This window comes from Styela clava, chromosome 8, assembly GCF_964204865.1.
Source record: "Styela clava chromosome 8, kaStyClav1.hap1.2, whole genome shotgun sequence".
Taxonomy (NCBI): domain Eukaryota; kingdom Metazoa; phylum Chordata; class Ascidiacea; order Stolidobranchia; family Styelidae; genus Styela; species Styela clava.
The window spans coordinates 15,659,223-15,803,401 of NC_135257.1; the positions used below are offsets into that span (position 1 = coordinate 15,659,223).

Genomic DNA, 144,179 nt, shown 5'->3' on the forward strand with positions numbered 1-144,179 from the left:
TACTGAAGAATGCTTGTAGAATGGTCTGAATTGGAACGATGAAATTAAAATATTGGGTGTTATTCTGTCAAACAAAATGGAGGGTATATACAGCAAAAATTTTCCTCAAATATTAGATAAAGTCAAAAAGCTACTTCAGGTGTGGAAAACAAGAAATTTGACGTTTTTGGGAAGGGTTTGCATTATTAAGTCTCTCATTCTACCCCAGATATTATACCATGCAACTGTTTTACCAATCGATGTTCCTGAAAGTTTTTTGACTGAATTGAATAGAACTATATATGTTTTTATATGGGGTTCAACTTGGGAGCGGATCAAACGAAATACATTGATTGGCCCCAAAGAAAAGGGAGGTGTTGATATGATAGATATAAAAAATTTTATTGTTGCCCAAAAAATTAAATTCATTCAAACACTCTTGAATGAGGAAGTTAATCCAGTGTGGAAATTGATTGAGATGGAAGTGCTTAGCCAATACTGTTTTCAAGCATTGCTTGAAGGAAAATTGAGCTCAAATTCATATGTTCTGAAGCATTTACCTTTAACATCCATACGAAATGTATTTAAAAACTGGTATTTCTGTAAAAATGTGCTTTTTGATTGGAAAATGTCAAATTTTGATCAACCTATATGGTACAACAAAAGTATTTCTTATGCCAGAAAACAATTTTTTATAAAGTCTTGGTATGATCATGGTATAAAAGCTGTAAGACATTTAGCAAATGTGGGTAATTTGTTTACTTATAGAGAGTTGACTGAAAAATATGGCATGCAATATAGTGATGAAGAGTATGTGAATTATTATCGCATCACTGGAGTTCTACCCGATTATTGGTTATGCAATATTGGAAACTGTGTTGATTTTAGTGTAATAAGTGACACTGAAGAGAATGTATGTCATTTTATTTCTGAAACATTCGAATCAGGAAAAGTAAATAAAAGCATCTATAAAAAATTGAACCTTATCAAATTTATACCCCCTGATAAATCAAGAAAAAAATGGACAGATCTTTTGTATTTAGAGAGTGATTTTAATTGGAATAAATTGTATATGGATATCTTTTATTGTACTATTGAAACTAAATTGCAATCTTTTCATGTAAAGCTATTTCATGGTGCCATAGTACTAAACGATAGATTGTATAAATTTAAACTTGTTTCATCAGAGTTATGTGATTTCTGTCATTCGAATGTTGAAACTACTGACCATTTCTTCTATGATTGTATAGTTGTCCAACAGTTTTGGGAATTTCTGAACATGTGGATATATTCAAAAACAGGGATTAATTTTAACTTTTCAAAGAAAGATTGCATGTTGGGATATGTTTGCCAATTCTATAACAAATTGTGTAATTGTATACTTCTTACTGCCCGGTTTTATCTATATCGTTGTAAGATACAGAAAAAGAAACCACTGTTCTATGTTTTTACCTCATATCTTCATGAAGTGAGGGAAATTGAGCGGTTCATTGCACATAAAAATGGCAAAATAAAGAAACATTATCAAAAATGGAAAATTTTAGGATATACGCACAATAATTGATTATTTTTATATGATGAATTGTGATTATGTAGTTTCTATGAATATTGATTAATAATGCTGTAGCTATTGTAGATGTATCGATTAACTGTGTTTTATATAATAATAAATATATATAAAAAAAAAAAAAAAAAAAAAAAAAAAAGAATGCTTGTAGAAAGTGAAACATCATATAATATATGTAAAGAAGATGAATATATACGAGTATAAGATCCGTTAATCGCCATTCCAGACGTCAACCTGCAGGATTCATTGTTGGGGTATCTATATATACAAAAAATATTAAAAATATGTTGTGATCGAAAAAGCATAAAATTGCAATAAAGTACTGTAAAACAAAAACTCGAGATATGGTTCATGTGTCACCTTACATAATACACTATATAAAACAAATATTTGCGGTGATTTCATTAAACTTTTGATCAATTCAATTTGCAAGTCAAACTTAAAGGCGCAGTCGGTATAGCAAGATGTTCCTGACTGAAAGACTGTTACGTTGCAAATTTGCTCCGTGTTCTCGCCCGCCAAATACAAATCAAACAACCGACATCTCGCATTTTTGTCAAGAGCAGCGGTTTTCGACCTATGTTGCAGCCCGGAATCACTAATGTAAGATTCCAGAGATTTGAGAATGCACAATAGTTTATATATATATCTATATATATAGATAAATAAAACAGCAAATCAAATAAAACGAAAAGATCTATACTAATTTAGACTCCCTCATTTGAATGGAAACTTACGTAACCTCGGCTGCGTGGCGCTTCGTTCCAAGGGTTAGATACGCTCGCCACCATTTAGGATACATGGATACATTTTTCACAGTTTTTTTATACAAGGTGGTGGACATTAAATTGTTTTGAGGCTTTGCATGCTATTTGTCAGGTTTTACTTTTATATTTGAAATTTAAAATAGAACAATTATTGATAACTTATAAATAAATAACTTTGCTATTGGACACGTAGTCGACTAATGAACTAATAACGTTTTGCTGAAATCATTGTGCTCTTGTATTTGGTCAAACGATACTCTTGTTTGCATAGCTAAAATATATTTTTTGGAATGACCGGACCACGATAACTTTTGAATTTTGTTTACGGACCTTTGGTGGAAATAGTTGAGTAGCCATGGTCTATACTCAAAATTAAGTATTCGAGCTGTGCTTTAAATTCGAATAATATTTTCCCATTTTAAATTATTATTTCAACACTTCAAATTGATGTGAGTAATGTTAGCAGCGAACGAAACTATCAATTATATATAAGTACACAAAAGTCAAATGGCGCCTCAATATGCGATTTACCCATACATCTTTCATCTGATTATTCCAATTCATCGAATGACAATTTAAATCATCACCGTAGTATTTCACACCGGCGCCGACAATGCTTTAGCGGAGCACTAGGTTTGCCAAAAAAAATCGATGAACAAGTGACGAAACGCCACGTGGTTGTGCAATACACTCTAAACCGGCTGGCGAAATACAGCGATTCTACGACTCCAAAAAATTAAAGTAATAGCTCTCTACCAACCTTACGTATATATACACCGAAAATTATTGATATTTCCACTTTAACACGAACAACAACAATAAGCAAGGCTGTCCTTAGGTCCACTTCGTGACTAATCTTGCCAACGATTTCTTCACTCGTATACGTGTATGTGTCGTGACTGTGTGCTTTGGTTCAGATGTAATAAAACCCGATGCATCGCTGATTCAGTACTTACGTGGTGTTAAAAGAAGATGTATAGAGAGGTCACATTTTACCACTTTTCGGCAGTCACTCGGCTCTATATCTTATCTCCCCGAAAAGTTAGTTGCTGCTTAGATATTCGGTCACGAGCATAATAAGAACTGACCCTGTCGTACGATTATAGCTTGTGGTCAAGTCAACTCCAAAAAAAAAAAAATTTAATTGGATTGATATTCATATTCCTAAATTTCACTAGTAGCCGGTGGCTACCACGAGTTTACACAGGGCTGTAATCGAATTTGGATAAAATAATTCCCTGAGCATGTGATTATATATTCCGCCTTGTTTGTATTTTGAAATTATATATGGCAGAACGTTTATGTTAGCCCATATATATATATATATATTATAAAATTTCAGATTTAGACGCTAAAAGTTATATTGGATTGAAATTATCAAGGCGACAAGATACCTGAACATATCGACGTCGAAAGGTGATGAAAGGAATCGCATATTTGCCCCCCTCCCCTCCCAGTAACAGAATGATCGATTAAACGAGAATATCAGTCGGAGACCGAAGACTTATCGATCGAAACTGCGGTTTCGATTCATGACTCTATAGTGACACCGTGTGTCCCATCACTAATTAATTAATAACTCGCTAATTATACGACATAATTCATCCAAAATCAATAGGTCTTCTGGTCCAAGATATGATGAATGCACATGCAGATTCAACCACGCCTTCGTGAGATATCGCGTGCATCTAACAGACAAACAGACAAATACCTTTCAACATACTTACCGATCTAAAGATCGATTAGTAATAAATCAGGTTGGTCCAAACCGCGGCCCGCCGACACATTCTGTGCGCCCGCAGAACAATTTTAGCGTACGCTACTAAGCCATTGGCAGATATTTGTATTTATTAGCGGAACAACTTTGATTTATTTTTATACTATTCCAACTGGGAATAGTCTTTTTTTCTGATCTCGAAGTCGGGATTGATGTTTGTCACAATAACGGAATTTTATTGTTGTATCTATAAACGTCAAGACGAAGCTATATGGGAATGACGTTCTGTGATCGGTAAAAGGGGAATGAATCGTCTTGTGCAGACATGACCAAGCCGATGAGATGAGCTTGAGTCAAGTAACTCCTGATTTGAAGAGACGTTTAGTGCCTTTTTAGTCAAAATATTCCTCTATTTTCAAGCGTTGGTCATGTGACAGCAGTGACGAACCGCAGAGCGGACTTTATATAATTTCCCTAAAAAAATGATTAGAACGATAAACTCTCCTTCTTGAATATATATTTAAAGTGAGTGAACTCGCGACGTTTTGATCACTTTTGGGTTTTCTCGGACTGCGGTCCGCGAAACCTCCTCAACAGTTTTTGCGGTCCTTCAACCTCGGACCACCCTGAACTAAGTATTACTATAATCGAACAGGATTGGTTGCCGGACGAGACATAGTTCGCCCTATGATTAAGCTGTCTTGCCCACAACGTTCTCTCTATGTTGCGCAGCTGCGCCGCCGCGCTGCTGGCCAAGAATTCCCGCGCAGTACTTCCGTTCTGCTGCGCATTGCACAAGTAGGCTATGTGTTCGTTTAAAATGTTGTGTTATTCCTAATTTTCCGCGCAGACCTTTTATTTGAAACTCACATGGCCTTCTATTCCGCGCAACTATGCAAGCTCTTAGAGGGAACGTTGTTGCCCACTACACTCGTTCTTATCAGAATCGTTCAAAAGGGGCTAAATTAAAACAGATTGCAGCCACTTTTATAGGTAGAATATGTACATTAGTGTTTGAAACAGTGGTCGGCAAACTTCATGTACTTGCGGGCCAAATATACACATTTCCAGCAGCGTGCGGGCCACATTGATTTCCGCCGATTCCCGATTTCCAAATTATTGCGCAGTCGCCCCTTCTATTGCTGTGTTTGAGTGACAATGAGACGTGTATGCGACGTTTATGGACACGTAGTGGACATAGCGATCGTTTCAATATTATGTTGTTGTTCTTGTTCTTTGACACGTTTTTAAAAAGTCGCTTTTCTCTTTGATTACTGGACTAATTGCTATGAAATTTTCAGTGGTTAAAGATAAAAATTCAGAAGGCTATTACTTTTTTTTGTTGCTATGACGTATCAAAATTATTGCCATTAGTTGGCGCTACGTGTCCATATATTTGAGCATAGCTTTCTTGTTCAATATATTATCAAACAATACATTGCTCATATTTACTTTTTATCAATGTGATGTTGTTTCTGTGTCATGACCAAAGCGTTAAAGTCAATTGGAAATTCGTTGCCACGCAGTACTTCGTTCAAATGACGATCTGACAAGCGAGTACGAAATTTATTCATAGTGCAATGCACTTTATATGAAGCTGCTCACAGCAATGTGTGCTTCTGAACGTGCACATTGAACGTTTTGTCTCACAGATTAGCAATGGTGCAGCCCCGGGTTTTCAGAACAAGAACAATTGCTCTGAAATTTTCAGTGGTTACAGATAAAAATTTTCTCCGGAAGGTTACTACTTTTATTTATTCCAAATGTTTCTGTTAGCTCTGTGAGATTTGTTTTCGTTTGCTATGACGTAATCGAACGTCTGCGGCCACCGGACGCCATTGTGTGTCCGACTGTGCTGCTTCGCTTGGTGTGAATATATTTGTAGACTGTGATCTAACGGTACGGACGTACGGTAAACCCAAAGTGACTATATAGTATGGATTTGTAGTCACTTTGGGTAAACCGTACTGTACTGCGAACAGACGTGTCCATATATTTGGGCGTAGCTCTCTTGTAATAAGTGCGATGCTGACTTGACATATCAAGAAAACTGGCTTTGAAATGCGCAAGAATGAAAAATATTTTTCTGTCCAAGCACTTTGGAATGTTCGACTTTCGTCGCAAACTCTCCTCCGTTCCCCAGACATTTTTATATTTTAAAAATCAACATACATTTAACCTATAATTACAACCAACGATGTTCATTAAGTTAACTATGGAGAACGGACGCTACTAACTACAAAACAAGCGTGTACAGCAGCACTTGTTACCACATAAATCCATGTGGAGAGAATAATAAATTTAGAATTAATTATTGTTTTATGCATTAAAGGTCGGGTTGTTAGTGGGCCGCAAAAATTAGTTCGCGGGCCGCAGTTTGCCGACTGCTGGTTCAGAACCACCAGATTGAAGTGTGTCGATCAGCCTAAGCGCCTTGAATAACTAACTGTGAGGAGACATCACAACATGAAATGCGATAAACCCATTTTAAAAAGATACTGATTGGAATTGTGTGTTTTCGGCTTCCTTGCACTGTAGTTATAGGCATTATACATGATACGATTTCCAGTTAGTTTTATTTTGTATGCTCGTATGTTATTTTGTAACTATGTCAGGGGCTATGTTCTATTTTCTAGAGAGCCTAAGAGCATCTAATTACCATTTTCAATGATAACCAGCAAATTAAAGTGTATTTGTGTCGGCTAAGCGCATTGGATATCTATCACTAAAATCGATTACCACATGTTATATCACTGAAATCGATTACCGAATACCTAGTGGCAATAAATCCGATTTTCTCATTCTTATCCCTAAATCTTTAGCCTATTTATGTCCGCCCCAATTCTATAAAATTGGGTTAAACTCTGCAAGACATCGATTATTTGGCAATGCAGAGATAGGAAATATTGCACGTGTGAAATGTAAAATTAGTGTGCCTATTTTCAATTCAATTGATAATGACTTCTGCAATATCACATATTCACCTCAAACATTAAACTGTGTCTAATTTAGTTGGATACCTCAAAAGTTGAGGTTCTTCAATCAAATACAAAGTTGTCTACGCATTTATATTAGATGAAATGGACATGCAAAAGGCTCACTTAGCCGATCAAGATCGTTTAGTGCCAGTCGCAAAATGATACCCCTACAATTGTGATGGTAAATTCGTCATGAAAACCATTTCACGACTCTAGCTGTATAATCTGTCTGAACATTTTATCATATTTTGCCATAAAAACGTACGCGTACTTTTATGTTGTTAAGTTTGTCCTAATTTATGCTCGTCTCTCAGGTATCTCTGCATTTTTTTGTTTTGATTATGCCAGAGCGACCAAAATAAAATCAACTGATGGAAATAGTTAGTTAGCAAGCATACTTTTCGTATAATTTAATGCGTTACAAAATTCAAAAAAAAAATGCAACGAACAACAGTGAATCGAAATTGCTATTAGCGGTGTTACATCTTCTGCTTGTGAAATAAACTTATACTCCGCTATAAAATATATGAAACATCGTATATATGTACTATTAATAAATGGTAAAAAAGGTATAAAAAATTTGGTATATGTACAAAGCGGTTAGTTCAGATTGACTCCCTCCTAATAAATGAGTTTGCCTTTTCAAGCATTACTCCAATATAATACGCTGTTTGTTAACCTATTACGGATTATAGTGTAAGAACAATTGTTCGCGAATCATGTGAAATTATCAGACAAATTAGCTTCATTTACCAGGCAATGACGTCACATTGTGCTTGGAATACTAGCCAATAATTCACAGTATTATCGATAAATCACCTGTTTGGTTGAAAATTGAGAAGTCGATGAATTCAAAATTTGATTATTAAATCATTTCGAAAACTTGGAAGATATTCGACTTCCCTTGCTCTACTAGAAAAATATCTCTCAAACTATCCATATGATAGCAAATTGATTTCGTAGCAGCCATCAATATCAAAACGTCCCACAGGAGAATCATTTGTAATTGCACCAGCTTCTGATGATTTTTCAGATAATCCCCATAACTGATGAAGGCGTTTTGATAATTCATCTGGATCCGGTAATCCAGCAATTCTTGCTTGTTCTTTGGGGATTGGTTCATTCTCATCCATTCCAATTCTTGGACTGTCGCCAGCAAGCAACCACCTCAAAATATAGGATTTTCATATTTATGGTGCGTTTCATCCGATTATCAGTTCATGTCAGTTATGAAAATAGTTAACTAGTTATTTACTCAAGATGCATTGACTTGGAGGAAGTTGTAACAGTCTAGCGATTATGTAAAACACTCGACAACGAAGAGTCCACATAATTCTCCCCAAAGGATCCTAGCCTGTGAACCTGTGGGGTTAATCAGGTGGTGGTGGCAAGCATGTTGCTAATACTTAGGTAACCTAAGTGCCAACCTACAGGCCAATTATATAATTCCAAAATACAGATCACAGAACAATGATAAGTTAAGATAGATATGGAGATATTTCATCAACCAGAAACAAAAGATTTGCAACAAAAGGTTGCCAATAGTTAACTTGATCAACCACACTTGATTTACAGTACACGTCTCGTGCAGATTCCCTAATGATCAATCGAGCTGTCTCCTCTACGGTTTCAATTCCTACACCCACGGTAACTTAATATGGTGTGTGAACTGACAAGAAAAAAAGAATAGCATATCATTATGTTACCTTGGTATTGCAGTAGAGAGTTCTTGTACTGCAGGTGGAGGAAATAATTTAATTTCATCCAATCCAAAACTTTTCCAACATGGAGAAGGTTGCCTCATTAAGATTCGTAACACAGCTACATATTCCAAAGAGAATCGAAATCTGCTCGAAGCTATGGAAAAGAAACTCTGAAACAACAAGAATAACAGAATTATTAAAGAAATCATCACATCCTAGATGAGGTGTGGGGTTTTAACCCTTTTCCAATGCCGACATAGTTCAGCTAACTACTGGGCACCCACAACTTGTCCCAAAAGAATATCATGGCCTCTGAAAATGAAGAAGAACTTTAGATAAACTTTGAATTAGGTTTACGTTTTATCAAACAATGATCCTTTGGAATTAGATATCGGTAAATCATATTATCATGATACCTTTTTGAAATTCTGCTTATCAAAGTACCTGAGAAATTTAAAAGTATCGAAATATTAGAACAAGGAATCTTCAGAAAATTTATTTTCCACTTACCTGGCTGCAATTTTCAGAGTGTGGATTCGGCATTAGCTTCATCTTTTTCATTGCTCTCTTCCATATTGTTGTTGTTTCACCGCCTTTTATTGTCTTTTTTATCTCCAAAAAGAAGATTTGGTTACAAAGTTTGAAACCAAATTAGGGAAATATAGTTTGTTTGTGCAAAGAGGGCATGAACTCACAACTGCATGAAGAATCCTTTGGTGAGTCCAACTAAATATCTTCCTGCTCATAACCATTACATATTTTAAATCCTAATGGAGGCCAGACCAAAACAATAATAATTTACTTATCCTACTACATTATGAAAGATTTATTTTGAATCTGAAATAATGTATACATTCAAGATGGTATTCACAGTGAAAGAGGGCATTGTTGGGATGAGCCTAAAACTTATCAGCAATTAGCGAGACTTTATGACCTAATCAGCCATACTATCATAAGTAGAATTAATATGAACAAATTCAATGTACATTGAACATACTTAGTCAAACCCACACCATCATACCTTGCACATGATAGAGACATAAGCTGTGTAGTTGTTGCGAAAAGTTACCGATCCAATATCTACAACACCCATGTTGGGAAATGTTACATCAATCACCGAACATCCGGAATTTATGTCCGAACCGCCAATGTTGATAACTTGAGGTGATTTAAATGTACAAATAATAGGTTTTGTTGACATCTTGTTTTTAGAATTTATACAGTGGAAAGAAAAAATAAATTATAGTTTCTCAAACTCCTTCAGTTGTCACAAAACGGTTTAAAACTGGTGGACGTGATGAATTTACAGACTCAAGACGCCGAGGCGAATGTCGGATGGATGGATATTCTGATGGTGGGTATTGAAAACGTCCTCCTGCTCTTGGGTCTGGGCTGGAGTATCCAGGAGTTCGTGATGAAGGCCTGGTTATTGAGTATGGACCTAAAGGACTGGAACCAGAGTAAGGATATGATTCCCCACTTCTGGTTGGTATTGGTCCTGAGGGGTAGGGATAATTAGGATACGGTGAGTTTGGATCAGGAGGATACGGATACTGTTGCTGTCCTTGTGTTGTTGCTTCCCCGTCTCGACAGCTTATTGTGCAGCAAAGACAGTGAATTTCACTGCACTCTGGTTTCTCACACTGTATCGCAGGACAATCACAACATCCACAGGATATACCAGAACAGGAGCAACCGGTATCTGCACAGCAAGACTGTAAAAGTTGATAGAACAATGAACAAAGTGGTGAACGATCATTTTCATCCTGATCTTCCAATTGTTACTGGATTATTTTTGATTGTGACATTCAATGTAAATATACAGAGGATCTACGAAATGTATTTTTATAGATTGAACCAAATTGAGATGATACAGTACAAACTGTTCTCCTGCTTTCATACTGGTGATCAGTCATTAGTGGTTAATTTTTTTGAATTTATAGGCCATATTTTCAGATTAGCGTACTACTTCATTTGAATGCCAAAAAGATAAAAAACAGTTTCCATAAAAATCACTTCTAATACAAGTCAAACAGTGTTATTTAATATTCTAAAATATTTGAAATAGAGATCAAATAAAACGAATCTTTATATTAAAATAAATGTAGAAGCAAGAATTTGTACTAAAACTCATGAAAATTTATTAAATATCTAATTGAAGCATGGATCACTACAATAAAAGAAGGCATCATAGAACCGCTAATGCATTCATGATACAAAAGCATGTTAAATAAATGAGAAGGAAGATGGTCATTTGTGTATATATGAAATATGTTTATAAAATTCATTTTAACTTAAATGACTAATGGCTGCTACAAAGTCATGATCTATGTGAAATATTAAAGTGTAAGATAAAACATACATTACAGATTCTCAAATTTTATTCCCTGGTTTATCTCATGGCAAATTCCAAGAGTGAAATTTATCACAACTATATAGATTCCGGTGTGTTGCAAGTGAACTATTATAAACATCAACCATGCTATAATAAACATCTATTCTATAATAGAGTACTTTGCAACAGTCAACACCATATATCATGGTTTTGCTGCACGATGAACTACCGTACTCCACAAAATAAAAATATGCCAGAGTGTGTAAATAGAAATATTTCCATGAAGGCTGAGCTCGTAATAAATAGTGAGAAATGTAAAGTAAGAAGTGAAAGTTTTCAATAACAGGAGTGACTGATAAGATTCACAGTGCAGAATAAGAATGATAAAAGTTACAATTGTAATTAAGAAGATATCGGTGATCGTGAACAAGATAAAACAAAGTGCTTTCCAGCATTCTTAAACACAGAGCACACCACACCTTAGAGGTGAAGGTTTCAATTTGTAATTGAAGCTTCTTTGTAAAAATAAGCATAAGAATTCAAATAGTCAATACTGCTATTATCATTTTGAAAATGAATCTGGACTCACATTTGGCATATGATATATCACAGTATCGAAAATTAGTCAAATTTGATTTCTATATGATCATGAATATCCCTACAACATACTGCTACTACCTTTGCGCTATTTTTATTTTGACATCTTTGACACATGGGGCAAATTTTACAAAACATAAATTATCATGATCTGACTTCTTCGGAAAATAACAATACATGAAAACACCTTTACTTTTCCATACAGTACCAGAAATGTTTCAGCTGCCATCAGTACTAAAATGGCATTCAATATGTCCCACAAGATTTAGTAAACATTTATTTGTTCCATAATGCACTGGTGTATATAAATGTATTGACCAAACTGGATTGACTTTTTTGGTCATATATACTAAAACAAACAATTAACTACATTTTCCAATAATGATAATTCTGAAGCTAATGATTTGTTAAGCTGTAACATGCATGATTATTACTCACAAAATTTAGTAGAATCGACATTCAAATTTCATGTACTGAGCGCTGATTCACTAGCCCAATGAACTAAAACACCAAATTTTAACTGAGAATGTTGGAAAACACTACATAAATTGCTATTCCAACACATTCCCAGCAAAGGCAGATCATGTAAATTTTAGCATATTAGACACTAAAATATCACAACTGAACTCCTATTTAGAATTGTAAAAATAGCAAAAAAAACAGAAACAGCTCCATGATCGTCCTAGGAAATCATATTTGTTCAGAACAAGGCCGCTGAATAAGCAGTAACTGACATGTTGGTGGGTGTGAAACTTTACTGGTAATGTCCCAACTCCTAGATATAGTCTACCCAATTTATCACATCCTTTGGGTGATATGGTGAATTGGGTTTGAACCGAAGATTTCCAGTCTTTGTACTTACCATACTTTTTCTCCATTAATATTAAAAATTTATTATTAATTATTTTTAAATCTATCAAACTTGAACTCTAGAGAAAAGAATAATCTAAGATTACTTGATTGACAAAATCAACTACGCTAGTTAGCTACATTAATCTAATATTAATGAAAACACACCAAGCAAATATTAATTGCCATATGCCAATGCTAATATTCTAATGTTGAAAGCACTGATTGTTAAATATAGCAATAAAAAGACAAATATAAAAAAATGTTCAGCATAATGGAAATGTTTTGAGCTGACATGCTGTTAGTAATCAACCCACGGCACTGCAAACACTACATTCATACCAGAGGTTGTTATCACCAGATGTAGTTATCGAAGTTGAACCTCAAAGCAGAGGCAGTTTACACGATCGCAGTCAGGGCTTTGACAGGCACAGGCACACTCAATGCAGCTGCAGACCTGCGGCTGTGTGTCAATGATAGGTATAGACATGCATATAATAGAAACAAACGCCATTTTGCTTCAAATCTGTTTATTTTATTATGGCAAGAATAGAAGTATGGCTTTGAAGAGAAAATGTTGTTTATATCATGCTCCAAACATGGTTATTGGATAAATGATACCGGTATATTTAAAAATTAAAAAAAAAATTGTTAACAGATTTCTTATCTTATTATCTTCTTTATTATCTTATGTAAATATATATACCGTAAATAATATGAAAGTTTCCAGCTGTGATTATATTCCAATCATATCCAACTTGAATAGTCACAAGCAAAATTTGAACGGTTTCGCATGCCTAACTATATCATGATTTATTAATAAAAAAAATTCTGGCGTGGTAATCCTTTACCAGTGGTAATGTTAACCGATAAGCGATGACGGGCATAATATATAAATTTTCACAGTGAAGGCCTTGTAACTTTTCTCTATTTCATTATAGGGCTCAGAAAAATAGAAATATGACACAGAAGTACATAAATTCATATATTTATCATTTTTGCAATGACAAAAAATATGAAATATATGTAAACAAGTATAAGACATAAATTAAAGAGAAATAGTTAATTTGAATAATTAGGAGAAATAGCAAAATTCTTACATTATCACTTTGCTCACAAAGTCCACAGGTCAGACAATCTCCAATGTCACAATGCTATACAATTGAAAATATGTGTGAGTAAAGATACCAATACACAAATTAACAAGGGAGAAATACTGAAATATGAGGACACAAAGATCCCATGGTAGGCTACATCAGTATTCACAAATTTTTTGAACCACATAACACATTTTATATCACAAATTTTTGTGGAACACCAAATCAAAATCAAGATTTTTCGGAAATAATCGTCTTTAGGTGTCTGACTTTCATGTTAAATATCTATACACCATAACAAGAGTAATTGATATAACATGCGTTGTGAATTGTGATACCATTGGCAAACTGCCTTCTACTGGAAAATGTTAATGATACATTAAATGGTCCTATGATGTCATAAAACTCAAAATGATATTCGCACAGTGGATTTTCATTATCACTCAACAGACTCGCCTGAAATCAAATAAGTGATCTTCGATTTCCACCTTGATATCCTTCTAAGGTTAGTCAGTTAAATTTAAAAATTGCTCTATAATTATCCTTGTAGCAAAACTAGAGATTAGAGACCATAGCATTTATCGGTCAAGCTATCTTTTTGTCCCTTTTAGCTATCACAATACCATATTAACTCAGTGGATTGTGTTCATGAAGAAAAAATTTACATCTTACTTTTCTGGGTCCACAGATGCTATCACAACAAGTCGTTGCTCCTGGTACACTACAATTGCAAGCTTGTGCAAATGACAAACAACAGTCACAGCAATTGTTTGTGTCTTCTGCTTTCCCACAAACGTTACACTCCGCACAAAATCCACGAGACTAAAAATAAAAGGGACTGAAGAATCATGTACACAAATGGAGAACATTTTATTAAATACCGTAAATTAAAAATATAGGGGCAAAAAAAGTGGGAAGATTATATTTTCAGATATTTAATCAACATAAAAAATATAATTTTAGGGATTCTCACTGTTAATAATATGCCCGTAGCTTTACTGACAATATCTCTTTTCCATTGATTACTGATATAAAGATATTCAAACTAAAACTATTTGATACTAATATTATCCAACTGATGGTCTTAAGCATACTACAAACTTAACATAGTTTAGTACATATTCTCTTTCATTAGGCTTACTGTTACTCAATCTGACTCAGGTACAGAGGTATCATTACCTCTGGATCTTTGTCTTTAAAACAGCAAATTTGGCAAGAACAGCAAACAGGATCTAAAGGCTAAAAATCATCATTACTTTACAAAATTATTCATGATATCTGACTAATTTTAGAATGGACGCTTTCAATTCTTTGGCACTGATGGGAGCCCTATCTGAAATTCAATTATCAAGTATGATCGTTTTATTATCCATTTTCTCAAGTAACATTTTCGATGTACAAATGTATCATTTCTAACACTAGTATAAATGACCTAAATATATAAAACTATCTCTGTTGACGATCGTTTGAATAACATTTTCAACATTGATGTAGAAATAGATCGCTTTCATTTCTAGTATAATTGACTTACATATATAAAAACAGCTCTTTGCGATCATTTTTTATATCATAGAAGACATGATAAGATTTAGGTTTAGTATATCCTGCTTGATAAATGAACTTTACTGTATCTATAACCTGAAAACAACTGTTGACTGACAACCAACAATTCTCCTCTGTATAACCAACACAACATAAACACCTTGCACAATCGGAGTATTCTTCTTTATAGTTATCCTGCTTTAAAAATAGCATCTAACTGAGTTTAAAATATTCCTAATTATTGTTATGATAAAAAGTCTTCTCAAGACAACTCTCAATAACAAAAGAACTAAATGAACAATGGAATTGTGTGCAAAACGGTACTGCTGAATGCTGCATTAATCAATATAAAAAGATGATAATTAAAACATAATTAATCATACTAGTTTGGAAGACTAGAATTATTGACTTGACTCGAGTTGGGCTCAAGTGAGCATGTACTCGGTGTCTCGGATGACTAAACTTGCGACTCAGGGTTTGAATAATTCTACCTAATGTAACACTGGTGCATACACTGCTTCTTGTGTAGTATCTCTCGAATGAAACTACGGTAACTGTTTTTTCAAGTGCAATATTAATTTTGAGGGCAAAATCTTGTTGAATTTGAAAAAAATGTATGTTACAAGTTATATACCAAGCAACATTGATAATCGAACATAACTTACCACAATACACTGTCGAATAAATATTGCAACAATAAAAAATGCGAGATATGCAAAGACACAGATGATAATAATAACTGGAGTATCAAGTTGAGATGATGTTGCAACTGTCGTGGTAGGAATTGTTATCGGCTAGAATAAAAAGAAAATTAACATTGTATCAAATCATCATACAGAAGACAGAGAAAAAACAGAGCAAAATGATTGAAAATTCAAATAATATGTTGACTCAACCAGAGGTGTTCAAATAAATAGACTATCCAATAAAATTAAGTTTGGATACAGCTGAATTTTAGATTAGTCAATTCCTTAATTTCAGTAATAATTTTATGAATATTTCTTTTTTCAATTTAGCCAATTGACATTCAGACAAAATAGACTTCCATTCAATTTTTAAAATCTGTGGATAACTAAATGAAAACAAGTTTGTGTAAAATTTTTTGCCTCGTCAATTTAAATCATAAAAATCTAGCCATATATTAAAGTCTTAATTAGCATAATAACATAAAGTAAAACTCACCGCCATTTAACTCACGAACAGTAATTTGCCCTCATCATCAATTCAAAAGCCCATGAAAGATGAAATTAAAATTTTTCTGTACGTTTTATTTTTCCATCACATATTTTATTAACAAATCGAGTATTTGAACATAAATAAAAAATAATGTTATTTTCTATTTGCACTTTTTCTAATCCAGATCCCAAACAAAATACACAACTTTATTTTGAAAACAATCAAGAAATTCAGAATTAAACCATGAAGGTAGGTACAGAAAAAATGAGTCAGGAATATTTATTTAAAAATACAAGCACAAAAACCGAAAATAGTAGATTTCTATCACACAAACACCAGAACATGTATGGTGCGGTACCGCTTTTTCTTGATTAACACCCTCCATCTTACATTCTGTACGTTTTGAACCCTATCTAAGGTTTTGTTTGCTCTCCTGATTTCATAATCAGTTTTTAGTACTTATCGATTTTAATCGGTAAGTATGTTGATAGGTATTTGTCTGTCTGTCTGTATGTATGTCTGTTAGATGCACGCGATATCTCACGAAAGCGAGATTGAATCTGCTCCAGATTTTGCATGTACATTCATCCTATCTCGGACCAGGGGCCTATTGATTTTGGGCAAATTATGCCGTATAATTAGCGAGTTATTAATTGATCAGTGATGGAACACAAGGTGTCACTATGGAGTAAGAGCGATGTTTTGGGGGATCCCCTAACTTTCGATGGATAAGTTTTCGGTTTCTGACCAAAATCTGATCTCGTTTATTCTGTTATTTGGTTTTATCAATCATTTTATCGCCTGTTATGCTGATTATGGAGTCAAAATAAACTTTTAGGGTAGGCCTACTTTCAAACTTTTACTTTTAGCATGAAGTCATATATGATATCTGTCCAAACATTTGAAATTGGTTGACGATATCTGTTTCTCAAATTCAGAAATTTTTAATACAATAATAAATATTCCTCTTACTACTTCAGTATGGCACACTATACCAATCGGGTGACATTGTACCCATTAAGAGAAACCCATTTTACAGATGATCAGACACCCCTCCTTTGGGAGACGTCTAGACATTGTTGTCCCTCAATATCGGTAATAATACAGTATAATGAAGTTGTGCAAAATACTACAAAAAAGCGCAATCTAGTAACGTCATCATTGAATTCCCTGGGAAAAAATAATCTGATCTACCTAAGAAAAATTTTTTTTACCGTAGCATTCGAGAGTTATTAGCAAAAAACGGCAATTTTGGCCATGTGACAGCTGCAATTAATTTAGATTATTATTGAGACAGGCATGGCGCGATATGAAGCATCTGACGTGGTCCCAGACACCCCTCGTTTGTGAGACACATAGAGTGTTTGTTTTATTGAGCCAAATGGAGGGAAATTCTTGGAATTTGGATAGTGTGCTGTACTGTACTTACTGAATACAGCGCGAAACACCGCAAAACAGAGGGAAACAGCGCAAAACAGTGGGGAAACAGCGCAAAACAGAGGGAAACAGTGTGAAGCAGAAAAATTTGTTTCGGGGCACCTTGTTTTGAGTTGGAGTACCACGGCAGCAAATTAAAAACACAAACCAACGTATGTAGCCAGTAATGCTGTAATGGAAGGTCTGCCCCTGCTGGTGACACATTTTGGGTACCATAATTTAGAACATTTTTCATATGGATATGGTTGGCTTTAGGCTTAGATAAAAAGGGATCTCCAGAAGTATGTGCACCAAGATGGCGCACAACCTGAAAATAGTATGTGTGTGTAGCAGATTCGGGTTGTGCGACATATTGCTGCACATACTTCTGGAGCACCAAAAAGGTAGATAAAATTTCGCATGATGACCTATAATGCGGTACATAACCTTGTAAATATACGGTACCGGAAATAGCGCCATAAAACCATGGCGAGAAGAGCTGTGGTTCTTTGGTGGCAGGAGGTGGTAATGACTGCGTCACCTGTTTTGCGTTGTTTCCCTCTGTTTTGCGCTGGTTTCCTTCTGTTTCGCGCTGTTTTCCTCCGTTTTGCGCTCTTTGCGGTGTTTCGCGCTGTACCGGTACCGGTATTCAGTACCGGTAAGTAGTACAGTAGTAAGACCCATAAATATTGCATACCTTATTTAAGTACCGGTACATGTACTTTGAAGATTCAACAGTCTTTTTATTCAGTCATTACCACTAGGAATACGGGTAGTCTACATCATTGCCAAATTCACGAAACCACTTATACTCCAGCACCACTGGTACCGTACCGGTACCGTACTTCCGAGAGAAACATGGGCGCTCTATGTATGAAATTTTGACGATTGCGAGTTCGTTGTTACCGCTACCGGCACGTTTTTCTGATGTACCGGTAGTGAAATAAACTTACCGTTGAAAATGACGGTACCGGTAGCCTTTCCGGAAGTTTTAACCATTAAAATATGGAGTCGAAATGAAGAAAAGTCAAGCTGACAATATTTATCCACCACTCCGCAATTACAGGAAAAAGGTAAATACAAAAGGTTTACATCGTAAATATAGCGGTTGACTAACCTTAAAATGGAGTATTGTTTGAACCTTTTATCTCAGGGTGGGGGCTGCGCAATATCGAATACGGTATATTTTTTATTCGAATCGGATAATTTCTAAAATCTAACCGAATATTTTTGCGCAATCTTGCTTCTGTCTTCACAATAAAAACAAGAGAGCTATGCTCAAATATATGGACACATAGCGCCACCCAATGGCAATAATTTTGATGACGTCATAGCGAAAAAAAAAGTAATAGCCTTCTGGAGAAAATTTTTATCTTTAACCACTGAAAATTTCAAAGCAATTGGTCCAGTATTCGAAGAGAAAAGCGATTTTTTAAAAATGGAGACGGAGACAAATAACAACAAGAGAGCTATGCTCAAATATATGGACACGCAGCGCCACCCAATGGCAATAATTTTGATGACGTCATAGCTAAAAAAAAAAAAAGTAATAGCCTCCTGAAGAAAAATTTTATCTTCAACCACTGAAAATTTCAAAGCAATTGGTCCAGTATTCGAAGAGAAAAGCGACTTTTTAAAAACGTGTCAAAGAACAACAACATAACATTGAAACGATCGTTATGTCCACTACGTGTCCAAAAACTCACTTTGATCCTGTACGTGCAATTCGGTGATCGTACATTTGAACCCACGTACATTTGAATTTTGAACCCATGTGTATATGGGCCATTCCAAGCAAAAGTTGAATTCCATCAATTTTTTAAAAAGTGTAGTGAAATTATTTTTTTTTTACTTTTGATATCAAAAGACATTGGAATTTTATTGGACTGCATTCATTTCATTGAACAATTTAAAATTTCACCCAGGTTTTTGATGGTTTTTAAAAAATGGCCTGAAATGTATAAATTTTGGTATAATTGACATATTTTGTGATGATTCCTGACACAAAGTGTTTGATTGTGTGGTACAGTTATTTCATATGGAATTGACGCACTGGATTTAAGTTAATAAAGTTTAAATATTTGCAGTGCTGTAGAACATTTCTTCACCCATTTAACGATTTATTACCAGAATTTTAAGAGATGATAGATGCCGCTATTCCGAAGTGGAAAAATGTCCTGTAGTGTCACGTCCTGTAGTGTCACTTACAATATGCACATTATTGGCATGGCTTTACAGTGTTACATTAAGTAACTTGAGCAACACATAGAGGGGTAGTTCAGCTACTGCACCAAAAAATATTATGGGCTCCTACTGTACCATCGCGAAAATTTACAGCACAACACAACGTACTGTTAGTGCATGGTGGATTTGCCGTCCTGTAGTGTCACGCTATATTTTACTATATTTTTTTTTATCTACCAAGTAAGGTTGGGTGTAACTTTTGTGCAATTTTTTACATATTCAATAAAGCAACTGATTGGACAATGAAACAAAACATGTAGCTGAAAATGTGAAAAATATATTGAATCTAACAACATGCAAAATTTCTGGAATTGTCCCGTAGTGTCACTTGGAATAGCCCATATTCGCGGGTTCAATCTACAGTATATGCGGGTGCTAAACCCATGGGTGAGGACAACAACTAACATACCGGGTGAGGGATAGTATGGGTTCAAATATCCGTAAAACAACAAAAAATTCATAGGTGCAATAGTATGCCGGTGCAATCGTCGTTGGTTCAAATGTACGTGGGTTAAAATGTAATGGAACCGTGCAATTCCATCTAAAATACCCCTGAAATTTTGCATAAGTTTGTTATCAGAGGTGTCGCTGCTTGAAGACCTTCGTAGGTCCCTCGCGACTCCGGTCACGCAAAAACATGATTAGTACTGTAATTTATTCATTATGTCACTTTATGTTTGAACGTGTTTTTTTGTGATGACAAAATAAACGATTGATTGATTGATTGATTGATTGATTGATTGAAATAGGAGACCACATACCTTACGTCATACTGGTCAAAAAATCTACAAGCCTCGAAAACTTTTTTGAGCGTTGAAAGTTGAGAATTACACAAAGACTCTCGATATTTTATTTACTCAAATCCAATGAATTTGGGTTTAATAGAGCAAGCAACGCCGTTTATTTTAATTCTATTATCATTCGTCTCAACATTTTTTGTGTAATTTTGTTTTAGCAAAGTATAAGTATATATATGAGGGTATTTGTGTTCAGTCGATCACTTGACGGCCAAGGTGTAGAGTAGATAGAGTAGGGTTGCCATACCGTCCGGAAAATTCCGGACATGTCCGGAATCTAGGGTTAAATTTTGCGTCCGGAAGGAATTTTAAAAAATGCTCAAATGTCCGGAATACTACTGCATCTGCAATCGTAATGTGCACACTGCTAATACAGAACATTGTTATTTCGTACCGTGCGCATATTTTTACTACGAGGTTGTATGGAATTTTAATATAACAGAGCGTTTTCCTTATCAATGGTGTTAAAGTTGCAAACGTCTATGAGAGATGCTTGGAGTACCTGTGCAAATGGATGAAACCAATGGAAGAGTTTACTTGTTTCAAATGGATAACCTTGAACGAGATACCAAGGCCGGCGAAGCTTCACTGGATTATAGTAACAAAACAGCTGTTTTAACGATTATATTCTTTACGTAACAGAATTAATTTTGCGACACGCGTAGGCTAAATTATGTTATAACCTAACAAGTATATAATTCACAATTGCGCGTTTAATGACCCTATAATTTAATTATAATTACACAAATGGAACAAAACGCAGAAAAGTTGATGCTTAGCGCAAATGGTTTAATGGTGCAGAAAATATTCAAATGGTCAGTCTTCGTGCGCTGCTCTAAATTTAACTTCTGATCTGTGTGAAAAAGTGTGATTCATCGGCTATCCGTTCGGTTTTCAACATTCTAAAAATATGAGGCCCGCCAATGACTTGCAACCTTTGGTTTTGGCCCGCGAGCGACAAAATGTTGCCGACCCCGATGTAAAGCCTTGCCTGGAACATCTGATTAGTAAACGGGTTGATGTGTACGATGATAAATGCTTTGACCGATTCTGTAACTTGAAGCAGTTTGTTGAAAGTTACCTACAAGACGAAGAATTTATTAAACTGCCAACGCATAAGAAATGGTGCAAATATTTCGATCAGTCTACGAACATCACATGCCACGCCGAAATTTTAAGGATTGAACTGTTTTTCTTTGCTGTTACATCCCACAATGCCAATGTAGAGAGAGTCTTTTCACTGATGCAAAGTCAGTGGACTAAAGAGAGAAACAAGTTGCGACTATAAAAGGCATGTTGACTCTCCAATATAATTTCAAAGATATGCACTGCAGTGAATTGTTTTCATTTTTGAAATCAGACAAGAAGAGAATTAGATCTTCAGAAAAATATGCATGGTCAGAAGAGTAAATTTGTAGTGATTGATTGTCTTTTATTTGTTTTAAGCATGTAATTGCTGTTCTTCCGTTTCGGCACAATCTAATTCTTATTCTTATTTTTCACTCTGAAGTTGAGATTTTTTCAGTCGACGGCCCGTAGCTATATTTAGAGTGTGCCTAGCTGCCTGGTGTGAGATTCTGCTTGTGACTGAAGACAATACTTTTCATTTCGGTAGCTGGCGCTTTAGCATGAGTATCGTACAACGTTAGCATGAGTATCGTACAACGTTTGCAGCCTTAGCATTTCGGTAGCGCATATATATGGTATCATGAAAATAGGGACCTCCAGAAAGAAGTATGCTCACCAATATGGCGCACAACCTGAGCATAGTTTTTGTGTACCGGTTAGGACTAAGGTTGTGCGACATAGTCATGCACTGTCCGGAATTTTGCTTTTTGAAATATGGTAACCCTAAGATAGAGTAATCAAACTTTGGGTGTTTTTGCACGGTGTGATAATTTCTTCTGTGTACCAATCAGATTATCCCTTAGATCGTCTAACTATCACTATATAATGACAATTTCTCCCAAAAGCATTTTGTAATTATTAGTTCAGCATGTTCCCCTTCATCCAATCATTGAAACATCTACACGCAGATTTATTCTTAGTTTTTCAGGTTACGTCACAATGATTAAATTAAAAAAAGACTCTCATGAAGTGATCCTGTGAAATAACAATCTTATCCCTACATCTCTGTCTAACGCCAATATCTAAGAATGGAAAAAAAATTACTTACACGCTTGGTAACCAATTTATTCTCATACCCTATTGTCCTACTTTGCTTTAATTATAGTAACTTATACTGTTACCGGTAACTTTAAGTATTTATTCAAACTGGACTATAATTTGGCAATAATTGGCTCTAATTTGGTAAATGAAGTGATCTAGCCCAGTGGTTCCCAACCTTTCTACCCTGGCGGACCGGTAAAATTAAATAAAATGTACTCGCGGAACGGCAAAAAATTAAAATACGTGGAAAATAACATTTATTTGCGTAATATAATGCAATGTCGGGCACTTGATATGGTTCTAGATAAATAAAAAAGGTGTGTTTTTTGAGCGTTGAAAGTTGAGAATTACACAAAGACTCTCGATATTTTATTTACTCAAATCCAATGAATTTGGGTTTAATAGAGCAAGCAACGCCGTTTATTTTAATTCTATTATCATTCGTCTCAACATTTTTTGTGTAATTTTGTTTTAGCAAAGTATAAGTATATATATGAGGGTATTTGTGTTCAGTCGATCACTTGACGGCCAAGGTGTAGAGTAGATAGAGTAGGGTTGCCATACCGTCTAAAAAACACACTTGAAAACATTTCACATGAAGGAAAAATATCAAAAGAGGATCTATTCTCCTCGTTCTTATTAAAAAATATCAAAATGCTTTGTTGGTTAACTGATCTCATATTAATCGTATTATATCATAATGCATCGTATCATATTAAATTATCCTATTGCAGTTGTTCGACGCCTCAAACATAATGAATTTACATTACAATGACAAAGTCGTCGGTAACTTGGCATCATGCTCAAAATCCTGCTGTGCGTCACCTGAAAAAGATCTCTGCGGCCCATGCTTTTGTTGCGCATCTCGTGACCACCTGCAGAGTCGCAATAAGTCCATATCTCATTGGATATGAGACGAAGCCCTGGAATATTTTAAGTATAAGTTTATTTTGATTTCCCGAGAAAAAAAAAACATACACAAAACAACGAACACACAAAAGTTTGGGAAAATCGGGAAAAGTTTGGAAAAATCGGGAAAACTGGTGAAACGTTTAACAAAGTTCAAAACATGTAGAAATGCATGTGCCAGTTTACCCATCTAACACAGCAGTTCTCGAACTTTTGTTATTGCGGAGCCCGGAAAAATGTTGACTATTATTCACGGAGCCCCAAAATAAATTTAAAATTGTTACTTTCCGATTAATATTCCTGAGTAAGTTAAAGGGTTTTTACTTAATTTAAATGCTAAACCCTTTTTAATATGATAATTACAAGTCATAAATAAATCCAAATTTTAAAGATAAGTTATATATATTAAGGCTGTAAATTTGACGCAAACATATTAATGAATTAGGGGTCGAATCATTTTCCTTTCGATATTTTTGGAAGACTTGAAAGGTCGCTGATAACGTGCGCGATTGCATTTTGTAAAATCGCCGAATGTTTTCGTCAGCGAGACGTGATTTTTAAACCTTAATTAAACATCTTTACGTAGGTTTTTATTCCCCTGAATCAAAAATTTTCTTCGGCATATACGTGGATTGTTCTACAATGACGACGAGGATTGCTTTTTTGTTGAGTTCAATGTGAAAAACATGTTACCATATTATAGTCATCGGCGACGAGATGCTAAAAATAATTAATAAAGAGGTAAATCCGCAACTCAAATTTCCTAAGTGATTCAAGAGTCTTGCTGTACACTAACACAAATATATTTCTGTAACGTTGTTAGTCTCGCAGAAACCAAATCATTAGCACAAATTTCCTGAAAAGCGGCATTATGAAATATTAGGATTAAAACGGGAGATAACACTACAAGTTTACGACGATTAAAAACGTATTTCTAGACATTGTAAATCACGAAATTGCAATTAGTCATGATTACGAAAATTGATTGAGGTAAACAACTGCGAAATAATGTGATAGGTGAAAACAGTGTCAGCAAAACTAATCAATAAATTCTGAACGTCTCCGCATAGAATTCTTCATTATGAATAAAATCCAACGTGGGTGTTATGTTGTTCTAGTTTTCTTCGTATGGAATTCCTCATTGTGAATATAATTCGAGGTGAGTGCTGTGTTGTAGGTGTAACCTTTACCAAGACGTATCCGGGCCATTAATACCACAAACAGTAATATGTCGGCAGAAGAGAAATTGCGTAATAAACCAATGCAACGTCGTTATTTCTGCTTCGGATTAAGACGACAAAAAACGAAGTTTTTAACGAACCGGCATCTTACTGGATGTCAAGGCGAATCCCTTGAATATTATATACTGTTTTCTGGTTTAAACAAGAAATATTCATAACCTTTTATTTGGATGTTCATATTAAGCAGGAAATGAATCGAGTAAGACGATTCATTTTCTATATATATATCACATATACCACTTATCGCGATAAACTTCCATTTATCATTTCTACTGCCTATTTGATGGCATTAGCATATTAAAAAAATAAAAATAAAAAAATGCCGTCTTATCGAGATTTTACGCTTCTGGTGGAGCGTTAACAGCTTAATCCATTATATCCGCTTCACCTTTTGCTACTATTTGTGGTAATTGGAAATTGGATTTTAAAACACAAGGTTGTTCATTACCTAGTCTTAGTTGATTCCGACAGTCCACATCGAACGGATTGGTTTAAATTTTCTAATTGCTGATCACACTCACACGGAAGCCAATATTATACACTGATTATAAGATGCCACATGATTTACAACTATTTATAGGATGATTCATGTACACTGAAAGTAACTGATATGAATACCCCTGATTTTCATATTGTCCACTGTGTTTACTTCCAATTGGGTAAAAACAAATTAACGCCGACAGCGAGTGGTAGGATAAAGTAATCAAGTTTCTCCTTAGCATATGATACCATGGTATCGTTAGAAGGATTACAGAGATCACTTGAAAATATAGATTTCATCAGGCGAATAAGAGGAAGAAACACAGTTACAATTTGGTATATTATTTGAATCCTTCAAATGACGGACCTATAAAAATTCAAACAGATACGAGCATTATAAGTATCTGCAAAAATATTAAGGAATTGAGGTGATATTTGCAAAATATGCAGCATGACGAAGGTAAACGACAAGGTTTTGAGCCATTCTGTCATTTATAAAAATGGTCAACAATATTTTGTCTTTTCTTTGTCAAACAATTTGTCTTTTTTGAATTTTTTTTTTCATCAGTGATGAAATTCTTGACGCTTTCGGTTTTTTATTTACAAGCAACTCGAACATACGTCGGTATTTTGGCAATCTTTTTCCGAACAATAATGCCGAATGATGATTTTGAAGTAATATGGTTATCATAAAAACGAGTGAGTTTTTTCTCTATGATTCTTTATATAAGCTGCAAAACCCTATGTACGACAGGCGGTCTTGTAGTTATATACATACAATACCATATAAGTACAACTGGTGTCCGAAGTCGAGTGGCGGTTTCCAGTAACGAAAACACAGGAAAATGCATCGTCTTCAGGGATTGAAGTTTGCGTGAAAACGCTTCAACCGTTTACCAAATTTTGACTGGTTGATTAGTTAATCGCTGTTGGTGCCAAAGGCGCCGCTTATATCAAAGTCGTCACATTTGACGTATAATAATGGGAAATCACAACTTGTTTCGTTGTGATTCGAACGTTCGGCACTACTTCCCCAAAATAATGGCTAACCCAGGGGTGGCCAACCTATGGCGCATGCGCCAAACGTGGCGCATTGCATGATTAGAGGTGGCGCATTGCATCTTTAACCCTTTCATGCCAATATTGTTAATTGCACTTGGCTTCTCCACGCCAAGCCGTTTTTTTTGCGATTTACATGGTGACTTTTGATTGTACCTGAAGTCTATTCTCCTTACTCCACGTCGCCCACTTACGGCTTGTTGGAATTAGAAACAACAGGCGATTATCGACGTTAGCTTTTGGACGGACTTGATGACATTCATTTTAGACTTTTAGCAAAAATTAGTAAAATTTACTATTTTTCCCTACTGAAGTAAAAAGTTCAGAACTTCTGGAAAAATAGAAAATCGTCATTTATCAGCTTGAAACATGGATTTTCCATTGCCCAGACTTCCCAAATATCTCCCAATAACCATTGAACAACCAGTTGTATTGCCCAAGCCTAAAAAATTATTATTATTATTTTTACTACGAGGTTGTATGGAATTTTAATATAACAGAGCGTTTTCCTTATCAATGGTGTTAAAGTTGCAAACGTCTATGAGAGATGCTTGGAGTACCTGTGCAAATGGATGAAACCAATGGAAGAGTTTACTTGTTTCAAATGGATAACCTTGAACGAGATACCAAGGCCGGCGAAGCTTCACTGGATTATAGTAACAAAACAGCTGTTTTAACGATTATATTCTTTACGTAACAGAATTAATTTTGCGACACGCGTAGGCTAAATTATGTTATAACCTAACAAGTATATAATTCACAATTGCGCGTTTAATGACCCTATAATTTAATTATAATTACACAAATGGAACAAAACGCAGAAAAGTTGATGCTTAGCGCAAATGGTTTAATGGTGCAGAAAATATTCAAATGGTCAGTCTTCGTGCGCTGCTCTAAATTTAACTTCTGATCTGTGTGAAAAAGTGTGATTCATCGGCTATCCGTTCGGTTTTCAACATTCTAAAAATATGAGGCCCGCCAATGACTTGCAACCTTTGGTTTTGGCCCGCGAGCGACAAAATGTTGCCGACCCCGATGTAAAGCCTTGCCTGGAACATCTGATTAGTAAACGGGTTGATGTGTACGATGATAAATGCTTTGACCGATTCTGTAACTTGAAGCAGTTTGTTGAAAGTTACCTACAAGACGAAGAATTTATTAAACTGCCAACGCATAAGAAATGGTGCAAATATTTCGATCAGTCTACGAACATCACATGCCACGCCGAAATTTTAAGGATTGAACTGTTTTTCTTTGCTGTTACATCCCACAATGCCAATGTAGAGAGAGTCTTTTCACTGATGCAAAGTCAGTGGACTAAAGAGAGAAACAAGTTGCGACTATAAAAGGCATGTTGACTCTCCAATATAATTTCAAAGATATGCACTGCAGTGAATTGTTTTCATTTTTGAAATCAGACAAGAAGAGAATTAGATCTTCAGAAAAATATGCATGGTCAGAAGAGTAAATTTGTAGTGATTGATTGTCTTTTATTTGTTTTAAGCATGTAATTGCTGTTCTTCCGTTTCGGCACAATCTAATTCTTATTCTTATTTTTCACTCTGAAGTTGAGATTTTTTCAGTCGACGGCCCGTAGCTATATTTAGAGTGTGCCTAGCTGCCTGGTGTGAGATTCTGCTTGTGACTGAAGACAATACTTTTCATTTCGGTAGCTGGCGCTTTAGCATGAGTATCGTACAACGTTAGCATGAGTATCGTACAACGTTTGCAGCCTTAGCATTTCGGTAGCGCATATATATGGTATCATGAAAATAGGGACCTCCAGAAAGAAGTATGCTCACCAATATGGCGCACAACCTGAGCATAGTTTTTGTGTACCGGTTAGGACTAAGGTTGTGCGACATAGTCATGCACTGTCCGGAATTTTGCTTTTTGAAATATGGTAACCCTAAGATAGAGTAATCAAACTTTGGGTGTTTTTGCACGGTGTGATAATTTCTTCTGTGTACCAATCAGATTATCCCTTAGATCGTCTAACTATCACTATATAATGACAATTTCTCCCAAAAGCATTTTGTAATTATTAGTTCAGCATGTTCCCCTTCATCCAATCATTGAAACATCTACACGCAGATTTATTCTTAGTTTTTCAGGTTACGTCACAATGATTAAATTAAAAAAAGACTCTCATGAAGTGATCCTGTGAAATAACAATCTTATCCCTACATCTCTGTCTAACGCCAATATCTAAGAATGGAAAAAAAATTACTTACACGCTTGGTAACCAATTTATTCTCATACCCTATTGTCCTACTTTGCTTTAATTATAGTAACTTATACTGTTACCGGTAACTTTAAGTATTTATTCAAACTGGACTATAATTTGGCAATAATTGGCTCTAATTTGGTAAATGAAGTGATCTAGCCCAGTGGTTCCCAACCTTTCTACCCTGGCGGACCGGTAAAATTAAATAAAATGTACTCGCGGAACGGCAAAAAATTAAAATACGTGGAAAATAACATTTATTTGCGTAATATAATGCAATGTCGGGCACTTGATATGGTTCTAGATAAATAAAAAAGGTGTGTTTTTTGAGCGTTGAAAGTTGAGAATTACACAAAGACTCTCGATATTTTATTTACTCAAATCCAATGAATTTGGGTTTAATAGAGCAAGCAACGCCGTTTATTTTAATTCTATTATCATTCGTCTCAACATTTTTTGTGTAATTTTGTTTTAGCAAAGTATAAGTATATATATGAGGGTATTTGTGTTCAGTCGATCACTTGACGGCCAAGGTGTAGAGTAGATAGAGTAGGGTTGCCATACCGTCTAAAAAACACACTTGAAAACATTTCACATGAAGGAAAAATATCAAAAGAGGATCTATTCTCCTCGTTCTTATTAAAAAATATCAAAATGCTTTGTTGGTTAACTGATCTCATATTAATCGTATTATATCATAATGCATCGTATCATATTAAATTATCCTATTGCAGTTGTTCGACGCCTCAAACATAATGAATTTACATTACAATGACAAAGTCGTCGGTAACTTGGCATCATGCTCAAAATCCTGCTGTGCGTCACCTGAAAAAGATCTCTGCGGCCCATGCTTTTGTTGCGCATCTCGTGACCACCTGCAGAGTCGCAATAAGTCCATATCTCATTGGATATGAGACGAAGCCCTGGAATATTTTAAGTATAAGTTTATTTTGATTTCCCGAGAAAAAAAAAAACATACACAAAACAACGAACACACAAAAGTTTGGGAAAATCGGGAAAAGTTTGGAAAAATCGGGAAAACTGGTGAAACGTTTAACAAAGTTCAAAACATGTAGAAATGCATGTGCCAGTTTACCCATCTAACACAGCAGTTCTCGAACTTTTGTTATTGCGGAGCCCGGAAAAATGTTGACTATTATTCACGGAGCCCCAAAATAAATTTAAAATTGTTACTTTCCGATTAATATTCCTGAGTAAGTTAAAGGGTTTTTACTTAATTTAAATGCTAAACCCTTTTTAATATGATAATTACAAGTCATAAATAAATCCAAATTTTAAAGATAAGTTATATATATTAAGGCTGTAAATTTGACGCAAACATATTAATGAATTAGGGGTCGAATCATTTTCCTTTCGATATTTTTGGAAGACTTGAAAGGTCGCTGATAACGTGCGCGATTGCATTTTGTAAAATCGCCGAATGTTTTCGTCAGCGAGACGTGATTTTTAAACCTTAATTAAACATCTTTACGTAGGTTTTTATTCCCCTGAATCAAAAATTTTCTTCGGCATATACGTGGATTGTTCTACAATGACGACGAGGATTGCTTTTTTGTTGAGTTCAATGTGAAAAACATGTTACCATATTATAGTCATCGGCGACGAGATGCTAAAAATAATTAATAAAGAGGTAAATCCGCAACTCAAATTTCCTAAGTGATTCAAGAGTCTTGCTGTACACTAACACAAATATATTTCTGTAACGTTGTTAGTCTCGCAGAAACCAAATCATTAGCACAAATTTCCTGAAAAGCGGCATTATGAAATATTAGGATTAAAACGGGAGATAACACTACAAGTTTACGACGATTAAAAACGTATTTCTAGACATTGTAAATCACGAAATTGCAATTAGTCATGATTACGAAAATTGATTGAGGTAAACAACTGCGAAATAATGTGATAGGTGAAAACAGTGTCAGCAAAACTAATCAATAAATTCTGAACGTCTCCGCATAGAATTCTTCATTATGAATAAAATCCAACGTGGGTGTTATGTTGTTCTAGTTTTCTTCGTATGGAATTCCTCATTGTGAATATAATTCGAGGTGAGTGCTGTGTTGTAGGTGTAACCTTTACCAAGACGTATCCGGGCCATTAATACCACAAACAGTAATATGTCGGCAGAAGAGAAATTGCGTAATAAACCAATGCAACGTCGTTATTTCTGCTTCGGATTAAGACGACAAAAAACGAAGTTTTTAACGAACCGGCATCTTACTGGATGTCAAGGCGAATCCCTTGAATATTATATACTGTTTTCTGGTTTAAACAAGAAATATTCATAACCTTTTATTTGGATGTTCATATTAAGCAGGAAATGAATCGAGTAAGACGATTCATTTTCTATATATATATCACATATACCACTTATCGCGATAAACTTCCATTTATCATTTCTACTGCCTATTTGATGGCATTAGCATATTAAAAAAATAAAAATAAAAAAATGCCGTCTTATCGAGATTTTACGCTTCTGGTGGAGCGTTAACAGCTTAATCCATTATATCCGCTTCACCTTTTGCTACTATTTGTGGTAATTGGAAATTGGATTTTAAAACACAAGGTTGTTCATTACCTAGTCTTAGTTGATTCCGACAGTCCACATCGAACGGATTGGTTTAAATTTTCTAATTGCTGATCACACTCACACGGAAGCCAATATTATACACTGATTATAAGATGCCACATGATTTACAACTATTTATAGGATGATTCATGTACACTGAAAGTAACTGATATGAATACCCCTGATTTTCATATTGTCCACTGTGTTTACTTCCAATTGGGTAAAAACAAATTAACGCCGACAGCGAGTGGTAGGATAAAGTAATCAAGTTTCTCCTTAGCATATGATACCATGGTATCGTTAGAAGGATTACAGAGATCACTTGAAAATATAGATTTCATCAGGCGAATAAGAGGAAGAAACACAGTTACAATTTGGTATATTATTTGAATCCTTCAAATGACGGACCTATAAAAATTCAAACAGATACGAGCATTATAAGTATCTGCAAAAATATTAAGGAATTGAGGTGATATTTGCAAAATATGCAGCATGACGAAGGTAAACGACAAGGTTTTGAGCCATTCTGTCATTTATAAAAATGGTCAACAATATTTTGTCTTTTCTTTGTCAAACAATTTGTCTTTTTTGAATTTTTTTTTTCATCAGTGATGAAATTCTTGACGCTTTCGGTTTTTTATTTACAAGCAACTCGAACATACGTCGGTATTTTGGCAATCTTTTTCCGAACAATAATGCCGAATGATGATTTTGAAGTAATATGGTTATCATAAAAACGAGTGAGTTTTTTCTCTATGATTCTTTATATAAGCTGCAAAACCCTATGTACGACAGGCGGTCTTGTAGTTATATACATACAATACCATATAAGTACAACTGGTGTCCGAAGTCGAGTGGCGGTTTCCAGTAACGAAAACACAGGAAAATGCATCGTCTTCAGGGATTGAAGTTTGCGTGAAAACGCTTCAACCGTTTACCAAATTTTGACTGGTTGATTAGTTAATCGCTGTTGGTGCCAAAGGCGCCGCTTATATCAAAGTCGTCACATTTGACGTATAATAATGGGAAATCACAACTTGTTTCGTTGTGATTCGAACGTTCGGCACTACTTCCCCAAAATAATGGCTAACCCAGGGGTGGCCAACCTATGGCGCATGCGCCAAACGTGGCGCATTGCATGATTAGAGGTGGCGCATTGCATCTTTAACCCTTTCATGCCAATATTGTTAATTGCACTTGGCTTCTCCACGCCAAGCCGTTTTTTTTGCGATTTACATGGTGACTTTTGATTGTACCTGAAGTCTATTCTCCTTACTCCACGTCGCCCACTTACGGCTTGTTGGAATTAGAAACAACAGGCGATTATCGACGTTAGCTTTTGGACGGACTTGATGACATTCATTTTAGACTTTTAGCAAAAATTAGTAAAATTTACTATTTTTCCCTACTGAAGTAAAAAGTTCAGAACTTCTGGAAAAATAGAAAATCGTCATTTATCAGCTTGAAACATGGATTTTCCATTGCCCAGACTTCCCAAATATCTCCCAATAACCATTGAACAACCAGTTGTATTGCCCAAGCCTAAAAAATTTATTATAAATCAACCCACAACATGCTGAAAATGACCCCTAAATACCACCTTTTCCATCCAAACTTCGAATGACCGTTGTCAACAACAGCGAAGCGTAAAATCGCTTGCTGTGACTAACCATAATGAAGATGCCAAGCAATATACAATTGGAACTAATTGACTTGAAAACTCATCCATCATTGAAAATTAAATTTGATGAGCTTTCTTTAGTCCCAAGTGCATTTGACATGATCAAGTTCTGGCAATCGTTACCCCGTGAAAATTTTCCAGAACTGAGAAAATTTGCCCAGGGTTTCATATGTCGTTTCGGAACGACATATAGATGTGAACAAACATTTTCTGCCATGAAACTAATTAAAAGCAAAGCGAGGTCAAGACTTACAGATTTAAATTTAAAGAATGCACTGCTCTTCTCAGTAACAAACTTAACTCCAAGAATAAAAAAAACTGACGAAAGTAAAACAGCAGCAAAAGTCTCAAAAAGGCGGTACTCAAATAAAATTGATCAGTTTTATTTATTATACTTCCTTGCTTAATTTCTACTCATGTGAAGTTGTAAATTGTAAAAACTATATATACGTGTGTATATATGTGTGTGTATTATAAATTTATATAATTTCAACAAGAAGCGGACATTAGGCGTGGGAATACAAGAGATTTACGGCGCATCTGAAACATTATGTTTAAAACGTGGCGCATGGTATGTGAAAGGTTGGCCACCCCTGGGCTAACCCATAGTCTTTTGACAGAATTTGTTGAATAACATTCAATAGCCGTTTTTACAATTTGTGTCACGCCAATTTGAAATCATGGGCACTGTATTGTGATCGGTAACTGTGGGTAATTTGTATTGACACAGTTCTAACGCTAGCAGTCACAGTGTTTAAAGTTATTCCTTGTATTTTCTTATCGTAGTTTAATCAATGAATTCAGATCACCAGATAAAAATACGCGTCATTAATTTTTATTGGGAGAACTCACATGGAAAATGCAGTCTTACTAGGATCACTGTTAAGGCAAAAATTAATTGTAACTGTTAACCGTCCAAAAACGGTTAACCGGATGGAATCTTACTTTTGCCTTGGCCAAATGGAAAAATAAGGAAATCGTCGACTTGGTATTATTCATTGTAGCAGCGTCTATTGAATGCCAGTCGGGTGCGCTACTGTTTGTTGGCGTCCATGAAATTGCCATAACATTGAGTCATATTACACTGCTTGTATCAATTCGAGTCAGTGATTATTTATATATATATATATGCTAAGCAGCACAATACACAATGATAGGAACTCATTGCCTGGTGTGAGTCATCCTTGATGGAGAATAGCCTAACAGGATATCCCGATGTGATCGTGTATAAAATAGGCCCTTTGCTTTTACCTATTCATTCAGCATCAAAGGTATATGAATGCCAAGTGAGTGCATAGGTGAGAAAAAACAAGCTCACAGACAAAATTTTGTACAAAATTCTGGATTACAGATTTTACAGGTAGATAAATGATGCTCCGCTGTGGCATATTCTTCGTTGGCAATAGCGCAAAGAAAAGTATTACACCGAATGTAGCTTTATGTGGCGTGTAATTATGAGTCCCACAACCCGAAAAGGCATATAAACGACCATATGTTATGTGAATGCGTGATATCGGTCTATCCAACGCGATTATCCTACCCTGATAATAATGCAACACATGGTTGTTTGTGTCTGATGTATATACCGGTATTCAATATAGGATGGTGCGGCTACCATTTTATTGTTACACAATGCACTGATTCCACATATTTCCTCTGCAACCTAAACAAATACATCTACTCTTTTCTCAATATTGGTTGCGCATTGTCCACCCACAGCATTGACATCCGCTCAAGTGTCACATCACGAATCATCACACAGGGTATAGTGTTAAGTCAAGTGTGTGTCACTGATAGATTATATGATATATCTATGGCCTTAGTTTGTGGTGACATGAAAACCAGCTGCATTTTAGTATTGTTTCAATGTAAAATTGCAAAACAGCAAGCGCCAATACATTATGCAGAATATGGATTTTCTGTAACAGGATGTTGTATTAAGAATGAATCATATATCTGAACAAGGTAAACATATCAGCAGCAGATCCTTCCGTTTTGACTGGCAAACTTATACCAGCAGATGGACGATGTGGGAAATATAAAATAGGAGAAGCGTATACTGTGCACAATTTGAATTCGTTTTATTTCAGATAATCCGTATGGAAAGTACAGATTTGAAGAATAGGATATAACGCATATATATATTGTTTGCTATTATCTTTTGTTCACTAATATGCAAATTTCATTAATCATGATTCATACTATTACTATAGTGACGATAATGATTTGATACAAGTTGATCAAAATGCCAATCGGAGCAAAGTCGTTTGCAACCTCAGCCGCCAAAAGCTTGACACAATTCAAGGGTACAGCCCTAAATACTGGCATAGCGGTTCTCACAGTGGTTCTCGAAGAAGTCTTGAACCGTGCGGTTTATTACTGCCCTTGCGTAACTCCAAGTGAACTAGGTGATTGCTTCAGCACGAGTAACAGCATCAATTCTTCGTTTAAGTGCACAGCCGAAATTAATCACACATACGGACTATCATATATTTTTGGACCTGCCATCGCTCTGTTCTTCTTTATGGCAGCTTCTTCACCAAGGTTATGGAAGACATTAACTGGATGTTGCAACAAGGACAAAGACTCGAGGCGACGGAAAGATCGGGTGCTGTGGACTTTTATTGAAATATTTGGCAGAGCACTCATAGCCCCGGTAACGTGGGTATGCTTTGCGTTATTAGATGGAAGGTATTATGCTTGCGCAGTTACTCCACTGCCATATGATATCGGGAAAACTGGCCACCAATACACCTCTTGTACAGAGGTAAGTTGAATTTTAAATTTACAGAACTAAGGTTGTCCTTAGCGCTAGATACATTGAAGTAGGTGAAACCATTTTTGTTTCATAAATTATACAAGCAATCTGGCGCCTGCAAATGGCCGCAAACTTCACACTTCGTCGCGTCATATCGAATCAAAGAATTTGCAAGTTGCAGTGGCGAATGTTTGTAGGCAACAACAGAAGCTTCGAAGATATATTTTGCAGCTGGTTAGAGACAGGGTGTCGCAATTTCGAATTTACGTCCAACATATAGGATTGTAAAACATACTTACTTGGAATAGTAATTTGTTGCTATGATTAATCAATAAAGAAATTGTGAAATCAAACAAAAACGGGAAGAACTAAGCTAATCGAATTTACTCAAACATGGCGTTCTTATTTTTTACTACTCCGTGTTTTTCTGAATACTAATCTACCGAAGTACAATTGTTTTGAACGAACGTTAATCAAAATTCATTTTAAATTTAGGTCGCAAAGGCTGTTAAACCTGCGTATTCGGATGCATACAGTGATAATAGAAGTTATTCACAAATCTGGGGATGGGTATCTATAGCATCGTGTGTCGCCTTCGCTTTTGTCATTTATTCGATTTCCCGTTGCGGGTATCCGTTGACGTATTATCACGCAAAATATTTCGATTTGTACCGAAGGTTTGAAGAAGAGGAATTTGACGATGAAATGAAGATTAAGGTAATGCCATTTTTGATAACACGAGAACTTACTTCACGTATTCATTTAAGTGAGTAAATCTGATTACGTATAGTTGTTTCCCATGAGATCTGGCATCGGGCGTGGTGGCTTCTATTAGAATTCTACTCGGACACTGAGTTTACATATTGATATTTTTGCTGAATTGTTGTTGTCGCTGTTTTTATGGTTGCTGTTGTTATTAAGAAAAATCTGTCTTTTCTGTAAATAATAACCGTGATCAATCGACTTTAAATTTTCAGTACTCAAAGATGAAAGGAGTCGCAATAAGGATTTTACTTTTTGTTTAGTTTTAAATCCTCCCTACGGGTACTAGGCCTATAAGACGCGATATGTCACCTAACATTCACGAAAATAGCATTATAGTATTTTTATATTACTTCACAAAATTTTTTATAGACATATATATATTATTCTTTTACGTTTTGTTGCTTTTGAGTGAAAGCTTGGCCATGACCAATGTTTCCCAACGTAAATCGTACTTAGCTTTCTTTGCCATATTGGGGATTTCAAAATGTCGTTCAGCCTATCACCAATCGGTGCCGATCGTCAACACTATAAATAGGTATAATTAAACTTTAATAATTTCCCTAGAAAATTTGCTGACGGCAGCTGACCCGAATAGAATACAATTTATCGTCATTTTATGATTTGCGGCATGATTAAAATCCCGTTTACACAAAAAAAAACGCTCAGTGAACTCTATTTCTCGTTTTATTTACATTGTTTTATTTACAATTTAGGCCCAGAAAGAAGCTGAAAGCAACATTCGGAAATTCATGTCAAAAAATCGAGAAAAAGCTTTATGGGACCGAATTTCTACTGTATTTTCATTCCATAGAAATCCTAAAAATATTGCATTATATTCCTATCTGCATGAGTTCATAATTGAAGAAGAAAAAAACAAGCCGCTGTTAGAGATAGAGGCCGGGGTCGTAGAGACAACAACGACGGTTTCGACAGATGGAGAAGTAGAAGACGAAGTTTAGATTATTTTATAATTATATATAGGGTGAACAAAACGTCCTGCTTTTGCCAAAAAGTCTGATCTGATGATTGAATGTTTGTTTGTTCACGCACCGCTCCAGGTAACTTATTCGCTTTTTTACACAATTCGGGCTGCCTAAAATAATCAAACGACGACTTGAATCAACTGAAATATCAGTGACTGCAAAAGAGACAATTGACTTATTAAAGTTGTCTATACAATTTTAGTTTCGTTTTATGTTTCAAACGTTAAAGCAGTGGATGCGATTCTCAAGATAGAATTCTATTTATCACAGTGCTATCTCCGACACCGCGCAAATCAATAAATTATTGAATGTCAAAATCTCAACCTCATATATATTGAACGATCAGATCAACAAAACTTTTTTTTTAATTTGCTAACAACTTCATACTTAATTTTACCAATCTGTACCAAAATACATTTCTGCTAGTCTAAAATTACATTCAGCACATTTTATGGAATTTTTCAATGCCCCTAATATTCATATAAACTGTATATATGTATATTTCAACATAATTGTTTGTTTTCTAGAGAAACGCCTTGTTTTCCATACAGCGTAATAATTGTAAAAGAAGTTATTTTATGACTATGTTATTCAGTACTAGTGTATTTATATTTTTTTATATTGTTGCAATTCTACTAGTGCTTTTGTAAAAAGGAACCATGCGGTTACAAGTTTTGAAGAGCATAATCCCCACCCTCCAGTGATTAGTCGTATAACGTGTTTCCCCGAAAGTAAGACTGGTCTCATCTCACTTTTTTGCGGAAAATAACACTAAGGCTTATTTTCGGGGGATGTCTTATATTTTCATTTATCTAAACAAAATAACAAAGTAGAGAATTACGAGATTTTCAAATATACAAAATATAAAAACCGATATCCATTTACTTTTAAGTAACACACTTTCGTTCAAAATAACTGCAAAACATAGATTATCAATCATTTCAAACGTGTAGGGGAGATTTCTTGCTATTGACTAGGTCAAAAAAAATCGTGTTATTCACTACGTCTTATTTTAAAGGGAGGGCTTATATTAAAATCATTTTTAAAATTCAGACTATGTCTTATTTTCGGGGAAACACGGTATATATTCCGATGAAAGATTTATAAACTTGTTAAAGATTGCAAAGAATGGCTCAACCGCCATACCTTCATGACTATTTAAATACAATTTATTCAAGATATTTCAAACATTTCACTGATTTAATTCTTATTCATGTAATACTAAATTTTTAATATGACACCAGGTTGATTCGTTTCGTTCTTGGGTACGACCACGTCGCCCATGCAGTTGTGTAAAACCTTAAAAGTGTAAGTATTTATTTCGATTTTCCGAACAGAAAGCACACAACAAAAACAACAATACCAGGCAGTAAAATGTAAGAAAGCTCTCCCTCAGACACAAAACACCCAAAGTCCAACCGAAACAACCACACTCAGACAACTGCATCCTGCCAACCCAACAGGCGCCAACAGGACACCCTAAAACAGTGGTTCTCAACCTGTGGTACGCGTACCACTGGTGGTACGCGGGAGCTTTTCAAGTGGTACGCGAGCAGATTTAAATTATTGCAACAATTAACCTTTCAGTTGGCTAAGATGTGTCGGCAACGCTTTATCTTCCTTGCTGTATATATTCGCTGAACAGCGTTTATGGATGTTTCCCCAAGCATCAGTTTTCTCGTTTATTTCCGTAACTATAACCAATCAGCAATAAGTCAATAATGACGCAACACGTAACAAATGCAATTTCTGCACTCAGCCGCTCAGACACTTCTGTCGCTCAAACAGATATTCAAGTATGGTTGCAAACATTGCCTCGTTTTTGTAGTTTTGAGTGATATTTGTCAGTTTTCAGTTGTGTTTCAAGAAAATAATAGTGAATTAATTAAGTTAATTGTCATTAAGTCTTCCGCGGAGCTTTACTTTAGTTGCAGTGATCGAAATTGAATCTCGCAAATGCTGCGATGGCCAAGGCTAAACTTAGTTATATCAGTACCTGCAAACGGCACATGGTTGATTAATTGTAATAAAAATTATGGTTTCAAACACGTAAACCAGTTTATATGCGCCAACATACCGAAACACTCTCAGAATAAGCATAAAGTTTGCAATAGTAAAGTATAAGAGTAATTTTTCCGGGGTCAATGGTCGGGGAAACGTCCATGGCACTTTGCGCTATCGGTCCTTGTCTTTAGAGATCGCCCTCGCCCGCTATTGCCCACCTTAAATGAAGCGATATGGGCATGTTTCTTGTTTGTTTTGCGTGTTACGCCACAAAGGATGTAGTGCCACATTATAAAATACACCTTGCGTCTTTTTCCCCAGGCCAAAAAAGGAGCTTTGTCGATGGTACGCGGCCATAATAAAAACAGTAAAGTGGTACGCGTTCAGTAAAAGGTTGAGAACCACTGCCCTAAAAGAACAGATCGACAGTGTTACAGCGCCCCCCAGTGTCCGCAATGCCAAAATACCAAATATGGAAACAATATCACATGACATCATTTAACATAGACTTACCCTAATTTCTTGGGCATAATCCGAGACAAACTCAAAACTATGAATGAAAGGCCGAAGGCTTGAGCTTGGCAATTTTTTTCCATATTTATATTTATAAACTTTAACATTGCATGGTAAAGTATTCTACTTAGATTAAATAAAAAAAATTATTACTATATTTAAAGGAAAATAGATGTTAATTTAAGCAACACCAAGTCACAAATCAGACATGTATAAGAAAAAATGAAAGAATAAACACCGAGAACAAAGAAATAACAGTATCTCACAAATCAAACATTTATACGGGAATGCAATCAGAAACCATTGGCTTTTTTGTTTGACCTTTCGTATTTTTCACTTGAGTGAACTGTATTCAGAAACTGTTTATTATTTCTAATTTTTTGTGTAAAACTCGTTACAGCTCAAGCCAATATTGAGTTTGCAAATCAATAAACCCTCTACTGTTGACTTCTTCATCGTACTCCTTTCATCTGACTAAATAGTTTTCATCATAGAAAAAGCTCTTTCAGCAAAAGCCGACGTGCCTGGTAGACAAAATATATATTCCATTACTTTTCTAAGATTAGCCACACTAAAGTGAAATTCCGGGACATTTTGCTAACCGGGACAGACGTTCAAACCGGGACTGTCCCGGCCAAACCGGGACGTATGGTAGGTCTGATTTAACAGATAAAACAAGGGTCGTCACATATGATATCGAAATCCATTGTGTGGTCTGGAAGTTTGAATCCTTCACTGATCTTTTTATGCATGCGCTACCTGTACCTGGTAGCGCCTCTATGGTGGCCCATCGTTGTCACGCGTAAAATTGAAAATAAAAATAAAAAAACGAAAATAAAAAAATTGTTGTAAAAAAACATAAAAATTATTAAAAAAAAAAATTAAAATTAAAAAAAAATAAATAAATAAAAATGAAATAAAAAACAAAAAAAAAAAATTTAAAAAAAAAAAAAAATTAAAAAAAAAAAAAATTGAATAAAAAGGTTGACAACGATGGTCCGCCTCGTGGCCCATCGTTGTCACGCGTTTTTATTTTTAAAAATTTGCTTCTGCTTGGGACCAACATTGTCAGGCATAATCCTACGCGCACAAATGTGTTCCCTGGGTTTCAAACTCACTACTGATTTTCTTGAGCAATATTCAATATGAAAATGTTCTATAAATTCTCCATGCTACAAGTTCAACAAGAAGTAATATATTTATAATAATGATAAGAGAATATAGAATTGAATACGAAAATTCGGAAAATTTGTTTTTACGTGTATAAGGTAATTTAATTGGAGAATGCTGCTTAACTACGTCTTATTTTAAAGGGAGGGCTTATATTAAAATCATTTTTAAAATTCAGACTATGTCTTATTTTCGGGGAAACACGGTATATATTCCGATGAAAGATTTATAAACTTGTTAAAGATTGCAAAGAATGGCTCAACCGCCATACCTTCATGACTATTTAAATACAATTTATTCAAGATATTTCAAACATTTCACTGATTTAATTCTTATTCATGTAATACTAAATTTTTAATATGACACCAGGTTGATTCGTTTCGTTCTTGGGTACGACCACGTCGCCCATGCAGTTGTGTAAAACCTTAAAAGTGTAAGTATTTATTTCGATTTTCCGAACAGAAAGCACACAACAAAAACAACAATACCAGGCAGTAAAATGTAAGAAAGCTCTCCCTCAGACACAAAACACCCAAAGTCCAACCGAAACAACCACACTCAGACAACTGCATCCTGCCAACCCAACAGGCGCCAACAGGACACCCTAAAACAGTGGTTCTCAACCTGTGGTACGCGTACCACTGGTGGTACGCGGGAGCTTTTCAAGTGGTACGCGAGCAGATTTAAATTATTGCAACAATTAACCTTTCAGTTGGCTAAGATGTGTCGGCAACGCTTTATCTTCCTTGCTGTATATATTCGCTGAACAGCGTTTATGGATGTTTCCCCAAGCATCAGTTTTCTCGTTTATTTCCGTAACTATAACCAATCAGCAATAAGTCAATAATGACGCAACACGTAACAAATGCAATTTCTGCACTCAGCCGCTCAGACACTTCTGTCGCTCAAACAGATATTCAAGTATGGTTGCAAACATTGCCTCGTTTTTGTAGTTTTGAGTGATATTTGTCAGTTTTCAGTTGTGTTTCAAGAAAATAATAGTGAATTAATTAAGTTAATTGTCATTAAGTCTTCCGCGGAGCTTTACTTTAGTTGCAGTGATCGAAATTGAATCTCGCAAATGCTGCGATGGCCAAGGCTAAACTTAGTTATATCAGTACCTGCAAACGGCACATGGTTGATTAATTGTAATAAAAATTATGGTTTCAAACACGTAAACCAGTTTATATGCGCCAACATACCGAAACACTCTCAGAATAAGCATAAAGTTTGCAATAGTAAAGTATAAGAGTAATTTTTCCGGGGTCAATGGTCGGGGAAACGTCCATGGCACTTTGCGCTATCGGTCCTTGTCTTTAGAGATCGCCCTCGCCCGCTATTGCCCACCTTAAATGAAGCGATATGGGCATGTTTCTTGTTTGTTTTGCGTGTTACGCCACAAAGGATGTAGTGCCACATTATAAAATACACCTTGCGTCTTTTTCCCCAGGCCAAAAAAGGAGCTTTGTCGATGGTACGCGGCCATAATAAAAACAGTAAAGTGGTACGCGTTCAGTAAAAGGTTGAGAACCACTGCCCTAAAAGAACAGATCGACAGTGTTACAGCGCCCCCCAGTGTCCGCAATGCCAAAATACCAAATATGGAAACAATATCACATGACATCATTTAACATAGACTTACCCTAATTTCTTGGGCATAATCCGAGACAAACTCAAAACTATGAATGAAAGGCCGAAGGCTTGAGCTTGGCAATTTTTTTCCATATTTATATTTATAAACTTTAACATTGCATGGTAAAGTATTCTACTTAGATTAAATAAAAAAAATTATTACTATATTTAAAGGAAAATAGATGTTAATTTAAGCAACACCAAGTCACAAATCAGACATGTATAAGAAAAAATGAAAGAATAAACACCGAGAACAAAGAAATAACAGTATCTCACAAATCAAACATTTATACGGGAATGCAATCAGAAACCATTGGCTTTTTTGTTTGACCTTTCGTATTTTTCACTTGAGTGAACTGTATTCAGAAACTGTTTATTATTTCTAATTTTTTGTGTAAAACTCGTTACAGCTCAAGCCAATATTGAGTTTGCAAATCAATAAACCCTCTACTGTTGACTTCTTCATCGTACTCCTTTCATCTGACTAAATAGTTTTCATCATAGAAAAAGCTCTTTCAGCAAAAGCCGACGTGCCTGGTAGACAAAATATATATTCCATTACTTTTCTAAGATTAGCCACACTAAAGTGAAATTCCGGGACATTTTGCTAACCGGGACAGACGTTCAAACCGGGACTGTCCCGGCCAAACCGGGACGTATGGTAGGTCTGATTTAACAGATAAAACAAGGGTCGTCACATATGATATCGAAATCCATTGTGTGGTCTGGAAGTTTGAATCCTTCACTGATCTTTTTATGCATGCGCTACCTGTACCTGGTAGCGCCTCTATGGTGGCCCATCGTTGTCACGCGTAAAATTGAAAATAAAAATAAAAAAACGAAAATAAAAAAATTGTTGTAAAAAAACATAAAAATTATTAAAAAAAAAAATTAAAATTAAAAAAAAATAAATAAATAAAAATGAAATAAAAAACAAAAAAAAAAAATTTAAAAAAAAAAAAAAATTAAAAAAAAAAAAAATTGAATAAAAAGGTTGACAACGATGGTCCGCCTCGTGGCCCATCGTTGTCACGCGTTTTTATTTTTAAAAATTTGCTTCTGCTTGGGACCAACATTGTCAGGCATAATCCTACGCGCACAAATGTGTTCCCTGGGTTTCAAACTCACTACTGATTTTCTTGAGCAATATTCAATATGAAAATGTTCTATAAATTCTCCATGCTACAAGTTCAACAAGAAGTAATATATTTATAATAATGATAAGAGAATATAGAATTGAATACGAAAATTCGGAAAATTTGTTTTTACGTGTATAAGGTAATTTAATTGGAGAATGCTGCTTAACTACTCAGTTGTCTGGACACTCGCGATGCCGGTACCGTCTTACCAAATACCGGTAGTCGGTTATAGTCGCTTTGCGTCTGACCGTACCGGTAGCCATACAATCACTCATGAAAGAATGGGAGATACGGATAGTCTCGTAGAATATAGACTACTGAAACACTCTCTGCGCCTGCCCCATACCGTACAGCCGTAACGTACCGATCCAGACAAATGATAAATCGCCCGTGCTCAACCATTTATTTCAATCCATACCTCGATCCTAGTAGAATATAGTGAGTCGAGGTATGGATTGAAATAAATGATTGAGCACGGGCGATTTATCATTTGTCTGGATCGGTACGTTACGGCTGTACGGTATGGGGCAGGCGCAGAGAGTGTTTCAGTAGACTATATTCTACGAGACTATCCGTATCTCCCATTCTTTCACGAGTGATTGCATGGGTACCGGTACGGTCAGACGGTACCGTACCGGCATCGCACGAGTGTCTGAGCAGTTAAGCAGCATTTTCCAATTAAATTATCTTCTACACGTAAAAACAAATTTTCGTATCCAATTCTATATTCTCTTATCATTATTATAAATATATTGCTTGTGGTTGAACTTGTAGCATGGAGAATTTATAGAACATTTTCATGTTGAATTTATTGGATATTGCTCATGAAAATCAGTAGTGAGTTAGAAACCCAGGAAACACATTTGTGCGTGTAGGATTAAGCCTGACAACGTTGGTCCCAAGCAGCATCAAATTTTCCAAAAATAAAAACGCGTGACAACGATGGGCCACGAGGCGGACCATCGTTGTCAACCTTTTTATTTTCTTTTTATCCAATTTTTATTTTTTTTGTTATTTTTTTTTATTTTTTTTTTAATTTTAATTTTTTTATTAAATTTTTTTTTTTGTTTTATTTTTCAATTTTTTTTTTAATTTCAATTTTTTTTTTTATTTCTTTTTTTTCAATTATTTTTATGTTTTTTCACAACTATTTTTTTATTTTCGCTTTTTCATTTTTTTTTTAAATTTTACACGTGACAACGATGGGCCACCATACGCCTCCACGAGAGACGAATTATTTCGAATTCCGCCTCCTCATGGCGTAGTCTGCGGCAGGGGGGCTGACAACTCGACTGCACAGACCAAAGCCCGTATGTACCTGACACAGACAACTCTTCAGAGACAATTCAGCTACAGAGAGGCCTGGTAGGTTGTCCGTCTTTTCGCATTTTCTACAGCGAGCTTTTAATACCATAGGAGTGTAATTTCGATTTTTTTCAGGGCTCCAGTGGCAAGAAAAACACATTACTGTAGTATTCTCGAGAAGAGCGATTGCTCGACTGGTGGGTGAGTTGTCTGCCTCTCGACATTGTATCTTCGCGTAGCGATTGTTTGGCACGGTACCTAGGCGAGTTGAGACGCAGGATACCGTAGGCTACGAAGATCACATTCGTGAATATCTATGTGTTACTGTCATATATAAAGGTTTAAATATGTTTAAAAATGCACATTGAAAACATCCAATATCAACAAATTTCAAACCCACGCGGCACGCAGTCCTATACCGTCAGCAGTCTAACATCACTAACGTTACAACAGACCCAAGTTTTTTTTGTAGACTATAGATATATTTGTGTAACTTGAACAAGGTATGTCACTCATGCACATAAAAATGCCTTCTCGGGAATACTAATCTGTTTTTCTCACCATTGGAGCCATAAAAAAATCGAAATTACATATCTGTAGTCTTGAAAGGTCGCCTTAGAAAATGCGGAAAGACGGACAACCTACCAGTCCTTTCTGTAGTCGAGTTGTCTTTGGTGAGTTGTCCGTGTAGTCGAGTTGTCCGCCTCCCGTACAGGCTGACCTAGTAGTATATATTTACGGGCTGACGGACATATCAATTAGGGGGGTCTGGTATAGTTTAGTACCACATGCACTTATAGTTGGCCTGGCTCAGCAATTTTTGCATATGCCATTCCTAACCCTAATTACGTCCTACGACGCCACAGTGGCGTAATAAATACCTCCCAAGTGTAAGGACGGTCGTCCAAAACGCACATACAATCACCCGAAATCGAGCAAGCTATTTCTCTCGTTTTCTCTTCGTAACGATCCCGATATGAGAGAGACCGCTGGCGTTAGGGAGTTTGATATCGTCGGCGCAGATGCCATTTCGGACGATGGTACCTGTACTTGGCAAGCTCTATGACGTCGTAGTGACGTAATTTTTGGATGACATACGGTACCGGTAGTTAGGTGGGGGTTAGGAATAACATACCGGTATACTAATATTGTTATGCTACGCCCACCGGAAGTACATGTGGTACTAAACTATACTGGACCCGTTACACAACTTGATGGGTCGCGGCCCATAGCCTGATGGGCCGAGGCCTAATTCCATGCGCCGTGGCCCCGGCCCATGGGCCTTAGAGGAGTCACCACTTCCACTCCACATTCCAGGCCTTACTGTATCAAAATGTTGACCAATACGGTAGCTGAATAGACTAGACAGCTAGAGAATGAAGGTTTCATTTATCACACAAACTTGCCCTTGCCTTGGAGTGTATAGTAATCAAATACGACATCAATATATTTTATTCTGATCTCTCCGGCATAAACAAAACACAACTAACGGTCAAACGAAATGCTGAAATTGTGGTACGTGGAAGGCAAGCATAACTAAGGATAAAAGTGAAAACGTACAACTACCTGCATGACCTGTGACAATATAAAACACAGTCAATATTGCACCACTACAGTGCTACCCTATGCACGGGGTCTCATATAAAATTGTTACGACACGCCCACTAGAAGTTATTCAGGTAAGAAAGTACATGAGACCCCACAAATCAAGAGCGTCAAATGAATTATATTTCAATTGCTCAAACTCTGTCTTACATACAGACATAAGCAGATCTAGACGATAATGTTATACTTAGAAGATTACGTTGAATTAATTGAGCACCTTCCGGTGGATGTGAGAGATAGATTTACTGATATGCGTGAAATGGATTTACAGGTACCGTGACGAAACAGTAATGCATTTCCAATTTTCTTATGTTTATTCTGTCTATTAGTGCCACTCAAAAATGGCCACCGATTCAATAATTAATTTTTTCTATGCTGATATTTCCAGTGAAATATAACTTCTGGATTTTTATAGTAACAAAATGAGTAGTTGAACACTGCAATTTGGTACATTGATAAAGGAAATTTACAATAAAACGTATCGGAATATTATTTTTATTCAATCATATTCTATGGCATTGATCTATGTTTATTTTTCAAGCAGTTCGATTTATTGGCTCATGCATATTGTCGAAATAAAACTATCCAGGCAGCCATATCCGTATTACAAAGTTGAGAGTGATCTTGACGGCTATTTTTTCTAATTCTTCAGGTTCAAAATACTGTAGATGATTTGAATGGAAGAGTTAAGTCATTATTTCGTGCATGCCTTGCGAAGAAAGGAAAGATTGATAATGCCGATGAAACCTTCGATGACATTCGAGCAACTTATCGCAAGGCATTGGATGACGCTGATGAGAAAGTAAATAACATCGAAACATAGTTATATTTTAATCTGTTTTCAATTTTGCATTTGGAAGTTGAGTATTCTACAATCAGAGATTATTTTATCATTAAACTTTCACAAATTAAATTATATTTACTGTTTTCACAAATGGGTTTCATTTTTTGTTTAATATAACATAAATTTAGGTACAATTGGCAAATCAAATATATGATTTGGTGGACCGACATCTTCGCAAACTAGATCAGGAACTTGCAAAATTTAAGATGGAATTAGAAGCAGACAATGGAGGGATTACTGAAATTCTGGAAAGAAGATCATTGGAGCTGGATAACCATGTATCTCAAACTGGCCACTCGGTAAATTGCTACTTTCATTTCCTGTTGTCTCTGAATATAACTTTGCGAATGAAATTTGAGAATAATAAATTGATAGATTCTTTGAACAGATGAACAAAATAAATTGATTGTCCAACTTTTATCTTGTAACATATTAATATTTTACTGAAAGTTTATATATATAAGTATATGGCATTAGGTATAATTTATTTTAAAAAACATTTGCAGAGTAGAAAACGGCTTGCACATGCCACCACAGTAGCTTCAAGTTCTGCTGCCATTTTGCCTGGAACATCAAATGGACCTGTGGATAAAAAATCGAGATTAGATGGTGCTTTTGATTTGTTGTATTCTCATTCCGAATCGGCACCACCTTCGGTATTATCACCAGATTTCTCAACAATAACTTCAGGGAATGATGTAGAAAGAAGTAACAGTCGGCCTCCATCAAGAAATTCTACTACGGGTTAGTTATATGGCTATTTTATTTTTGAATACGCAATTAATTTACAGTCCATGTCAATCATAGCTAGTGTTAAAATTTGTCAAGTTGCTGATTTCTGTAGCAAAAAGAAGAAATGGGGTCATGAAATGCATTTTGTGAATACCTAAAAAAGCAAGAGAACAGTGCTCGTATATATGGACATGAGTGTGAAATGACTAACATGGCTATAGCATTGTCCGCAAAATCAGGCCAAATGGTAAAAGAATTGCACTGTATTTCATATGAAGATGTGCCCATGATATATGAAACCAGCAGAATTTGGAGTGAAATATTGGACTCCAAAGATTGTGCGAAATTATAATAGCCTTTCATCTACTTCCAACTTGAAGATATGTTCTCACAACAACTGCTCTGTGTCTGAAATTTAGTAATCAGTGTTGCATATGTGTTAGTTTGACATTGTTATGAGACTAGTTTGCTGTATACATCATATGAACTAAAATCTATTTTCAGGTACCGGTCAATCTATCATTAGTGCTCTCCAGACTCCAGTTGCTACAGAGGGACAGTCAGTAAGGCATCCAGGAGGTTTGAAAACAAATAACATTGGAATTAAACTGTCAGAAACTACTATCAAACAGGAGGATTTCCAACAAGGATTACCCCCAGATTTTGTTGATTGTAAATTGCCTCTTAGTGAGGACATGATGGATGAAGACTCTTGCCATTCCACTCAGGATGGTCTATTAATGTCACCCACAGGTTCAAGACCATCTAGAACGAAAAAACAAACTTCACGTGCAGCTGCTTGGACTCAAGAGCGCATGCAGGCTGAGGCTAGGCGTGGTCATGCGCGAGAAAAAGATCATATTTCACCAAACAGCTCTATGGTTGAACTCGTCGGAGAAAGCAGTAATGCTTCTTCTGATTGGACACTCGATCCTAATGAGCCGCGGTATTGCATCTGTAACCAAGTGTCGTATGGTGAAATGGTTGGGTGTGATAATAGTAAATGCACAGTGGAATGGTTCCATTATGGCTGTGTTAATCTCACTGAAGCACCAAAAGGAAAGTGGTATTGTCCACAGTGCACTCAAACGATGAAAAGGCGAAATAAAAACAAACAATGATAGTGGGCCAAAAAAATCTCTAGTTATTACAAATTCTTCTATTATATTGTGATTATCTTCGAATAAACCTGCCAATCTTTAGAGTATGTTACCGCTGCATGCGTGAAGCGACTACGCCCTCGGTAACTAAATAAAAATAAAATTGTTCACTTTATATCAAATTCGGTCATGCATGTCCCACTCAAGATTGTAACAGTCAGGATGTGCTTGCATTATTTTATTTTCAATAGTTTACGAGCTTGTTTGGGATCGCTACTGTGTGAAGTTCTGTTCTATCTGCAATTCACCATATTGATTGTTTGCTATAAATAATCTTTGTGTTGCTATTCTAGGATGAACCCTAAATCCTGCTATTCTACTAACTAGCCCTCTCAAAATGAAGCGACATGTCTGGGCCAATTGGACAAGTCATATATGGTAAGTACCCGCAGCGTCCCATGCCATGTGTGAGAATGGAAATCAGTTCTCCAGTTACATGGGCTTAAAGAGCAGTTTAATCCTTTCATATGCTCAAAACGTGATGAACAATATAGACAAGTGTGATATTCAAACGACTGATGTCTACTCCAGCAGTGGCCAGAATATCAAGTTAGCCTTAATATTCAAGACATTTTCATGCTATTGAACTTTAAAATAAATAGAATTTTTAACCCAGTCATTTATTAAAATTTCCAATGGTTGAAAAATTCCAGTATTTTATGACATGGTCCATAGTGTTGTGTACAGTGCAGTGGAAATAAATATTAGGTGAGGGTTATGTACAAAAACAGACAGTTGAAAAAATATCAATCAAAAAAGATGACATGTACCATTGCTGTTCAGAACTGAACATTTGGGGAAAATAGTAATGTCCCATATACCAGTGGTTCTCAACTGCCGGACCGCCAAATATATTATATGCAAAGTACTGACTGACGTCCATTAATTTTAACTCTTATTGATGTATTCATCTAACAACTAAACTTGGTGAGAGGTCCTCTGCCCATTCCAATACCTGAACGGCTGGATGTTCGTTAAGTTTATGACCTCATAACGGCGGCTAACATTACACATGAGTCTGATAGCACATACATAGTACGGTACCCGATTGTTAAGTTTGCTAGTTCCGTAATTTGACAGTAGGCCTATAATTTAGCGAGTTTGATAGTAGTATAGAAGCAAACAAACTGTATTATCCAGTTCAAACAGCTCTACTTCGCCTTGCAGAAACTTCATTAGAACCAAGTTTAACACGTATATATTAAAAAGACAGCAGCAAATTTCTCATTAAATTGTCTTCTTTGGCACGGCCTACTTTTGTCATAATTGCATTTTTTTGATTACGTTTTCTGTTAATTTTGAAATTTCACCGATTGAAAAAGGTTGGGAACCACTGCCATATACGGAAAACACCAGAAAATTTTTTAAAACACAATAATTAAGTGTAAATATATATAAAAGAAAGTGTTTTTGTGCAGAGATAGAGGCTATTAGAACTATATCGTCCATGGGAGGACAAAGTCCAACTCTTTATTGATAACTTCCAACCGTGTACAATAAATCATAAATAAGGCTACCGAACAAAGAAAATGATATTATGTAAAAAAAAATCTAGGATTAAAGTGTAGTGCTTAGTGCAAAATGAGGAGAGAATAAAAATAACTGCAGGATAAATATACATAATGCAACTACAATATAAAGTAAGACAACATTCCCATTTCATATAGTCAAAAGGTGTCAGTCTCTCTATCTAATTCTAATGGTTGATGTTGAAATCACTTGGAATGGCATGATAATTAGCTTGAAAATGTTGCCACCCAGTAAGTTAAATCATTATTTCAAAACAACTAATAAATGATCAATGGTTCATTACATCAGTTAAGTCTTGCTTTTCTGTACACATAAATGATTAAAATTCAGAGTCGCAGCTGAGTATTTCAATAACTGAACCAAATTGTACTTGGTATTTTGGTCACAATCTGTAGCAGTTAAAATCACTGCATGGAGATAATAGCAACACTGAATTCAATTATCAAATATTTTCCAGTCATAAGTAATGACCAAAAATCCTCATTTTGTTTAACAGCCGAGCAACAGAATGTAAAACAGAATCTTCTAGTAAAGGTTAAATCCTTCTCTAATTTGGCACTTGAGTGTGTAATATCTGAAGAAATAAAACATTAAATCAGGTTGAGACTTGAAGAATTACTCAATAGAGCAATAACTTCAAGGGCTGTCTACTTATACAAATGTTGTTTTACTACCATAAATTTCACTATTAAATCAAAATAAAAACTTCCCATGTGGCTGAATTTTTTTATAAGGACCACTTAATGAAAGCAAAGTAAATAATAGTTGCGATCAAAGCCTACCTGTCATTCTTTTTAATTGCTTAATCCAGCACAGCTCGTATCGAGAGCTTCGAGGACACCTTCAAGTGATGAGCTGCTCATTCGACCTAAGTCATTCATACCGTCCGACGAACTATATCCGATACACGGTGTAGACTCTCGAGATAGGAGCTGCAAAAACAATTATGTTTTCTATTTTCAGAAAATGCCTCAAATTTCTAAATTCTAACACTTCAAGGCAAAATCAATGAGTGGGAGGAATAAATTCATTTTCTAAACTTTTTTGCACAATAAAAAACAGAACTGCAAAATATATGGACACAAAGGACACACACCAGTACCGGTACGAAAAGACATGAGCAGTAAACCCAATCCACTGCTTTACCGTCCCACATCATTCGAGACAATATTTAACCCACAATGCAATAATACGTCTGAGCGTAGACATCACAATAGAAATGGGTACCACAAGGCAATTTCAACCTAACTAATTATGCTTATTGTTTACTATGATAAGAGTTTGCTAGAAATATAAGCAGTCAAGCAATAAAAAAGTGTTCCTCTGTAATTACAATAAAAGGGCAAAATGTTTGGTAAATGTTGAGTCTCCTAGAACTAGGCAAATATGAACAGTCGTTTTCCACAACAATCTTACACTTAGTGTTCAATAAGATAAAAATGTCTAACTTATTTAATATGTCTTTATTTCATTGGGCTCACTAAAAAAATATAATAATTTTAAAAAGTACACTCACTTTTATCCTTTCCGCAAATATGTCCACAGTGCCTGAATCTGAAATTGGATTAGTTCGCTTTGGTGACATTTTATTGAAGGCACGAGATGAAGACAATGAGTTGAAAGAGCAATTTTTATTGTGCGAGAGCGAACCATAAACACACTGAGTGCTTGTACTGTGTAACATGTTCATTTGCTGCCTACAATTTTCACAAACAGCCGTTAAATTTAATTCCAGACATGAAAATTGAGCAGGTGATGGAATTATTGACAATCTGTCAGTTTTATTTGGACTAGAATTAGAGTCACTAGCATCAGATGAATCTGGGGCATATCCACTCCTAATTATTGCAGCAGGAGTTTGCCATGCAAAATGTCTTGTATCCTTAAATTGTCCGAAGCGATATTGCACAGGTAGTCTGCTATTTGTAGCAATGGCAGATGAGTTATTATTAGTATGGTTTCCAGTTAGTAATAATTCATCGCCATGTTGTTGCGTGTGAAAAAATTCAGATCGATGTGGCGTCTGCAGTTTTGGGTTTACCAATTTTTTGTTTCGAGTTTTATGATATTTTAAATGAGTGTTTTCATCAGATTCAGTATCTTCGGAGGTATTTTTTTGAGATAAATTTTTATGCAAGTAACAAGATTTTGGACCACATTCTGAAGTGCTGTCAGTTGGAGAAAAATCAGATATTTGATTTTCCCTATATAAGCAATAGTTGCAAGCATTGTTGCGAGCGGAGCTACCATAAATATGGTTTCCCGATTCTCTCTCATGATAGCATGAATTAGGATGATTGTTAACACAAGTCCTTTCATGATTTGTTGAACGAAAGTCATCATGTTGCTGAGGTCTAGGCATCGACAGTTCATGGGGAACACTAGTTGTGTTTTGCTCAAGATCCCCTATATTCTGAGAGTTTAACGTGGAATGATGTGATATAGTGTGTCGTGTAGGATTTCTCGATTCAATTCCTGCAGCAGATTCTTGATTGGCATTTCCAGTGTGGTTAGTATTACCAGTTGCACTGTTTGCTTGTAGCTGCAGCTGATGCTGTCTGTATTGTTCAGTTACATCTCCTTCAATTATGAAAAAAATAAGTAGGTTTTTGGTATGGCGTATAAGAGACACGTATGTGTAGAATATAAGGGAAGTAAGTATTCAAGCCAATAATTTGCCTTTTTCTAAATTGAAATACCTTGTAGCATGCACACAGTAAATTTGAAAATAAGTTTGACAAAAAAAAAGGTCTTAAGTTGTTTGAATTCTTAAAAAAGACACCTTGTTCTAATACTATTAGTAAGCCCAAATTTATTGTTCCACGTCTGGTTCCAATAATCAATTGGCCTACCATATAATCTTTAAATGAACTGTGTTAGGGTATAGTATTTGACCAGACCTTCTGAGAAAAATCAAAAATTGACAGACAAGAAAATTTCAGTTGGTATTGCTCCATTGTCATTAATTGGTAGTTGGTACGAACTACATTTTATTAATAAAATTGTGAGTACAACATACAGCAGACTTACTAAGAAAATTCCTGTTACACAAGGGACAAGTCCATTTCTGTTTTAACCAAGGATCAACACATCTCTTGTGGAACTCATGAAGACACGGTACAACTCTTAATTCCTGAAAATAAAAGAATATTAAATTTCAATTTTTTGAAAAGAATATTTTTATTCTGTATTCAAAAAAAGAAAACAGCCAATTTACCTGTCCATCTGTAAACTCCTCAAGACATATTGCACACATTGATCCGGATGAGCATTCACTGAATGTATCATTGTTCCCACTACTTTTCCTGTTTACTTCATTTTCAAAATTATCTGGGACCATTTTATGTTTTCTATATTTCTTAGTCTTCATATGCTGCAGAGCTTCCAGAGCCAGGTCTTGTAATGTAATCTGGAACAATAATAATGACGTTAGTGTAAAAATGGTTCATCTACTCAAGCTGTCAGACGAATTCTCAACCTTGGCAAGAATTTATCACTCTGTACAAGTCTCTGCACATACAACCACTGCTTGGTAAGGACCTGAATCATTTTCTACCCCAAGGCTCTTTAAGCTGGATGTCTTGACCCCTGGGGGTCACGAAATGGCCCAACAGGGGTCACAGTAAAATCTTAAATGAGCTAAGATTCGATCTTTTGTGCAGAAAATATGCAGGCATTATCAATTTGATTTAATTTTTAAATATATACTGGCCTGAGTAGCGGGCATGTGCTTTATTAAACCCGAGAATTTCTCTTTCACTTTAGTACTGATTAATACAGTCATCATAGCAACAAATATATATCAGAAATTTGCTGCATAATAGAACAATTATTGTTTCAGCTAAGAATTACATACCTGTCTTTGACGTCTCCAGCATCTGACCTGTAATGCACAAAATAAAAGATTAGTCAGGTTAAATTACTTGTAGCAGAGAATAAAATAAAGACAATTTCATACCTTCGCAACGACTATCAAACAGAGGATGCATACTAATATCAAACATGCCATAAATATCCCCATGTCAAAGAAATGATTTCCTGGTGCATCCTGTATTGAGAAAAAGCAATTATAAATAGAGTTTTTTTATTCGACAGATATCTGAGGATATGTAAGCAAATACTATTTTTGTAAGGGCCGGAATCTCTTTAACTACTGGGCGGGTCATCACGCCCTCAATGAACATTTTTGCGATAAATGCTAAATCATAAGAATCAGTCAATCTTTATGTAGCAATAAGCAATTTCAATCACAGTAAACAAGGTGTGTAATTTATTATCTTCATTAGTCATGCTTTTGATTGAAATGTATAGTAGATAGTATCCAGCTATATGTACCTTATTGCAACCTTGTTTATCCCTATTTATTGCGCATTAAGTTAGTATAAGACTGTTTAAAACAACAACTAGCCTATATTTGCATACTTTTTATTCACCAACCATCTAATTTAAATATTCGATAAATGCCGTTTATAACATGCTTGATAAATAACTCAAGCACAGCTTTAGGAAAGATTAAAATTTTGGACAATACAAAATTCCTTGATTACAATTAATAGTCCAATTTTCAAGTCAGGCTACATGGCAATTGTGGTAAATTTACCTGAATTGGTAAGCTTTTCTTTATTCTTGCCCTTGCAATCTGTCGGTTTTCAATTAATTTCATTAGTTCCAAAGCTTCATTTCCCTCCACTAAAATCACAGGACTGTTCAGCATTGTCGTGGAATCCTTGTTTAGCTGAAGAAAATGGGAAATGTTCAAAATATAAACAATATTGTTATTGTAACGAATAGTTAAGTATGATGTGTTATGAAAAAAATGGAAAAAGATGTAAAAAACTTTAGCTTCAAACAAAATCTAAAATCAATTATAATCATAATTTCAAATTAAAATGGATATTTATTATAATATCTGAAACTAAACTGAGAGATCAATTTTCAAAATGCCAACTATATTGATATGAATAATCATGCTGGCTTGTGGCAGTTACCCAGAAAAATAAAATAACATAAACAAATGATGAAATATTTTTTTTTATCAAATAGAAAGCAATCGTAAATAAAAAGCAGTCAGATAATTAAAAATCATGATTATTTCAATTGTACAAATTCTGATCATTTCAATATTACAACAAAATAGAATTTTAAGTCATGGGTAAGATGCCATTAACTAGGTTCTCAATCAAATTTCAAAAACAATAAATAATTTAACTGAAATTTAAACTGATTTTTCCATAAATCCATTCTTTCATATTTAGCGAGAAAATGTTAACCTTATAGCCAGTGCAAATTTTCATTTTGCGCCAAGGGATCATTTGAAGACAAGTACGGCCTGTAAAACAACAAGAACAAAGTACTAACCTGTCTGAAAGCATCTGGGTGGTCAGACACATCAAATATCACAGCAGTCGCCCCTTTATCCACTGCAGTCTTTGCCTAATAGAAAAGGGATCAACGTGAAATAGTGCAGATGCCATGTTAATACACAGACACTCCCCAAAGATATGAAATTTTATCAACAGTTCACTGACACGCCATACTCGTGCATTGCAAAATTCAAAAATTTGAATGAAAAACATGTTTTTAAAATTACTTTGATATTTTTATTTGAATATAAATTTTAGATTACTGAATGAGAAACATTGAACCAAAAGTGAGGTTTGTAATCCATTAGGAGAAATAATCACACAGTGTGACAAAATTCAATAGGGGAATTTTTATGGAATTCTAAATCTATCATATAAAAAGTTCTGTTATGAATTGCACCATTATGAAAGTAAATTGTGATTTTCTTGTAGAGTGGAATTTATTTTATCAATTGGACAATTTTAGATAAGAAACAAACATGGAAAGTACAAGGTTCAAACATTTTACAAAATTGGAGCTTTAAAAATTTAACTGGTGTTGAAGATCATGGCCATATTTACCTTATCTATTAAAGAACGACAAGGATCTTTTGTTCCGTAGGTTAGTTTGACAACACCAACCCAACCGTAAGCAAATGTTTCATCACTGTCAGAATCACTGCATAAACTGAAAGGATGGATCTAGAAATAAAACAAACATGGATGATTAAAATCCCTTAAAATATTATTTTCATTTTAGTTTTATGAAGGCAAAAAATTTTTTTTTATAAATAAGTCAGTTCAGCTACTTGGACCATTTCAAAAAAAGTACGGAGCTTGTAAAGAAGGTTGTAATATTACATGACTACATCTTTACATATTTGGTGATAATTTGCTGCATAGTCCACGACATGACATCCCATCTGCTTAGCGATTTATCTATATCTCGGGATCCGCAATATTGAATGCATTGGAAATATTGGTATCAGTTGGTCAAGTTCAAAAACCAAAAGAATCTATATTCCAGAATAGGCCATAATAAATTTTAATCAAAATCACCCATAATTAGAGCCGATTTAAACGAACATATAGCATCTGAAAAGCCCATTATCTCAAATTATGTCTTAAATATTCTTCCAAACGCACAGAACGGGAATTGATATTGAAGTTTTCTTGGGTCATATTGAATTTGTATTCTATCATTATTTTCATTCATAATATCTTTACTTAGACAATCAACTTCTCCCAAGCTTCAGAATATCACCATCAGCCAATTTTAATAATATCATATTGGTATCAGATTAAATATAAGACATGATACATCGGTAATTCCCTCCAACAACCACACTGAAACACTATTTTTTTTATTTTCTTGGAGTAAAGATAAAGGGGCTGCAGTGGCAGTACCAAACAATTATCAATATAGAATTAGACTTCAGACGACGAATGACTTGAAGCAATTTGTGCCAATGTTTTTTACGAATCAAAAGAAGTAAATAGCAAAAATATTAAAATAAAACTGCTGTCAAAAAAGGAATACCTGAATAATATCTCCCTCTGCTGGATTTGAGGGACCTGCATTAGAAAATTCCCCTGTAATATCGGTCTTGTGTGTTGTGTATCTTCCACTGTCCTGATTGATTTCATATAGGATAATTTCTAAAAATGCATCTCTGCTATCTCCAGTGACTACGACGGTAAATATTTGCAGCATAATAAACAGCAACCAACCATGCATTTTCATCAACGAAATTGAACAATATAAGCATTACAAATGCCAGTATAAAAAATTTTCAACATTTTGTTTTCGTAGAAAACAGTAAGAATAGTACTGAAAAATGATAACATAAACATAAAAATCGAAATATTGACAGAAACTATGTATGTCTCAGTTGTACTCCGACCAACTCTGGTGTGATCTAAGTTGGGCAGGAGATAAATGATGAAGTATTGGCAAGCACAATTTCTCAAGTAGAAAGTGTTACTCCAGAATTGTCATACAATAAAAATGTATAGACTATATTGTTGATTGAGTAAAACAACAAACTTTGGTTCTAGTGAAGTAATCGCATAACTGCTTAAAAAACGCCAAACATGTTTTTTAACAAAAAGTCTGTCTCTAGCAGAACCAAATTCTTCACAAATATGTTTAGTCAAAATCAAACCTTCTCGCTTTTCAACTAAGCAGGTATGTCCCTTGCCAAATAGAGTATAGCATCAGGCGCGAGACATAGGTACTTTTATATAAAAAAATATTAATTTGAGCTGTATTTTAACACCACATTTTTGTTTGATGTTATTTAAGCGGTTACGATGTTTACCCAACTTCAATGAGAGTATCGATTCCTCAGTCCTCAAGAGCAAAAAATTTAGCAATTCCAATTTTACAATCTCCTAGCATGAACCCTTTCCAAAGTACAGCTCAAACACACACGCCAATGAATGATGGAAGCGGTATTTTATTTAAAAAAAAATTATTTATTTAAACATTTAATTGCTTTTTTTTCAAATTTATTTCCGTATTTATATTGAGAAATGTTTATTTCTCCATACAGCCATATGGGACATTAATTTCATTGTAAACAGAAGCAAGACTCATCCTTAAAACATATTAACAATGACATAGCCTCTGATGCAAAACATTCATTGAAATATTCATATATTTATTTTGTTCACACATAAAATTCGGATGTCAGGATATTTTAAATATGGTTGTACAATGTAATATTCTGTACATCCCTCATACAGTCATAATAAATATCCAAAGAAAAGAGAGTGCCAGTCAAAATAAACACAAGCAATGATTAAAAGCTGTTCCTCTATCAGTGAAACCTTAACAATATTTTTCATTCCCATTAATGAATAATGAAATACATAGCAGAATGATCACCACTCTGCCACTGCTTTATATTTCACAGCCCAATCTTATCCATTGTTATTTTTGAATTCTCATTTATATTTTTTTAGTTTCATATTATACGGTACTGCTATAGGCCTAATCTTGATCCTATTCTATCATCTAACATGAGAGGAAAGTCATTTTGTTATTACTTGTTTTGTTATTGTGATGACTGTTTTCATCTGTCTGACAGAATTTTATGACAGTATGATGACTAAGTTTACTACAATCTCTCTAAATATTTACAATATATGTACGCAGATGTAATATTAAAGATTGCTACTTCAACACTTATGTCATATTACTAACTATACGTAGCTTTTCTCAGAATTTCACAACTAAAAACCACGCCATAACTTTAATAAAACCACACTGCTAAAGCAAATTGATATATAATAATGGCTTTATTCGAGTCGTAAATATAGACTCACAATCGTATCTTTGTTCACTATACATAACAATTTACCGACAAACCAGTTGCCACATTTTTCAGCGCCCCAATCAAACAACCTCAAACCGAAGTATGATGCAAAACACACAGGCTAAACTACACACAAATCGGCTCAGGTACTTGCGCAACCACAAACACACAATTTGATGATAAAATGCTTTGATCGGACATGCGATCCATTATGTGCTTGCCGAAAAACAAACGGAACGTATGTGCTGCGAGTAATTTGAGCGTGCGAACGAATTATTTGCGAGAGTGACGACGAAAAAGGCAAAGTGGAAAGAATCCAGAGTGCGGTGGCTTTGATCATTCCACGTGACTACAAAGGCCCGCCACACCGCGTCTAAATTTGATAGTCTTTGTGGGGTTGACAGGGTTTCGATAACACTGACGCGGGTCCCGATTTAACTTATTGAAAATGGCTGAGGCAAAATTATTCAACGGCGTCGAAAAAACAACCCAATGCGCTTGATTATTATTTCGACAACGGCGTTTTAAACACTCACAAAATTTTGTTTCGAGCGGGCGATTCTTTTATGGGCTACATTTTGATGGAATTTATCGAAATGAATACCCGCAATAACAAGCAATTTTATTATTTTTTCTAAGCCACTTTTGTGAATTGTGGTGGTTATCTTGTTGTTATCAGTTCAATTATACAACCTTCCTTCTGAAGGACTGCAGAAATCGAACGAAATTGTCAAAAGTGGATAAGTTAGGTAAATTGTTCAGAGAAAGAAAAATAAACGTAAGAACTATCAAGTGCGCGAAATTTCGTCAAATAATTTTCAATGCGTCATCAGTGGAATCGTTGAATTCACTGGTGAAATTGGAATAATAGTTTTTGATTGTACCAACGATATCAAGACGAATTATAATTTTGGAAATTCGATCCTAAAAGGAACCTTCAGCAAGAAATGGTTTAATGATGACGCTGTCTGGTGCAAACCTCGATAAATTCATTTAGTTGTCCAACTTTGTACCCCTAGAAAATTATATTATAGTTACAAAAGTAGTGATTGCCATCCGTTGCTGTATATATACGATAAGTTGCCGTTTGCAAGGCTGTGGCGCCGAAAGCTTGCGCTTTTTGCTCGCGTTGACCTCCACCTGTACTTGGACCTTGAAGTTTTTTAATTCTAATTATTCACTGGAATATGTTAACGGCTTTGGACTGATTATTGAGTCGAAATGAAGTTATACTTACGGTATATACTTTGAGCCGCATGCAAAATATCTCAAACCGAACGACTCTGGTTTTTCTAGTAAATAATTGCTCTGGACAAGGTCAAGCACACTCACTCAGAGGTCAAAGAGACTGATTTCTCAGCAAAGTTATGAACGATGATCAAAGCGCCAAGAACTACTGGAAGTCTGGGACTATGAAAAAGTTGGGAATCATTGAGAATGAAGCTGACACCCACCTCAGACTATGCAGAACATTTACAAGAGTTGTGCTACATTGGTGTATTTAAATGAACTCGCATTGTACAAAATTGTATCTGTAGGAACATCATATAACAATTGATTTTTTGAAAATGACACAATCTACGTATCACACTAGAAATGCAACACAAAAAATCATTACTTAATGACATAATTTTACCTATGACCATTGCTGAGAGGCTGGAGTCATTGACTCAAGGTCCAACCAACTTGAAGGTCTAGTTTAACAAAAATAGAAATCCCACTACCTATTTGAGCCTTATAGATCTCAATATGCAAATCAAAAAAAAAATGTTTTCAGGAGATGCAAATCTTTTAATAAATCAAATCTAAGCGAATAGTGCCCACAGGCTGTTGAAAGTATTCCGAAGAAAATTAAATTGATCAAATGTGTGACAAAATTGAGTAATACACAAAATGGTAGTTTGCATACTTCAATATAAATTGGATAACCATCACTGAAAATAGGAATCGCACAATACCGCATCAATTAGATATGGACGTGTTTTGTACTAAGTATACTAAATCAGTTCTAAAATGGACAGACTGTGGGAATAACAGATCTGAATAATCACAGAAGGCATTAATATATTTGAATCAAAATGAGAAAATTGGCAGTACTTAATCACAATATTACAAGGCGACACTTGATGACTCTACAGAAAGATTTGGAATAAATGAACCTTGTAGTAAAACAAAACCATCTAGCTATAAACCACGCTACCACTGCAGTCGCTCAGGCAGTTTCTGTGTCCATTTGTTAAAGAGGGCTGGTTTATTAAAGGAGGAGGTAAACTTTCATGCAAATTATTAAACGATTTGGAACCATTGGCTACCCTTATCTCTATAAGTTGCTTGATGTATATATAACTAAATTATATAGCAGAGAAAATCAGCAACTCGATGGCTGTCAAAGGTATTATTTCCTCATAGCAAATGACTATTATCACACAGACTTCTTGTAAGTCATATCCTAAGTATAAAGTACAAAATAAAAAGGTAAAATAACATTGGAAAGATATTAATTGTAAAATTATTAAACTGGCTCAACCAACAATATAACGATTTAAAAACACTGAAATTTGCGGAGAGTTGAATTGACAGGAACCCACGAGGTTAGCAAACTTTAGATACCCATGCTAAGCGAAAAGAATGATTAGGGCAAATTTTGTTACCCGAAAACAATGTACCGAAAGTCAATTAATTATACGGTCATGATAATCTTAAAAGTGGTCCAAGCAGAGATGTGGAGTCAGACTTTGGCATGTTTTTTTATTGACAATGGAGTTGGTGACATATTTCGAACTCCCAAAAACCTTGAATTCTCCAAAATCAAAATTACAGACTTTTAATGGTGTTAACCGAATTCAAATTTTCCAACAAAAACTCTTAAGCATCAAGTTTCTCAAGCATTTCCGGAAAGCAATTAAAAGAGGCTAACATATTCCAAATTTTTTGTTATTAAATTTTATTTTTCGAGTTCAGAGTTGACGTTGAACTCAAAATTTTCTCTAACCTGGAGTCAGTAATCGGGTTATCTTTCAAATGACTCAGAATATGTATTCTGATGTAAATAGCCCTAAATCCAAGGCAGTATTAAATTGAGTAAACCAAAAAACTATTTTCACATGATAGATTATTTGAGCAAAATATATGAACTGAGTGAGAATTGCGTGAGTTGTCTGTTACGTTACTCGGCTTTATGTCGCCTTCGATATTATATTGACACAAATATTTGATATCAAACATACCGGTAATGCAATTAGTCTAATCAACTAATAACTGTTCTTCACATTAGGATTTACAAATTGAAAATTGCTTTTAATTATCATTTGGGTTTGCAAATATTTTCAGCCTTTTTGTTAATCTTACGGAATGACGGAAATTATCAAGAAAACAGCGGCAAAAAGCAGATCTTAATTTTGTGGCTTGTTTCCACACGAACGAATCTTTTCCGTTATACATTTCCGCATTATCCAATAAAAGCATGACGTCATCCAGAAGTTGGTCAGGTGTATATGTTTGTGGCACAACTGGTCGGGTCGCGCTTCGTGTTCGAGAGTTACTCGGTCTTTCGGCACTTCCATTGGCTTTCTCAATTTTGTCTTTAATATCTGTTATACTAATTGGATTCTCTACAATTTCGTAATAATCTGGAACATCTTCTTCTTCTACTCGATATCTGAAGGAAAAATATGGGAGCATTAGTTTGATTTCTATATATCTAGGATAGGATTTTCATATTTATTCTGAGGTAAACTAGAGTCCATAAGGCGGCTTAATCATATTACACAGTCCATGAGGGTGGTTCACATAACTGCTGGTCAGTGACGGCTTCGTCCACCATCAAGTCCATGCATCTGAAAACAAATAACTGGCTTAACTAATCCCATACCCGACATGAGGCCGTGATTACCATATATGCGTAAGCTGTATTATCAACTTTCCTCTCCCCTGGGATAAATATCTAAATCCTATCTTGTTTGGTACCGGCAATTAACCAGTGTTTGTTTCAGATACATGGAAGGTGAAGGAAACCGTAACCGACTAGCTACATGATGACAAGCATTTTCCTAACGCCAAGCACAATGCACCAACAGTCATTAGCTTGTGACATTGCTTTGACCAACATAAATAATTTCATTACTTGAATAAATTAGAGCATTTGTATTGTAGAAGACGATTGATCACTGCTGAACATTTCTCAAGATCTTCGTTTTCATCTTCCTCTCCTTCACTCGCTTCATCTAAGCTTCCTTCTTCCTCCTCAACTTCACTCTCCTCTTCTTCATCATTCTCCTCTTCTTGAGATTCAGAATCCTCCTCTTCTTCTTCCTCATCATCATCATCACTCGATTCCTCAATCTTTTTACGCTGTACTTTTCTTCTTGAGCGTCGAGTAGCGACAACTTTAAAATAAACAATTATGATAATAAAAGAAAAAAATTCAAACCATAACAAGACGTTACTCCAGCACCCTTGAAAATTAGTCCAAAACTAAAAAAGATGGGAATTCAGGGTTTTTGTTGAATTAACAAAGCTAAGACACACGAAACTTCGCGATTGAACATTTACTATGGAAATAAACAAGCTATACTTGAAAAGACATCTACCAGCACAAATTTTTACATAAAAATATATGTCATGAAAAATTACATTACTATATTCATTTTCAAAGTGGTTGAAATGTGATTTTGAAGCTAACCTGTTTCTTCTTCTTCCGCTTCTTCACTCGAGTCTTGACTTCTCTTACGTTTACCGATATTTCTTTTGGATCTACGAGTTCCCGTTCCTAAAATGAAGGGGATTTCATTCATCCATATATAAGTCACATAATGATTTCTGAAAACACTATTTCATTTGTGAGTAATTCAATATATAAAATTATTTTTGTTATAAATCAACAATTGATAACCAATGACATTGTTACAAACCATCAGACTCGAAAATAATTAATAAATATAACCTGTATTTGACAAGCAATCTCAAACAAATATTTTCATTTTTCCTGGATTCAGAATAAAAAACAATTTCAATCCAATAGTATATATCATTCGCAAGCCTTAAATTAAAAATTAGAGGGTATTTCCGTAGTGTGTGTACCAGGTTGAGGTTAGGCCATAATTTTATTCAGAGTTTCCTTATTTTAGCTCTATTACGAGTTCGGGGACTGTTTGTGTTAGCCAAGTGAATATACCCCCTGCCCATAGGCTTTCATCCCTTTACATAACTTGATGAAAAGTAGGCGAACATAATTAGTTACCTCTGTATTGGTACACACACTTCTGGAGCGACAATTAGAAAACTAGAATTTGCAGTAGCCACACTTCTACCAGACCAAATAAATACCAATGTTGAAGAACAGTACAAGTCACCGATTGCCATTATGAAATCTAATATCTAAATGATATTACCTTCATCTTCACTTGAGTCTTCTGTCTTGTTTCGTTTCAAATATCTTCTTGATCTACTGCTGCTCTTGATTACTGTAAAAGTGATTATGAATACGAGTGTGAAATTCAAATTCAATAATAACAAGCCAAACAAAATAGAAAATTTAAGAAATAACTATCAAGAGTATTTGTTTCGTAAAAAATTTACTTGCAATCAATGTCTACTATATTCAGGCCTATGCCAAACGAAAAACGTATAATGTTATAATTCTGACTCTGTATAAGGCGTCTGCATTTGTCATATTGTTTTTGACATGAATTGAGTTTGAGCCAAATTTAGAATTTGTTGTCGAAGTTAGAATTTCAGAATTCTTATGATGGAACTCAAAATCTTGAAAGAAACTAATAAATATCATATCATAAGGCAAGTATTTGTGGTGAGTTGAAAATGAAAGTTGATTTTAAATGGCTTGGATTTTAGAGTCTATCCCCCGTAAAATCCTGCTTGATAGACTGTTTGTTTAGGAATGGGAAAAAGCTTTGCAACCTTCTTCCTCCTCTTCTTCTTCATCTTCCTCCTCATCCTCTTCTTCTTCTTGAGATTCTTGAACCATTTCCGCATAATTTTTTATGCGAGAAGATGATCTTGATGATTTTCTATAAATTATAAGAATTATCGAGTAAAGAATATGAAAAGTAAACGAAATAAACGAACTCATGGTTCTATGTTACAAACTGTGAAAAAAATCTTACGGTCTGACATATTTGTACATTTCCCACATCACACTGGAATGTAGAATGGTCAAAAGAAAAGATAATCTGGAATATTGGGAAGCCCCTTGAACCGCTTTCATCCATTTTTCCCTTCGTAAATCTGCTTTTGCCTAAAAACGAAGTTGATTTTGTATTACTTATACAACAGTTTTTCGCGCCCATCGCTACAAACAAAGGTGAGGTAGCGAAGATGAGATTCGAATGTGGATCCATATACAAGGCCTTGCTTGGAGCAGAAGTCATCAATAAACTGACATTAATAGTTGATCATAATTTTTGCACAATTGCACAATGAAAGTATAAAAAATTTGTTTATTCAAACAATTCATTTTAAATTCTAATATTCAATGTAAAATTCGAAATCCAATTGAAGTTAATTTGCCTAAATTCGACATTATTATAAAATTTTCTCACTTACAATTTTTTTTGGATTTTCAAATTTTTCTTTTTCTTCATAAGGCAATAATTCTTCTCTTGACTGATTTTTCTTGGTTGTGATACCGCTCATATATTCACGGAAATACCTGAAAAAAAATTAAAATTGATATCATGAAGATATTATCTTATAGGGATGAGAGTAAAAATGTCCAATTTCTCAAAGATGTCCAATACAAATCAAATATTCGAACCGATTCAAAATTACTAATTACATTTGATATTTTAAATTCTTGATTTTAGGAACAATCAGAAATAGTTTCATTTGAAATTTTATTTTGAGATATTGAAGACTTGGAAGTCTCACAATATTGCCAAAAAAAATGTATTTATTTAAATTCTTAAACTGCACAAAACAAAACAAATCAAATCACTGATATAAATATACTTGATATTTCATATTTGAAATATTTATTACAAAATGTATTCGGAATAGTATATTATTCGATTTTGACCTTCCCTGTAACATTCATTTCTAAACTATTGTTAAACTTTATATAAAGCACATTTAAAATGAGAATAACAGAAACAAAACTATTAAGTAGCAAAAACAGTCAAATTTTACAGTAAATCAAAAAGGCCAACAAAGTTCAATCGAAGATTTTGGTGAAAAAACTATTTTTGACTTCACGAAATATATATATATATATATAAAGAAATTCAAGTTGTTATATTGTCCAACAGACAGTGATATTCGAGATTAGAATGTCAACTTGTTCCTGCAACAGCATTTCATACAAAGGACAAGGAGGACCCTTAAATGTACCAATTCAAAGATATCCAAAAGAAATCGAATATTCAAATTTATTATATTCAATATAGGAAAAATTTAGAACATTGTTATTGAAAACATAGGCATTTTGAGCAGTCAGACAAGTGACCTACAATATCTCAACTGGTAACAAACAACATAGAGAAAACACAATGACCTTTATATTCACCGGTACGTCAATTTCAGATATGATCAACATGATCATAATACTGATTTATGTAATTTTTCATGTGAACTTGCCACCAATTTAGAATGTATTCAAATTCAATATTACTTATTTGAAAATATCTTATCAGAATGTATTCAGAATAGTAAAATCATTGGTTTTGGGTAGCCCTGTGTACCATTTAATTTTAATATAATATATACATAATACATTTATAATTTACATTTTTGCAGTAAAATTTTTTTAAAAACAGAACGTGTTACAAACAAACCTCATGTCAATAGCATTGAAAATATCAATCATCAATGTACTGAATTCAGATATATCTTGAGCACTTTCAACACGAGCAATGAATATGTCTGATTCCTCCTGAACAGTTGAAAATTGAGAAAATTTGAGAATAAACAAAATTCAAAACGAATGCATACACTTTGACGTCAATAAAATTAAATGTATTAGTTACTTGTTTAATACCTATTTGATTTCGGGTTTTTCTGGCCGAACTTTCATACTTGAAGCCAAAAAAATTATATTTTAATACCAACGTTATATTGTTACCTCAATATTAGATAATCCTCCTCTAGTTAAATCATTGATTATTGTGTTCAAACGCTTTTGTAGAGACTTTTTACAATCTTCTTCTGCATCTTTGACAGTTAACGATTTTCTGGTGACTACAGTTGGTGTTATTTCTTTTTCTTCCACAACTGGTGGTTTGGGTAAGTTTTCTTCGTATTTTGCGATAGATCTGAGTATAAAAATTAAGTTGATAGATCAGTCAACGGCAACAACAGGGCTACGTCCATGTGAATAATTAATTACAGTCATATACTTTTCCAGATAAAAATTATACGACGACAGAACATGATTTTAGTCAACATCATATGAAAAGGAATCTTGAATGTCAGAATTTTTGAAATCTTGTGATGCTCACATGAATACAGTCAGTCAACCAAGGGTGGCGAGCTGAATAAAAATAACGTTAAAATGGTCAAGTGGTTAAATTGTTGGACCTACTATGTTGGCAAACCTGAAACATTCCGTTGCTCTGCACCTGCTCGTACACAGCCGTATTAAAAGTGAAAATATAGAAACAGTGTATAAAAAACTCTATTTCATTTATATTACAAAACGCTATACATCTCCACCTAATAATATGGTTATATTTCTTCTCCAATGATTTCTTCAGCTGATGTTCTCGAATTCCCTCTGAACAAAGACTTTTAATCAGCTCATCGAGTTTTTCTTTGGTATCCACGACAAACCAAAGGTTTTGACCAACATGAGGAATAGATGTTTCACTAGGTCCTGCAAAAAAAATGTAGATTATAAAATTCATGAAATATGACATGAGAGATTGCATATGAATCTGATCTCAAATCAAAAGCAGAAATTGGAATACTTAGTACGAATATTTGAGAATGAAATTATTTCAAATGTCATAAATTCAAATGCACTGAGCATTACTTGTGTCTGTCTCTATAATATACCATAAAAATATACCTGAATCATTTGTAATGTCCATTTCATCATCTTTTATATCTTTCGCTTCTAGAAATCACAGAAATAGATTTTATTATTCGGGAAGTAAATAGTATAATTTTTGAAAACTAGAATCTCATAGCATGGCCTAATTTCTAAAAGCTGGAGAGCCAATCAAATCATCGTTCATCATATGAATCTTTTTATATTTGCAAATTCTAAATGATTTAATATACAATTGTGAACTGTATATTTATTGTATTTCCGGAAACTAGCATTTTCTCAGAAGGTGCTCAGCCACTGTTAATCAATAAAATTAGGGTCGATTACGCATAACTCACTTGTGCAATAGTGGATGTAATCTTGAATCCATCCTTTCTCAACATACAAGCCTGGAGTATTGTCAGAAAACAACCAGTATCTGAAGAAAAAAATGATCAACAAAATAAGAATCGAGAATATCGGTCAGTGACCGAGGCTTATCGATCGAAAGTTAGGGGATTCCCCAAAACAGCGCTCTTACTCCATAGTGACACCTTGTGTCCCATCACTTATTAATTAATAACTCGCTAATTATACGACATAATTCATCCAAAATCAATAGGCTTCTGGTACGACATATGATGAATGCACATGCAATCTGGAGCAGATTCAATCTCGCTTTCGTGACATATCGCATGCATCTAACAGACAAACAAACAGACAAATACCTATCAACGTTGATAAGTAATTATTAAAATTTTATCTGCTAATATTAAAATATTAGGAAGTTTATTTTCATGGGCACTTTACTCAAGTAAGGTAAGTCTATTGATAAGCAGCCTTTTATGTTCGAAGAAAATGAAATTTTCTCGTCTGCGTATTCACTACCTAATTTAATCAGGACCTGAATAAGATTACTCAACTCGAGTTAGATTTACATTCATTAAAATCTCAAACTGACCTAGAGAATGACTTTAACCAGTCATAAAGTCGATTCATTGTTTGAGGATTTCTGCCCAGCACTGGCTGAAAGAGCACAGGTTCTGAACCCAAGACCTTTTATAAGGGGATGCATATGTAACAACATCTCCATAATAAATAAACATTATACTCAAGATGGGAAAAACATGTGCAAGACCTTGCTTACCTAAGACACAAATGTGTGACAAGTATATATTGCCACTATATGTATAATAACTAAGCAAATATACTTCACCTGTTATGATTCCTATCTGTTCCGAGAGGATCAAGACGAGATGATTTTGTGGCCGCAATTTCAGCATCACGAAGTTGTTTGTGCACCTTGTTATGTTCTGCTTCTTTTTCTTGTTCTTCAAATAATCTTTGTCTTTCTTCTTCCCATTTAATTCTCTCCTTTTCTTCTTGTTCTCTCCTTTCTGCAGCCTCTATCCTTCTTCGCTTCACCCTGAAGGAATAGAATTATTTAAATACAAAACATGACGCTCCAGAAGTATGTGTACCGATATGGAGGTAACTAATTTTGTTCGCCTATTTCACATCAAGTTGTGTAAAGGGACTGAAACCTATGGGCCGGGGGTGTATTCACTTGGCTAACAAAGACAGTCCCCACTCGTAATAGAACTAAAATAAGGAAAATCAGAAACTTGGTACTACGGGAGTACCCAAAGCGTATGCAAGAGCTTCATCCCAAACAAGACCCTGTACTTTTTAACTATGTGCAGATCTATTATTTTTGAAATAACCAGAATCTACCCAATTTATTACACACTGGGTGTAACCGAACCATTTTGATGAATATCAGGAAATTAGTTAATAGAGATTTTGAATGTCATCCAACCTGCTAATCAAATCTTGACTATTTCCGCTTTTACTATTTTCCGATTCAAGTGTTACCTTCTCTGGAGTTACAGCATCTGTACGTGAGCTCTGAAAATATATGTTAGTGCTGTATATCAATAATGTATTTGGAAATTTTCTGCGTTGCCTGAATAGTGAACCTTCATTATAGAAATGAAAATTCATTAAAGCTTTAAACGAGAATATCGATCAGAGACCGAACACTTATCGAACGAAAGTTAGGGGATCCCCAAAACAGTGCTCTTACTCCATAGTGACACCTTGTGGCCCATCACTAATTAATTAATAACTTGCTAATCATACGACATAATTCGCCCAAAATTAATAGGCTTCTGGTCCGAGATATGATGAATGCACATGAAAAATCTGGAGCAGATTCAATCTCGTTTTCGTGAGATATCGCGTGCATCTAACAGACAGACAGACAAATACCTATCAACATACTTACCGATTAGAATCGATAAGTAACAAAATCAGAACTAAAGTCTTTGGCTAAAATCATGAAACTTGTTGTTAGACTGTAAATAAAACATGCAGACATGTCTCTCCCAGACAATCAGACAAGTAGAAAATGAGAATGCCGTTTTTGAAATAACCAAGATCATCGAAATATCTAACGTAGCCCAAAAAATTTCAATACATTCTTTGTCAGATATTTGCGGACACAAATCCTTTCAGACATAAGTCTGATATATCGAAACTGCAACCTCACAACAGTGTTTCCCGACCTATGGTCGCGACCCAAAACTGGGCTGCCTGCCAATTTTCTTGGGGCGCTTATTATTTCAACAAAAACCTAATTACTAATTTTTTTTTTCTAGTAAATTTTTTTGTTTATTTTATATTTGGTACTGAAGTGGTAAGTAAACTTTACGCAAAATTTATTTTTTTATATTAGTCATTAAGTTTGCGACCATAAAAGTACCACATACGGTTTAGTATTTGCACATGTCCTTGGGTCGCGAGATTTTACAAAATTTATTTAAAAAAAATTTGGTTCGCAAAAAAGGTTGGGAACAACTGCATTACAACAATCAAACCATGTAAAATTCATAGAACACTCGTACGTTTTAATAGAAACCTAAATAAAAAAATGTGGCTAAACACAAACCTCTTCCTCCATTTTCTGTTTCTTTTTCTCTTTTCTCAATTGTTTGTTTTCGCATCTCATTTTGTTTAATTTTTTCCAAGCATTGCGAAGTTTGTCCTTAGCTTCATCTCTGTAATTTTGAGCGGTGTATGTATTCAAAAATCGATAAGTGAGAGCACATAGAACTTCAAGCTGATCAGATGGTTCAAGTTCATACATTTCATTTTCGAGCAATCTTGAAAATACCTACGAGATGTAAAAGTTGATGTAAATTTATATAAAAACAAGAGTAATGATCAATATATGGACATGAACACAAAAGTAGGTCATGCAATTGATATAGTCACTGCAATATTATCAATATTCCCTCAAAGTGTTACAAGAATTGTACTAAATGTCATATAAAGGTGTGCCCATGAATTTAAAAAAAAAGAGTGAAGTTTTGTTTGAAATATCAAGCCCTGATTTCAGAACAACATTTTATAAGCTTTACACTCCAAATAAGGCTTTATGCAAGCAGTCACCGCTAGATTAGGAGCAATCAGATTTTTGAATTGCCAGAATCTTTCATTTATCGTCTTTCTTCTCTGGTAGTGAGAATTTGAAACTGTTTGGTAAGTTGTGAAAAGAGACGATGTTTCCAAAAACCCAACAAAAATATAACCAAACAGTCTCTATATGCACTTCGTGTCCAATAAAAACATTTCACTGACAAAACAACAATCACCTCTTCACTGATTCCAGTGCCAGTAATTTTAGCTGAGTCATCTTCAACTTCATTACCTTCTTCTAAATCATCGTCAAGTTGCCGTAAACATATTCTGGCAAGTTCTGAACATACTTCTGCAGTGATGGGAACCTGGTATGGAGAAACACCCAAAATTATTTTTAAGAAATCCAGATAAGCCTTTTCAAGAAAAATCCTGCAAACTATACACCAGGTTTTATGCTATGAACCCAAAAGCTTTTCATCAATTATCATAATATGTTTAAACAATTTTATTTTTCTCTTATAAAATTCCATTTATGTGAAAACCTCGTACCTTGTTGATATTGAAATCAAGTTCCTTGTAATCTCTAGCAATATCATCTGACAGTAATACATAAAGAATGTGTATCATGATGTGGCTGATCGAGTCGTATCTGAATAACAAACAGTAGATAGTTGATTTTTAATTTAAGATCAGTCAAATTGTTCAAAATTTTGCTCTAACTGTGGTTCACAAATTTGCATGACCCATGACCCTCTTTTAAAGGATCTCTCTCTCTCTGGATAAAGCATTAGACCTAACATTGTAGGTTAAAAATCTTAGGTTCAAATCTCGATCATGTCGATCACCTTACTCAATTTTACGGGCGTAGCCAGGAATTTTCAAAGTAGCGGTTCTGAAATTTCTAATTGCCAAGGAAAGCATGAATAAAAAAAGCATTTTTCTGTATCATACACAGCAATTTTCCATAGCTTGCCTTAAATGCTTTTTGGACCCTTAAAGGATACATCCCTGGCCAAGATTACACTCCTTATTCATCGCCCATGTTCGGAACGAAAGACGTGAATATGAGACACATACAAAAAGTAATAATCATTCACAACTTCTCATCCTTACCCTTTCTTTCCAGCAGATAGAGCTTCTGCTAAGGCCCAATGATTTGATAGTTTGACTTCTCGAGAAGAAGCAAAAAGAATTGATTTGTAGGAATTAAGAAACTCTGTCACCAATGCAATATCCCCAAACATGGTGTTGGGTAAATTTCCTGGTATCACGGCAGGTTCAAACATTGGTAGCGGCCTGGAAAAAGGATAAAGTTTAAAAAACTGGATAATATCAGAAAATGGTAATTTGATTTCTATAATTATCAATAATTTCAAAGTTAGAGCATTATATTATGTGTTCGACTCCTAAAGTCTGCAACTAAAAGACCTCAAGTTTAAATATCAATTATTCCAATTGGCAAGATCGCCCAGCAGTTGAAGCGTTAGACTTAATAATTGTGTTGGAATCACCTGTTACACATCTTGGGTTAAAATCCCACGCTCATTGTCTCACCCAGGGTGTAATTAATTGGGTAGGCAATGCTGAATCGGCAAGATTCCGGTCCTAATAATCATATCTCTTCGCATATTGCTAGATATCAGTGTTTACTTGTACTTGGCCTTGTTTGAAGCAAAAGGAGGAAATAACAGTTGTATAAAGATGGGCGCTCCAGCCTCCAGACGTATGCACACCAATATGGAGGTAACTAATTTTGTTTGCCTACTTTACATCAAGTTGTGTAAAGGGACGGAAGCCTACGGGTAGAGGGTATGTATATTCACTTGGCTAACACAGACAGCCCTTGAACTAAAATATAGAAAATCGGAATGAAATTGTGGACTTCCCTAACTTGGTACACACGACACACTATGGGAGTACATAAAAATGATTTCTTACTCAGCTTTTCCTTTTTCAACAATATCCATATCTTCAAATTTTTTATTCTTTTCCTCTCTCTCAGCTGCTCGAAATTGTTTTCTTTCTTCAATCGTCATGCTGTCCCACTTCTTTTTCCATTCCAACATTTCCCATTTCGATAAAATATCTTGCTTGACGAGTTCAGGAAGATTCTGTCTCTGCTTCTCCGTTAGCATTTTCGCGGCACTATAGATATAAACAGTAAAATAAATAATTTGCTTGTTTACAAGTAGACGAATACAGAGACGTTTAAAATAAATCAAATTTTCACAATAATATAAATCTTTTTATTTGAAAAAATCCTCCTTCGTTATGCTTGAACTAATTGAGCCAACCATATTGAAAAATATCAATTTTAGAATATGTCCGTAATACTAAATTATCAAATATGGCCCTCCCTGCATACATGATTGAATTTAGATACGAATATTCTTACTTAGTAGTACAAATAGCGGGGAATATATTTAAAAATTAACCTACTTGATTACAAGTTTTCTGTATTTGGCTAATGGAGATGTCTTCGCTCTCTTTAGTCGCAGCAACATGTAAACAATGGGAGGTTGTCTCGGAGCTCGCTTTTTGGCAGGAGAGCTTCCGAGTGCATGCGATTTCTTTGACGTCATCAACATTGTGCCACCTTTTTTCCTAGTAAGTTCAAGTAAAGTTGCTTGTCTTTTCTTTTTTGGACTTGTATTTTTACGAGACGATGCTTTGCTCGCTGTTGCCGCTTTCAACAAGGATAAAGGCTTATCATCGTCTTCATCTGACATGTCAATATCTTTTGAAGATGATTTTTTAATCTTTTTTGTTGTAGTCTTTTCGCTATCTTTTTGTTTTCGCTTACTCCCTCCTTTTTCTTTATGTGTACTTTGTTTTTTACTCTCAGATTTAGGTGGAGTTGATGAAATATATTCCAATCCATTTGTTTTTACTATATGAGGAGAATCCCGAAATTTAACTTTAAAAATTGGGGCCACTTTAACAATTCGACTCGATGAATTCGGATTATCTCCACTGTTTTCTGGTGAATTTAAATTTTTATGGTGCATGGTTGGTTTTTCATCGGAAGATGATTCCGTATGAGAAACGCCATTTGTAAGTGGTTGGTGTTGATAGTCAATTGAATCACAAGATTCAACAGAATATGTTGTTGCATTTATGAACTTCTTTTCTTCTTCCGCAGTTAATCTTCCACTGAGATTGTACTTTTCGACCTTTATTTTTAAAATGGATATGGATGGATAATATCGAATTTATAGAATCTTCCGGTTAAAACGGCGAGTCAAGTTTGGCATGTCAAAGTCAGAGATAAAGTCGAATTTTCAAACTGCCTGGAATTGGGAGTCGAAATTTTGAATTTTCTCAGAGTCGGGAGTCGAAGTTTCATACAGATTATTTGACTACTACAAGCTTGTTAAATAGTCCACCCTTGAGATGGCCAACAAGCAGGAAATTGCACCACTGTCAAGTTGCATATTTCAACGACTCTGGTATTATCTGGTTAAAATGCTCGGATTCGAGGTATACTGAATTGGAAAGTCAATGCCAAGCCCAGAAGAATGGGTCCCTTCAAACTATAGTCACTTCTTGCCTAGCTGTTTGTACAGAGACTTATTCAGAGCAGGAGATTACAAATATTTTGTATAGGTAGAAGATTATGAACACCATAAACTAAAAAAAATGATTCGCACCATTGCTTTGTTAACGATCCAAATTTTTTGTTTTTTGTATTCATGTCCAATAGCATTAGATCGAATAAAAAGTTTGAGACAAAGTCTTGTCGGACGTTTGGTGATGCTCCGTAATGTTTTCGTTGGAACTCCACGAACAATCTAAAATAAAATACGCTAATAGTTGAATTACTGCGTATACATGTTTCAAGCGTTAAATTGGCAGAGAAATGCTGCAATTTGAAAAAGAAAACAAACTATATCTCAATAAATTTGAATCGAAAAATGCTGACCGACTTATAATATCCCAACTCTAAGCTAAGATGCGGATATTCATAAGTATACCTTGTTTTCGTTTGTCAACAAAATATCATATTTCATTCGGTTCATTTCTAGAGATTGACTCGATGAATCTTCCGATGATGATTCCATTAATTTTTGACTGTGGTCTGGCGACTTTTCTAAAAAAGATATAAGATCTTAAAATTTTACCAACACTTATTCTGCCTGAGACAAGCTTTCACAACAGATTTGTGAGAGACAAGCAAGGTGAGACCATATTCCTTCTAAAATGTGGTTTCATTGTCTCAATGAAGTTTGCTCATATAGGCATAGATTCGTCTTACCATTATTTGCATAGAAGTTAATTGCCATGACATTCACATTGTTAACAACTCGAGGATTATTTGCTAAATCATTTTTCAGTGGGCAAAGTAGCCAATTGGATAATTATGATGTAACAGCAGGTTGAAAGCCGGGTTCGAAATGTCCACCACTTCACCTTGGGCAGGGTGTAATGAATAATGTAGGCAACGGCAAACCGAATAATTCTGGTCCTTCCTAACTACGGAAGTCCCTTACCCAGCAGTGACAGGTTGTACAAATCCTTGATTGGAATGAAAGCATATGTCATATAGAAAAAGCTACCAATATGTTATGTAATTCAGTGTTATATTGGCAGGCAAATATTAAAAAAACTGGAATCAAGATAAAACAAAGTGATCAAAAATAAAGCATCACAAAACTAAAAAGTAAAAGTTCAAGGTTCTTTTAGCAGCATTGAAAATGAACTTATTAGTCTGATAGATTGATAAGATAAAATTTATTTATTTATTTTTTCAAATCAAATTTGTAGAAGACACTGAAAAACATGAAACATAAGGACATGGTTTATAAATTATCAACTTGACTGAAGATAATACAAAATTGGTAAGAGAAAAATTAAACAGTGAAAAAGTAAGATATCATTCCATATTTCCAATAAGTCTAATAAATATCTTGGTAGAATTCCAATGTTACCAACGTCACAAAATCTTGACAAAATTAACCTTATTAATAACAAAGCATGACCTGTTTTATTAAACATATCTGTTATGAGAGACTGTTTGGATGAATTGTTTTCCTTATCACTAGAAGGTGAACCAGTACCAGCTGTATTTGAAACATCCTCGTATACTTTGACCACTTTTGCCTCATGTTTCTTTCCAGCCATGGCCTGAAAAATATACGTTACAGATTGAATAGCCTGTGGTTCCAACATTGTGATTTCAAAGATGTGGTGATAGGCCTCTTAGGTCAAAGTTTAGCACTCACAGGTGTTAATACGGTATTCTTTCAGAAAGAGTTATGTGATATCATTTGTTATATTCCGATATCAAAAATGAAAAATTCCTGAATTTCCACTATTATCCATTTGAAAGAAAATGTCGAAATATCGATAACTAGCCCAGTTAGTTATTGATTGGCAAATGGCAACAAAAATTGTACCATAGCATTTTTGATCAAAAATAGAAATGGTATCAGAGTAAGTATAACTAATTGTGGATTACAGCATTGTTTCATTCTAATTAGAATCCATATGGATTGAGGATGAAATCATTCGCTTATTTTCGTTATTTCGTATGATGCTTTGATCGATAATTCAAAAGGTACAGAGTTTTTAATCGAGGTGTCTTACGGTCTGATGCGACTCTGGTAGTAGTTGCCTTCGTGATTGACCGATTTTGATTTTTGAGTTTTTAATTTGTTTATTAATAAAGAAAATACAATTTCTTACTTCAAATACAACTGTTTCATTGACGAACAATTGAGATCGAAGCAATTTGTAAGATTTATTGACAATTTTATCAAGAACATCAGATGAATGATGAGTTATTCGCAGGACGTCCTCTTCGTAGATATCAGAAAATGACTTTGACAACCTGGGAGTGAAAAGGAAGATTAAACCAACCAATAAGCCTAAATTGGTATTGCGAATTGTTAAAAAATAGGTTCTAACTTTATTAACTGTTATAAAATGGTACTGGGACAGTGTCTATATGACATGTTTTTTTGTCTCTACAGTTATAATCGGTGCAGTAAAACCAAAGTAGCCTGTGTCACATTTTTTAGAAATGGAATTCATTCATCTCCTGTCATTAAGGACCTGGGACCATCTTTTGGTCTGTGTTTCGAAGATGTACATTTTTTAGTTTAAATTTCAGGTACTCCCTTAGCTGTACAAATTTGAATATTACAAAATGCGTTTTTCTCGAAACCTTAAAATGTGACGATATCTCGTTTTGCTTAAAGAAGTTGAACTGTGACGGAACAAAAACATTAGACCAAATCTGATCTAAAAATAAATGAATTCAATACATTTCTCTTGTGCTTTTTTCGGATTCTAAAGCCTCTTTATGAGTGAGATTGATATGTCCTGTGCATTGACAAGTCCATAGTTTTCTGTTATATAACTGAACTCTGTCATCATATTGTCTGAATTTATGACGTAATTAGGGAAAATTCAATCAAAACAAGAAGTTGAATACTCATGAACACAAAGAAATTCCAAACCTATCAGAGATGATGTTACGCGAGAAGCTCTATATTTGCATATAATGCAAGGCTATCGTAGTGAAATAAAGAATACTTAAAAATGTGTTTGATCACAAAGTAGACCCATTCCTTGCTGCTCTTTAGAAATCCTCTTTTTCACATGTACATATTATTTCCAGTAATTTTACTCATTGCATAAAAACATTTGACAAAAGATTTTACAATACAGAAATAGCAATATCAGAATATTCAGATATGATAAATTCAGATAATAGTATTACTGTAATAAATTTTGCCGAAACTGGAAGTTTTTGAATTGAATACTTGAAAATCATAATTCATTTAGTCATTGTTTATGAAATTCAATAGCATTTCTGTGCACACATAAATATTTAGTTTATTACAGTATTATAATATTTTGCTAATGGAATAATTTGAAAAGGATACTCTTTGGATGTGAAGAATTCTCCTGTATGTGGAATTGTATAGGTTTCTGCTGCAGTGTCCAATTCCACATTTTCAACTGGACCATTGAAAATATGTCTGCCAAACAATGGCATGACTGGCAAGCTGTTGTGAACCAATACTATCCCAAAATTAAATTATATACTTATTCAGTTACCGGTATTCAACCATACATATTAATGCTATATCTGTATGAGCAGCAAAAACAGATGTTATAATTACTGGATAGGATAGGATAGGATTTACATATTTATCCCGGGGGAGAGGAAAGCCGATAAGACGGCTTATCCATATGGCGAACCACGGCCTCTCGTCCGGTTACCATTCCAAGTCGGGTATGGGATTAATTTTACTGTATTGTTTGTTTTCGGAAGCCTGGACTTGGTGGTGGAGGAAGCCGTAACCGACCAGCGGTTACGTGAACCACCCAACGACGGCGAGGAGTCCAGCAATCCTCTCGCACATAACCATCCCTGCATGGGATTCGAACCTGCGAGCCCACGCAGAGTAATTAGAGGTGCGGTGGCGAGCGTATTCCTAACGCTTAGCCCGTTGAGCCACACCGCCGCGCCTGAATTGATTGATAATAAGGCTGTACATAATTATAAAATATTGCCAGTGCTTACGACCAAGCAGCCTTAATTTTAAAATGTTACATGATTTAACACTTTTAATTCAGGGACTATAGACGTAAAAACAATACTGCAATCCAGAAATATCCGAATAGGCTATAACGAACAAAAACAGGTTACCTTGTTGTCGTGATATCAATGGCGCCACAAATTTAACAGACTTATTATTGGAATAGTTGTAATATCCCTTACATAAGGTATCGAACGCGTCATTCGCGAATGCGCGCACGACAAAAAATTAACGCCACGAAAATGTCAAGAATATCAAGTCGAGGCGCGGGCTCCATTCTCTATAAAGTAACTATTGAGTGAGTTCATCCCGCCACAACCGATCATGTGTTTCATTCACTGTGACGTATGTAGCATTGACACAGCTGATTTTAGAAAGACTGTAAAATCACAGTTAAATTAAACTGTTGCTTTCTTTTATTATATTTAATACAATTTGTGGTGATTATGAAAATGGAAATTAACAAATACGTAAATGGTGTTGACTAAATGCGTATGTTTCAACGATAATCCGTTCCTGTAAAAATGTGTTGCCAAGCATTGTAAATTGTATTTAAAAAAAATTAGCATAACTTTTATTGTTCAACGAATTGTTGTTCATTGTATGTGTTTTGTGTATGATTTTTTTGCTGGACAAATCAAAAATATAATTATACTTATTTTAGTAGGGCCACGGAGTATACATGTAGTTCATTCGGGACATAAGGATAGCATCTTACTTGATACTTTTGTGTCGCACGTTTTAACCTTCATTTGAAGTTTTGACAGTTTTTCTAAATTTTTGTTCTGTGAGTTTGTTTGTAATTTTTTTTTTGTATTATTGCATAGTACAAAATAAATTACCATATCATATAGCGTACATAACCGTATTAGCAGCTTATGTACACTGTACAAATACATAAACAGTATTGTCGCGGATAGCTCCGTAGCTAGATGGGTTGTTATGTAAAATCTATGATGGGATGGGAAAATTAATGTCGAATTTTGACAGACAAAATTTTCTTATTGATGAAATAGTGGATGACATCCTAACAAATTCCATAATGAGTTGAAATTTTTTTTCAATTTAATTAAATACATGTGAAATGTTTAATGTTGCATGTTTTTTATAGGATATTATTAGTTGGGTTTTTGCTAAATTCTGTTGAATATTAGATATGAATAATACGTTTTACATAGACAGGAAATAGGAAAATCCTATTGGCATGATAGTTATTCATATTTTCCGTCTAATCTTTATAAATTTTGTTATTCCATGCTAATATAAAATATACCTATTTATTTTCACCATGATGACATTTGGGACATCGATCATCTGCATTGTAACTACGATGAATTGCTGATATAGAATATGTGAAATATGATGTAATCTGTGTATGGGTATTGTCTACTTATTTTTCTCCACCTAAACGAAATTCAAATAATGCAATTGTATTCCGAACTCGATATTCCACTTGACGAAAAAAAATACATATTCAAAATGTAACATTTGGCTTCTAAATTCTCGATACAAAAATTCCGTTTTGGTATCGGAATTTATTTGGCAAAAAAAAAGCAACATCTGTGATTGGAGTCTGCTGTTTCGTTGTGGCCACCGTAGTCGCATGGTGTCATCATAGAGAGTTGTTCTGTAAAGGTTGTCCGTTTTTAGTATTGTCGTTTTATATTTCAGTATTTCTCAATAGTCGCAGGGTCAGCTTGGGATATTTAATAGGCTGAGTGGGTGGATAATGAGAATAATTTATTTGGCCTTAGCCTAGTTTTAGTTTGACACAAAGATCTGCAGTTTAAACAGTTCTATATATTGTACTGGTATTACTGGATTAAGTATTTGATTCTGTGTATTGTCAATTGTGGATCAGTCTACTGACATTGGTTAGGGGCTGTAGGGGAGGATTGCATGAAATTTTTTTTTTAATACTGACTGAAATGAGTGTAGACTATATATATATATATATTTATAAATGTCGGAACAGCCCTAGCTATAATAAATTCTACTGAAATGGCAGAATAGGAAATTCCCCTTCCAGCAGTTGGTTTAGTCTTAATGCAATCTCAAGAAACTAACTATCCATATTAAGCGATGTAAGACAGTAAATTAGATATTTAAACCTTGTGTGTCGCTGCTTGATAACCAGCTTCGGTTCCTCGCGACTTTCCTTCCCCAGTAAAACTGTAATTTTCATTTCTTTTCCTCGTTTTTTCTGTGTTCAATTTTTCTTATTTATATTTATTCACTGGATGGAAAAAATAAACTTGACTTGGACGAGATGCTTACATACAGACATATCCAGATATCACCATAGCCTACAGGCATACCGTAATAAATTCAATGGTATTTAGCTCAGACAGCCAGAAGGGTTAATTAATATATGTTAAATGTATTCCTTTATTTGTAGACTACAAAATCTGAATATCAATTTTTCATCTTTGTACCTGTATATTTCAACTACACTGCTACAGAAATATGAGAAAATGAAACTTCCTGCCGATGAATAGTCTATATGGATATCAAAATGGATTTACAAGATTGTGACATTATTCTGGATATATAAAGTTTGTAGTTACATGCGGACAATTTTTGATACTGCATCATTGAATTGAAAAATTGTTCATTGGTATATCTTATTATCTCACTACACGAGTATCTGCTGTTCAAGTATGTCATCTGTTCTGCCTCAACAATTCGTAAGATTTTTTTCAATCTTTTGTGCTTTTTGACTGACAAATATTGACTTATTTTCTGTGTAAAAATTTGGCCAAAAATTGGCATGTATAATTAATAGCTCATACTTGTGTTTTTTTTCTCTATGACAATTTATATACTAGAGCAGTGGTTCTCAACCGCCGGTCACTGGTCCGCGGCAAACTTGCTGCTGGTCCGCCAGATATATTCCAATATTAACATATTATAAGCAAATTGTAAAATACAACGTATTGACGGCATGTCCCTTAATTTCGTGATTTTTTTCAACTCTTATTGATTTGTAGCACCGGTATTCTAACAACAAACTTGGCGAGAGGTCCTCTGCCCATTTCAAGGCTTGAACGGCTGGATGTTCGTTAAGTCTATGATCTCATAACGGCGGCTAACATCATAACGGAGGAGTTTGATAGCTTATAGTACGGTGCCTAATTGAAAATTTCGCAGTTTGCACGCTCCGTAATTTGACAGTAGGCCTATAATTTAGCGAGGTTTGATAGTAAAATGGAGGCAAACAAACAGCAAAGTATTAACCAGTTTTACAAAAGAAACCCAAGTTAATAAGAAGTATTTGGAGCTAGGTTTCACTATTGCTCCCAGCAGACTAAAATTACCACTTCCCATGTGCCTAGTCTGCGCTAGAATTCTTTCAAACGACGCAATGAAACCCGCAAAGTCAACGCTCTACTTCGCCTTACAGAAACTTCATTAGAACCGCGTTTAACATGTATACTATTAGAAAGGCAGCAAATATTTCATTGAATTGGATTGTCTTCTTCTGCACCTTTGCACCATACTTTTGTCGCAATTGCATTCTTTTGATTAAGTTTTGTGTTCATGACATTTTTAGTTTATTTTGAAGGTCCGCCGGTCCGCAAAATTTGTTTTGAAATTTGACCGGTCCGCAAACTGAAAAAGGTTGAGAACCACTGTACTAGAGGTTTTTTATTTATATTACATTCATATTTGGATAAATTTTAATTTTATTGTAAAATAATTTTCCTATTTTTCATACTTTCATGGACTTGGGCAAATTGGTATTTTATTTTTAGACATTTAGGAGTTGCGATAATGGCAGAAATATTACACACTCTATTTAGATTGATATAGCAGTTGTCGATAGGTCACGAAAAACCTGTCATTGAGTCCGGAAAGGTAGTTGCTGAATTACAACAGCAAATATAGTCAGAGAAACAATCTTATAGGGATTGTTTGATCCTTCTGTACACTGTGTGTCCGACAATATGAGTAAATTAAATAATTTATAATAAATAAACTACTTTCAGGGTGGTAGCCATCATTCATATTTTCTCAATCAACCCGCAATTGCCAGTATGGATGAATCGGTTTACATGAATGAAGAAATTCATGAAGATGATCTCATTGATATGATGGATGGCAGTTATGATGTTACAAGACAGGAAGAAGCTGACACTCCGCCACCAAATCAGTGAGGATAGCACTTCTGACTCACACTTGAAACATGTTCATTCTAAACAGTTTTCTAATTATTTTTGTGAGGAACATAACTCTCTGAATAGAGAACATGACATGAATAGAGTTCGTGCATGATTATCTAAACCAGTGTTTCCCAACCTTTGGGTGGCGACCCGATATTGTTTCTTGAATTGCTTGTTTCTTCATTAAAATCCTAAAAGTTACTAATTTTATTTTATATTTGGATGTTGCTCAATAGTAATTATAATTGTATAGTATAGTCTATGTGGGAAGTATCACAGTTTAAAACTTGGCAGCATTTATTTTGCTCAAGTAAAGTCACAGCTGATGGCAAACTTTTAAACTTCGCACATTGAAATGAACGCTATGTAAAAATGTTTGTTTCAGATTGGTCATTTATTTTGCGACCATAAAAGTATTACAGTACATACGGCCATTTAGTAATTGAGCATATCTTTGGGTCGTGAGATTTTACAAAATGAATCTTGAAAAATGGTTGGGAAACACTGCTCTAACAAAAAGGGACAATTCCGCATATATTTAGTTTGTCTTGAGATATCTATACAGTGTGATTAGTTTCTTACTGGCAATGGTATTTTGAATGAATTTCTGTGAAACATGAATTGAATGGAAGAAAAATAATTTGTTATTACTATATTACTACAATATAGTAAACTAATCAATTTTTTAATTAGGACTATTTAATTACGGTACTCTGCAAATTCAGTGATTATTTGTAATTTTCCAATTTATTAGGTGATATCTATATATAAAAAACTCCTAAAGTAGCTATTGAGTTATTCAAATGAGATTGGCTATTAAGTGTCTTCTGTTATTTCAATTCCTTGTGTTTAAGCTTTCTATAGTTTAAATACTTATTTTGATAAACTTGCAGATGGTATCATGGTAAACTTGATAGAAATATGGCGGAGGAAAGACTGGTGGAAGCCGGATTACAAGGTGGATATCTTGTGAGAGAAAGTGATAGAAGACCTGGTTCCTATGTTTTATCTTTTTTCAGTATTACTGGAATCACTCATTTTAGGTATGCTGTTTATTGTTGTTACTTATTAATTAAGATAATCATAAATTATTGTTTGTTAATTATATATTACAGTTGCATTGCAAGCATTGTTTAATATGTTTGAATATGTTAATTTATCAAATAAAAAATTAGAAAATTTTTGTTTGGTTAAAAAATGACTGTAAAATTTAATATATCCTTTATGAGCGAATTTCTGAAAGAAAAAGAAAAATATAATATAAGACTTAGGTTGAACAATGTGAGATATCTAACTCTTTGAAAACATCTAGTTATGCCTATGTTTACAACTCCACATTTACTCTTTTTAAAATATACCAAGATCAAAATTATCTTTAAAGTTAAACACCATTGTAGAGATATTATAAAAATACCATAATAATTCTTAGATTGGAAGTTTAACCTTTATTTTATCTTGGTAGGATACTTGCGGTGTGTGGTGATTTCTACATTGGCGGGCGACAGTTTGATTCATTATCACAGCTTATTGCCTATTATTCATTCAAGTCTTGCTTGTTGCAGGTAATTTTATTTATAATTATTAATATTTTAGTAGTTTTGTTAATTTGCTGTTAATTTCGCTTTGTGGATGTGGTGAATTGTTTAAAAATATTGGAAATTCTTTGGCATTGTTGTCTTAGTAAAGTAATCTTTAGGTAAATTCGAAAGACTGGTAATTGAAACTTTCGGGGAAGCCAGCATTAAAATGCATCCCCATATCACTTTAGGTAAGTGAATTGGAAATCTTTAAAAAAATTTCTACTAGTTGGGAAGAGGAATATAACTCAGTTCCTAGTACTCTGTTTTCTACTATTTATTAAATAGGAATCGCAGGATATGAGCTTCCGATTCATTCTCTGCATGAATTTCTAAAACTTTTTTCTAGGATGAAATGTTGGAAGCTCCTGTCGCACCACCAGAACCTGTTGATGATAGGAAAAGAGTAAAAGCTATTTTACCTTATCAAGCTATACCCGGCACTGACAACGATGAATTATCGTAAGATCTTAAGTCAACTATATCATATAATACTTTCCTGATATATCTGCTTAGCCTTAATAACTGTCAAATGCACATCCATTGGGTCTTGGATTTAGCTCAGACCACTTTTATGTTTTATTATTCTAGGGAATAATTTTAATTTGCATAACATAGCTCTTTTCTCCAAACTTTTGAAAATTGATGTGATTTACCTTCATCTATAATTTTCTGCAGTCTCTTGTTGAAATAATAAATCTACAAATAATTTTTTTTACATCTCACGCCACTACCAAATCCATTACTGATATATTCTATGTGAGAATCTTGTAGAAAACATCTGCTGAAGCTTTTTAACGACTTTTGACATTTTTTGTTTTTTTCAAATAATGCAGATTTGAAAAGAATGATGTTTTCATTGTACAAAATGAAATGGGCGGGGAATGGATATGGGTAACATCACTAAGAACAAATGAAAGCGGTTGCGTTTTCAAAGGTAAGTCCTTAAAAAAAATTTCTGAATACCCTGTTGGGAACACTTTTAAGCTGAATAGCGAATTGTAACTTACTGGCCTTATTGAATGACCAAATAAACACTTCATGCTGCCGAAGACAATCAGCGATTATACTAAATCAACCATGTGAAAACCAATCCCTTGTTAGCGCCTCAAAACATTTTTAAAAGATGGGTCGTCCCCTAAAGCACCCATACAGCTGCATCACTCCCCCAATAATTTTGTCTCAAATTTAATATTCTAATGAAATGCAAACTGTCAATAACTAAGTGTCATTATTTAACTGATTATATGGTATGTATACGATGTATAGTTATATTTAATAGTAGTTAAATACTTCATATTATTTAAATAATATATTTATAAAATAACTACAACTTTGTTGCTCAGGTCTTGTTAAAGATCTCGATCACACTGTGGATCCTCATGAAGGAAAGGAATGGTTTCATTCGATCATCACAAAAGAGCAAGCTTACAATTTACTTATGGCATGTGAGTATTATTATTGGGAATAAAATTTAATTTTTAATCACATTCAGAGACATTACATTAAGAGAGATTAAAAATATTTTTTACATGCGATTTGAGGCTTCAAATGACTATCGAAGAATGATAGGATAGGATTAGGGAGAGAGAAGTCGATGAGCTTTCATTATCATACTGCAAACCTTTGTTCTTTGTTATCTGTCCAAGATATTTAACCTCTTATCATTTCAAATTCAGTTTATACAACGTTAGGGGATGACACAGCAATGGCTGTATGTTAAATACTTTTTTGCTTCAGTGAAAAATCATATTGAAATATCTAATATAACATTTTACCTTGTTGAAAAAATGTGAAGTATTGTTTTGCCCCTTTTTCCAACTTTTTTATTAGTTGAGAGAAAATATGCTTGTCTATCTGATACTCATTGCACAGATTCTCAAATGAACGATGATTTTGAATAGGTGTAATCGAGTGCTTCATCCATCATTTTGCCTCTCATTGAATAGGCCTATAGCAATTATTTTCAATTTTACATCTGAATGGTCATGTATAAATATATATGGATTAAAAAAAAATTTAAAATATTTTTGCTCGACTGATGTTGTTTGATTGAATTATTGTTAATAAGAAAATCTGGCGGTAATGACTAATATTTTACCGACTTTGTTCAGATGACAGGGTTGGCAGTTACCTCATACGACCCAGTGATTCAACACCTGGTGATTATGTCTTATACTTTTATACTGGGAAAAGTATTCAACGATTTAAAATTCACAGAAAACATTATAATCGATTTGAAATGGGTGGAAGATTGTATAACAGGTTGGAAAAATTTCTATTTAATACACATTATAGCAAGTCATCTGTACGTATTCTGTCTTTATTCTTCAAGGTTGTCTAAAAAAACAAATTTTTTCTTTTATTCTGACACTGCTTTTGTCAAAGATATTATTACTATTATTTATAAACTCATGCTGTACAACAATTAAAACGAAATGACAATGTGATGTTATCATTTACCAATAAGTTTTTGTGGGGTGTAATTCAGGGGTAGTTATTGGATAGTCATCATACAGTCACTTTTTCACTTTTTTTATGGGGTTTTACTCCAGACATAGCTCTGTATAAGCAGTTACTGATATGTTCCGTTTGGTGTCTTTCTGGTTCAGCGTTTCGAGTTTCTCATATCTTGATGATCTTTTTATGTCATATGCTTCATCCAAGAATTTCATTATTTTAAGTTCACTTCTGTCTAGTACCGTATTTTAAGTACTATAAAGCGAGCCAGTTCATAAGGCGCACTGTCAATAAATTGCTTATATTGGGATTTGATCGCACATAAGGTGCACCAGGCTAAAAGGCGCAACCGGTACTGGGTTTCAGTGTAGGCAATAAGTATAAATCACTACCTGATTCATACATTAGTAGGTGCGCCAGCTTTTAGGTGCTCGATCGATTTTTGAGAAAACAAAGTATTTAAGGCCCGCAAATTATGGTATTTGTTGTTTTCTTTATTTTGTGGATTTAAACGCTTCAAGTTTAGATCAACTGATGATAACTGGCATATTTTTCAGAAATAAATTTTTAATGAATTAATGTAGCCTACATAATTGTCGCTTGTACATATTACACATAATTTGTACACATTAATGTACATAACTCTTTTATTGATAGATATTTCCATGTTCAGTGTCGGTAATTTCAAGAAATTTTACTTGAAATACAAAACTTTACATGAATTCGAATTTAGTCTATTTAAAATAATAAAAAAATCACATATCAGCCTAACGTAAAAAAAATATATTCTACAGCATTGATGAGATTGTTCAACATTATAAAAACGAGCAAATTGTACAAGACCTTTATCTTCAACATGCCGTCGCACAAACTGCAGATGTAAGTCGGGAATGCACAAATGATATTTATCAAACTATCCAGAGAGAAGGACAAGTCGGAAGAGGATTGTTTGATTACAGTAACGTGGTGAAAAGAGGATTTTTATATCGAAAAGGTAGAATTTTATTCCATTGTATCTCCAGTATTCGGGAGAGTCAATGAATTAAATAAAACTTGAGTTGGACCAGAGTCATTATTTAACAAAGAGCAGGGCGGACTCTAATTTGCTGAATGGAATTACTGGAACTCATCGTCAATTATCTGCCAGTGGGACTTTACTTAGTGATTGGCTCGGCAACTCGACTTGACTCAAGATTTTGGGTTTGGGATCTTCTGAACAACACTGTATATTATCATGTGTATATATGACATTTCTATATCTGAAAAGTTCAAAATCTTAAGAGTTCAGACTTTAGTTCGAATATTCACAATCACAACAAACAGATGTTGCATAATTTATAGCACACATTTACCAGTACTTAATTAAAGCGGTTTAACTTGAACTGTTATATAAATGACAAAATCATACAGAAAACAAAACATATTATTATTTTTAATTATGAAAAAGAATTTTTTTAAATCAAAATTGAGCTTCAATTACATATACACAAATATTTTTTACAAACCTCCTCATGGTTCTGAAATAATATGTGTTTCTTTACTTAAAGGTATTATCAGTACCACCCAGAATTAAATTTATACACTCCCACTTAAAATGCATACACCATACCAGTTGTGTGTCAGATTTTATGGGTTTAACATAAAAAAGTCCAATTTAGCAATAGTGAATACCATAGGGATATTTTTTGTGAAACCGAAGAGTAATAAATTCCGCTGAACTTCATGAGTTTGTATTTTTTTGTCAATGAAAATTGGTAAAAAGATCACCATATTTGATATTCATTTTCATAACTGTGACTTCTGCTACTTTTTCTTGATCTAGGTGTAGGAAAACGTGGATATGAGACTAAAAAATGGAAGCACATGTTTTTCGTATTAGATGGTCAAAAACAACATCTTTATTATTTTGAACATGACAAGAAAACAAAACCTAAAGGATTGGTGGATTTGAGCTACGGAGCAGTTTACCCCATACATGACAGCTACTTTGGAAGGTATGTTTTTGTTGCTTATAGTGATTTTTTGTTAGTGAAATTGTTTTACATTCGGATTTACTCTGGAGAACAAGGTTTTGTAAAAACCTTCGCAGATATATAAAGAGCTATTATTTTTAGAAGGATGGTAAGAGGCCGATTTAGCTTCTAGTAGAATTGATAACTGTTTACATGATTCATTGCTTACTCTCTTGGTTAGGTTGTTGACGTTGGATTTAATATTATAGGATTATATATTGGAATATTAGTAATACATCAAGATACAAAATTCCCCACTCAAGAAGGACAAAATTACCCTTTAGGAAGAAATTTTTCCCTGGTTAGAAAACATGGCACTCAGACATCATATTAGCTTGAATTTTAAATTTAATATTCGAATATTCATTTAAATTGAAAAGAGGGAACAATAAAAACAGAAATAGTATACCCTTGTAAGTTTGGGCTCAATATTGTATATTTGCAAATTGCAATGTATTGGACTATTGGTGTTGATGAGCTATTCTGAGCGCTTATATTAATGATATATCACAATGCTTCAAAAGTGAAAGTTTAATATTTTATCTGTTTTGAAATTTTGTGGGACCAATGCACAAAGTGCAATCTCGAATCATAGATATTCTGTTGACTCAAGTCCTTCCAAAACTAGATTTTTGCTTATCAGTGGTGCATGAAAGGCATAAAAATGACTCATAAAAAACAGGCATTTTTATATTTAATTATATGTACTAAATTAAAATGAATTCTAAAATAATATAAGCAAAGTACTGATGTAGCTTAGTAGTTAATTTGAACAAGTCTGCGTATTCATTTTGATGGAGCTTTGAAACATTTAATTGTGACTCTCACCAATGTTCATATGCATAATATCATTCATTGTCACATATCGCCAACTCACAAAGATATTGCTCATTTCCTGTATTATATTGTTCTAATTTAGTTTTTAAACTTTATTTTTATTACTGTTTATATAGAGTAATCGTCATGATATATAAAAAAAAAGATAAAATATAATAATGCTAGGTTATGTATTACAGTAGTTCTAGGACAAGTTTGACTTTAAATAGGTTCCTATCAGACATCCTAAGGTGGCTTTCTAATACCATTTCTTTGGAAAAAATTAAAACCAAATGTTGACCATGTTCTAACACTAATTGGGTAGTTATGACAGGAAACATACATTGGATATAATGCGTAATTCATATAGAAATACCATATATCCTCGCATATAAGCAGAGTTCAAAACTCAAGAAATTGGAAAAAATTCACTCTATCATTAATATTGAATTATTCCAAGGATAAGTTTTACACTATATACACATTTAATTTTCACAATATCTATAATTCACAATATTTTTGTGCACATAAACTTTCTTTTGAGGATAAAATTCCGATGTCTCCAGTCAATCAGTCATACTACTCTTTCAATATTAATTTTAATAGAATAGATTATGTTATTTCCATATGCATTGGAAATCATCGCTATGACACACTGTTTGGGTACCATTGCTTAACTAAGCATTGAAAGTACTTGTCATCGCTGAATACCCCACACTGGTTTATAATATGTGGATTTGTTAATTGGCGACCCGAATTCGTTCTCAGAATGGAGGATGGGGCAACCTTTTATGGCATTTGGCACCCCAGGGTGCTTTTTTGTGCTTATGGTTCCTAATTGACTGAATAACCTTTATTTTCAGACCACATTGCTTTCAAATTGTTGTCCATGCATTGAATGAAGTTACAGCTTCATATTACTGTGCTGACTCACAGGAACTTGCCCAGGTTTGTGAATAATTTTAGTTATTTCTTAAATTATTTTTTTCAAAATTTAAATTTAGCATGCACTTATTTTGATTGAATTTTCAATGTTCTCCAATAATTTATTTTAATTTTGGTTTGATTCGAATACATGTTCATGCACCTAAACGATTACCGGAAATTGGATAGGTGTTCTTAAACTTGACTCAGAATGGCATGATGCGCTGTGGTACATTAAAGGATGCAGATGCCTTGTTTGTTTTCTCCCAGAATAAACATATCCAAATATTCTATTCTAGCATTATTATTCAATTAACCTCTAAAGATGATATGACTTAGTCACATATAGGCCTACTATTTTTTAAATTCTTAAGTCTGTATTATTAATATTGTCTTCAAGTTTTTACCTTTCTATTATAAGGAACTTCATAATTTGTATAAATCATATTGTTAGCGTGTTATATAGACAGGGTGATTTGATTAAATTTGTATTTATTGAAGTTTTCTAAACGTTGAAAACCATTACCTCCTTTTTTGACTTTTATTTGGCCAAGTTTGTTACTCAGATCCAATTTTCATAGACCTAAGTGAAGTAAGTTTCTAAGGTTAGTGTTCCCTCATAAAATCACACTAATTTTCACTCATTTGGAGTATTGTAGAATATAGTTAAAGTGAACACTTTATCACTCTCTTCTTGGCTGTTTCCTGTATTAGTTGCTACTAGCATTGCTGCATTGGCAATTTCTAAAGTAATCATCTCTATTAAGTTTAATAATTTGAGACATTGAATATGATTACCTGTAAGCAGATATGTACATATCCAAACTGGTGTTATAGAATTCATATTTGAAATTAATTTATATTTCAAACACATGTAATCTCAAAAACATATACCAGTATTTTAAAAAGCGCATGGTATGGCCCAAATTTGATTATAAAAATGATTTTTTTTATTGAGAAAATAAATTCTTTTAATTGAGAAATAAAATTGTCTGGATTAACACTTTTTTCGTTATTAGGCATTAATTTTGTTTTGCCTTAAACGGAACCTTTTTATTAAGCGTTATCAGTGAACCAAATTTATTGCTACTGTATAAAAAAAAAATTACAGTTGATGTTTTTACTTTGTTAATTTTTTTAAAGTAGAAAAGAGGCAAAAAATCTTGGCGAAATTATCTTAATTTCAAGTTTTTTTTTAAAAAGAACTTGGTTAAATTCATTTTAATTATTGTTTTGTATTTTCCATGCTTTACATTCTCATTCTGGAGCCAGAATTTGCACTTCGAAAATTTGTGACGTTTAGCATTTAATAAGATATGATAAATATGTCTGAAAGTTATGTGATGGATTGTTGCTATATAAATTAGAATACCATATATAGTATTATAAAAAATACTTCCATTTTCTTAATACGTTAAGAAATTCCCAATTTATTTTATTTTATTTAGAGTGTTTTTTTGTTTTACGCTCCAATTTACGAATCCTCAATATATAAAAATTAAATTTTGTACAGGTTTCTTATTCTCTGAATTTCACTCAGTTGATGGAATAAGTTTGTGAATTGTTTTACAGGAATGGTTGAGATTATTGAGAGCAAATTGTAAGAAACCCAACAGACAACCTCTACCAAATCCAAGGAGAGCCAGACAGGTATTTTGTTTATATCTGAACTTTTGCCATATTAATCAATTAACCAAAGTTGTTAAAATTAAGTTGCTTTTTCCCAAATCGAACATCTTGTCATTTGAACAAATATTTCTACTTATCAATTTTAATCGGTAAGTATGTTGATAGGTATTTGTCTGTCTGTCTGTCTGTTAGATGCACGCGATATCTTACGAAAGCGAGATTGAATCTGCTCCAGATTTTGCATGTGCATTCATCATATGTCGTACCAGGAGCCTATTGATTTTGGATGAATTATGTCGTATAATTAGCGAGTTATTAATTAATTAGTGATGGGACACAAGGTGTCACTATGGAGTAAGAGTGCTGTTTTGGGGGATCCCCTAACTTTCGAGCGATAAGTCTTCGGTCTCTGACCGATATTCTCGTTTTAAGCTTGATTCAATTTTTTGTACAGTTGTCAATTGGTCATTTTCAACTATGGAACTAAAGGCACGTATTCATAGGAAGTACTAGTGTAATGGCAATATAAGATAATCTAGTATTCTCAATACATTTTGCCAAAATGGTATTGAATATGGAAATTGGACATATTCGAGATAAACTGTTAACCCACAATAATTAAATTTTGGTATTGCAGAATAGTCGCAATGAATATTGCTTTCATTGATTTTTATATTCAAATATATAAAAGTTAAAAGATTTAATTTTTTGACAGACCATATTAGATGTCATATGTTTATACATCAAATTCACTATATAGGATATAACCAACTTTGAACTTACTTCGCATATTTTGGGAAGTCCCAAATATACAATATTGCTAATTGTCAAAATTCATTGGAAGAACATTGAACAGTTGTGTGTATCATTCGATTTTCATTACCATTGTTAGAAAATAATAAAAAATTTTTTAGCTACCCAAATATCATGTATGTTTTTATAATTTTCCATTTGCCTTCAAACACAGAGTATTTCACTATCCATGTTATCTAGTGCACATTGCACAAAGTTCATCATTTCTAATTTTAACGTTTTCAGGAAATAAAGAAAGTACATTACCATAGTCCATAGATTGCAAATTTAAGTTGTATGTGACACAATTATGACTCATTTGATATGAATTACATGTGGTTTAAATATGCCATGATTCATCAAACATTTGCTTCTTGAATTGCATATTGTTATGAACACTGACTGTATATTGAATATTTTCGAGTCAAAACTGTTATCTATTGTTATTTCAATATAAGTTCCCAATGTTCAGATTCTGTTTCAAATATGTCATTTGATTGTTTATTTTACTGATCAGATCACTAAGTCTAAGTGTACATATGGATCGTTTTGTTATTATGTTGTTGTCAGAATTCTTTTTCTTGTTGCTATGAGAAAATCACTTTCCTCATTAAGTACTTGAACGTTTGTTTTGAAATTTTCAGTGGTTAAAGTTGTATTTTTCACCGGAAGGCTGTTACTTTTATTATTTATTTCAAAAATTTCTGTGGGCTTCAAGGGTTTGTTATTGTGCGATGATGTCATCAACCTTAAAAATTCTGCACTCTGCGGTTCCACATCTGCGTCAGTGATCTGGTGTTCATGCTGTGGTACCAGTAGTCCACTGTGACAGATTGTATACTTTTATTACTCGTATTCGTTTTGGCCTTCTTGTCCATATATTTGAGCATTTGCTCTCTTGTTATTCCTATTTTACCCTTGATTATGTTTGGATAATCTCCATTTCAACTACATTTTGGAATAAATAAATTTGCCATGAAATATCAAATGTATTCTTAAGTGGTAATGTTTGAAAAATTACCCAATTGGTACTCCATTTTCACAAATTGATGCAAATGTTTGATGTATTTGGATATCCCTACAGTTTCGATTTTCATGATCAGATATTTGGTTTTTAATAATTTCACCAAATCGCTGCGTTAACAATTTTATTGCAAACTACTTGTGATAAATGAATCTTCATTACTAATAATAAGACACGGATTATGATGTCATTCTTATTCTGCATTGTCTACCATGACTCAGATGCGAGAAATCAAATTCATGTCTTTTGTTAATGCAAGGGCAAGGTAATGCTGACAATAGTATTATTTGTAGGTCTCTGATTTTTGATCTGATGTGGTAGTGTCGAGTGTTCAATTTAGTAATTTCCCCCTAAAAATAGTATGTAGCCTACTTTAATTCATTCCTAAAAAACCATTTTTTCAATTTATTTTGCGATTTGTTAATGCTAATTTGTTAATGCTCTAGAAACTCTTGCAGCAATATACAAGGAAATGGTTCACAACCTTTTATGGCTCACAACCTTTTATGGCTCGTGGCTCCATTCTGGAGGCTATTTAGCACTCCTGGGCCCCCTCATTCCAGTGGTATTTATAGTGTTATTTTGATTGATAGATACCAAATTCCATTATGTTCAAATCAAACAATGCATGCTCAACAAAGTGAAAACACCCTGTGAAATACCGTTATCAAGCAATGAAACTAGGGCGGACAAAGAGTTTTCTTGTAATAGAAAAAGTAAAATCTGTTTTGCGCCTAGCATTGTAACTCCCCTTCGACTGCTACAGGCGCTTTGTTGGGAACCGGCGATATAGGGTGACCAAAAATTCCAGTTATCTGGGGCGCTTTGAACAAAAGTTATGTTCTCCCTAAAATATGTTCCAAATGACCTAGGTTCTATTTCTTGGGTCACCCTGTACTCTGAACATTGTTTATGTTCTAGATTAGGCAATTTATTTGTGAAATTTTAACAACGGTAATGTTGTAATCAGAGAGGTTCAAAATGAATTGAATATTTAATTGTATTCAGAATTAGATAGTTTTATCTAATATTTTACATTCTCAAATATTTTCATTTGAAAATTTATTACCGGGAATTATATTATTTATAAAGATATGACCTCTGATAGCCGGGCAAAAATAGACTTTATTGACTGTTAACACTGTAAAAAAAAAGGAAAACCAATCAAACTGATGTTTATCTGAATTCTAAACTATTTCGTATTTTGGACATGTCCCAATTTGGAAGATAGATCTATACATTATTCCATATTCGAAAATATTATATTTAGGATATATTTAGAATATAGGAATACTCAATTTAATCCTTTCCCATATATAACTGTCTTAAAGTCTTTCAATTTATGTTCTGGATGCATTCAAAAAAATACACAGGAATATTTTTATTTTTCTAATAATTGGCAATATTATTTGACAGATTACTTATTGAATGATTTTGGACGGTTTACATTGGCTTTTGTACTTCCTGTCCGTACTTCGTATTTTATTTTTAGTTTACATATTTGTATTGTCTGTCCATATCCATATTTACGTAATGAAATATTATTTTAGTAATTAAAATGTCTCTTTTCTAGAATATATTAATATACCGGTACATAAATAGAAGCCAATTGCAATTATATAGACTTAATGGCATGAAATTCAGAGAAACGGTTTTTATTTACATTTTTAAAAAATTTGCCATCAATAAAAACTATCAATTCCACAAAATATAATTTATTAATACAGTACTTAGACTACTAAGACTGTACCTAGACTCATGACTTGCAATTACGCTAGCGGATTTTGTAAATCAATTCCAGATTTTGAAAATCAAATTCAAGTTTTCCATCAAAATATACCTGTCAAAAACTTCGAAAACTTAACTGCATTTCTTGAATACAACTTTTCTAGATTTTATATGAACTAATGTGTCAAAATCTTGGTGTTTGTTGGCATCATAATGGATTTTTTGAATTTCTGATTGTAGGAATCGAAATAAAAATAGCCACTACCAATCATATCCATTCATATATAACAATCAATAAATTGCTTCGGTTGGGATTTCATTCATGGCACCAGGATATAAGGCGCAATCGGTACTGGTTTTAAGTGTAGGCGATAAAGCAGCACCACCTGATCCACGCATTAGGTGCACCGGCTTATAAGGCACACTATCGAATTTTAGGAGAAAAAAATCATTTAAAGCGTACCTTATGGTCCGTGAATTAAGGTACATATCACACAGTAGATTAATTTCTATGACTTTGAATCATATTTCAAAATATTTCATACGGTAATTCTTCTTTTATTGTTTAACCAAACCAGGTCCGAAGTTTATCAGTGACAATAGATTCATGCAGGAAGTTACCTGGTAAAGGAATTCGAACGTATTGCACCTTGGCACTTAACCAGGTCAATGTTGGCCGTACTAAAGTCAAACTTGACAATGGACCAGTATGGAATGAGGAATTCCATTTCGAGTAAGGAATCCTTTTATCTCAACGTTGCATTTAAATTCTAACTTGAGCGCTCCAAAAGTGTGCATGTATACCAATATGGAGGTACAGGTAACTAATTTTGTTTGCCTACTTTACATCAAGGACTGAAACTTAGGGCAGGGCGCAGGGGGTATATTCACTTGGCTAGCACAGACAGTCCCCGAACTCGTAATAGAACTAACATAAGGAAAATCGAAATAAAATTATGGCCTAACCCTAACCTGGTACACACGCTACGGGAGTACCTAATTTTAATCTCTATAAATTTCTGAAAGTTTTCATTCATAGCATTAAGTTATTAACACAATGCTCTTCTTAATATTATAGCGATATACCACCTGACGTTGATTCCATCAGTGTTAGTGTTCATAATGCTGCAAAGAAGAAACATCCAATCGGCGAAACAACAGTTCATTTCAGTAAACTAAGTGCAGGAAGACCTATAGATGAATGGTGAGTAACTAATAATAATTAATAATAACAGAGCAATGCTGAAATATACGGACACGAAGGTCCAATGACTAACTGCGATACCGGTAGCCTATGCGACTTATACCGAAATATGTTAACTGATCATTTAAAAGCTTCGAGTTAAAATTGCAATCTAAGCCAGGCCGACAGATGGGTCTGTATACGTAAAATAGAATATCTCGAGGGCTTTTAGAGGCTTCTTCTGTCTTCAAGAACTGAAAATTTGAAATTGATTAGTATATTAGATTTTTTTGCTGAACTGACAGAAAGCCAAACATATACTTTATACAACACTTCTTGTCCAATAATGCTATTAACTGCAGTAATTTGAAGTTTTTTCCATATTTGTTTACCAGGAATGCCAGTTGTTAAATTGTCTATCATATTTGCAGGTACAATCTGTCTGCTCCCACTGCAGGAACTGCTATGCCAGGAATCTTGGGACGTACCGAATCATTTTTATCAAATTCTTCTGCACCAGCCCAACCTGGAAGTCTTGGTTCTGTTCGAGTCAAAGCCAAGTTCACCAATGAATTGATAATGCCTGTTGATGAATACTTGCAGCTCAAAAGTGTAAGTGATATACTCTTTATATTCATTTTTTGGCAGTGTGGCCCATCATACTTATACGATTGCCATTGCACACACTTCTGATCACCCTGCATGGGCTTGCAGGTTTGAATCATGCGGGGATAATTACGTATGTGCGAGAGGATTCAAATATTTTTTCATGACGTTTTATTGTTAGTGTTATTAATTCATCTGAACCCTCCTGTTATAGTTAAATTTTATTAAGTCTAATGGTGCTATGTTACGTTAAATTGAAGTTGACGGATGAACAATAACTTTGTGTTCAATCTCCACATTGAACATTATCTCAGTATTTCATCCTTGTCTCTGTTTCCAGGTATTACTTGGGAACATGGAAGTAATATTTGCTCTGGCAGACATATGTGGACAAGACAGAAATTCCATTGCTAGTGTTTTACTCAAAATATTCCGTGATGAGAAGAGAGTAAGGAATTATTCATTTTTGAATTATTAGCCTTTTTATCTAAAATTCGCCTTTTTTTTATTTACAAAATTAACATTTGCAGAATTATTTTTGACTGTTTTTTAAGAATTATACCATAACTTGATACTACGGTCACTCGAGTCACTACTTAAGTCGAACGGGTGATCCGAGTGGAGTGACTCAAATCGAGTCAATCACTGAGCCAAGTGTCACTGCCGGTTAGTTAAGCCTGGGTCTTTTTTGGATAGCTCGAGTTTATATCAAATCCAGTAAATGACTTGGGTCTACCCAACATTGTTTGGTACCCATTATTACATATTGATAAGTTAATAACATATTTTGAGATGCCTCCACCGATCCACTAACACAACGACAGGAAGAAAGGAGCAGAGGTCATTATTGGAGTACATGCTACTCATATTATCCAAATTTTGAATAAACTTATTTTGTCCTCCAGGAAACAGATTTGCTTTGTGCTCTCAATGAAAGAGAGATAATGGCAGAGGATGCAGAACCTGGCACTTTGTTTCGAGCAACTACTCTCGCATCAACATTGATGGAACAATACATGAGATCAACTTGTGCGAGTTTTGTTTCTCTCGCTTTAAAAGATCTCGTCAAACAGATCACGGATAGTAAACAATCATGTGAGGTGGGTTTGGCTTGTGACGAATTGGATTTTTATGATAAAGGAAATGGCTTTATCCTGTAGTTTCCAGCCTTTTTCAGTGAATACCTTCCTTCGTCCTGTTTTGTAACTCTTTATTCCTCCCTCATTATGCATATAAAGTACTTTATTTATTCAATCTTGTGTGGATTTCTAGATAGAGTTATGTGCAAGTCGCATCCCCGCTTTTGTAAAGCTTGACCAGTATATAATGGGTATAAATAAGTATTATAGTAATAATAAACAATTAAAGAATATTATTAATACTACCGCGAATACAAAGCAAAATACTTTCCCAAGAAGGCCAGGATGATGCAGATTCATAACCTCTTCTTAAGCTACCACTCCAGTCACAGAAAAGTAACTTGGTCAAGGCGGCACTGCCAAAAAAAATTGTGTTTTTGGATATAATTATCATATAAAAAATAGGTAATCATAATTACATTTTTGTTCTCAATATATTGTCTAAAAATTTCATTGGAAATTTATGTGAAATTTTGCATATACTATTAAAATCTCTAAACAATCTTGGAATAACAGTCATGATATTTAGTTATGTTGAATTTCTACATTGTAGCCGTATTACTAATGTATAATTCTGCGCTATAATTCCTCATACTTTTAGTAGCGCCTATCAGTTTAGTGTTGTTCATCATCTCTCCATTATTCTGAGTGAATGTGTGTGTGGCCTTGCCTTGAGCAAACTTCCTCAAAAAAACTTTTCACACTTTGACAAAACCAACTGAAAATCCTTGTTTAATACGCATGGTGTAACATTTTAATTTTCAGTTGAACCCAGCTAAACTTCCAGAGGGTAATGATGTTAATGCAAATAGAGAATGTCTTCTCGATCACCTGCGTGCCGCCATTGCTTCAATCATACAAAGTCAATCCATATTTCCTAAAGAATTACGTTACATTTTTGGTCAACAACAACAACTTGTACAGAGGAGATGGAGAAATGATAAGAATGTCAGAACAAGAGTTGTCAGGTATGTAGTCTCCTTGAATAAGTGTTTACTAGAGAATAAATTTGGTATCAAGTATAGTGAATACAAGACAATCAAGTCCAGGGTTTTTTAAACTAGGCCTTCGAACCCCTTAGAGGGCCCATGACCCAAGGCATTCATTAGGTACCATTCCTGATGACTACGTTTATTTGCAGTAAATTGTTTGTGATTTGTAAATTCCTTGGCTGTAATGCATTTGTTCTGTTGATTTCGTCTGTTGACTTTTTCAATATCAAACATCTTGAAAAAAGAAATGGTGGAAACTGGTTGAAATCAAAGTTAGGTTTTCATATACATGAGTAGTGGAGAACAAGTTTTGCAAGTCGTTGTGAGGGGGCGCACTGATCATGAAAGTTTGATAACCATTTATTTAGTAATGTATCCTATACATGAAATATTAGGTAAGGTTCGTTCCTGATAAGTCACTTCAATCAGTCACTTAAATAATTGCTATAAAACAAGACAAAAGACAGTGAATCAGGAAGTGAAGATTTTGACGCATGACTCTTGCTTTTGATGTAATAAACTTTGGCATTTGCAATCTCAGCAGTAAATTATCCTGCTTTAAGGTTTTATGGTTGCAAAGATGCTTGAGCAATATGGAGTAAGATCGAGCTGACCATTGTCACATTTTGCTATGTGTTAGAAGCACACTTGTCATCACATTGCTGATTATTCTGCTTGGGTTCACAGGTTTAAATCTGATGGGGTTATTATATATATATTCAATAGTATTCCTGGTCACATTCCTCATCTTCAAGACCATACATCTCAAATTATTAAAGCTGGTATATGAGCTTCCCTTTAACCCAGGATATATGTGAAAAAATCCTATCTCCATCCAAATGCTATACCACGCAGTAAATTCTTTTTCATAATCTAATTATAATCATATCGTTTTATCCAGTGGTTTTGTCTTCCTGCGTCTATTATGTCCTGCTATCATCACACCAAAGATGTTCAACATAATATCAGAATCACCGAGTCCGGTTGCTGCTAGAAATTTACTGCTGGTAGCAAAGTCTATACAGGTAATTTGAAGAACAACACATGACAGCAATGCACAAAAAAGACTAATCACGGTACCGGTAGTCTATGTGAATAATCACAATATCGGTAGCCTGACTGAACTATTAGCTGATCATTCAGAAGCTTCATATCAAAATTTCTAATCTAACCCAACTGGCGCAGCAATCATGAATGAGCTGAAAGTTGGCTGCTGGCTTTATCCCTTTTACTAACCCTTCTACTGTTTACTACTCTAACCTTTTTTTGGGTTTAGAATTTGGCAAATTTAATAGAATTTGGAGCAAAAGAAAGCTACATGGGATGCGTTAATTCCTTTCTTATTGAAAACAAAGTGAAGATTGTTCAGTTTATTGATGATCTTGGGAACAAAGGAACACAGGTTCGTTATTGTCAACCTTTATTTAGATTGGTAGAACATCATTGAAACATGGTGAACATTGATTAGTGGCAGAGCTGGTAAGTCTGAATCTGTAGTGCGTTTTGCTAGATATTGAACTCATGATATGAAATTGAGATCAAAACGGGGGTTGAAGTTTTGACTTGAAGTAATAATTTCAGACTTTGGCAGTTGAAGTCAGAATTTTTAACTGAATTTAACAAAAGCTCGTAACAGTATCGCCACAGTTTTTGTAGTCAGAAGTTTGGAGTGAATATGTGGAATTATGATCGAATCTATATTTTAACCTTTTGTTGAATTTAAAATTTTCTTTAATATGCGATTTCAAAATGTTCTTATCTTACTTCACAGCTCAGATATAAGCCAGTCAAACTAGGCTAATCTGTGTATCACTCACTGTTCAGTAGTAGCCAACTTTTGTATGAGTCATTGAAAACATTTAGATGGAATGTATTTAATATTTCATCAAACGGCGTATTGAAAAATTCAAAATACTTCAATTTGCAACAGCAAGAAGTCATGTTTATATTCATTGACGTAATTATTTTAAATTTTCAATTAAATCTAGATTTGGTTGTCATGATAATCTTAGTTTGTTTAGGTATTTCGTTTCAATTTGATGGGACCCAAACTTGTCTTGGTTCATCCGTTGCACGAATAAATCTGCGACTCTAGATTTAAATAAGTTTGGAGTATGAAACTTTGACAATACTTTGTATACTAATTTCTTTACAGAGCAAACAGTCGGGTACAGGAAGTTATGGTAATAAAGTTGATATTTCTCGAGATCTGGCTCTTCTTCATCATGTATGTATGGATCATCTGCTTGAACTTCAAACATTGTCTACAAAGAAGGTAATTTTGTTTGCAAATAACTTGTACAAAATTAATAATTCATGATGCTCAGATCATTTCTATTAACGAGCATGAGATGGGATTATACCTATTACTTTGTATATATCTTGGTAAAGTATATCTTGGATAGCGCTGTTCAATTTTTTGTCACATGTCCTACCACGATTTATTGAAAAAAAAATTTCAGTGAGGAAAAAGTTTGGTTATAATTTCAGCTGTAATACAAACTAACAATAAGTGAAACTACAGGGAGTCCTCTGGTTACGACAGTCGCGACTTACACTGTTTCAAGGTTACGAACGTGCACTTCATGACGCTGTTTCGAGGTTGTGAATGCACTCCATAAAAATATAAAAGATACTGTACTGTAATTTTAAAGCGCTCAAACTGGATCATTGTGATCAAAGAAATCAGTGCTTATTGGTTTTCGTCATCTACATCGTAAATGACGTGGACAATTGCGAAATATTACGAACGAATTATCACTAAGCTTCAGTCACATGGTACACAGTTTCAGTGATACTGCACGCCATTTTGGTTGTTCCGATTTACACTGAAATTTGGGTTACACCGCGTCTCGAGAACGGAACAACGTCGTAAGTTGAGGACTCCCTGGAAATTTCTGAAGAGATTTCATAGCAAGTTACTCTTTGATGCAGACATTGTTTTTAATTCAAAGTAGGCTTTTACCCATGCCCCCCAGAGAATCGATCAGTTGCCCCCTAAGGGAAGTTTGATGAACACTGACCTAGCGCATGAAGGATATTTCCATGGTGTATATAGAATTCACAGTTAATTTCTTCCTTTCAGCCTTTTCTAAAAACTTTTCTCGGAGTATTGGAATTGCTCAATCAACGACAAGTGACCTATCTTCAAAAATTACGAGAAGAAAGATGAGTTCCATTTCCTCCTGTAATCATGATCAAAAAAGTGAAATTACCAAAAATTATTGGTAAAATTTGAATGGTTCAAAGCCCTCCTCTTCAATCGTTTTTAGGTTTTTATTATATTCTTTTTTATGCATACCATTTTAAGTTTATTCTTTTTTTTGTTGGAATATTATAGCCATTGTCCATATTTGAGATAACCTCGATTTTTTCTGTAAAACATTCTGAATATTCTAAAACAGTGACTCTGGAATTGAGAGCTGACTGCATGGAATTTATTGGAAAAAATAATTATTGTACCATTTTTACCCAACTACTATAAAATTATGTTGACAATGATATGGAACTAAAAAAAGCATTCGTGAATGACTCCCAGCTGACAGTCACTGTTTGAATATAGTGCATTTATAGTGATGAAGAAAAGGAATTTGATATTTTAAAAGCGCATTAAAAAATAAGTAGAAAAAATTTGGGATTTTTGACTCTCACCCGCTTCAAATAAACTTTAACCTTTGCTCTCTCAGTATCAAGTATTGGCTGCTGTAACATCATAATCAATGTATCTTTAAATTGAATGTGGATTTGATTAAACATTAAATTAATTTCATCCATATAATAAACTACATTTTTTATTTGTTCCACTCATCTTGAGAAAACATACATTTGATTTAACATATACTCTTATTTATTTAATGAAGGCCCTCAGTTCCCCCGTACTAGATGTTTGGCCTGATAATGATTGGTCAAGAGTGTATTCGAGGGGTTTGGGCCATCATTTTGTAATGCTGAGTAGAACCCTCAGTTCATGAGATCATTTACTTTTGATATATTGCAAACCTTTTTTTGTTACCACAAGTGTTATTCTTGAGCTATACTACAACAAAGAAAATATATTAAAAACAAGCGAAGTTGTCTATCCTATGTCCCAGTAATTTTTTAATCTGTATGCCTGTTTATAATCTCCTCTAATTTGAATATTTGTTGAATTTATTTCAATGAATGAACACATTTCACACAAAAATGTGTTTTTCCGAAAATTCGTTTCTAATTCCAGTAATTTCAAATTACTTTTTTGAATATAAACTTCATATGAATTAAAATTAAGAAAAACCGTATATATCATCTAGCATCTTGAATTCTGTAGGCAGTACTTTGAAAGCGAACGAATTTCCATCATGTACTGACAAATTTTGTTTACCATAAATAATAATAAAATTGCATATGATTTGTGGATATAGGACAAATTCTACATTCTCTTGGTGATGGCAAAATTTAATTTATATAAATGAAATAGGACATTACGACAAGTTTAAAATTAAGTAAATTAAGACTAAAATTTGGTGTTTTGTGCGAGTCTAATCAAACTCAAAGATTCAAAAGTTTTAGTTTTACGTCGCTTAAATCCTAGTTTCTAATATTTTTATAGCATGGCCATACTTCATAAGACAAGCAATCTTCAATTATAAGACTTCAAGATAATTACATGCTTATTAATATTTTTTATTACTCCATTTTTTAGGTCCGTTTTAAGCTTTCTTCGCTGTTACTGCCTTCCTGGTATTTTAGAGATCATATTTTTACACAAAATTCCCACCGTTTCGACTGCTATAGTGGTTTTTCTACTATTTATAACGTCTAGCAGGTTTACCCAACGTCCTCAAATGTACTCAATATACATCATTTGAAATTTTTTTATAAATTTCTGAAACTCCTGCATAGTATTTTGTCATTGTAGTTTATTAAGATAAAATAGCTTTTTATTCGGACCAATCCGTGAAATCATATTACAAACATGAGCAATAGAAGCAGAATAATTAAACAGTTTGAAGATTATTGCATTAATTTTAATTGAAGTCTTCAGAGCGTAATGCACAACCCTAATCTAATGTAATTTTAGTACCTCTCGAAAGTCTGTGGTTGCTCTTGCTCTGAGATGAGTGCTCTCTACTTTTGAGTGAGTATGTGTGACCCTGCTTTGAGCGAGTTTTCTCAAAAAAGTAGCACCAAATAAATACTCAAGCCTCATTTATTCATGCATGATACTACGATTATAATGCAGTACAGTAATTACATGTGTAATTCTTGAGAATTGGCCATAGATGATTTGTTTGAAAGAAATCGTAGAACAAATAATTGAATTGATTTGTCGACGCATGTATGCTATTCTACAATTTTTTCTCACTTTCATTCACATTTTTCACATGCCAGATGCTGCCTATTATATTCTAAGAAATTTAATGATTTTGACATGTAGAATCACAACATAAAGGTGTTTCTAATACATAGTAAGTCCATATTAAATATTATTTATATTATTAACCTTGTTTCGTACTTTTGTTGCCAATGTTATCATATTATTATTATTATTACTCTATAAATTGATATTATCCAGATATTAAACTTTTTTTTTGTTCATAATGTACCTTTCTCATTCATTGTAAAGAGCTCACTACAATACTACAGCATAACGTACATATTTACTTATTTGTCATTATTATCCTTATTATTTTTAATTCTTCAATCTATTTTCATGTACTTCTTTTAATTGTCGAACAGGATAGATTTTGGATCCAAAAAATATTAGCTTCCTACATATCGTTAAATAGTTAGTACAGGGCCCTGTTCGAAGATTGGATATTGTTTAAAAAGAGGAATTTAATAAATATTTGGATTTTTATGACAATTGAATTTAATAATGTAAGAAAATTATGATGAACATTACATTGTTTGATTTTTATTTCTACAGTTTTCGAAAGGAAATTGAAACCTACTTTTTCCCGACTGTCAGATGGCAATTACCCTCCACAAATATGATTTTTTTGGTTTAATTTAGGATTCACCATATTGAATATATATTTTAAAAGTTATTAAAGTTAATTTGGTAAAAATTTTCATCTAGGGGTTTTGTCGTTTTCTATATCAGAAAAATGAAAATTTGCAATCTCCGGGAAGTCGGTTCAGTTCACATCACTTTGTGAGAGTATGTCAGTACAATAAAGAAAAAATCTAACTTCATTATGATTACCCGAATATATGTGTAATTGATTGTTCATCATACCAATCAATATCCGAATGTTTTGATTCTATGACATTTGAACATTATTAGTCATATTCTATTGTTTGTCATTTGTACAAATGCAGCCAGTCCTCCTGATTCTTCATTTGTATTATTATTCATTTGCCATATTTAGCATCTCATTTGCATATGCTACAAGAAGTCTGCTAAAATCTTTTCTCGAGCCATTCTAAATTTCATTTTTTGGACCGAAACTAGTAAATTGGACTCAACGAGACCAGCTCCTGACTGACGCAAAAAATAAATCACTTTTCCATATTTTGATATTGACAAACATTCATTTTGTAAAGTATGGTGATCTCGGGAATTCTAAATTTGTTAAGTTTATCCATCCATGGGTTTAAAAACCATATTATCATATTTCAGGGACCATAAGCCGTGCATTAAATCCTTTATTTTCTCAAAAATTAATTGTGCACCTCATAAGCAAGCCTTATGTATGAACAAAACCTCAATCTAAGTCTTATGGTTTGTAAAATATGGTATCACAATACAATACACTTCAGTTATCTGTTTTCAGTCTTGCAATGAATAATCATAAAAAAATTTAATACTCCGAATATGTTGTTCCGAATTCCAATATACTCCGTCCCAACATACTAACTGTATGTTAGTTATTATGAAATGCTTTATCAACTGACAGGAGCACACTGTGTATTGAGATAAGAAAAATTCCTGAACAAAGAGCTGCTTTTGATCAAATTATTTCATGCAGTAATTTTTCATGTACTTGTATTCGATCTGTTCAACTCGTCTATTTATATGCAAATATGTCACTGAGATAGGAAGATGTCTGACAAATTGAACATTTCTAAATCAAAGATTGCTATTATTTCGTATCGTTTAAAAATTTGTTATATTATAAGAGACTGAGAGACAACACTATCTACCGGAGACTTATTTGGATGCTCTGATCCTATTACTGGATATTGACCAGTGGTTTCAATTTATGCTAAATCATGTATGGACATGTCATTCCCATTTCCGAGGGCAATTTGTCTGACTCTTCAATTAAAATTTACACACAATAAATCCACTATTTGTTTCAAGTTTTTACCTTTAAAAAAAGAGACAGGTATTATTTCATATGTTCAGATAATTGCTGCTAATCTTTAGCTATGATGTGATTTAAAATGTTAGCCTTGTCTATCAGTGTCTCACCCCTAATCTGGTCTTGTATGCCAAAACCATTGGACCAACGTGTAATCTTGTCCAAGGTCTTCTAATTATTCAAATTATACTCTGTCACAAACAGCTCCAAATGAATTTTCTTTGACACTTTTTTCTGTTCTATTTCATAGCTGTTCTTGCCTTAATGTTGCAAATGTAATTTATCATGTTAAGAAATTTGGTTTTATTACACCGTTTTTCAAGGGTATGTTCGTTTGTTTTTTACTGTGATGTGTCATTTCCATGGACATTTATTATTACTTTACTCAGAAAATATATTTACAATCAGCATTTTGTTGGTATTTGTTTTAAAAATAGCAATTAGGAACAGTAATACATGGATTCTTTTAATTCCTGGAACATGAGCGAGAGGAGACGGATAGCCTACTATCTAAATTCTAGACGAAAATAGGAGTAGACGCACTGCAACTGCACTATTTCGATTTTCCTACAAAAAAGCCTCATGCACAGGCTTGTCAACTTTGCGACGAATCCCGCTTCGTGTGCACAAACCAAATGATCCAGGGAAATAACTTTTACCAGTTTTACTGACTGCAACCATATCAGGCTTGAAAAGCTTCCAAAATGTTATTACCATTCATTTCAAATTCACAACTGGGTATCGAAATGAGACGCAACTAAATTAGGTCGTGAAGTTTGAAACCATGAGTGAGTTTCGTCACACTCGTCGACATTTGTCTGAATTTTCCTGTTATCAGGAACCGATCGCGAAGTCCAATTTAGCCAAGAATCTTTTCTGAATTAGTAGAACTATTTTCCTTTTTTATTAGAAACTTAAGGATTATTTTTCATCAGTTATGCGATGATATTATATTAAACAATGCTCATGGTCTTCCGCTCGGATTTTCTTGCTGCTGCAATACGTTAATTGCGCGGCGTTAGCTTTGTAATGATTAAATACAAACACGAGATTAACATAAATACTAATAATCATTGACACCATTTCGGAAATTGGCGACAAGGTGACTGCAAGAAACGCCATCTCTATTCTTATGATTTGTACCAAGGTACAGGGCTTGCATCTACGAAATAAATTTTACTATTTTAGGATACGTCCTTTTTTCATCAATGATATAAACAGCATAAATTTAAACGTGAAAACTATGTAAAGAGCTGACTATGGCACTTAAATTGTATGTTACTAATTTTCTAGACAATGTTGCGGCATATCAATGGCGGTGATAAATTTAAATAGACTTGAATATTCGTCTCCTGGGAGCAACTCCATTTGACCGCCATCTTCAGCTGATGAAAGCTTCGGATATATACCTTCACATACATCTAACAATGTTGAACTGTCCAAGAGGAGTATCACTACAGAACGAATTCACCCATTCTTCCGATTGCGTGGCTAAAAATAACGCTGGTTTAACTGCGTCCACCATCGACATTCACAGTAGAGTCACAAGTTCAAACGTCGCAGCAGTACCTGTCACTTCCTAAGGTGCTCGACTCAACATTTTATCAGATACTTCGTAAACCATCCACATACAGGATTTTCATATTAGACAGTTGAAACATATGGCAAACCCTGGCATCTGGTCCGGCTATCAGTCTATGTCGGGTTTGGGACAAGCTAGGCTAGCCAGTTTAGTTTTATTTCAGATGCATGAACTTGATAGGTTCAGTACACAGAACTCAAACACATGACGGGTACTCAGAGGTGCGATGCTTATCGTACTGGCACGATGCACCAACCGCAAAGACAAATTGGACTAGTTACCGATAATCGCATAGAAACCATCCGCAAAAAAGTGTTTCCTTTCCAGGGCTCAAAGGAAATTCTATCAGTTTGAGCAATTACCATTTTCTTAAAGCCAACCAAACAGTCTCGTAATCTCCAGTTTATTTTACTACAAACATTCAACTCATGAAGAAAGAACATTGAAAGACAAACAATTTGAACAGCGGACGAAAAGTTACCGATAATAATACAGTGGGAAGAAAATATCACAGAAGAGCAGCAAAATATTAACACACAAGCACCTTTCAAGTAATAACATATATTCACTGTTAATTAATCTCAACACTTAGATCTTAATTATATAAATAAAAAGTTTCTCAAACACACAAAGCTGAAACCCAGAGGGTTTCCCGAGAAGGCTCGTCAGTACCAGTGTCATAAACCAACTTTAATCGCAGGTCATCAGTCTCTTATCCTTTTCTAATGTGTTCATAATAGTCTTAAAGTTCACATAGCACCTGCCATACTATATTCTGCTTACAAGACCAAAAAAAGACACTTTCATACACAATATGTACCTGAAAAACAGTCGCAATTTGGAAAAAACATATAAAACCAAACAATTCATACACTAACATTTCTTGTGTTCCCAATAAAAATTTCACTCTAAAGTTTCCTCCACAGACCTAAACCATTTTGCAAGTTTATTTCCTGTATTGTGCATGTGTGCATAGGTAAAAATACTAGATAACATGACTATAATAAGAGAAACTCCTTCAAACATATATCTTGGTGCAAATATCCACCATACCATCAGATGACGTCTGTGAAGACAAGTGCATACCATACAACCAACAATCTGGAAAATAGAAATTATATCTCTTGTTTTACAATAAAAAATTGTTAAAGCAGTTGAATTATTCCTGGTACATTCAGAAAATAATACTGAGTGTTGAAAGTTGTATTTTCAGAACAAAGACAAATTGGGAGGATGCTTCTATAAAATTTTAAACATGGTGTAAACTCAGGACACCAAGCATCCATGATACCCACATTCTAGTTTCAGAAACAAGGCAAACGAAAAGAGTATAAATAGAAAATGATTGATTTTCTAAGTTGATATAGTTGCATCAACTTTTTACAAGTTCGTACATTGCAATTTGCTATTTCAACATTGAATCATGAAAATTCAAATTTCTAGTGATGTTTTGACTAGGCGAACTTCTACACTTCAAATTATTTGAGCATTAAATTACAAGAGATCAAAACGCTCAGAATGACATTGACCAGACTTTCCCAAGTAATGAAATTATCGAGTTTAACCAAATTCAATGAAATAAACACAAACCTTGGCAATATAGAAGCCAAAATATTTGGATAAAAGATCTTTGAAAACGTTGAAAAACCTTTCTTGATCTTTATAAAAGAAAAGTTCACTCGTGAATTCCTCTTCATTTTGCTCCTCATTATTGAAATACCATCGACTTTTGGTTTGAGGCCACAACATCAAAAGAGGTAGAGACACTAAAAGAGTACAACATCATTACACAAAATTTGATGATACTAATGAGTATTCAATTACAGAAAATTTTCTATTTTTTTTAGGAAATGATATTTTCATTTTCTCATCATAATAATGATATGAGGTAATGAAAAAATAAAAAATAAAATTTTCAAAATGTGATGAAAAGATAAGACTTTCTCTGACTCGTAGTTCCATCCCGAGCACCTTTTTACATGGCGGTGATGTCTTTCACTCCGAACATGGCCATGTATATCCAACTACTAGTTTTGAAAAGACCAAAAACTTCTGCGGTACACAATTGTCTACCCAATTTATATTTACACCCTAGGTGGGGCTTGGAATTTGGGCCTGAGATGTGTAACCTGCAATGCGAACAGTCTAACACTTCAAACGCTAGGCCACTTGAAAGAAATTGAAATATTTTATACAAATCATACCGGTAGAAAGTATCTGCATGCAGAATGTATTGAGAAGAACAAGTAGACCAGGAATGATGTTTGTTGCATGACTTCCCTGAAAACCAACGAATGCAGCATCCCATTGTATACTTGATATGGATGCTTGATGGCCAGTGGCAAACCACCAGAATGATGAAATCATTCCCCACAATATGACTGAACTCCAGGGAACATATGATGAACTGTGAAAAAATATTTTTCATGTATAGACATAATAAGTATTACAGAATTAATCGGGGCATTAGACCTAAACGTGCTGGCATTGCAGATCTAGGTTTAGAACCCCAGGCTAAGCATGTAATCTGTGGTGTAATGAAATGGGTAGGCAATATTGAATTAAAAGGATTCCAGTCGTTTTTTTTAAACTTTAGTAGATGCTTTAAAGAGCCTTGCTCAGAATGGAGACGAAAAAAAAGGATTTCCCTGGGGGCAAATTATCTGCGACAGTATTAACTATCAATGGACTCCTCAACTATCAATGGACTCCTCACCGCCATTGGTGGATCATGTGAATTGCTGGCCGGCTACGACTTTCTCTACCCCACCAAGTAGGGGTAACAGAGAGGGTATTGTTTGCCGTACGGCTTTCTTTTACCCGAGATAAATATGAAAAAATCTGATGCTATAATTCACAAGTTACCCTCTTTGTTGCATTGATATGGAATTCATTTCCAAAGCACAAACAGAACAAATTAACCACAATGACAAAGATGTTGCTTTTTCTGGTCCAAGCAACATAGAAAATAATATGATCAAGCATAGAAGTACAGAAACAGTGGATGCTGTTATCACAGTGTAAAGTCCGAACACAACTGGAGCTGAATTATCTAAATATGAAATTTTGATTATTGTTTTTTATCTCTGAATTCAAATATGGGAACAATGGCTTAATGCAGGGTTTCTCAAACTGCCCTTGGCTTCCCAAGAGGGTAACGGGCAAAGCACTTCACTAGGTACTGGCGCACAAAATAACTGATGGAAGCCCATTAAATGCAAAAGTAGGTATTTTTATAGAGAGGCGAAGACGCGACGCAAGTTTTTAGAATTTTTTTGAAAGGGGGTCACAGACCATGAAAGTTTGAAACCACTGGCTTTAAGGCTTATATGTGGTGCAGCCCTAAGTATCAGATATTCATGAAAAAATATTAATGTAAAATCTAATTTCACTAGCAAAAATCATTTGCAGCAAAAACAAAAAACTTCCTTAACTTCCATCATAACACTTATTAATGGGAGATCTTTACCAGCAAGGTTAATTTTGAATTTTGTGAAAATAAAATGAATTTTGATCACATTGAAGATAAGTCAAATGAAACTAAATTTGTGCTATATTATTACATAACCCAGAAAATCATGTGAAGTCGGGGTAAACAGAATTCAAACACAATATCTACCGGTAATTATGATACCAATTTGTGTCTACTGTACATGTAAAACATAGTAAAAGATTACACATTAAAAAACCTCACCAACTGATTCTTTGTTATTTTTATTCAACTTTGACTTCAATTCGTTATATATTTGTGTTATTGTAGTTTTAATGTGACTTTCAACATAGTTTCCAAACCTGAAAAGACAGAAAAAGTTATGTTTAGAAGCAAAAACCAAATACACAAGCATATTAATTTCTGTTTGAAAATACATCACAATAATTTCATTCAGAAGATAACATAGTTGAAAATTATTTTTGCATTCTATTCAAAAATTTCAGAAATATTGAACTTGAATAAAATATATAAATTGCTATTATATATTAGGAGGATAGTCTGTGTAAAAGTTAACACAAATTACAAGTTTAATTTAGGGTATAATACATAGATGTTATATTATCTAATATTTCAAATATCAATATCATAGTCTTCTCCATAAATTAAATGCCCCAATGATAGATTTTTAAACTAGTCTCATGGACGACTATTGAGAAAGAACACAAAATTTTTTGATGATGTAAGCAGGGATGGCCAAAACCGAATATTTCACTATTCCGAATACATTCTAAAAAAAACATTTATGAATATGGAATACAGTTTAAATTGGGCGCAAGTTAATATGGAAAATTACATAAATCCCTATATCTTCATGTTGATCACATCTGAAATGACACAAACATGAAGGTCATTGTTTTCTGTTATCAGATTAGATATTGTACGTTTTGATCTGCTTGTCTGATAACTCAAAATCTCTAATTTTTAAATAAAAATTTTCTAAATTCCATTTTTTTTTAATATTGAATGTAATGGATATTGAATGTATTCGAATACTCGATTCATTTTGGACATCCCTAAGTGTAGGAAACCATGAGTTGACTTGATTCCAGTCATGAATGGCAGAAGACTCAACTAAATTTTCTTGACACAAAACCCATTTAATTTCATGAATTATAGCTTTTTTAACTAAACCAGACATATTCAAAACTAAGTCAAGTATGGTTAACCTAATAATATACCTACAGTCTAATTTTTACACTTTGTGAATTTTTCATTTATTAATAGCCTACTCACCCATCTGGATATAGTATAGTTGTGTAAACGGGATTCACCCAATGAAATATAAAGAATATTGCCAACAGAAGATAAACAATACGAGGTGAATAGGTGACACACCAGCTTGGTAACACTGCAAGACCCTGAAAATAATATATTTTATTGCAAAAATGATATCGGCATCCTAGGTTTTTGGACATGAAAATATTGTTTTCTCCACAAAAAAAGAGCGCTTCAGAAGTGTATTTACCAATATGGCGATAACTAATTTTGTTCGTCCAATATGGCGATAACTAATTTTGTTCGTCTACTTTACATCAAGTTGTGTACAGAGACTGAAACCTATGGGCAGGGGTATATTCACCTGGCTGACACAGGAAGTCCCCGAACTCGTAACAGAACTAAATTAAGGAAAATTGAAACAAAATTATGGCCTAACCATGCCTGGTACACATACTACTGGAGTACCCAAAAGAGAATATTCCAGATACTAAAGCATATATCTCAGATCGAAGATGGTGAACCTTCTTACTGAAGGAAGCCCAACATTATACTTTTATTCCATAGAGAGATGGGAGACAATAGACATAGAACAATAAACTCGCTGTTGCATAATTCCCACAAGTCTTAAAATACTGAGTTAGGATTGTGTATATGCTGAGTTTTACAAATGCAGCACATATTGAAAAACTGAACCTTATTACAGATTCTTTTATCACTGAGAAGTTAGTATGTTCTTGTGCGACTCAGGCATACGCCTGCCACTGCACCTCTGTGGCATTGCAGGTTCAAATCTCATACAGTAATATTTATGTGTGAGAGGATTGCTGGACTCCTCGCCGCCATATCGTGATTCATGTAACCGCTGGTCGGCATGGCCTCCGCCACCCTTAAGTCCATGCATCTGAAAACAAGTGACTGGCTACCTGACCAGAGGCCATGGTTCGCCATATAATTTACCCGTCTCAATGGCTTTCCTCTCCACGGGGCTAAATATGTGAAGTTATCCTATCAATTCTTGAATTAATGGGTCACCAAAATATACAGGGATGGTCATGGCGGGCCACAATCGCCAACAAAGTGGTTCGCTATCCCAGTACTGCCCTGGGTCACCCTAGCATTCATACCTTTGGAGGCACAAGCAGAAGAATCCAGCTAAGTATAACAAAACCAGTTGCCATAGGAAAATTTTTTCTACACACAAATCCATTCATTGCTGCAGTGTTCTTTAAATTACCTCCCTTTCTTAAATGCCACAATAGAATCCATACTGAAGCAATTAAGCTGAAACAAGACAGCAGAACTCTGAAAGAAAATAAATGAGTTGATTAGTTTACAATAATCCTAGTGATAAAAGCTATTTAATAAATCTTAAAAAAATATATGGCAGATTTATATAATTTTCCACATGACTTGCCCTCAATTTACAATGTATATAATATTCAAAAGTATTTCTTCAAAATGTATTCGAATAGTGAAATACCGTAATTGTTTTGGGCATCCCGGTTCGCATGTTTTTATCAATATCGAAGTTTGAGTCATATTCTCAAAAAAAAAAACGAAGTTGGAAATTATGGATTCTCCTGGGTCAGACTTTGAATGCTTAATCTTAGTCAAACTTTCTAACAGAAACTAATTAAGCATTGAGTCCATTATAGATATTTGGATCAAATGATATTCAAATTAAAACAGGGTTGTTTAATAAACCCCCATCAAGGTTCGTTAAGCGAATGATATCACTTTTATGCAGGCTACTCCTACAGTGCTTACATTTTACTTTTTAGCATAGTGTAATCCAGGGCTGCAGAATTTAGTCTGAAATAAAATTCTGCTGTTGCCGTTGAAGCAGTATTTTCAAATTTGCCAAGGCCAAGGCTAGATTCAAAATGAAACATGTTATTGTTCTAATATCTTAAAATTTCTACAGAAGGAAAAAAAACCTTGGAATATTGTATCCAGTAGATGATTGATTATCCTCAGTTGATTCATCATTAAAACACCAGAACTGTTCTGCTCGGCAATATCGAAAATATAGTGCAAGTCTTGAACTTAATAATGCTGCAAGTGAAATGAGTAGAAGAAGAATATGATTCTGTCGCAATAACGGTGTTTTTTCGTGAGCTGATTTATCTTGTGAATGATTTTTGGCTTGTCTTCTTCTATGAACAAGTTTTGGAGGGAATTTGTTTATTTCTGAGTTGGACTCATTAGCGGAGTGAGAATTATTTGAGTTTTCCGCAATATTCGAATTTGAAGATGAACTTTTTCCATAGAAAACTGATGCAGTGATACAAATGATCAATGACAAAACTAGGTATAAAGTAGTGATGTCTTCATTTAGGATAAAACTGTTCGTTGTGAATGACACTGAGTACATTATGAGTAAAATCGTCGGAAAGATTTCATCTAAAATTTTCATCCTTCCGATCGCTTCCCAAACGTATTTCAATCCGATAACGCATGTTGAGACAAACATGACACCAGAAAAAAGCAAGGAAAAAGCGAGAAACAAATTCGATTTTATAATAATTGATATAAAAATCGAGACGCCCATGAGTACCAATAACGTCTTGAAAACCATTTGGTATACTAATCCAAATATTGGATCAATTGAATGAAGACTGATTGCAATCAATATCACAGATAAAGTCAGTCCGATGATCATCGAGAATATGTCAAATTTTGCCCAAACTTCACGGCACATTTGTCGAGCTGATTTAATAAATTCAACTAGTTGTTGTTGAAGAGTATCCGAATTTTCATTTTGCTCTTTAAATAACTTTTCTAATTCCTTGTAAACTTTTGTTAGATTTTGATAAGTTGCAGCAGGTAAACTTTTACTGATGTCTTGATATGAATTGATATATGTGTACACTTGCTTTGCATTGGAAAATAGAACATCGCTTGTCATCAAATGCTTGATAGAATCATGCTCTGAAACAAAAATAATCAACTGAACAATTAAAATGTAGTTATGGCAATAGAACAGTAAAAGTAATGATATTATTATTATTGAATTTATTTGGATGAATAATCATAAATTACGGTAAGTATAAAACAGAGAGTAATGGACTCAAAGGTTGGGGATCGGTACCGAAATGATAAGGCCTAAGAACTATTTAAACTATTTATACACACACAGGAACAAGGTCATTTCTTTGTCATTTATTGAATTACTCTCTCTCTTTATATGGTGTGATAGATTCCATGGTTTTGCTAACACATGTTGTGCTCTATAGATTCGCAATATTTTATTTGTCTGAATTTCTGACAGTTGTATTCATTGATACCTATTCATCTACATATAAAATTATAATCCACCTTGTTCATTATATCCACTTTGTTCTGGCATCATATCACTGATAGCGACACCAAGATTAGCAAAAGGAATTGCTGTACCGAGAAGAAATGAGATGGTTGGAACAATGTCTACCTGCGGAATGGATTTGATAAATTTCAGTGAAAAATTACACTAAGTTGAAAATATTAATCAAGATTATTTGGAAAGAGCTACTTTTTCTATGCTTTTGTGCTGGTTTATCCTTGTGTTAAAAGATCCAAGCAAGAGTTATCCAAGTGATTCAAGAGTCATGCTGCACACTAACACAAATATATTTCTGAAGAGTTTCATCTGAACAAAGCCAAGTTTCCTCAGGCAATATTTAAATAATAAGCTCTGACTGAGGGAGTCTTAACTTTGTAGAAACAAAACGTTACAGAAATATATTTTTGTTAGTTTGCTGTAAGACTCTTGAATGACTCGGATAAGTTAGGGAAACATAAATGCTTACTCATAAATAAATAAGAAATCATAATGTGTTGAACTTCGAAGCTTTATTTTAAAATATATATTTCATCCAACTTATTTATTTTTAGATGAATTGTTTACTAAATAAATGAAGATTAAATTTAAATTCTATAAAGTGAAGTTTGAACTATGCGATGTGGTTGCTAAACAATGGCCAGTAGTTAAAACCGTTAGGCTTACTTATGACATCATCGAAGGTTAAAATCTCAGCTCCAAACCACATATCACCCGCCCAGGTTGAAAGAAATCGAGTAGGCTGCTGGTGTGGAGGTTTACTCAAAGTAATACATATTAATAAAGTGTTAATGAACATCATAAATAAGTTTGATCAAATTCTGCTACAATGGATAAAACTAAATGATCACAGTACCTGGTTAACAAGCGGATCTTTCGATTCATCAGATTTACATCTGTGAAATTTGTTAGCACGATTGTAAGCAAATAAAGCAGCATTTACTTCATTGAATGTTTCACCGCCATGATCACCAGTATGTGTCATTCCTATAACATGCATATTAGCATATATTAATTAACCAAGTCGTCACACTTATGGAAATAATAAATCAGAAATATTTGCAATAATTGCATACACATATAAGCATCTCAGTCTACATTTCTAAACTAGTATTACCAGATGGACTCTCTATAACAGTGGTTTTCAAACTTTTTATGTTCCTCTTTAGAATTTATCAAGTCTCGTGCCGCACCTCAAAAATAACTAGTTAACAATAAACTACAAATACCAGATTGAGAGGCAAAGGTATGTTTTATTCAAAAACACGTTGAAAATACGTGGATGGAATGGAAATAATGAAACAAAGAAAGTTCTGAAATGAAAATATGGCGGGCAAGATCACATCGAACACATATTTTCATTTTAAATTAGCTTCACACAATCACACCCCTTCGAAAAATTGTCTATGCCCCCATTGTGGGGCACTCCACCGATTGAGTACCACTGCTTTATGATATGGCATGATGAATTTTATCTTAGATCCTACAGTTTCAGATCCCAAAATGTCGGCTCTCCAATAGTAGAAATGGCAGATATCCTATCCCGCATAATTATCCCCCACGAACTCATACAGGGTAAATAGGGGTATGATGCCAAACGTATTCATAACACTTAACACAATGTGACACACCACCGAGCTATAATCCTGTGTTCTTATAAGAGTTTGACCAAAGCTATATATATTCATGTATACCGTTACCCAAGTGTTCCACATTACTACTGCCATCTAGTGTGGTATCGATGAAGAACCTTATTAAAGGTTATCGAGCATCGTCCAAGGTGTGAGCATGCTGTGCTGACCATAACCATGGGTATATTGTGTGATTATTTTGATTTACTCCCATGACATGCACCGACAGCCCTATCATTCAATACCTTACCAATTGCTACCAATAGAATTTTTACATACTCAGTACTTCTTATGGTATTTAGATGCCTTTTCTCCAAATGAGAGGCTCTGTAGAAGAAGCCACAGATATGTTAGAAGCTATTTTGTTTTGTAAGGTCCGAAATCTTTTCAGTTCAGCACTGACTACTCGATTTATAAAACCTCGGGTGAGATGGCAGGCATGAGATTTGAACCCAAGATTTTGACCATCATAGCTGATAATTATAAGTTTTAACCACTGGGCCATCTAGTGTTATTAGTGACGGTGACGGTGCTACCATTAAATAATTGCACAAATAAAGTTACAGAAATTACCAAAGAAAAGAGACAAAATCTTATAGTAATACCATGATCTCCCATCACAAGTAACAGAGTTTCATTGTCAATCGATTCAGCAACTCCTTGAACAATGCCATTCATCTGTTGAAGTTTTAACGGCATCTCTGGATGAAATGGGCCATATCTAAAAAGGAAAATTGGTTGCAAATGCCCCTTTTCTTAATAAATGATTGATTATTGTAACTTTCCATGATAACTGAAGAATAACAAAATAGACATTTGCTAATAAGATAAAACAATTTGTCCAAATATAATAATATTCTAATATATATGAAAAATGTTTTCCACTGATATCTTCAATAATCAGAAATGCTGATATACCTATGTCCGCAATGATCAACTCCAAGGAAATGTGCAATTAAAAGTTGCCAGTCATTATTTCCGAGTTCAGGTAATAAATGCTTGATAACACCATTATCGACAAGATGAAGATCTTTGACATCAAACGAAGGGTAGGGAAAAGCCTTGTTGAATCTAAAAATGTGATAATATATATATATATATTAAATATAAAACAAAAACCATATTAAAAACAGATAAGCAATGCTCAGGTATATGAAATGGATTGAAAAATAGCATAGTAATGGCATTCTAGAAGCATCACTGAAAACTTGAGATTAATTGACCCATTAATTGCATAGGATGACGATATTTTACCGAGAGGCACAATCACTCGAACAATAAGATTTAATAAGCAAAACAGTCCAAGTCTGAGTTGGACCACAGGAGACTCGTATTTGCCAACAGAAAGGAAAGCTCATTTAGTGATGCAAACTTATAGTGAATGAGTCCAGGCTAGGAGAAGATAACTATCTAATTCAACTCTCAGATACATGGTATTAGTTAGTAGAAAGTATGTGTATTACCAGATCTTCGTATACAATTAACCCAAACTTTTTTAAATTATTACCATCATTAGCAAGTTTGGTAATGTTTCCAAACCATGATGTGTAGTATGTTCAATAGAGCTGGTATCCTGGTAATAATTGATTCTTACTAATCTATAAATTCATGAGACAAGAAAAAATAACGAAAAGAGTAGATTCTTACTAATCTATAAATTCATGAGACAAGAAAAAATAACGAAAAGAGTACACACAGAGATTTGTTATACAAAAACACATATTTACCTCAAATATAATTCATTTTAAACGTTGATTAGACCTATGTAATAAAAAATTTACTTGTCCCTGACCTTCCAGGAAAAAGATTCATCCAAGTGTCATCACCCATGAAAGTGATGTTTTTTCCAGAAGCAATGAATTGATCGAGTATATTATCTTCTGTTATTTCTGAACTTGCAAAGTTTTTGCTCAGATCAATAAAAGTTGGAAGACTTCCAGTGGTTAACCCTTTTATTCTCTGCATTGTTGTAGTTGGTGCATCAGCCCAAAATCTAAAATATATATTTAAAAAAAAAAACAGAAATACATTCATATGACTTCAGCTTATGAGTGTTACAATTCATTTTACAGCTTCTTAAGAAGCGCTTTTTGTCAGAACACATAACAGGATAGAATTTTAATATTTATTCTAGGGGGAGGAATGCCGATAAGATGGTTCAGTCAATATGGCAAACCATAGCCTCTGGTCCAGTTACCATTTCATATGCATGGACTTGATGGAGAAGCACAAACCGACCAGCACCAACCCCCCTATAAAGTGAGGAGCCCAGCAATCTCACACATAATTAGCCCCCACAGGATTCTAACCTGTGAACCCAAAAAGGGAGATCGAAGTTCGATGGCAATGGTATTCTCAATGTTTAGCCTAATGCATCAACCAATTAAAACACTGGAACAAATACAGAACAGCTTTTATAGTTTGGTTTAGCATCATGCTTCGTTGGTGATGGCATTTATAATTTCATGCTGGCATTGGCATCGCAAGTAACAATGTTAATAAAGACATGCCTTGATTAGTCCAGGATGAAAAATTTTAACTCCATATTCTAGATTAGTCAATGTTTTATAGCACAACTATTCAATGACAATCCTGGTTACCAATCCAGGGTGGGTATGAGTGTAGGTAACCAGTGGGCAGTGGTCATGGATATGATTCCGACAAATTTATTAATTACAATACAAACCTCCAGAGTCTTGCATTTTCACATCCCTCTTTCTTCATGAGATCATTAAAAATTGGCATTTTATTGTGGAATATCATCTGCATTGCCCGATCTTCATCAAAGCTCGCAAAATCATACCGTAATGCATCGATGATCATAACAACAAGTTTTTTGAACTTGAAATGAGAATTCTGACAGCTGCTTATGTCATCTTCAATAGACGGAAAATCACTTTGACAGGAAGGCGTTTTACGGTCAATTTCCAGTCTCATCAATAAGAAGCCTCTTGTGAAAAGAGCGAGCGAGATTGAAAGTATCAAACAATTTAAAAACAAACTATTCATCACCGGATTTTAACAATGTGATATTTTTAAACTAATAATCTCACACTAACACTGAAATGGATCAAAACAGGAAAAATAAGTTAATTAAAATGAAATTTAAAGAACAAAAACTATTTTACGACCTAATAGAAACCCAACTGATAGCACCAGGACTATTTCTCAATATTTTTTAATTAAGAAAGCGATGTCATGGAACTACAACTGATGAAAGTGGAGGCATTAAAAATGACATCACTCACTACTTGGAATATTGGAAAATACCAATTTAATATTATACTTGAACAGAAACAAAAAATATCACCAAAATTACAGTAAAATTAATCCTACAGTGACCAAAATTTTGAAATAGGTTACCTATGTCTAGTTACTAGTACAGTTAATTCGTTTGAACCATCAGAATTTGAGAAATTTTTAAACGAAAGATTGAGTAAAATTTTAGAAAATTAAAATTACTAGATGTGTTGAAAATATATTTTTTATCTAATTTTATGAAAAATATGGCACATGTTATAATATTACTGCATAATCTAGTAATAGTGTCAACTTAGCAGTATTAATTTGTAATGATTTTATAGTCAATATGAGAAAATCATCATGATTGAGAGGTCTATTACTGGACAGATCCATTTTTTCACCATGGTGTTTGACTGAATCATACCCATTAACTATGGGATTGCAGTTCACAGTAATCAATTGAAAATTGCACAAATCACATATAACTATCACCACTACCAATCTAAAATCGAAACACAAAATTTGAATCAATAAGTAATAACCAATAAAATGGTTAAATATATCCCATACTACTGAAGGCATTTGTTAAATTATCATTCTACATTGCGACTATTCCAATCATTAACAACTTTCGAAATGTTCGTAATATCATCAGGTGTTACTAAACAGCAACCACCGATCCATTCTATTCCTCCTATACTCAACCAATTCGAAACATAATCAGTTAAACTTTGAGAAGAAGGCTCTGTGAACATTCTTCGAGTTGCTTCATCCAAAACTAAGTTAGCATTCGGATATGCTATAAAGGTTTTATCAGGTTGTAATAAATGTCTGATCGATTTCATAATGGGTTCAACAACTTTTGGATGACAACAATTGATGCCAATTGACTTTACTTGCGGGCATTTTGAAATTTTTTCAAATGCTTCTTTAAATTTATCACCATGATAAGTATGTTCTTCATCTTTACAAGTAAACGTAACCCATGCTTTGGCTTGCGGAAATTCACGAAGCAATTCAATAATTGCCTGAGCTTCTTTCTGAGCTGGCATTGTCTCAATTGCAATAAAATCAGGATCTCTCCCCAGTAGAATACTCAACCTTTCTCTATGCCAGTTTTTCAAATCATCTTCTGACATATTATCGACATAGTGGCCAGTATATTCAGACATGTCATGTTGACAAGCTCCATAAGGACCAATAGAAGCAGCTACATAATATTTCTCTTTGGCTTCGTCACCTAATTGAGACTTCACTTCTTTAATTGAATCCTTAGCCACATCCACACTCAATTGCAGCAATTGAATTGCATCTTCTCTTGACACATTACAGTTTTTCATAAAACCATCAATACTGGCTTGATAAGACGATGTTATCACAGCATCGCTGCCAGCGAGAAGAAACCTTTTATGTGCATCTTTGACTGCTGAAGGATCTGTATGCAAAAATCTTGCACTGAATAAGGGATCATCTGCAAGAAAGTCTATGCTTTGAGCTTTTTCCAAATCAGTGCCGAGTCCTCCATCTAATACTTTTACAACAGACATTTTAAATTACTATTCTGAATTACAAATTTTGCAGTCAACTTCCAGACTGTATACACTGCAGTACTAGCTAGGTTAATCCACAACTTTGGATTTGGACACAAGCAGACAAGGCTACATGATTATAAAAGACAAATTGGTTGCCTATTACTTAAACACATGTAAACAATGGCTAGTTAGCTTCCGCCCAACAAGTTCAACTCATCAACCGCAAAAAGAGAAGGTTACAATATACTGATATATGAAAAAACAACAACCTTGACACTGGCCAGGAAACATCAAATAGTCTAATTAAAAACTATCAGCAGAAGAATCATAGATTTCAATACAGGAATCACTAAATCAGGAAAAAACTGAACAATGACTGATTTATTTCAGTATTTTCATAACAACTAGCCTAGGATAGGATTTACATATTTATCCCGGGGGAGAGGAAAGGAAAAATAAGATGACTTAATCATATGGCGAACCACGGCCTGTCGTCCGCTTACTACAGTACTAGTCCAGTAGTCCAGGTCGGGTATGGAATTAGTTAGCCAGGTATTTGTTTTCGGAAGCATGGCCTTGATGGTGGAGGAAGCCGCAACTGACCAGCGGTTACGTAAACCACCCTACGGCGGCGAGGAGTCCAGCAATCCTCTCGCACATGATCATCCCCGCATGGGATTCGAGCCTGCGATCCCACGAAGGGTAATAGAGATGCGGTGGCGAGCGTATTTCTAACGTTAGCACGATGCGCCACACCGCCCAAATAGCAGACTAGTCCAGTAGTGGGTAGGCTAGTACTGAAATCACCATAGGTTTCAATAATACTAACTTGGCATATCTAGCACACTTTTAGAGCAAATTGATAGCAAACAAAACATGACGACAAAATCAAGGTGAGGCACCGGCTTGAGTTGTGCAGTCAGTCAGTAGTTTATTTTTCCCCAAAATGAAAATGCACTCACAGTGAACATAAACTTAAAAGCAGAAAACACAAAAAGGTAACCCAGACACATACGGTACCGGTATCGGTACCAGTACTGACCATCATACAATCATATGCATCAAGAGAATCCGACCAAACTGTGTCCCGTTCACAACAGTTACACTAAATAACACGGTTGGTCAGCCAGCACGCTACGCCGGCGGGAAATTTGATACTTTACTTCTCACACTATTTACGCAAGTTGCAATTTGCGTTATCTGCACTTAAACAGGAAACTATTTTCCAGTCAAGTTGTAAATTGTCCATGGTGTTTTTCAAACCAGTAAACATTCCATCCGCACTTTCATCTGCATTCTCGAAGAAATCAATAATATAAGTAACTGTGCCATGTTCCAAGCTAAAATACTGAACACAGATTGGAAACATTTTCATGTTTTTGAGATTATAAGTATAAGTTTATTTCGACTCCATAATCAGCAAAACAATAAAATGAATGGTAAAAATAAATAAAAAAAAACTGATTATGAAATCAGGAGAGCGAACAAAACCTTAGATAAGGTTTAAAACGTACAGAATGTATATGAGATGGAAGGTTTTGCCAAGAAGATGTGGTACGTGTTCACTCACCTAAAATATAAGTATAAGTATAAGTTTATTTCGACTCCATAATCAGCAAAACAATAAAATGAATGGTAAAAATAAATAAATAAAAACTGATTATGAAATCAGGAGAGCGATCAAAACCTTAGATAAGGTTTAAAACGTACAGAATGTATATAAGATGGAAGGTTTTGCTCTTTTATGCTTGCTTGGGTGGAATAATACAAATTTAATTTTGTTAGCATTAAGAGATAATTTGTTAACCAACATCCAGCTATGAATATTGGTTAGTTCTTGGTTTGCAACTGTGAGTAGATCTTCAAGGTTTTTCCCATGAAGAATCAAGTCAGTGTCATTAGCAAACATGATCGACTCAGAGGATTTCAGACACCTGGACATGCCATTAATGTAAGCTAGAAAAAATAATGGGCCAAGTAAAGATCCTTGTGGAACTCCGTGCTTCATGACACAAATATTTGTAGAGAATGAGTTGTCATATTGCACAATTTGTTTCCTGTCTTGGAGGTAGCTCCTGATCCAATTGAATGGGACGCCTCTAATTCCATAGTGATAGAGCTCACTTAAAAGGATGGAATGGTCAATGGTGTCGAAAGCTTTTGAAATATCAAGAAATATTCCAATTGCATGTTGTTTGCTTTCAAAGGCCTTGGTCAGTTTGTGTACCAAAACATTACCAGCCATAGCAGTGCAGTGATGCTTGCGGAAACCAAATTGATGAGAGTGGAAAACATTGTTAGTTTCAAAGAAGTTTGACATTCTACTATACATTATTTTCTCAAGAATCTTAGAAAATGATGGTAAAAGACTAATAGGTCTTTAATTTCCAAGATCTGAAACACTACCCTTTTTAAATAGAGGAAGAACTTTTGATGTCTTGAAGCTTTCAATGAATAATCCACTAGATAGTGAAAGATTAAATATATATGTCAGGATGTCAATGATATGTTCTGGAACGTGTTTCAATACTTTGAATGGAATACCATCAATTGAAATATTTCACACACGCTCACACGCACCCACACACACAACCATATAGAAGTTATTAAGTAAAGGGAACATGAAAAATTACATACTGGTAGTTAATAATAAATAAATAAAAATTACTTGCCACACCATATTAATAAATTTATGATGATTGCCACTGCCAAATTGATCAATTTTATAAATGGGAGTGAACAGTAAAGATAAACTTTTATAAAAAAATATATTGTCAAGCTGATTATAGATGGAGTCAAATGCCAAAATGCCCAACCAAAGTTGCCAGAATTGGGTGCATGAAGAGGTGGGCTAGACCAGTGGTCGGCAACCTTTTTCAAGTGACGGACCGGTAAAGCTTGACCGAGTTTTTGGCGGACCACCTTTATAAAAACGAACTAAGCCTATGCAATAAATTATACGCATTAGGAAATTCATGTTGACAATATACTAAAAACGACGGTGATTCTATTTAATGTGATGTCTGTATTTGTTTGATGGCAATTAACTGTTCCCATATTCGAGATATGGTCGACATTGACACACGTAACGTGTTTCTTACTTCCGACCTATTTCGTTTTTGTAGTTATCAATATTGAAAACCAGGCCTCACATTAAGATTTCGGGAGAGTTAACCATGCCTGTATCGTTTTGTTGGGGAGATCTTAGTCGGACTGATGAGAGACATTCTTATACGGGCGTAGAGAAAACAATTGACCCAGCATTATTGCGACATACTGACATGGCAATTGTTTATGAAATCAGACATGTTGCTCAATAGTGTTATGCAGTGGTCGGCAAACTTCATGTACTTGCGGGCAAAATATAAACATTTCTGGTAGCGCGCGGGCTGCAATATTTCCGCCTTCGAACAATCGCTACCATAATTAAACTTCAAATTATGGCGCATTCACATTGCTACCCTTCTATTGCTTTGTTGAAAGCCTGTCCCAATGAGATGTATATGTGGCTTTTTTTATTATCCAACAATACATTGTTTTTATGTACTTATTATCAATGTGAAAGATGATATTTTTATGGCAACTCGTCGTCCAAATGATGATCTGACAAGCGAGTACGAAATTTAATCTTAAGTGTTATGCATTTTAGATAAAGCTGCTCAAGGCCATATGTTCTTCCGAATGTGCACATTACACGTTTTGCACTGTCGCACAGGTGAGCTGTGGCGCAGCACCGGGTCGCGAGGTCAAATTTTCGACGACTCGTTTCGTAACGAGTTCAACATTGAAACCCTAAACAGCTGCGATGCTGACTGGGCATATCGAGCAAACCGGTTTTGGAATGCGCAAGAAAAAAAAATATTTCCGTTCAAGCACTTTGGAATGCTCGACCCGCGTCGATCCGTTTTCCAGACATTTTCAAATTTAAAAAATCAAAATTAACTCGAACGACATACAACTGACGCTACTTGTTACATAAGAAGCACCGTACAGCAGCACTTGTCACCACATAAATCCGTGTAGAGACAATAATAAATTTGAGATTAATTTTTGTTTTATTTATTAAATGTCGGGTCGTTCAAGGGCCGCAACAAATTAGCTCGCGGGCCGAATTTTTTCTGACCCCTGGTGTTGTGTTTGTCTGATTTACTGTTGGGTGCTGTTTTTTAGTCCATACAGTACATTTGTTTTAAACTCATTTATATATGTTACTTCCGCAAGAAATAATTTGAAATTAATCGACATTTGTTCTTCTTTTTTCAACGCCTTGAACCTCGGCTATAAGAACTCATTGAATGTTCCGTTTACTATGCACGAATTAAAAAAATGTGCTACAATCGCGTAAAAGTACAGCGCCCGGCCAGGATCAAATAGGCTATCCTATGATAAACAATTTACCACAAGAAATACTCCCCACCTTGTTACAGCTTTTTAACCGATCGTGGTCCGAAGGGCGTGTACCGAGAGCGTGGCAGCATTCGATTGTGGTACCGATACTCAAATCAGGGAAGAAAGACAACTCATCTTATCGCCCGATATCTCTTACGAGTAATCTTTGCAAAGTCATGGAACGAATGGTGACCAACAGATTGGCTCTTTCAAGCAAGCGTCACGTTATTGCAGTTTTCATTGATATTGAAAAAGCATACGATATGGTTTGGCGTGAAGGACTAATTTATAAGCTTCATAACATTGGTATAATTAAATCATTTTTATCTAACCGGTCTTTCCAGGTACGGGTTGGTTCTACTTATTCTAACAGTTTTAAATCGGAAAATGGGATTGTTCAAGGTAGCGTGATAAGTCCTTTGCTTTTTACAATTATGATAAATGATCTTCCAAAAAATATATCCTCGACATCCAGAACATTCGCTGATGATTGCGCCGCATGGGAGATTGGTTTAAAAATCAACGAACTTATTTCGGATATGCAAATGACATCAAATCAGTTCGTGGTGTGAAGCGTGAGGATTTAACATCTCAATGACAAAATCGTGTGCTGTATTGTTTTCAAGATCACGTAAACCTCCACCATTGCATCTCTACATTGATGGACAGGAGTTGCCGGTTAAATCTGAGTATAAATACCTTGGCGTTATATTCGACAACAAATTGAAGTATAAAGCTCATGTAGAACATGTAACACACAAATGTGATAAAAGATTAAATTTGTTGAGACTTTTGACAGGCACAACATGGGGAGCTTCCCGAGAAACTTTGCTTAAATTATACAAGGTATTAATACGGTCAATAATTGAATACGGAATAGAAGCTTATTATTTTGCACCAAAGTATGTAATTAGGAAAATATCGCTGTTACAAAATAAATCTCTTCGTATTTGCTGTGGCGCTTTGCCCAGCACCCCGATCTGCTGCCTAAATGTTACCTGTAGAGAGATTCCGATTAAATTTCGTCACCGACAGGCTTGCATGAGATATAAGAGCAAAATTTTATCGATTACGCAGTATCCGAATACCAACATAATAGAACAAACATGGCACGAGCTTTACCCGAAGTCACCCTTGTTTCAAACCTTCAACATGCTAACCACATCGGATGTTTTCAAGCAAATTTCGGTTAATCGTGTACCCCCTCTTCAGTCACCTCCTTGGGAAATGGAACTTCCAAATATTGATGTGTCGCTCGCGAATATTATTTCGAAAACAGATCCGTTACCTATAAGTAAACTAATATGTGATGAATATATTACTGAGAATTACAGTCAATACTTGTTAATTTATACGGACGGATCAAAGACGGATACAGGATGTGGTTCATCATTTTGTATTTTAAAGTATGACGTCTCCAAATCTTTTACACTTGACAAAAAATTAAGTTCTTTTACAACTGAACTTTATGCCGTGTACAGAGCATTGCTTTGGATAACTTTGCATCGGCCGTCACGTGTTTTAATTTTGACCGATTGTCTGAGCCTTTTACAAGGATTAAGTAAAATTTACTTTGTTAATCATATGTTGTTTTTTAAAATTAAAACTATTCTATCTTCCCTCAGGAGCCAAAATATTTTCGTAGATTTCGTGTGGATCCCAGGACATGTTGGAATTGCTGGCAACGAAAGAGGAGACAAACTAGCAAAAGAAGCAACAATGGACGGAAGTATTTTAACGTCTGTCATCAATTTCTCGAAAAACGAAGCAAAGTCAATGCGAAGTGCGAAATGGAATGGAATATTATATCACACTAGAAAAAGCTCAACATTTCAAATTATTCTTCCCATCGATTAAAGTACATAATTCCTGAAATTAACTAGAAAATATGAAATACTATTGTTCAGACTACAAACAGGCCACTCCGTCTGAACTTTCATATTCATAAAATTGAACTCCACGAAAATGGGTTTTGCGACACCTGCACGGAAAACGAAACCGTCGAACATTTAATATTAAATTGTCCCCGTTATTACTTCCCAAGATCAATTTTACTTAATCATTGCAAAGAACTGAATATAGGCCCCGTGAATATTATCAATTTGCTAACAAATCCCAGAATTATATCATTTGTTGTAGAATACGTCCTCGTAACGGGTCGAGGCATTTGAGCACCAAACGCTTAATATCACAGTCCTGGTGCACAAATTTAAGCCAGTTATAAGCACCATTAAAATAATAATATAAATAAATAAATAACGCCTCTTATAAATGTATGCTCGCCGAGAACATATTTCGAGCGTCTAGAAGTTACGTTTAGGAACTTTCCAAACTCCTACTTCCCAACACCTATAGGAAGCTGTCGATGAACATTAATTTTAGCATAGCACCACAAAGCTAGACTTCCAATCAAACTTTATTATTAGTGTGAAAGGAGACGCGATAAACCAGAGATGGTTATCGAGCAGCGTCACCTTTGAGGCAGTGAGTCTAATACTAAATCAAATATCGGAAGATGTAAAGTTAAAAAATCACACCTAAGAAGTTTGGGACCTTGAAGGCGTCCCGCTTTGAAGTCCTACTTATGCCACAAGTTTGGCATTGACTGACCTCGTATGAAACGAGGCTGAAATAATGGTCCGAGTTGGAGTGAAAAATGGGTATGGGTCGAGTTGGACTGGCATAACTTTTGATAAATAGAAACGTGTCTCGGACGTGGAGGAATTTTGGAAAACGGGTGATGGAGATATTGACCAATTTTTATTTTCTGCGCGATAGCCAGACACAGTACAGTCGCAAGTTTTGCTTTGAGCGCTACTCAGCAAGGATGGCCTGCTTGGGACAATAACAATGGACACAACTATTCAATAACGATGCCCCAAATAGTCGAGATACACAATTTTTTCAAATCATTTATCGACGAAGGCTACGATTGCCCGAATGCTTCAACTTCACAGAAAACATGGCACCCTGTGAACTCAGAAGAGATGTCGATTACGAAAAATCATCAGAAGCATTCAAATATTGTTCCAGTGCCAATCAATGGAAAACGGAAGAATGGACTTTTCCGTAGAGTTCCCAAATTTTTTAATTTAAGAAAATAAGTTATTACATGTAAACTGTAAAAATTTTATGTGTTTCAATGGTACCCACAAAGATCGGAAATCAAATCGATAGAACAAAGTGTAAGGTCGTTACAAAAAATGTGAACTAGTTTAATCAACAATAATTAAAGTGTGTCTAGTATTTAGAGAGGTAACGGATAATTTGCCATCGAATGTTTGATTATAAAAACTCAACCGCCTAACCCCACTCACCGCTCACTCTGACTTTTGTTTGTTTAAATTCGTTGTCGCACCCTACCTTTACCAAACTTCCCATTACAGTAGTATGCCTACGTGATCCGCACTTTCGCACCATAAGAAATACACGGGTCAATGTTCCGTTTATTTTGCAATAATTTTTTCCTTACATACTTTTTTATATTTAATCGCTGGCAAGTGGCAATACACATGCACATGTGGCCACGCTTTCGAGATATAAGATCAAACCACCAGAAACAAAGCGAGTTTTAAGGATATGAAGTGTACTTGTGGACTGTTTCGTTAAATTCTTGTTTTCGGGGCTCTATGTAAATGGGCCTTGCTCTCTTTTATCCTTAAGTCATTATATAAAGTCGATTTTGATCAATTAATTGTTGACGTTGGTATTAATTTTTTTTTTCACAACTCAAAGTTGCGCGATGACAAATTTAATCGGCCGTAAAGATCTGGAATTACATAAGTCTCCCTAGCTAGACATGCCCTCATGTGAAGCAATAAATTCTTATTTACTCACGGCGCGAGAACAGGCTGTGTAACTAGCGGACAATTTGAAAAATTGAGGGTATTATAGTGGACACAAATTTGTCCAAGGCGGTCACTTGGTTGTTTGTTAAAATGATATGATCGGGCCAATATATATATCTATATATAGCAATTATACGAAGTCGAGTGCGTTTGAGTTATGAAGAAAAATGCCATATATATGGTGGATAACAGGAATTTATGTGAAATAGAGTTTTATAGTATATGGATAGAAATATCTGACGTTTTAAAAAATAGGTTAGCTGATCACATTGAACATGAGTTTTTTCGCAATTTAAGTCCATACTAGGATGAGGATCGCAAAATTGTATTGTAAGCGATGTTCGTGAGACCTTCGCTAATTGGGAAATTCTTCCAATACTTTGAGAGTTTTTTCGAGGAATAGCGTGTGGAAATTATCTTCCCGCTCCAAAGCCAATTTTTTATTTCAAAATATTCAAGAAGCCATAACAAATTTCTGATAGCTAATTTTAGCCTATTAGATTTATTTCAGTTATGCGCTATAATTTGTATAGAAACTTTGGAAAGTGAAATCTGCCAAAAAACAAAATTACGAAAACGGGTCAATGTTCACGAACGTGATTAAGATGTATCTGAGCGCATGATCAAATTTTAATTTGTAATGCTAATTAGTTAGGAAAAACATGATGCTGGTAATGTTCAGAATGGTTTTCAGAATTATCCTGTACCATCCTGTATTGCGAGGTGTTCAGAAACCCACACTCACATATATACTTATCCCCGTCGGGATCGAGTAATCATGGACTCGGTGGCGAAGGTGTTCTTCGCTCTTCGCCCACTGCAAAGTATTTTCGTCTTTCCCCCTTAATAATCTCTTAATATCAGTAATAATATACTTCATTCAGATATTCATACATTTAATTCATGCAATCAGTCAATACATAATCAAATAGCTTGTGTTGAGAAGATATTGTTTGTGCAAATCAAAGAAACTTGTATTATTCTCCATGGAAATTAAAAATGAGCAACGCAATCAACATTCAATGAAACAATTGCCAGGTTACTATAGAAAGCATCAAAATGAAGTGGGAATTTCAAACGATTTGTTCCTTGAAGACAGCCCGACTTTAAAGAGAAATACAGTAACAGCATGGACATCAAAGGTATTAGTTCATTGTCTCATATTAACGGAATTTGTTATCTTATGTTATCTGAAGGTTTGTCGAAGGCTAGAAAAATATCACACTACATTTGATTTCAAATTCCGAAATATACACGCAGGCACTTATATATAAAAATGTTACCCAAATTGATATCAAACAATTGAATTTCTCTAAAGTTGACTAAGTAAATTTTCAAATGAAGAATACTGATACACTGCATTTTTGTTTGATATGTTTTTCTACATACCGGTATTCACGAAACATTGAATACATGTACGGTATTGAAGAGTTGTGGGGCTCAAACTCATGAATTACTAACCCGACTCCGAAAATATGTTTATTTGAATCATTTGAATTTATTGAATTAAATTAAGCCTAAAAGCGGAGGTACACTACGTTATTGTGGTTTGTTTTAGAGGATTGATAACCTCGTATGTTTTATGAGAATTCATGTTTGCTTGCAATTTGCAATCGGGCCCAATTGACGGAATCTGGCTACCTTGCCGTGCCGAAAATTACTGGATTGTGATTGGCTTGTTTCTTCTATGAATCTTTTGCCAAATAATTTATATATATAGTTATTTTTATGATCAGAATCCGGCTTTTTGTATCTATGAGGGCTGATCTTCCCGATGTGACGCAAATATGGATTGTTCGTTGGGATCCCCAAAGACCTTTGTTTATTTTGTGTGATGATAATCGCCCTTTTTGTTGTGTACTTCTTTATTTGTGTTGTATTTTGACTCGCTATGCTTTGTACAGCAAATTTTAAATCAGTCGTTCTGTTATTCAGAACCGCAAACTAAATTCGAAAAACAAGCGAAGGGTCGTCAGGCACTTACGAAGAAAACTTGGAATCGTTAGGGAGGCAAGGATTACTGCTTTGAAGAAAATTGACGGTATGTTGCCCATTTTATAACGGTATGTACTAATTTGGCATCCCGTTTCGGTACCGCTTTAATCTCGCCGATGTCGGCACGATTCATCTAAGATTTCTACTTATATAAAGAAAATTATAGCTCTAATACGTTTGTGATGGGATTTAAACGATTGAGTATTTGCACAGTGGATTACAAAATGAAAATTCCAAACAAATTAAATTTGATTCGAAAATTGAAATTTGAATAACAAATTTAGTATGGGTTGAATTGATCCGGTAAATTTAAGTATTCATCACTAAAATTTTTCTCTTATTATTCAGGCTCGCACTATCTAGACATTTTATATCATTTAGAATTTACATAGTGTTATTATAAGCCATGTTCTTTTTATAATACTATTTACAACTCACAAAAATTTGACAATCCCTAACCATAATTCCTGATTGCATAATCATAATTCATATTTTTACATTGATGCGACTCTTGTCGCACACAGCTTCTACTCAAATAACGATAATGACTGAATATCAAGAATAGCATAAGACAAACAATGTTATACAGATTTATAAGTTTTGGAAGCGATAATAATAACCGAGCCCAATTATGTAAATAAGAGAATGATACGGCTTCTTGAGTTTGGAAAATGAAATACTACGCAGGTATACTAGCGCAATAAAACACTAATTAAGATATCAAATTATTTTGGCGTTTATGTCGTTGTAGCTGGGCGTGGAGATAATCTATTTTATCTAACATTATTGTCGTGGTGGACGCCGTTGTGAAATCCGCCCTAACTCAAAGAAATAAACATAAAATAATAAACAGTAATTAGTTGTATGTGTTTCATTTTACACGAAAAGTTTTTAGCGTAATAAATGACAGGCGTTGCAATTTTTCTTACTCTAAAATGAACATGAGACATTGTTATTTGTAAGCTTGTGGTATGTTATTGGTTTTGTGAATATTAAGAAGCAATTGACATATACGAAAGTATATTTTAAGATAGAGTATATCACGTAAATCCCCTTTAAACACACTTCAATGTACTCAGAAATCGATATTATGTGACAATCGTATCATTTTGAAAGATCTCTTACGTGGAGTACATGACTTACTGACAATTTTTAGGGATTGTTTAAAAAGTGACTTGGCCGTAGGCCTATATCCGTAGCACCGATTCAATAATGTTAAAAATAAATTAATAATAAATTAATTAATTGATTCTACATAAGTTACCCATTTCTGATTAGAATTTACAATTTTTAACAAAAACCAAAACATATGTGTCACGATAGATATAGCGTAGAAAGACGGCCGCGTTTTTTGAGCAATATTCTTAACAAATGGATACTTCTCATACGGTGTGGCAAATTTTATAATCGTTGCCAATACTCAAAAGTCAAGCCGCCTAAGATAATTTCAACGGACATAAATTTTTATTATCATGGAGTAAAACACTAAAATCTCTATCTACAAACCCCAAGTTAAGAGAGGTATGAAATAAATGGCCTAATTTATAGGGCCGACTTTACTAAATCACCCAGAATAGAGAGACGAAATAACCCATTCGTACACACTTGCCCAAATCGTGAAAATGTCGTGAAATTTTGAAACCATATGTAAGGAAATTAGGTGGTATAACAGCTATTACTCGGAAATAAAGCGCAGCTGTCAATGATCCAACGATGATGCGTTCGTCATACCACGTTCATATTCGTTTGTGTATAAATAAGCAGTGTGTAAGTATGAATATGATAACATAAAACTCAATCTGAATCATACCAAGGCCACCGTTATAGTGAATGTAGCCAGAAAAGAAAATTCTGGATTCCAATAGAATTATCTATACTTTCCTATCATCAATCTTGTGTAACAAAAATGTCCATATCTCAATCCCTAAGGAATAAGTTTTGAAATATTTTGTTCACACGTACCATTATATTGTACTCATAACGAAGTCATATCATACACTGTTTGTTTTTTCTGAATCTGTCTTGAGATGTCACTCGCGACTTCTTTTGTTCATTCCTGTGCCTATTTGTTTTGTTGAATAGGCGGCGATAAAAGATGATGATTTCTTATGGGTAAATACAAATGTTTCTACATTTTTGGGAACAATACCCATGTTTAACCCTGGATTTAGTAGTCATATTATGTTAAAGGTATACGCACCTTCTATCATCATATTTTAATACAATATCTTTAATCAATTTGTTAAAGATTTACTTTCTCCTGCTTTACATGTTATTTAAGTTTGGTATTTTAAATAATAAAATTATTTATGATAGGGCAACAGGACGCTTTTCCAGATAAATACCTCACTCGAAATTCCAGTTAACCAAACTGGACTTTTGATTGTATTTTTCTAAATTTCTATCAAACAGGGTTTTATATAAAACAAATTTACAAAGTTTACAAAATTTACAAAGTTACTCAACTACCGATTTTGACAAGTAGGATGCCCAGTTATAGTTAGGCACGGTATGATCTGATTAAATAGATTTTCAGAACTTGAATTCGACATATTTTGCGTACGACCACTTCAATGACAATTTATGTCGAATTCATTCTCAAGTATTTTTCAATGAGTACACTGATGTAATATAAGGGTTTTTGAGGGCGTGGTGGTTTGGTGAAAATTGCGAAAGTGGTTTAGTAATGGGCTTAGGATTTGTCAAAAAATAAACTAAACAGATATCATGTTTAAGACCTAAAAAAGGAAATATATATATCGAAGCCGACGCTAAACTATTTGAAAAATATGATTTATGTGAATTTATCAAAATATTTTTTTTAAAGCGTATAAATACAATAGCATCGGATCCTAATCATTGTCCTGAATCAGAACAGGGCACGCATAGCAATTTGCGCCAAATGAATATTTTTGCCTGTTCTCCAACTTTGTCCCGACGCTAGTGCATTGTAGCGAGTAGGTTTTTTTTAAGAGTATTCATTTTATTTATTGCACGAACATACAGAAATTGAGAAAGCAGTTGCAAGAAATGAAAGTAAGTTGCACGGGAAAGAGTGCGATCACACGAAGAAAAAAGATTTATCTCTTACGAACTCAATTGATATCACGGTAAGAATCTTCTTATTACTGTCACGTAAAACATTTGTGCACTTCTCACTTCGGAAGTATTGCGCTGATCGAACGTAAATTCAAACAAAGCAGGCGCATATAAGAAGATATTTGTTAAAACGACTAATAGAGATTTCCGGCAAATTTACTTCATGATTGATTTACAGTTCTTCGGCTTGTTAGGCAAATAAAAGTTTATTGTAAACAACTTTCTGCGTCATGACTTTCATTAACCACACAGCGTCTAGTGTTATGATTTTTGGTCACGAAGTGTACATATATATGGATCGTTTTGTTAATATGTTGTTGTTGTTACCTTCATTTTCTCATTAATTACTGCTGGACCAATTGCTTTGAAATTTTCAGTGGTTGAATATTGTATTTTTCGATAGAAAACTATTACTTTTATTTATTTCAAACATTTCTGAGGGCTCATGGTATTCGTATTTTGTGTATCATGACGTCATCGAAATTAAAAATCGCGCAATGTCTGGCAGTTCCGTGTTCGCGATCTTTGGGTTAGGCGAAGTCGTTAAAAATGCGGTACCCGTAGTCTACTGTGACGGATTGCATGCCCGTACTGCTTCGTTTTTGCCTTCGTGTCCATATATTTGAGCATTGATCTCTTGTCTAATGAGGTAACTGCCTCAATTTTCAACTACCACGATTGGTAACCGGCTATTGATCATTTTGAAATCGGCTCTGCGTTAGAATGGAAATAAGCAAACTGGGAAAAGGCGAACATTGGTTATCTTATTCATGGTCGGACAAGGTTCACGTAATATTTTCCGATCTTTGTAACTGAATAGCAAGCAGGAGTTTATAAATGAACGCTCGAAAGTTGGAAGAACAATGCTGTTGACATTTTCGACAAACTGTATATTTATTATCTGGGCGATGAATGTGCAAAAGTATTCTTGGCCTTTTAAACGTTGTTGTTACAAAGTGCGAAAGCACCGCCACGTGACACGTTTCCCATTTGAAGTCCGTCATCGCCACCCAATTGTTGACGGACTTCTGTACATATTGAATCAACTATATTGAAAGCCATGACGATCGATCGTACGTTAAAAAATATGTTTTGTGACCATTTTGATACCGTAATGGAATGATGTTTCGCAACATTTGTTATGCGAAAGGACAGTTTACCATCTTTTGGAAATAATATTTGCCAACGTGGTATTTCTACGGGTGACGAGTACTGACTATTTTCTGGCGGAAATGTTGTGCAACATCAAATAGGTATTTTGTTGGGGACAAAATATCGCTTCAATTTTTACCATGTTTGTGCATTTATACACAGTAAAATATACTTTCAAATTGAAAACATCAAATGATATTTGAAATGAAAAATATTAAGGCCGTCTAAATCGAAATCGGCTCTACTGTCATTGGGGGTTGAGCGCACGTCACGATATAAAGTGGAGTACAGTATACGTAATGCATTCAGCTTTATGTGACAGCATTGGTATTTGTCTTTTTTCCAGTATCCTCTCTACAACTCAGAGAACCGAGAAAATAATCAAAATTATTCATTACTGTATATCAGGGGTGGCCAACTAAAATCTTCAACATAGCTCGAGATCGACTGATCGATAATAAGGTCATACACAAGAACGAATGAGTACTGATCATGAAGATAACCCCGAATTTCCGTAGCGAATAAAATTTATCACTCTATTCTTGGAGTGACTTTCGCTTACCGTAGAAATTATTTTAGGGTCGTTGGCCAGTCTAGGCAAACGATATTCGTCTAGGCAAACGATATACGTTCATTTCTGAACCTTGGCAGCGGCAACGGCATTTGTTATGTAATGATATGCTCTATCAGGCTTGCCCAGACTCAAATAGCGTGTGTGTATGATGTATTTTGCGCGGTGACCGTACATGTGAACCCATGTACATTTGAACCCATGCGTATATCCACGGGTTCAATCTATATGCGGGTGCTAAAACCCATGGGTTAGGGTTAGTATGGGTTTAACTATCCGTGACACAAAAAAAATTCCATAAGTGCAATAGCATACAGGTGCAATTGTCATGGGTTCAAATGTACGTGGGTTCAAATGTAATGGAACCATTTTGCGCATGTATAGTACTGTGTTCTCTCTGTTATGAGACACGCAACACGCGCTGCATGAAACTGTTTAAAGTAACTTTTGAGGTATGTTATTAAATTCAATCAACATCAGACACCGTCGACTACTCGAGACGTGGCGTTCGACCGGTCGATCACGATCGACGTGTTGGCCAACCTGCTATCTATCAACTAGACCTGATTTCTTATCAATTTGCATAAGCGTGCGTTTTAAAATTCACATCATGTTAACTGATTGATGTAACTTTACAGACGATGACAACGTTGGGTTCTGCTGGAAGAATCAACGGTCTTATACGTAAGAATGGATTCCATGTGAAATCTCCATACACAGAATATGTATTCAATAGGTAGGTATACTGATTGAGATAGGTATACAGTTGTGCTTTGTGATAATACTGAAATTCCCTGCTTATGTTGCAGCGAAGTTACTCTCCCGAGCATAGTTGTCGATGATCATGATGCCTCAGTTTTTACCGAAAGTGATCAACGATCAGTTGACAGTAGACGAAAATCAACACCAGGTTTGCAAGTAGGCTACATAGCGTGATTCCTCCGCCTCGGGTCTATAATAATGTTATATGTTTTAGGAATTTTTACTGACTGGAAAAGTGACAACGAAACTTCTGAAAATGGATACGACATATTTCAAGATGATATCGATGAACTACAGGTTTCTGATAAGAATGACGAACATTTTGGAAGTCATGGGGACGATATAACAAAAACAGTGTGTGGTGGAGACGTCAACTCTAAACCGTTTTCGCCCAAAGGAAAGGTTCGTTATCCGCATTATAAGTTGATTACAGTGGAAGTTTTCAGGAGCATCGACTTCCTTGCTGGAAGACAGATAATGGGTGTTTTCCCGATCATTTAATAATTAACAAGATGCCTACAGTGACGTAACAATTGAAACTTTAGCAGCCGCTTGGACAGATTTTAAACATTAGCCCGTTCCATGGTTTTGCGAGCTATTTGTCAGTTTTATTGTGTTGCCAATATTGAGGTATAAATCCAATATTGCAATGGTCATTTTGTCTTTCGGGAAGTTACAATTTAGTAGCAGTAATCAAAAATTGGTCACGAAAAGCTGCAATAGGTATAAAAATGGCTAGGTACTGGAATATTTTGAATGGAAACTATGGCTATGAACAAGTGAACTAATTCGTAAACCCCAATTCGCAAAACAATCTTGAGTGCAGACATAATTTTTATAATGCCAAGGGCTTGCGAAACGTCCATCTGTCTTAGCGCCATATACGGTAAAGTTTTCTGATTTTAATCCTCTTAGTGAGATAAGACTAAGTGAGATAAGACAAAAAGTTACTAACTGAACCAACTTTCGCATCCTTTTTTGATAAAAAATATAAATGAACAGAATATTATTCAACCACAAACAAGAATTTTGATATTACTTACAAACTTATTGCACTGAATATTTTCTCCTAAAAAATCAGAATATCTTAACGTTTTCATATTTACAGGTGAAAATTTACGTATTAGCTGACGAAAGTACAAAAACGGAACGGCAAGTACTTCTCACAAAAATCTTTTCTCGCTTTTCTAACAATGTTCGAGGCAATGGTTTTACTTTTGAGATAGTTGATTTATGCGAGGAATCGAAGAGAGTGCGTACAGTTGCTGGCAAAAAGCTTCGTAGTTATCACATTGAAGATGCACACATTGCCAGCGCTGGCACGGCGTTCATAGTAAGACCAATTCATTTAGCAAGCTATTTGAAACCAAGTGAATTCAACGTTTTATTCAATTACATCCTGTTTTCTTAGATATTTCTTTCCAGCGATTTGAATGAAAGCCTCAAACCTCCTGTTGAGATTCCACAAGACGTAATGAGAAAATTGTTTGGACTAATTCGACTTGAAATTCTTGCTTGCGAAGCAGCAATTCATATTTCAACGGCCGAAGATGGTGATCCTGAGGAAATAACTAATGATGATGAAAGTGTAACTGAAAATGAAACGCCAAAGAAAGTACGCTTTGTTGGTATGTATCATATGTTAATTTAAACTTTGATATAAACCTAACTGCGTGCTTGCCCATATAAAAGACTATATAAGCATATGTAGCCAATTGAACATTTTGTTGCAGATGACGAGATTACGACTTTATCGCCAAAGAAAAATCTAATCAAATCATTGCAAAAAAGGATCCAAAAATGCCATAAATTCCGTCGGATGATCAATCACCATTATGAGTTAGATATGAATTCCGTGCCACCTACTTATGTCTTGACACAACACAGGTATAGCAGTAATATCTATATATAGCAGTGGTATATTTGTACCAAAATGTAATAATTAGTAAAACTTAACAGAATATTTAAAAAAATTTAGTTCAAGAAATTCCGTCGAAACAAATTCGTATTTCACCGAATATCTGCTGAAGTATTTTCGTCGACTGCAACACGATCCTGATATAGGCTCATGGATAAAGCAAGCCTTTAAAATCGGTAGGTGATCATTGGAAAATTTCCTCCAAACCAATAAAAAAAAAATGTTTTCATCTCAGTTCGAATAAACATGTTAAGAAGCAATTTTCGAGCGACTGAGTATAGGATGATTGAATTGATTCTGTGAATATTTTTCCATGGAATTGAAACACTTGTTATTTTGTTTTTCGTGAATAGCAAATTTCCAATGAATGACGGCTATTCTTGCGTGATGTTTTCAAATAATCAACATATAGGGTGAAATAAATCGACTTAGGCCAAAACTAGGAAGGCGTCCTGAACGGCTTAGATTTTGTATAGCTCGTCTTAATTAATATTAATTTATATTGGTACGAAATTCTAAGTTTGATTTTGGGTTATCGACTATTTGCAGACTTGACTAAAATTTATTCCGTATTATATCAAGCTTTTTAGTTAGCTTGTGTTGGGCTATCGATGATTTTGTCTAACCCTGTATTAGCGATAATTGTAAACTAATTTTTATCACTGCAGAACTGTTGAGTGAGATTACTGCAGCATTGAAATCATCTAAGAATCCAAGCTCGAATTGTTTGTGTTTCTTGCGTAACGAGATAAACGATTTTGGAATCTCAAAGGCGTCTAAAACTATCAACAACTTGAAGACCGAACTTAGAGCTAAGGTTCGAAGTCAATATATATAAGTATATATATTATATTAGCTCTCTCTTCCAATCTTATTCAGCAAATCCAAAAGTTTCAGGTGGCAAAATCGCTGAAAACATCAATATTTAACAACTTTTAAGAATAGCTGAAAATAGTCTTTAGAAAGGTTATTTATTACTGTATGGTAAAGGTTCGAAACTATAAATGAACCTATTCCCAGCTTTTATTTATTTTATTCTGAATGAAATTCACCAGATGCTGGCATTTCATAGGATGAGATGCAAGAAAAATATTTTTTGAATAAAACACTAATAAGAAATAACAGTACAATACAAAATGATCAAATAGAAAATACATAATATAAATTAAAAAATTCAAATAAACTAATGTGTGAGTATACCGATAGATTCCTAATCTTCCAAGGACGAAATTGGAGTAGAAATCTTCAGTTTTTGATCACTATCTAGTTTTATTATTTATTGTAGTACGGACTAAAATAATTGTTTTGTCGTAAATCAGCTGGGGTATACCAACGTTCGACAATATAAAATATCCAGCACAGAAATGAAGAAATTTCATCAAGGCAGACCAACGAAGCTTATTGATGGAAACAATACTTATCTCGAAAAGTTAGAGTTTGATCTTTATAACGCGATATATCTGCAAATGAAAAGGAACACTGAACTGATTCACGGAAAATCATCTTCCGTGGTAAGTTTGCTGGATCAATTTTAGCTCAATCAATTATCAAAATTCAACGTTTTATCAAAAAAAGACTATAGGTTAGCAATTCAAGTAAAGACAGGGAAAGAGTATATGATGACGATGGAAGTAGAATGAATTTTTTTTCGTCTGGAATCAATTTAAATGTCGGAGTTGCGCAAGTTTTTGTTTTGTTTGTTTTGTCGGAATCCCAAACTGACGTTTTGTGATTATCTTAGTGCACTAAATATTGTAGTTCGCCTCTGATTTCAATATACTTGACTTATAAGTTACTTGAGCTATAAGTTTCTGCTTTTACTATATAGTCACTGCGAATACAAAATAATACGCAAAATTATCCAAAAATGTTCATAATATAATCTGTTTCAGCAAAGCGAAATTGACAATGATGGTTATACTAATGCCATTGCTATTGAGCATGTGAAGTTTTTGCAAGAAAACTGCAAACATTTTGTTGGAAGAGAAAAAATTCTTCAAGAAATGAGAAAATACGTTATTTCAGAATATGAAAGGTAAGAAAAGCTCTGTTATTGAAGACAAAGTGGATCAGTTTCCGAAAATGTTGTTGTTGTTAGTGGGTCTGTTGCAGAAAATCGCATTCTTCAGCAACTAATGCACCAATCAATTTCACATGTTCAGCACTTAAAATAAAAAAGTCTTTACAAAGCAATCGTTCCTAATTTTTTCATTGAGTT

At 34.4% G+C, this 144,179-nt stretch overlaps 10 protein-coding genes across 11 annotated transcripts in view; 4 read left to right on the forward strand and 6 right to left on the reverse strand.

Annotated features, from left to right (window-relative positions):
- Positions 1-7,403: 7,403 nt before the first annotated feature.
- On the reverse strand, positions 7,404-9,912 carry LOC120345945 (nicolin-1-like). Its single transcript, XM_039415551.2, has 4 exons — positions 9,733-9,912; positions 9,222-9,323; positions 8,715-8,881; positions 7,404-8,175 (listed from the first exon to the last, which is right to left on the reverse strand). The coding sequence occupies exons 1-4, from the start codon at positions 9,910-9,912 to the stop codon at positions 7,941-7,943; spliced, it is 684 nt and encodes a 227-aa protein (XP_039271485.2). The 3' UTR covers positions 7,404-7,940.
- LOC120345944 (uncharacterized) lies at positions 9,730-16,468 on the reverse strand. Of its 2 annotated transcripts, none has more exons than XM_039415550.2 (5): positions 16,314-16,468; positions 15,797-15,925; positions 14,262-14,411; positions 13,593-13,646; positions 9,730-10,426 (listed from the first exon to the last, which is right to left on the reverse strand). In XM_039415550.2, the coding sequence occupies exons 1-5, from the start codon at positions 16,317-16,319 to the stop codon at positions 9,962-9,964; spliced, it is 804 nt and encodes a 267-aa protein (XP_039271484.2). In that variant the 5' UTR covers positions 16,320-16,468; the 3' UTR covers positions 9,730-9,961. The 2 variants fall into 2 exon arrangements, with proteins under 2 accessions (XP_039271484.2, XP_077971436.1); XM_078115310.1 differs by lacking the exons at positions 15,797-15,925; positions 16,314-16,468 and adding exons at positions 14,769-14,828; positions 15,228-15,359.
- An 18,719-nt stretch (positions 16,469-35,187) lies between these two features.
- On the forward strand, positions 35,188-39,084 carry LOC120346569 (calcium homeostasis modulator protein 6-like). Its single transcript, XM_039416333.2, has 3 exons — positions 35,188-35,887; positions 36,374-36,595; positions 37,357-39,084. The coding sequence occupies exons 1-3, from the start codon at positions 35,366-35,368 to the stop codon at positions 37,600-37,602; spliced, it is 990 nt and encodes a 329-aa protein (XP_039272267.2). The 5' UTR covers positions 35,188-35,365; the 3' UTR covers positions 37,603-39,084.
- A 7,511-nt stretch (positions 39,085-46,595) lies between these two features.
- LOC120345473 (inhibitor of growth protein 3-like) lies at positions 46,596-49,772 on the forward strand. The gene is made up of 5 exons (XM_039414929.2): positions 46,596-47,265; positions 47,647-47,796; positions 47,967-48,137; positions 48,345-48,582; positions 49,075-49,772. Exons 1-5 carry the CDS (start codon positions 47,173-47,175, stop codon positions 49,689-49,691), a joined length of 1,269 nt encoding a protein of 422 aa, XP_039270863.2. The 5' UTR covers positions 46,596-47,172; the 3' UTR covers positions 49,692-49,772.
- A 557-nt stretch (positions 49,773-50,329) lies between these two features.
- LOC120345472 (uncharacterized) lies at positions 50,330-58,456 on the reverse strand. Its single transcript, XM_039414928.2, has 11 exons — positions 58,143-58,456; positions 57,185-57,304; positions 56,619-56,693; positions 55,861-55,995; positions 55,219-55,308; positions 55,117-55,143; positions 54,478-54,669; positions 54,291-54,393; positions 52,777-53,840; positions 52,043-52,192; positions 50,330-51,834 (listed from the first exon to the last, which is right to left on the reverse strand). The coding sequence occupies exons 1-10, from the start codon at positions 58,344-58,346 to the stop codon at positions 52,055-52,057; spliced, it is 2,148 nt and encodes a 715-aa protein (XP_039270862.2). The 5' UTR covers positions 58,347-58,456; the 3' UTR covers positions 50,330-51,834; positions 52,043-52,054.
- Positions 58,457-61,404: 2,948 nt separating this feature from the next.
- Positions 61,405-79,417, reverse strand: LOC120345541 (tyrosine-protein kinase BAZ1B-like). Its single transcript, XM_039415027.2, has 26 exons — positions 79,216-79,417; positions 78,592-78,708; positions 78,011-78,155; positions 77,305-77,449; positions 76,300-76,415; positions 75,976-76,116; positions 74,765-75,498; positions 74,264-74,470; positions 73,439-73,621; positions 72,875-72,974; positions 72,559-72,690; positions 71,853-72,077; positions 70,722-70,810; positions 70,119-70,328; positions 69,262-69,341; positions 68,942-68,989; positions 68,587-68,746; positions 67,997-68,186; positions 67,710-67,807; positions 66,484-66,589; positions 66,045-66,175; positions 65,839-65,948; positions 65,313-65,384; positions 64,604-64,690; positions 64,046-64,307; positions 61,405-63,580 (listed from the first exon to the last, which is right to left on the reverse strand). The coding sequence occupies exons 1-26, from the start codon at positions 79,326-79,328 to the stop codon at positions 63,220-63,222; spliced, it is 4,362 nt and encodes a 1,453-aa protein (XP_039270961.2). The 5' UTR covers positions 79,329-79,417; the 3' UTR covers positions 61,405-63,219.
- Positions 79,418-82,277: 2,860 nt separating this feature from the next.
- Positions 82,278-108,619, forward strand: LOC120346828 (ras GTPase-activating protein 1-like). Its single transcript, XM_039416665.2, has 22 exons — positions 82,278-82,562; positions 83,865-84,028; positions 84,932-85,081; positions 85,501-85,600; positions 85,965-86,077; positions 86,452-86,552; positions 86,962-87,063; positions 87,730-87,880; positions 88,870-89,069; positions 89,898-90,069; positions 91,767-91,851; positions 93,400-93,477; positions 97,579-97,733; positions 98,079-98,204; positions 98,615-98,795; positions 99,130-99,237; positions 99,695-99,889; positions 100,694-100,896; positions 101,822-101,945; positions 102,197-102,322; positions 103,076-103,195; positions 104,006-108,619. The coding sequence occupies exons 1-22, from the start codon at positions 82,536-82,538 to the stop codon at positions 104,090-104,092; spliced, it is 2,868 nt and encodes a 955-aa protein (XP_039272599.2). The 5' UTR covers positions 82,278-82,535; the 3' UTR covers positions 104,093-108,619.
- A 1,559-nt stretch (positions 108,620-110,178) lies between these two features.
- Positions 110,179-122,516, reverse strand: LOC120345669 (GPI ethanolamine phosphate transferase 3, catalytic subunit-like). Its single transcript, XM_039415201.2, has 14 exons — positions 122,139-122,516; positions 121,245-121,445; positions 120,371-120,523; positions 120,058-120,173; positions 118,678-118,808; positions 117,821-117,932; positions 116,440-117,433; positions 115,627-115,804; positions 114,518-114,642; positions 113,486-113,583; positions 112,657-112,843; positions 111,996-112,198; positions 111,382-111,557; positions 110,179-110,892 (listed from the first exon to the last, which is right to left on the reverse strand). Exons 1-14 carry the CDS (start codon positions 122,459-122,461, stop codon positions 110,695-110,697), a joined length of 3,195 nt encoding a protein of 1,064 aa, XP_039271135.2. The 5' UTR covers positions 122,462-122,516; the 3' UTR covers positions 110,179-110,694.
- On the reverse strand, positions 122,513-124,631 carry LOC120345670 (betaine-homocysteine S-methyltransferase-like). The gene has a single exon (XM_039415202.2). It carries the CDS (start codon positions 124,240-124,242, stop codon positions 123,289-123,291), a length of 954 nt encoding a protein of 317 aa, XP_039271136.2. The 5' UTR covers positions 124,243-124,631; the 3' UTR covers positions 122,513-123,288.
- Positions 124,632-133,366: 8,735 nt separating this feature from the next.
- Positions 133,367-144,179, forward strand: part of LOC120345690 (uncharacterized) — a 23,242-nt gene continuing 12,429 nt past the window's right edge. The window contains exons 1-13 of the mRNA XM_078115728.1: positions 133,367-133,606; positions 134,400-134,505; positions 137,466-137,569; positions 139,920-140,017; positions 140,091-140,191; positions 140,258-140,445; positions 141,152-141,376; positions 141,455-141,671; positions 141,777-141,930; positions 142,022-142,137; positions 142,630-142,778; positions 143,281-143,472; positions 143,854-143,996. Of these exons, the coding sequence (XP_077971854.1) occupies positions 133,451-133,606; positions 134,400-134,505; positions 137,466-137,569; positions 139,920-140,017; positions 140,091-140,191; positions 140,258-140,445; positions 141,152-141,376; positions 141,455-141,671; positions 141,777-141,930; positions 142,022-142,137; positions 142,630-142,778; positions 143,281-143,472; positions 143,854-143,996 (1,949 nt within the window). The 5' untranslated portion in view covers positions 133,367-133,450. The remainder of the gene's footprint in view (positions 133,607-134,399; positions 134,506-137,465; positions 137,570-139,919; positions 140,018-140,090; positions 140,192-140,257; positions 140,446-141,151; positions 141,377-141,454; positions 141,672-141,776; positions 141,931-142,021; positions 142,138-142,629; positions 142,779-143,280; positions 143,473-143,853; positions 143,997-144,179) is intronic.

Excerpts from the sequence above, each read along its gene's own strand:
- LOC120345472 (XM_039414928.2), bottom strand. The coding sequence starts at position 58,346 with ATGAAAATGCATGGTTGGTTGCTGTTTATTATGCTGCAAATATTTACC. Across the intron at positions 56,694-57,184 it reads GTCGTTCTTTAATAGATAAG|GCAAAGACTGCAGTGGATAA; the intron begins GTAAATATGGCC and ends CTTTTCTATTAG. Across the intron at positions 55,144-55,218 it reads GTTTGATAGTCGTTGCGAAG|GTCAGATGCTGGAGACGTCA; the intron begins GTATGAAATTGT and ends TGTGCATTACAG.
- LOC120346828 (XM_039416665.2), top strand. The coding sequence starts at position 82,536 with ATGTCATCTGTTCTGCCTCAACAATTC. Across the intron at positions 82,563-83,864 it reads CTGTTCTGCCTCAACAATTC|GGTGGTAGCCATCATTCATA; the intron begins GTAAGATTTTTT and ends AACTACTTTCAG. Across the intron at positions 86,553-86,961 it reads AAGCGGTTGCGTTTTCAAAG|GTCTTGTTAAAGATCTCGAT; the intron begins GTAAGTCCTTAA and ends TTTGTTGCTCAG.
- LOC120345944 (XM_078115310.1), bottom strand. The coding sequence starts at position 15,344 with ATGCTATTTTTAAAGCAGGATAACTATAAAGAAGAATACTCCGATTGT. Across the intron at positions 14,829-15,227 it reads CAGTCAACAGTTGTTTTCAG|CCTTTAGATCCTGTTTGCTG; the intron begins GTTATAGATACA and ends GATGATTTTTAG. Across the intron at positions 10,427-13,592 it reads TTTGTGAGCAAAGTGATAAT|TCTTGCTGTGCAGATACCGG; the intron begins GTAAGAATTTTG and ends CAACTTTTACAG.
- LOC120345945 (XM_039415551.2), bottom strand. The coding sequence starts at position 9,912 with ATGTCAACAAAACCTATTATTTGTACATTTAAATCACCTCAAGTTATC. Across the intron at positions 9,324-9,732 it reads ATGTCTCTATCATGTGCAAG|ATAAAAAAGACAATAAAAGG; the intron begins GTATGATGGTGT and ends TTCTTTTTGGAG. Across the intron at positions 8,176-8,714 it reads CTCTCTACTGCAATACCAAG|GTGGTTGCTTGCTGGCGACA; the intron begins GTAACATAATGA and ends CTATATTTTGAG.
- LOC120345670 (XM_039415202.2), bottom strand. The coding sequence starts at position 124,242 with ATGTCTGTTGTAAAAGTATTAGATGGAGGACTCGGCACTGATTTGGAA.
- LOC120345541 (XM_039415027.2), bottom strand. The coding sequence starts at position 79,328 with ATGCCATTGTTTGGCAGACATATTTTCAATGGTCCAGTTGAAAATGTG. Across the intron at positions 76,117-76,299 it reads TGTTGACAAACGAAAACAAG|ATTGTTCGTGGAGTTCCAAC; the intron begins GTATACTTATGA and ends ATTTTATTTTAG. Across the intron at positions 69,342-70,118 it reads ACAGATAGGAATCATAACAG|ATACTGGTTGTTTTCTGACA; the intron begins GTGAAGTATATT and ends TTTTTTCTTCAG.
- LOC120345669 (XM_039415201.2), bottom strand. The coding sequence starts at position 122,461 with ATGAATAGTTTGTTTTTAAATTGTTTGATACTTTCAATCTCGCTCGCT. Across the intron at positions 120,174-120,370 it reads GTTGATCATTGCGGACATAG|ATATGGCCCATTTCATCCAG; the intron begins GTATATCAGCAT and ends TTTCCTTTTTAG. Across the intron at positions 115,805-116,439 it reads ACTGGATACAATATTCCAAG|AGTTCTGCTGTCTTGTTTCA; the intron begins GTTTTTTTTCCT and ends ATTTTCTTTCAG.
- LOC120345473 (XM_039414929.2), top strand. The coding sequence starts at position 47,173 with ATGTTATACTTAGAAGATTACGTTGAATTAATTGAGCACCTTCCGGTG. Across the intron at positions 47,266-47,646 it reads TGCGTGAAATGGATTTACAG|GTTCAAAATACTGTAGATGA; the intron begins GTACCGTGACGA and ends CTAATTCTTCAG. Across the intron at positions 47,797-47,966 it reads TGGATGACGCTGATGAGAAA|GTACAATTGGCAAATCAAAT; the intron begins GTAAATAACATC and ends ACATAAATTTAG.
- LOC120346569 (XM_039416333.2), top strand. The coding sequence starts at position 35,366 with ATGCCAATCGGAGCAAAGTCGTTTGCAACCTCAGCCGCCAAAAGCTTG. Across the intron at positions 35,888-36,373 it reads AATACACCTCTTGTACAGAG|GTCGCAAAGGCTGTTAAACC; the intron begins GTAAGTTGAATT and ends TTTTAAATTTAG. Across the intron at positions 36,596-37,356 it reads ACGATGAAATGAAGATTAAG|GCCCAGAAAGAAGCTGAAAG; the intron begins GTAATGCCATTT and ends TTTACAATTTAG.